Raw genomic sequence first — 115,473 nt, 5'->3', positions numbered from 1 at the left:
TCACTATGTCCGGTCTCCCCGGACCCTGCGTTCACTATGTCCGGTCTCCCCGGACCCTGCGTTCACTATGTCCGGTCTCCCCGGACCCTGCGTTCACTATGTCCGGTCTCCCCGGACCCTGCGTTCACTATGTCCGGTCTCCCCGGACCCTGCGTTCACTATGTCCGGTCTCCCCGGACCCTGCGTTCACTATGTCCGGTCTCCCCGGACCCTGCGTTCACTATGTCCGGTCTCCCCGGACCCTGCGTTCACTATGTCCGGTCTCCCCGGACCCTGCGTTCACTATGTCCGGTCTCCCCGGACCCTGCGTTCACTATGTCCGGTCTCCCCGGACCCTGCGTTCACTATGTCCGGTCTCCCCGGACCCTGCGTTCACTATGTCCGGTCTCCCCGGACCCTGCGTTCACTATGTCCGGTCTCCCCGGACCCTGCGTTCACTATGTCCGGTCTCCCCGGACCCTGCGTTCACTATGTCCGGTCTCCCCGGACCCTGCGTTCACTATGTCCGGTCTCCCCGGACCCTGCGTTCACTATGTCCGGTCTCCCCGGACCCTGCGTTCACCATGTCCGGTCTCCCCGGACCCTGCGTTCACCATGTCCGGTCTCCCCGGACCCTGCGTTCACCATGTCCGGTCTCCCCGGACCCTGCGTTCACCATGTCCGGTCTCCCCGGACCCTGCGTTCACCATGTCCGGTCTCCCCGGACCCTGCGTTCACCATGTCCGGTCTCCCCGGACCCTGCGTTCACCATGTCCGGTCTCCCCGGACCCTGCGTTCACCATGTCCGGTCTCCCCGGACCCTGCGTTCACCATGTCCGGTCTCCCCGGACCCTGCGTTCACCATGTCCGGTCTCCCCGGACCCTGCGTTCACCATGTCCGGTCTCCCCGGACCCTGCGTTCACCATGTCCGGTCTCCCCGGACCCTGCGTTCACCATGTCCGGTCTCCCCGGACCCTGCGTTCACCATGTCCGGTCTCCCCGGACCCTGCGTTCACCATGTCCGGTCTCCCCGGACCCTGCGTTCACCATGTCCGGTCTCCCCGGACCCTGCGTTCACCATGTCCGGTCTCCCCGGACCCTGCGTTCACCATGTCCGGTCTCCCCGGACCCTGCGTTCACCATGTCCGGTCTCCCCGGACCCTGCGTTCACCATGTCCGGTCTCCCCGGACCCTGCGTTCACCATGTCCGGTCTCCCCGGACCCTGCGTTCACCATGTCCGGTCTCCCCGGACCCTGCGTTCACCATGTCCGGTCTCCCCGGACCCTGCGTTCACCATGTCCGGTCTCCCCGGACCCTGCGTTCACCATGTCCGGTCTCCCCGGACCCTGCGTTCACCATGTCCGGTCTCCCCGGACCCTGCGTTCACCATGTCCGGTCTCCCCGGACCCTGCGTTCACCATGTCCGGTCTCCCCGGACCCTGCGTTCACCATGTCCGGTCTCCCCGGACCCTGCGTTCACCATGTCCGGTCTCCCCGGACCCTGCGTTCACCATGTCCGGTCTCCCCGGACCCTGCGTTCACCATGTCCGGTCTCCCCGGACCCTGCGTTCACCATGTCCGGTCTCCCCGGACCCTGCGTTCACCATGTCCGGTCTCCCACAGTACACAGAATGTGGAAATGCAATTATTTTAGTAAATATAAACTGCTAAATACCTTTTCTCATCAGCAGTTAGAGCAGTCTTGTGACTTCTATCAGTGTCCAGCAGAGCACTGGTTATAGCTTGTAGGAGGAGTTTTCAGTCTCCTGTAGGAGGATGCAGAACCGTTGACCTCTGTCTGGATAGTGCTGATTGCCCTGTGCTGATTGCCCTGTGCTGATTGCCCTGTGCTGATTGCCCTGTGCTGATAACATGCATTCTCCCAAAAAAAACGAAAAGCTCTAGCAATACACACCAAACTGAGCATGTGCAGCTTGCCCCAGAGCCTCTGTTCTATCAGGAGATATTTAGTAGACATTGGAAGAAGGGGATAATCAGAGAAGACAGGATCAAACATCCATTTTGCACAATGCAGAGGATTAACCCCTTAGGCTCCACAGTGAGTATAACAAGCATGCTTTACTGCATATACAGACTGATTGTACTGTTGGGGGTTTAGTGGCACTTTAACTGGAGACCTTATAAGTCTGTGTTGCATCTGAGTTGGGCCCCGTTTATACTTGCAGGCCATGGTCAGTAAGAAAAAGAAAAAAAAAAGTTGATCTGTTACCACCACCTAACCTAACATGGTAGCCAAAGGGGGTTGCACACATCATTACTTATTACTTGTAGCCAGGAATTCCTAGACTTTGCAATATTCTATATCTCCTTAATATATCTGTATCTCCATAGTAGGGTCGTGTTCCAAACAGTCACATAAAAAACATAACATAGTGCTGGGAAAATATTAAAAGTCCCTCATGTTTCAGTATATTCTTAGTAATGTCCCGATCAGTCATGTGAACAAAAGAACATAGCTTTCTTTTGTTCACATACCTGTGGTGCGGTGCCTGAGGCGTTGGCTGAATCTTTAAAGTGGTTGTAAACCTCAGACATGAAATACAGTGGATATAAAAAGTCTACACACCCCTGTTAAAATGTCAGGTTTCTGTGATGTAACAAAATGAGACAAAGATAAATAATTTCAGAACTTTTTCCACCTTTTATTGTGACCTATAAACTGTACAACTCAATTGAAAAACAAACTGAAATCTTTTAGGGGAGGAAGTAAACATAAAAAAATAAAATAATGTGGTTGCATAAGTGTGCACACCCTCTTATAACTGGGGATGTAGCCGCGTTCAGAATTAAGCAATCACCTCCAAAATCATGTTAAATAGGAGTCGGTACACACCCGCCATCATTTAAAGTGCCTCTGATTAACCCCAAATAAAGTTCAGCTGTTTTAGTAGGTATTTCCTGACATTTGCTTAGTCGCATCCTACAGCAAAAGCCATGGTCCACAGAGTGCTTCCGAAGCATCAGAGGGATGCTCATTGTTAAAAGGTATCAGTGAGGAGGAGGGTACAAAAGAATTTCCAAGGCATTAGATGTACCATGGAACACAGTGAAGACCGTCATCAAGTGGAGAAAATATGGCGCAACAATGACATCACCAAGAACCCTCAAATTGATGGAAAGACGAGAAGAAAACTGGTCTGGGAGGCTGCCAAGAGGCCTACAGCAACATTAAAGGAGCTGCAGGAATATCTGGCAAGTACTGGCTGTGTAGAACATGTGACAACAATCTCCCGTGTTCTTCATATGTCTGGTCTATGGGGTAGAGTGGCAAGATGGAAGCATTTTCTTAAGAAGAAAAACATCCAATTCCGGCTAAATTTTGCAAAAACTCATCTGAAGTCTCCTAAAAGCATGTGGGAAAATGTGTTATGGTCTGATGACACCAAGGCTGAACTTTGGCCATAATTGCAAAGATATGTTTGGCGCAAAAACAACACTGCACATCACCAAAAGAACACCATACCCACTGTGAAGCATGGTGGTGGCAGCATCATGCTTTGGGGCTGTTTTTCTTCAGCTGGAACTGAGGCCTTAGTCAAGGTAGAGGGAATTATGAACAGTTCCAAATACCAGTCAATATTGGCACAAACCCTGCAGGCTTCTGCTAGAAAGGCGAACATGAAGAGGAACTTCATCTTTCAGCATGACAACGACTCAAAGCATACATCCAAATCAACAAAGGAATGGCTTCACTAGAAGAAGATGAAAGTTTGGAATGGCCCAGCCAGAGCCGAGACCTGAATCTGATCGAAAATCTGTGGGGTGATCTGAAGAGGGCTGTGCACTGGAGATGCCCTCGCAATCTGACATATTTGGAGTGTTTTTGCAAGGAAGAGCGGGAAAATATTGCCAAGTCAAGATGTGCCATGCTGATAGACTCCTCCCCAAAAAGACTGAGCGCAGGAATCGCATCAAAAGGTGCTTCAACACAGTATTAGTGTAAGGGTGTGCACACTTATGCAACCATATTAATTTAGTTTTTTTTATTTTTACTTCCCTCTACCTAAAAGATTTCAGTTCATTGTTTATCTGAGTTGTACAGTTTATAGGTCACATTAAAGGTGTTAAAAGATCTGAAATGATTTATCTTTGTCTCATTTTTTTACATCACAGAAACCTGACATTTTAACAGGGTTGTGTAGACTTTTTATATCCACTGCATGAACAAAGCATATCCTTCCATAGTGTGCACTTGCCTCAATCCAGAGCACTAAGTGTCATTTCTGTCTGCTGCCTTGTTCACTTCTGAGGCGTTTTCCTGCCACCAAGAGATAAATAGTGACAGGGATGGACACAGTCTGTGATTGACAGCCTCAGCTGTACTCCTGAGTGGGGTGGGGGGGGGGGCTCCCTCCAGTCGGCTTTCAGAGCTCCTCTCGCTGGTGTAACTTCACCTCCCCGCTCCATGATTTTCAGAGATCCGGTGTAAATTCTGCACTTTGAATGGATGTAGAGAAAAGAGAGCTGCAGATAAACAGGTACACCTTATGTAGGAGGATATGTTTCATCTGTGTATCACCGGAGGCCAGTCACGTCACTGGATATATGTAAGAGTTTACAATCTCTTAAAATAAAAAAAAGGGGGGGGGCGGCAAAATTGATGTGTGGGGAAATGGAGCAATTTTGCACAGTTTTGCCAAATCATAACAAGCCATAATAAATTATCAGAACATAAAACTGTGCAGCCAAAAGGGCTAATGGCTGGTCCATGGACCTCCTTACAGATAAATCTGGCATAGTATGGGGGGGGGGGGCCCCAGAGCTGTTTGGATGACATGCAAGTGTATGGGTGCTATAATAAACAATTAGTGTTTCCTTTTCCCTAGAATATAACATTCGCCCAGAACATTTTATAGCTCTTTATTTGTAGGAAGTCTCCCCGGCATTCAGGAAGCGTTGCACAGCAGAGCTCATCACTGGTTATTATTTATGATTCAACGAGTTGGGAATCCTTGTCACAGATAATAAGACGGTATTTCTGGTTTTGTCTTGCAGATCTGTGTAGAAGGGAACATAGCAAGTGGAAAAACCAGCTGTCTCCAATACTTCTCGAACACCGCAAACCTCGAGGTATTTCTGCAACATAGGTGGCTTATCTCCTAATGCAGGCCATAGACGGGTCGAAAATCGGTCGATTTTTCGGCCGAAAAAAAATCGGCCGATTTTTGCACCGTTAGTGGGTTAATTGGTCGGCCGTTTTTTGGGGTTTTGGCACTTTTTTTTTTTTTTTTTATCGGTAAAGTTGGAAAAGAATCGGACGATTTTTGCACCGTTAGTGGGTTAATTGGTCGGACGTTTTTCTGGGTTTTGGCACATTTTTTTTTTTTTTTTATTGGTAAAGTTGGAAAAAAAATGGCTGATTTTCCCGGCAATGATGGACAAATCGGCCAATCGTTTTACCAATAAAAAAATCTGTGTGTGAGCCGTGACCTGCAAGAAAAAGAATTCCAGTCCGCTATTATATTTTATATGAAAAGTTGCAACAATGTATCTATATCTGAATAAAAACATCTGTATCCGAAATGGATACAATGTTGCAACCTCAATACTTTTTCATGTCAAATATAATAGCGGAGCTCTTTGCAAGGGACAGAAGTAATTAAATGCTGGCCATAGACGGGACGAAAATCCGTTGATTTTTTTTTTTTTTTTTTTCTTTTCTTTAACCATTGGTGGTAACGTCGGCCTTTTGAATGACCGATTTTTTTTTTCGTGTTTTTTTTGTTTAAAACCGGATGGTTTTTGACCCATCTATGGCCTGCATAAATTTAGTCCTATGAATACTTGGGGGGGGGGGGGGGGGGGGCAATATTTGTCCTTCAATATTTGTCCTTCAATATTAGTGATGCACCAAAATGATTTCTGGTACCGAAACCAAAAATTCAAAATGCACTTGGCCGAAAACCGAAATACACTTTTGATTACAAAAAAACAATCTATACCCCATTTTTTTTTTGTAGTACATGAAAGGGGATGTAACTGCGAGTAAATAGATACCCAGCATGTCACTGTTTAAAATTGCACACGCTCGTGGAATGGCGTGAAACTGCGGTACTTAAAAATCTCCATGGGCGATTCTTTAAAAATTTCTACAGGTTAGCAGTGTAAAGTTAGAGGAGGTCTAGTGCGAGAATTATTGTTCTTGCTCTGACGCTCGTGGCGATACCTCACGTGTGTGGTTTGAACACCATTTACATATGTGGGCATGGCCTACGTATGTGTTCACCACTACGTGCGAGGACGGGGGCATTTTAAACTTCCTTCTTTTTTTTTTTTTTTTTTTTTTTTTCACCCTTTTTGGGTAGAGTAAAGGAGGCTTATAACCCCTGTCAGTTTATATTTGTCCATCTGTGTCCCATTGGGGAGACTTGCCTTCGCTTCCTGTCCCATAGCCAAAACAGGAAGTGAGAGAAAATCCCTGCAAATTAAGGGAATTCCTTGGAGACCCCAGGTCACCAGAACGAATGTCCCCATTGGAAAGTTTCCCCTCTTTCTTTTCTGGGGACAGCCAAAAATTTGGAGTTTCATTTACTTTCACTTTTTAAATGATAATGGTAAACAGGACAACTAGAGAGGGTGAATCTCCTGAACGGGTGCGCAGACAGCGATAAAAACCTAATAGGTGTTCTAATACATGTCCACTGCGCCCAAATCTTAAAAAAAAAAAAAAAAAAAAAGGTTTTGATTTTAGTTATACTTTAAAGTCAGCAGAGTATTTTTTTTTTTTTTTTTCCATATGGACTCTATAGAGGGGAGAGCACAATTGTGTTTGAAGGAGCACAGAGATTGGAATATGAAGATGTGCATGTTTCCATAAGAACACAGATATAGGTTTGAGAAGAGGATGTCACAATATGAATTATGTTTCAAATATAACTGAGAGGACTTACAAACTTTAAATCGCGATTATATTTGTTGTATTTGCATTTATTTCATGTGTAATGTTCCTTGATTTTTGAGAAGCGCGCCATTATTTTATATTTTGGCATTGATATGGGTATGTGAAGATGTGAGTTGCTTCTCTGTTGAATTGTTTTGTATTGCTTTGTTTGGCTGCTCGCAAAATTTTTGGTTATTTGTTAGCAATTGAAGAATTGTTTACAAAAAAATTAACTCTGATATGCTTTTCTATCTATTTACTAATGCTAGCAGCGTAAGGATTATAAATATTTAGTGTTGAAGTAAAGTTCCACTTTTAACTATTTTTTTCATTTTTTTTAATTTTTTTTTTTTAAGGTGTTAACGGAGCCTGTAGCTAAATGGAGAAATGTCCATGGTCATAATCCCCTGGTAGGTAACATTTTAAAATATTACTTAACCATTTGACCTCCATGCCTTTTTCTGACACATTTGTTTACATGTAAAAATCAATATTTGTTTTAATACCCCCAAACGGGTTTTTTTTTTTTTTTAACGCAGAGGCCCTAGAGAATAAAATGGTGGGTTTGGCAATTTTTCTTATGTCGCACAGTATTTGCACAGCAGTTTTTCATGCGCAATGTTTTGGGGAAAAAAACTTTTTAATTTTAGTGCAAAAAAAAAAACACAATACATAACCCATTTTTTGTACAATTTTTTAAATACCATTTTTTTTTTTTTTTTTTTTTTTTTTTACTTTTTGTTTTAATTCCAGTTATTGCTGATACAAGGAATGTAAACATCCCTTGTGACAGCAATAGGCGCATGACAAATACTCTTTACTTAGGGATCCGGGGTCTCTAAGACCCTAAATCCCTTCAATTAAAAGCATTCCAAACAAACCAAAATCAGTGTTTTTAAATGCTGTAGATTTTTTTTTTTCTTAAAATGGCGCCCTTTAGTGCTGAGTAAACTGGAAGTGATGTCAGGTCCTTGCTTCTGGGTTACTGTAATGAGCTGATCAAAGTCGATTCTGGCTTTGTTTGGCTGTCCAGCCAGCTGGAGAACGTGCGATTTTGGTTGCTTGGGTCCTATGGTAGAACAGGAGAGCTTGAGAGAGCTTTGGGGGGGCGGTGACATCCCCTCCAGCTGCTTTTTTGAAAGCAATTGAACGGCTAGTTAGCCACTCCGATTGCTTTTACAAGGGAGCCGAACGCAGGCCTCCCCCTGGTATAACTGATTGAAGCCGACCGACTTGCGGGTGCATCGTTGGTTCACCAGTGGTTAAAGGTAAACTCTGCATTCTAAAAAAAAATTATATATATATATATATATATATATATATATATATATATATATATATATATATAATTTTTTTTTTTTTTTAGGTCCATATATATTTGGACATGAGCACAATTTTTTTTAGTTTTTTTTTTTTTTTTCTTTCAGGTATTTGCCAAAACATATTCAAGCTATAGTTATATAATGGATATGGGCTGAATTATTTGGGGGTATGTACATCCACATTGGAGGAAGGGTTAAGGAATTACAGCTCTTAAGAGTAGGCTGTTTTTTCTTTCACACTGAGACTTCAATCTCTGGGCAGGAAAGGAGTGCCTCAATCTCATAGCCAGTAAAACTGTATATCTGGACATGAACTGTACATGGACAGTGTACAGGTGGTGATGATAAAGACAGACCCTCCTAATTGGAGATCCTTCTCACTGTGAAGGCCACTTATAGACTGGGGCAGTGGCCATTTTTTTTACTACTAAGTGGATGGATCTCAAGATTTGTGCCAAAAAAAAGAAAAGTGCCCTAGCCCAAGCCCCGCTGGCTGCTGTGTGTCCTTGCTGCTATAGCCTCCTGGAATGGGTAACAAGGTAATTCCACTGCAGGGACAGGTCCAGGTCATTTGTGCCCAGGTGAGAATGGCGACGGGATAGGGCTGGGCAAATGGTAACATTTATTAAAAAAACAAAAAACAAAAAAAAGCTGAATTACATTGCAGAGTGGATAGGGAGTCCAGGGATCTTAGGTGGTTGTGGAGGGTGAAGGTCTGCTTTAAGTCCTCATGCACACTGTACATTTTTTACAGCGGCTGTTTTTGGCTTTTTTTTTTCTACAGCCAGTAAACCCCCCAGCATGTTATCCTATGTGTCCATACACACAGACTGTAATCAATGTTTTTTGACCAAAAAAAAATTTTTGTTAAAACAAAATGCGGCAAACCAACGCTAAACGATAATGCAAAAAGGCAAATCACCAGATCACAATGAGGCTCAGATAATTTAAGTGACACCTTGGAGAAGTTGAAGCTAAGTGGATCTGACTGCACACCTGACAAGCTAGATGGATGTTTGGATTGTCTGCTTCAGGCACTTGGTCAAAACAATTGGTGAGCCATTGTCCTTCAGAGATACCTTGGCTGAGTAGGGGAAATAGGAACCCCATAAGGAGATCCACTGAAGGAAGGAAGCTGCTGGCCTATATGAATTAAGGATCCAGGGTGATCCTGCAAGCCTGTTGGCCCCTAGGGGTCACTGGGAGGAGGTGAGGAGGCAATTTAGCCACCATTAGGAGAAGATTTTGGCACAATCACGAATTGGTCAATAACCACTACACATTGCATGATTATGTTTATCACCAGAAGGACATTGTTCTAATTGATTTTTGAAAGAGTGGACACTTTTTTGCACTATTTTGGCACTATAGCACTTTTATCCGTATAAAGGTTTTATTATAACCTGGTTATTATTTTATCCAGTAGGTGTGTGAGCACGATTATTTAATTTTTAGACACTTGGTTTATTTATTCAGAGTGTGAACACCTATGTTTAATATGGAACACAGTTATTTATTATAAGTTGACATTATTTATATATTTTTATTATTACTACAAGGTGTTTTTGATTGTATGAAATTTTTGATCATTTTTAGATTGTATTCTATGAATTGGTCACTTATTTATATCCTTTATTTATTTTGAGTGCTACACTATTTAGTTATGTAATTTACACAGCTAACGTTACAAGCATTATTAAAACGTCCCGTGTGCATGAGGAATAAATGGTCACACACAATTAGATTTTACTTTGAATCGATCTATTAAAAGAGCAAAATTGGCTAACTGCATAGTGTAAGGGTTTTCCTTATTGTATTTAAATTAAATTGAGTGTTGGGGGAGGTTCTTGCCCTACCTAGTAGTTGGTAAACCCTGAAGAGATTCTGTCGCCTTGCCTGTTCAGGGCCCGATAACAGCTTCTCTTGAAACTCATACTCTGATGTTTCTGCTGCCCCATTCAAGCCCGTGGACATACCTGGTACGTCTGGGTATGGTTAGCTTCTCCTCTTCCTCCTGCAATGCAATTCTCAGGTCTTCATGTCTGATCACTGATTGTAGAAGAGTTGTATTTATCTGGCCCAGATTATCTGTGTTAAATTATGTGTGAGCATGTTGTGTTGGCAGTTATAATAGATTTGTACTCCATATCTATTACAGGCCCTAATGTACCAGGACCCTTCAAGATGGGGACTTACATTGCAGACCTATGTGCAGCTCACTATGCTGGATGTCCACACAAGGCCAACAGTAAGTTCATTTTTTTTTTTCCCCCTGCTCAGCATATCTAAATGGCCACTCCACATAATCCTGATTTCCTTCTGGTCCATTAAGTGGCACAGGAAATCTTTAAACCTTTTGGGTTATACAAATGCCTACAGGAGGATTGGACACTAGCAAACAAACTGTAGGCCAGCCCAGGGTAACCCCTCCCCCTTTTGCTAGTGTCCTAGGAGGTTGAATGTTTGTTTTTTTTCCTTTTGCTTTAGTGTTAGTGGTTCTAAAGCACGGGTGTCAAACTGGTGGCCCTCCAGCTGTTCCCAAACTACAAGTCCCATCAAGAATTGCAAGATTGACAGTTACAAGCATGACTCGCAAAGGCATAATGGGACTTGTAGTTTTGCAACAGCTGGAGAGCAGCCAGTTTGACACCCCTGATCTAAAGGCTCAAGGTTTTTACCTTGATGCATTCTATGCATTAAAGGATAACTTCACCTTTTTTAAAAAAAAATAAAAAATAATAATAAATGCACATCTTTTTTGCAGGTAAAAATGCGCATTTATTATTTTTTTTCTCTTAAAAGCATTGTACCTACAATTGGCAGATTTGTCAGTGTATCTGTGTGCTTGTACCTTTTTTATATGAGTAAGCAGATACATACTGACAGGAAGAGACAATGAGCTGCCACAGCGCTCAACAGTGCTCAGGTAGTTCACTGATAACTACAATTCAACAGCTGCAAAGGCTGTTGGGACTTTGTTTTTCCATTCACAGAATTATGGGAATGAAGTGGGGCTGTGTGTTTTTTAATTTTTTTTTTTTTTGTAATAGAGACGGGGGGGGGGGGGGGGGAGATCCCCCGCTAGCTGTCACTAGATGTAGCCCCCACTTAAACTTAACTGAGCCCCATCCCGCAATGTGCATGAGAGCAGCAGCTCTCCAGGGGTCTCTCTTGCCTCATTGGCTCACAGACCAAAATGCCAGGGTAACACTCATAAGGGGAAGTACCAATACACCCTGGCCTCACTGAGACTTGTCAGCTAACGCTTTTCAAGGGACGAACCCTCTTCAACACTCGTCATTGCTCTGATAAGGAGGATTTGTCCCTGGAAACGCATTGGCTGGCAAGTGTTGGTGACTTCAGGGTTTGTTGGTACTTCCCCTTATGAGGGTTACGCTGCCAGTTGGGTCTGGTTCACATTGCCCATTAGCCTTGGGCTTTTGTGAGTATGCACTCATTTCTCTTTTTTTTTTTTTTTTTTTTTCTTTCTTTCTTTACTAAAGGTTTACCTGGTAATGCACTAGGTCCTTGTGCCGTTTTCATGTTTTTCTGTTAAGATTTCCCAGTCTGAAGAGGGCAGCATTAGCGCTTTGTACCATGATCTTCTATGAAGAGATCCTTTTGAATAATCAACACTACCACTTTGTTGATCCCTGCGAATCCTCTAGCTTTACAGTGCCATTTGTAGATTGGTGTCTGGACCGGCCCGAGTGGATGTGGTTAGACTCCTGCTGGATGCATTATGGGCTTTACCAGATTGCCATGATTTTATGTGTCCAGGCTATTTTACCATCCTGCTTCACAGTCCTTCTTTCTAGACAGCATGGTGCTGTCCAGGAGTACGGTTAGCCCCAGGAAGTGTATTCTTGATGACCTGGGCTCACAGGATGTAAGTTAGATGCCACACTGGACATCATTGAAATGAAGACTACAAATGCTGGATTGAAAGGCAGTGGCCCTGCTGGTGGCAACTCTGCTGAGGTAGTGAGTGTTGCAACCGGAGCTGCTTTTTTTTTTTTTTTTTTTTTTTTTTTTTTAATTTGCTGGTAAGTCAGCAGATTTCGACTTTAGGTCTACACCAGGGGTGGACTGACCATTTGGAAACTCAGGCACTGCCCAAAGGCCCAGGGTCAGTAGGGGGCCCCATGAGATGCCCCTGGTACCTTTTTTCATAGGCTTTTTTGAGTTTGGGCAAGGATACAGGGGCCCCATGATCCCCTATTGCCCGGGGGCCCCATGAGTTGTCAGTCCGCCCCTGTTTTACACTGAACAGATCTGTTTAGAATTTATCTCAGCTATGGGAAGTATCACTGATATCCATATAGAGGTATAATCCCTTGGCTGTAGGATCACTAGTGCCGCTTCTCATAATGGAGTAGATGTGATCCCAAAGGCGCTTATAGGCGCAAGCAGTGTGGAAGCCGTGGCAGTCATGTCTGTGTTGTCTCTTACAGGATGCTCCCGCTAAAATGATGGAGAGGTCCATTCACAGCGCAAAGTACATCTTTGTAGAAAACCTGTACAGAAGGTAGAGTATCTTCATTAAACCTTTTATCCTTTTACTTAACCCCTTAACGCTGACGTAACACAAATATGCGGCCTCACAGAACTGGGCTTTTTTCTGTGGGGCTGCATATTTGCGTACCTGTCTTTGTGCTGCACAAAGACTGCGGTGTCACTGAGAGCACCGGGTCCTGTTCTAACGATCGGGACCCGGGACTCCCGATTTCCGGGTCACATGATCGCTGTGATAACCTCTGATTGGCTATCACAGTGATCAGTCACTGTACAGCCTCGCCCCCTTGTTTTTTCTTTCTCTATGAATGGAGGAGAGAGATTACCATATTTTTCGCTCCATAAGACGCACCTGACCATAAGACGCACCTAGGTTTTAGAGGCCGAAAACAGGAAAAAAAAAATTCTGAACTAGTGGACTGCAGACACAGTACAGGAGATGACCAGAGACTGCGGACACAGTACAGGAGATGACCAGAGACTGCGGACATAGTACAGGAGATGACCGGAGACTGCGGACATAGTACAGAAGATGACCGGAGACTGCGGAGACAGTACAGGAGATGACCGGAGACTGCGGAGAGAGTGCAGGAGATGACCAGAGACTGCGGAGAGAGTGCAGGAGATGACCAGAGACTGCGGAGAGAGTGCAGGAGATGACCAGAGACTGCGGAGACAGTGCAGGAGATGACCAGAGACTGCGGAGACAGTGCAGGAGATGACCAGAGACTGCGGAGACAGTGCAGGAGATGACCAGAGACTGCGGAGACAGTGCAGGAGATGACCAGAGACTGCGGAGACAGTGCAGGAGATGACCAGAGACTGCGGAGACAGTGCAGGAGATGACCAGAGACTGCGGAGACAGTACAGGAGATGACCAGAGACTGCGGAGACAGTACAGGAGATGACCAGAGACTGCGGAGACAGTACAGGAGATGACCAGAGACTGCGGAGACAGTACAGGAGATGACCAGAGACTGCGGAGACAGTACAGGAGATGACCAGAGACTGCGGAGACAGTACAGGAGATGACTGCTGACCTTTGGGGAGGGGGGGGGGGAGCGGGTACCTTAATTTGACAGGTACCCACTCTTACTCCCGCGGAGTTGTTCTTTGATCTTACCTGTTCCTCTATCCAGCCGCGCGCTGTCTACCCGGCTTCTGTAGTGTGGGCGCTCGGGGGACAGCCGAATGCCCAGTGCGCATGAGCGAGAAGCACTTGCGCTTTGTGATTGGTCCGGCGGCTTCTGGGATCTGTCATGTGTCCCAGGTACCGCCTTACCATTCACAAAAAGCACCGCTTCTTGTGCATGCGCACTTGGGACCCGGCTGTCACACACACTACAGAAGCCGGGAAGACAGCGCGCTGCTGGATAGAGGAACAGGTAAGGTCCCACTGCAGAGCTGAGCGGCCGGCCCGGTATTCTGACATGGCGGCGGTGGAAATACCAGAACGGCCGCTCCATATTCGCTCCATAAGACGCACTGACATTTTCCCCCCTTTTTTGGGGGGAAAAAAGTGCGTCTTATTGAGCGAAAAATACGGTATATCTCTCTAACTCCTGGCATAGAGAGAGAAAATTTTTTGTAAAAAAAAAAGAAAAATAAAGAAAAAATACCTAGATCAAGGTTTGATCTAGTTCAGTGCGACGGTTAGCATTTGGGTCAAGGTCAGGATGTAACAAAAAAATTGGTGTTAGTGTCATTGTCAGTGTGTTTTTAGGTAAAAAAAAAAAAAAGACAAAAACAAAATGCACACTATTGTTTCTGGGCTGTACTACGGGTACAAACAACAAATAACATACATATAAGGTATCGCTGCGATTGTCAACAGCTGGAGAATTTTATTTTGGGTTGTTCTTTGGTGGTAGGTTATGGTAGTAACAAGAAACACACAGCTAAATAAATTATTATTTTGGGCCAGTTTTCCTTTGATAGAAAAAAACGCGGTATAATTCACCTGGATGTACAAAGTAGTTGTGATGATATGTACGGTTTTACTAACACATGTCAACGTTTCAAAATTGTGCTTAGGTATTTTGATTTTTTTTTTTTTTTTTTACCCTTAGGCATGAAGGGGTTAAAGTGTACCTGAACTATGAGCCTGGAGTCACACTTGTGTGGTGTGAATATTTTGTATGGCTCAAATCGTACCACATCCACACCAAAAAGGTGCAGGACCCTTTTTGTTTTGGTCCGCACTAGAATCCCATGTGATCCGATTCTGCACATTGCAGACTGATTTCGGGGTGTTAATTTAACATACACACATGCAGCGGTTCGCATGAATGGGGTGCTATTATGATGCGGTATGGAATTCGCACAGAAACTGCTGCAAATTCCGCACTGCATCAGTGTGAACCCAGGCTGAATGTCTTCTTCCTGTAGCAATATCACATCTACAAAGTAAAAGCAAAGGGTATAAAAGGATCCCAAATGTTCCTTTTTTTTCTCCTGAAATCCTTACAGGTTTCTCCCTGGCGAGAATAGGTATTTGGTCATGTGATATCGGGCCAAGTATAGTTGGTAACATAGTATAGGCGTAACAACAGATTGGCTGGCTGTGCTCTGGACCTCCCTTTTTCTGAAATCGCACAACCATATGTCTAGATTTGATCATCTGACCATTCATGGGAGGAAGAAGCAATTGGCCTCGAGTTCACACTAAAATGCGGCGCAGGAAACCTGTGATCCGTGCAGGTTTACTGCACTGCATTCACATTGCACTGCCCTTTGCAGTCTGCAGCGGGTGTCAATGTGATCTAACAACACCCCAAATGCACCGAATCGCATGGTACAAAACGAGTATCTGATCTGGTTGCAGTGCGTTCCCAAAATCTCGGATGCGGAGCGATTTGCGCACATTCAACATGAATGGGCTCAAATCAGACCGCACTTTTTTAAATGGTTGTAAAGGATCAAAGTTTTTTACATTCATGCATTATTTTTTATTTATTTCAGGTACTCCTATAGCGCTGTCAATTTACGCAGCACTTACATATACAGTTGCAAGAAAAAGTATGTGAACCCCTTGGGATTACGTGGAATTTTGCATGAATTGGGCATAAAATGTGCTCTGAACGTCATCTAAGTCACAACAATAGAAGAACACAGTCTGCTGAACATAATACTACACAAACATTAGATGTTGCCATGGTTTAATTGCACATAACATGTAAACATTCACAGTGCAGGGAGGAAAAAGTATGTGAACCCTTGGACTTAATAACTGGTTGACCCTCCTTTGGCAGCAATAACCTCAACCAAACGTTTCCTGTAGTTGCAGATCAGACCTGCACAACGATCTGGAGTAATTTTGGAACTCTCCTCTTCACAAAACTGTTTCAGTGTAGCAATATTCTTGGGATGTCTGGTGTGAATTGCTCTCTTAAGGTCATGCCACAGCATTTCAATCGGGTTGAGGTCAGGACTCTGACTGGGCCACTCCAGAAGGCGTATTCTGTGCTGTTGCAGCCATTGTTTTGTTGAATTACTTGTATGCTTTGGGTCATTGTCCTGTTGCATCACCCATCCTCTACGGAGCTTCAGTTGGCGGACAGATGGTCGTACGTTTTCCTGCAAAATGTCTTGATAAACTCTGGAATTCATTTTCCCATCAATGACAACAATCCGTCCAGGCCCTGAGGCAGCAAAGCAGCCCCAAACCATGATGCTCCCTCCGCCATGTTTTACAGTGGGGATGAGGTTTTGATGTTGGTGTGCTGCGCCTTTTTTTCTCCACACATAGTGTTGTGTGTTCTTCCCAAACAACTCAATCTTGGTTTCATCTGTCCACAGTATATTTTGCCAGTAGTGCTGTGGAACATCCAGGTGCTCTTTTGCAAACTTCAAACGTGCTGCAATATTCTTTTTGGACAGCAATGGCTTCCTCCGTGGTGTCCTCCCATGTACTCCATTCTTGTTTCATGTTTTCCTTATTGTAGATGTGTCAACAAAAATGTTAGCATGTGCCAGAGATTTCTGTAGGTCTTTAGCTGACACTCTGGGATTCTTCTTTACCTCATGCAGCATTCTGCGCTGTGCTCTTGCAGTCATTTTTACAGGACGACCACACCTAGGGAGAGTAGCAACAGTGCTAAACTTTCTCCATTTGTAGACAGTCTGTCTTACCGTGGACACATGAACATCAAGGCTTTTGAAGATACTTTTGTAACCCTTTCCAGCTTCATGCAAGTCAACAATTCTTGATCGTAGGTCTTCTGAGAGCTCTTTTCTGCGAAGCATGGTTCACATCAGACAGTGCTTCTTGAAACCAGTAAACCCAAAACAGGTGTGTGTTTTTTAAGGGCAGGACAGCTGTCAGCAACACATCCAATATCATCACACTGATTGGAGTCAAGGTTGGCTCACTCCTGGCTCCAATTAGCTCTGGGAGAAGTCATTAAGCTAAGGCCTCACATACTTTTTCCTCCCTGCACTGTGAATGTTTACATGTTATGTGCAATTAAACCATGGCAACATCTAATGTTTGTGTAGTATTATGTTCAGCAGACTGTGTTCTTCTATTGTTGTGACTTAGATGACGTTCAGAGCACATTTTGTGCCCAATTCATGCAAAATTCCACGTAATACCAAGGGGCTCACATACTTTTTCTTGCAACTGTGTGTGTGTGTGTGTATGTATGTATGTATATATATATATATATTCTACATTCACATCAGTCCATCAGTCCCTAACCCTCAAAGGGTGTACAATCTAAAGTCCCTAACGTACATTCATACATACATGCTAGGGCCAATTTAGACAAGAGCCAATTAACCTACCAGCATGTCTTTGGAGTGTGGGAGGAAACCCGCACAGGGAGAACATGCAAACTCCATGCAAGTAGTGCTGTGGTTGGGATTCAAACTAACAACCCTAGTGCTGCCAGGGGGAGGTGCTAACCATTTAACCACTGTGCTGCCCTATACATTCTAAGCATGAAGGTAAAAAAACCCTGTGTGCAGCAGCCCCCCTAATGCTTACCTAAGACCTATCTTGATCCAGCGATGTACATGAGAGCCTAGGCTGTCCTGGGGCTCCTCCTCCCCATTGGCTGAAACAGCATTGAGAGCCATTGGCTCTTCCTTGCAAGCTTTTTTTCTATTCTCAGACATCTTGTTCTAGGAAGGCTACATTCGTTCTCTACGCCCCACTTGTGTATGTGAATGTAGCCACCCTCTCCTGCTCACCCCTGTGGTGGACTACACGTCTATATCCACACACATTCAGCTCCATGGGAATTGTAATACACAGAGAGCTGATCGTATGGACAAAAATAATGCACCACTTACTGCTACACTAGTAGTGTTGAACCGTGTCATTAGAGGAAAGGTAGCCTGATAGGCTGAAAACAACGAGAGACTTTATAAACCAAAAGAGTAAAAAATGAGCCATGGTGTATATATTTACTTTGGAATAATTAATGTAAAAAATTGTTTAGTGTCACTTTAAAGCAATGCAGAGTAATGAAGTCACCAGCAGAGGGAGCTCTGTAGATATGAATGACATGGGCCTTTATTAGATAAGGTATTCTACTTAATCTAATTTTTCAGGTTCAAACTTTTTTTTTTTTTTAATTATTGAACATTTCCTGCCATTTTCAGAAATTAGACATTTTATACTTCCCCTTTTTATTATATGTCTATAATATTGTTTAATCCTGGATACAGGTTGCAGTACCATGCTGTGCAAACCACCTGTAAGTACTGGCGGCACTTACCCAGCCCAGATTGAAATTGAATACGCCTTCTACGCTCCTATAGACATAAAACACTTATTGAGAACATTTTAAGTGCAGCAGTCCTCATATAAGAGTCTACTTGGGGAAAAAAAGTGCAAAATCTTTGCTTCCTTTGTTTGGAGAACTGTGTGCGTTTAAGCCGATATAACATTTCTGATCATGTCAGTGGTTATAGCTGCCTATTGGCGGGATCACTATAAAGTGCTGTGAGAACACTCGACTGTTTCCACAGATTGCTCCCCACCAATAGAATTGCTGACGCATGTCACTTGCTGGTCCTGCGGGCCGGGGAGCGGCGCCGGGCTGGTCCTGCGGGCCGGGGAGCGGCGCCGGGCTGGTCCTGCGGGCCGGGGAGCGGCGCCGGGCTGGTCCTGCGGGCCGGGGAGCGGCGCCGGGCTGGTCCTGCGGGCCGGGGAGCGATCTTTGCAAACATTAGAGTATTCCTATTTCCTGCCAATTCCTATGATCTTGTTGCGCGTTTTGACCAGCATCGGAACCGCGTGTTCAACATCAACCTTTTGTAAATATTTTTAGGTGGTGGGAAGCAGACATTGATGGGAAACTGCTGCAAATGTGATAGAGAAAGCAAAGGGTAGAAATGATTACGCAAGATCTGCAGTATGTCCCTCACACATGAGCAATCCGCGGGTCATTTTTACAAATATAGTTTCTAAGACCTTAAATAATCACTTTAAAGCTGAATTCCAGGAATTCTGATCCTTTGTTGAAAAAAAAAAGAAAAAAAAAAGGCACCCTATGATTTTAAGTCCAGTGAGGTGCATGGCATCTCCTGGACTTATCTCTATTCCGTATATAGAACAGCTTTTCTAGAACTCCTGGAAGATGAGCATTGCTGTAGTTTTGGGATTCTTCTGATCTCAGCATCTTCAATAGAGGCGCTGCACCTGCTATACCAGGGGTAGGCAACCTGTGGCTCTCTAGCTGTTGTGGAACTACATTTCCCATGAGGCACTGCAAAGATTACAAAACTGACCGTTACAGCTATGACTTGCAGAGGCATGATGGAACTTGTAGTCCTGCGGCTCTCAGGTTGCCTACCCCTGTGGTATATCTACCCCTGATCTCCTTCTACCCAATCACAGAAGCCTTTGTATTTTGTGAAAGTGCTTACGTAATACAAAGGCTTGTGTAAACGGGCAACAGAGGGGAGGGGCGGACATAGCTGTTCTGTGTGCGCCTCCTGTGATCCCCGAGTGTCTCTCCTGCAGCGCAATAAACTTGTCAGATGTAAATTAATAGAGATAAGTCCAGGAGGTGCCATGCACATTGTTAGACTTAACTAATAGTGTGCTTTCATTTTTACAAAGTGTCTGAATTCCTGGAAATCAGCTTTATAGGATAAGTTCACCTTTCAACAAAAAATAATAAATGCACATTTATTTGCTAGTAAAAAAAAAAATCTGCATTTTTAATTTTTAATTTTTTTTTTAATTGTAGGAGCCTGTAAAGCATAGCATCACTGATGCCGTGCAGGTCTGCTGCAGACCTGTCAGTGTTTCTGCTTGCTTGTACCTCATACAAACAAGCCGATACTTACGGACAGGAAGAATCCATGAACTACTATGGAGCTCAACGGTGCTGGTAATTCATTGAGAACTACAAGCAGACAGCCACTAAGGCTATTGGGACTTGTAGTTTCTCATTCACAGAACACCGTGAATGAGTGACTTGGCTGGGTGGGTGGAGCCCCGCCTGGCCACAGGTTTTTAAAAAAGAAGATCCCCGCTAGCTGTCAAAATAAACAGAAGCAGGGATCAGTCATTTAAAGCGGAGTTCCACTCACATTGTCAAAAAATAAAAGTCAGCAGCTACAAAAAACAGCCACTCACCTGTCCCTCGGTCACATGGTGTGTCCCCGCAGCCCATTTCCCCAGCCGTCCTGTATTCCAGGAGGTCGGCATCTTCAGTGTGGGCACCCAGCTTCAAGGAAGTGTCGCCGCGGCCATTTTGTTGGTTGTTTACACATGGTTTTCAACCAAATGTTTGTTCAGCCAGTACAGAGCCATTGAGGGAACAATGCTGTGAGCTGAAAGTTCCTTTCTTTTAATGTAAGTCATGAATACATTTGTTTCTATGGTTTGATTTCTGCCTAACAGCCTTCTTCTCTTTATGAGGACTTTGGAGGAAGGAAGGAATGGAAAGATATGGATTCCATAAGATAGCCTATGCTTGAGAATAACTCCCAGAGGGTTTTCATGGAACATTTAGGATCATTTTCCTTCCAACTGGATTGAAGTGGAAAATTTGGGACCTTGGCATTGGACACATTTTGGATTTATTTGAATTTTGGGACATATTTGGGATTGAATTTGATTTGGTCACAATTTTTAATTTAATTGTATTAATTTTGATTGCATCAATTTATTTTTATTTGTGGAATTTTATTTTATTTTTTTGGGATTTATGTGGTTTATCACAAAAAGGATATGTTATATACCCAGCTGTGACTGTTTGAGGCTTCACAGCCGGGTAGCCACTGCGCTTGAGTAGTGCTGAGCTTCATGAATGGTCCTGTAGTCTTCTGGGACCTGTCGCATGTCCCAAAAGACTACAGGGAGGGAGGGAGGACACGTTCTGCTTCCAATTGCCTAGGCGATCGGACCGGAAGTGGGAGGGGGTACCTGTCAAATTCGGGTACCCGCCCCCCAAAGGTGCTAATCCTTAATGGGGAGCAGTCCTTAAAGTGGAACTTCCCCTTTTGGGTGGAGCTCCACTTTAATAACTACGCCCTGAATATGGATGTAATGTGTTGAGATGTGAACTTTATCTTTTTAGTCTACATGTATTCCAAAAGGCTTCTTTGCTCCTCTGCACAGGTCTTCTTGACCGTTCAGATCTGTGCACTGTAGAGGTGTGTTTTTTTGTTTTTGATTTGTTTTTTGGGGTTTTTTGTTTTTGTTTTTTACAGAGCCGACTGCCAGCCAGCAGTGTTGTAAATGAGGAATTTGTTTTGACCGTCTTTTCTCTTTAATTGGCGATAAAGGGTTACTTTCTTATTTCTTCCTTTCCAGTTATTAATAACAACTGTTTCGGTATGTGCGACGTAACCTTTAGATGGGAAATTCCGTCCGTCCTCATCATAGTTTCTGTAAACAGACTTCTGTCTCTGCTAGATAGGCCACCATCTGGCAGCACACAGGTTCCCGGGATCAGAGCCCCTATTAGCTCAAATTCATCATTTAATAATCTATTTTGGGTTGATTTTTGGCCAAAAAGTGATTAGTGGGCAGATTTTATGAGAAGAAATGCCCGGATAGGCTGTACACAGAATGAAAAGGGATCTGTGTGTTTCATTTTGTTTTTTGGAAAGTGCCATTTGGGGGGGGGGGAATCTGTATAAACAATTGCATGCATTTAGAGCCGGTTCAAAACGCAGTGCAGGAAAGGCGCAATCAGTGCGCATTTCCCACACTGTGTTCAAAGTGCACTGTGTGTGATCAGCTGAAGGTGTCAGTATATTCCTAAAGAGGAGTTTTCAGCTTCCAAAAATTAAAAGTCCAGCAGCTATAAATTCTGTAGCTGCTGACTTTTAATATTAAGGCACTTGCCTGTCCAGGGATCCAGCGGTGTCCTCACCCCGAGCTGATTCTTCAATTGGCTGTCCGGGTGCTGGTGCCGCCATTTTGATTAAGGGGACTCTGCATAGAAGTCTTGCAGCTTCACTGCCGGTTTTCCTACTGCGCATGCGCAAATCGTGCTGTGTTTTGTGAATCGGCTGCAATCCTTTGCGACCTGTGAGAGGAAGGAGGGGGACCGAACTGCTCCCACCCCCAAAAGGTGCCAAATGTGGTAGCGGAGGGGGGGTGGGGGAGGCAGATAAGCAGAGCTTCCACTTGTGGGTGGAACTCTGCTTTAACGACACCCAAATGCAGATCGCAAATGCAGTGCATTTGCTTGCACCAAATCGCATGGTACCATATGATCTGATGCGGTATGTTTTGTTTTTTTGTTTTTTTTTTTACTAATTTGTGTGCAATTTCAGCCCATTCAAATGAAACGGCTGAATATTCACAGCTCAGGAATCGCACACCGCATTCCTGCATAATTCGGGTGTGAATCAGCCCTTATAGGGACAGTAAAGTTCATATAAACATTGCTTACCCACTTCATGACTGCCCTATTGCAGAACTACTGCCACAGGGTGGCAGGGCTGCCCAAAATGAGATATATATATATATATATATATATATATATATATATATAACACGTGATTTTGTATTTCCGGGTATGGGACTCACACGCCACCCTACCCATTGTTATCTACAGCTGTAGATCACCGGGTCCCGGCCGGAGATTCCCTGCCAACACCCAGCAATCGCCGTGGAACACTGAAAGGGAAGAGGTCTGTATGGAAACAATACAGATCTCTCCCCTGTCAGCACCAGCACGCTGCTTTTTGTATTGCTCTGCTTGACAACCAATCAGCTTCTAGCTTCGGCTTGTTCAGTAGCACTGAATTAAAACTAGAAGCTGATTGGTTGCCATGCACAATTGCTCCAGATTCGGTCTGCTTCAGTCATAGTAAATTCTCTGCAGTGTAACTGAAAAGAGTGCAGAACAGGACGTTAAACTGTTACTAAACCCACAACAGTACAATCAGTCTGTATATGCAGTAAAGCATGCTTGTTATACTCACTGTGGCACCTAAGGGGTTAATCTTCACATTATGTAAAAAGGCTGTTTGACCCTGTCTTCTCTGAGCCTCCCCTTCTTCCACAGTCCTCAATCCGTCTGCTGATAGAACTGAACTCTAGGAGTCACTCTGTACATGCTCAGTTAAGTGCGTATGGCTAGAGTTTTTTTGTTTTGTTTCTTCTTTGGGAGGGTGCATGTGATCAGCATAGGGCCAATCAGCACTGTCCAGACAGAGGGTCAGGGGTCTAGGACAGTTAGAGCTGAATGAAAACTCCTTCAAGCTTTAACCAGTACTCAGCTGGACACTGATAGAAGCCACAAGACTGCTCTAACTGCTGATGAGACAAGGTATTTAGCATTTTTTATATTTACTAACATAATTGCATTTCCATGTAGTGTGTACTGTGGTAGACCGGATATAGTGATTGCAGGGTCCGGGGAGACCGGATATAGTGATTGCAGGGTCCGGGGAGACCGGATATAGTGATTGCAGGGTCCGGGGAGACCGGATATAGTGATTGCAGGGTCCGGGGAGACCGGATATAGTGATTGCAGGGTCCGGGGAGACCGGATATAGTGATTGCAGGGTCCGGGGAGACCGGATATAGTGATTGCAGGGTCCGGGGAGACCGGATATAGTGATTGCAGGGTCCGGGGAGACCGGATATAGTGATTGCAGGGTCCGGGGAGACCGGATATAGTGATTGCAGGGTCCGGGGAGACCGGATATAGTGATTGCAGGGTCCGGGGAGACCGGATATAGTGAATGCAGGGTCCAGGGGGAACAGCTGTAGTGAATGCAGGGTCCGGGGAGACTGGATATAGTGAATGCAGTGTCCGGGGGGACCGGATATAGTGAATGCAGGGTCCGGGGGGACCGGATACAGTGAATGCGGGATCCGGGGAGACCGGATACAGAGAATGCGGGGTCCGGGGAGACCGGATACAGAGAATGCGGGGTCCGGGGAGACCGGATACAGTGAATGCGGGGTCCGGGGAGACCGGCTACAGTGAATGCGGGGTCCGGGGAGACCGGATACAGTGAATGCGGGGTCCGGGGAGACCGGATACAGTGAATGCGGGGTCCGGGGAGACCGGATACAGTGAATGCGGGGTCCGGGGAGACCGGATACAGTGAATGCGGGGTCCTGGGTTTAGTAACACTTTATAGGGTTTCTGGCATGGTCAGGTATATTTTGCACTTGTTGAAAAGATATAACAAAACCTGCTCAGTTGTATATTTAACAGACAAAAGGGAACAAATAAGAGGAGTTCATTGTTCGGGTTTGCATAACACTAAAATACAATTGTAGAGTTGATTTGATGTAAATTGAGGATGACGAGCCACGTGAGAGTGAATGTAAAGTAGAAGTGGAATCTGACTGGGGCACTTTCCTATCAGTGTAATAGAAGTGTAATTTTTGGGACTTCCCTTTTTATGAAAAGTGATTGTTTACTGGTAAGCCACCTGCCTTGTTCTCTGCAGCAAAGAGGAACTAACTCCCATTACCACACCGTGTCTGGATTAATAGGCACTTGGTTGTTTTCTCTCTGCTTAAAGTGATTATTAGGCCCCTTTCAGATGGGGCGGACCTGTCAGGGGATCCCCCTGCTTAGCGGGGGATCTCTCAATTGATGGATGACAGGCGGTCTGTTTCCATCCAGCCGCCCCATAGAATTCGGATAGCAAAGTTATTGTTTGCAACAAGCAAGTTGTGTAATAAATAAATAAAATACTGATCACTTCCCCAAAGTAGTACAGTGTTACTATGGTAACATTATAATACTTTGGTCATAGTTAAAAAAAGAGAAAAATTTATAAAAAATTAAAAATAATAAAATTGAAGAAAAATATTTTTTTTTTTCGTACTGTCACCAGTCAGTGTCCCTGATCACCGCCACACCAGTTATATGCTGACGCTGTACTTCACTGGTGACAGTATGTAAAAAAAAAAAAGTGACTTTTCTTAATTTCTTCATTTTCCGAAAAATGACAAAACAAATTGCAACTTCAAAAAACTTGCCATGCCTCTTATGAAGTACGTCGGACTGTCTACTTTGCAAAAAAGGGTCATTTGGGGGATATCTGTACTGTTCTGACATTCTTGGACCTCAAGTAATTAGATTGGCTGTCAGTACTTCAGGATTGATCAATATTCAGATCTATACCATAGTTTGTGAACTCTATAACTTTCCTACAAACTAAATAATATATACTAATTTGGGTTATTTTCACCAAAGACATGTAGCAGAATACATCTCGGCCTAAATTTATGAAGAACAATTATTTATTTGCAAACTTTTATAGCAGAAACTAAGAAAAACGTGTTTTTTTTTTTTTTTTTTTCAAAATTTTCTGTCTTTTTTTGTTAATTTAGCAAGGAAAATAAACACCCAGTGGTGATTAAATACCACCAAAAGAAAGCTCTAGTTGTGTGAAGAAAATGATAAAATTTTAGTTTGGGTACAATGTTGTATGACCGCGCAATTGTCATTCAAAGTGTGAGAGCGCTGAAACCTGAAAAATGGCCTGGGCAGGAAGGGGGTAAAAGTGCCCGGTATGGAAGCGGTTAATGAATTTTAATACATAAAAACACAATATATATAAAAGATGATGTTACAGTTCTTAAAAAAACCTCTATAATCAACACTTTAAAATTTTTTACAGGTTACCTGGTTAGAGTTACAGAGGAGGTCCAGCGCTAGAATTATTGCTCTTGCTATAACAATCGTGGCTGGTTACATATGCGGCTTGGCTTACAAATGTGTTTGCTTCTGCATGCGAGTAAACAGGACAAGAATGCTTTAAAAATTTTTTTTTTTTTTCTTATTCATTTTTTTTTTTTTTCTTTCTAACACTTTTATTCCTATTAGAATGTGAACATCTCTTGTAATAGGAATAAGGCATGACAGGTCCTCTTTATCTCTCCTCTATGCCGGAAAGCCAACTCTATGGTAACCCGGCGCCATCGCCAGATTGGTTATCCAGCTCCCTGATCGCATGCGAGAGCACAGAGACGCAGAAGGGGGAGACTTCCCTACTGCTGCCTATAAAAGCAATCCAGCGGCTAATCAGCCACTTGGATGGCTTTTACGAAAGAGGGAATCGTCCGCTGAAAAAGGAAAAAAAAAAAAAGGTATATGAATGATGCCTGTAGCTGAGGAAGGATGGAAAGAAGTGAAATGGGGGAGGAAGAAAGGAGGAGGAGGAGGGGAGGGGAAGGAAGAAAAAGGAGGAGGGGAAGGAAGAAAAAGGAGGAGGGGAAGGAAGAAAAAGGAGGAGGGGAAGGAAGAAAAAGGAGGAGGGGAAGGAAGAAAAAGGAGGAGGGGAAGGAAGAAAAAGGAGGAGGGGGAGGGAGGAAGGAAAAGGAGGAGGGGGAGGGAGGAAGGAAAAGGAGGAGGGGGAGGGGGGAGGAAGGAAGGAAAAGGAGGAGGGGAAGGAAGGAGAGGGAGGGAGGAAGGAGAGGAAGGAAGGAAAAGGAGGAGGGAGGGGGGAGGAAGGAAGGAAAAGGAGGAGGGGAAGGAAGGAAAAGGAGGAGGGGAAGGAAGGAGAGGGAGGGAGGAAAAGGAGGAGGGGAAGGAAGGAGAGGGAGGGAGGAAAAGGAGGAGGGGAAGGAAGGAGAGAGAGGGAGGAAAAGGAGGAGGGGAAGGAAGGAGAGGGAGGGAGGAAAAGGAGGGGGGAGGAAGGAAGGAAAAGGAGGAGGGAGGGGGGAGGAAGGAAGGAAAAGGAGGGGGGAGGAAGGGAGGAGAGGGAGGGAGGAGGAGAGGGAGGGAGGAGGAGAGGGAGGGAGGGAGGAAAAGGAGGAGGAGAGGGAGGGAGGCAGGAAAAGGAGGCGGGGGGAGGAAGGAAGGAAAAGGAGGAGAAGGGATGGAGGAAAGGTAGTGGAGGGAGGGTGTGTATAATATATATATATATATATATATATATATATATATATATATATATATATATATATATATATATATATATATATATATATATATTACATACATACACGCTCTGTATCTCTATCTCAGACAGCAACAAAATAAACAGCAGATGTGACCTCTATGCTAGTAAAAATAAAAAGATAATATAATAAGGTTATAGAGTTAATTGTGTGTAATATAAAACTTTTTTTTTTTTTTTAATCTATAACCTCATATTATTTTTTTTATTTTTACTTGCATAGAGAAGGTTACATCTGCTGTTCATTTTGTTGCCGTCTGAAATATTTCCTGTCCCAGAGACGCAACAGGAAGTGAGTGATTCTCCCCACATTTTTAGCCTTGGGGACAGTGGTCAGCAGGATATATACTGGATATATTATGTACCGTATTTGCCGGCGTATAAGACGGCCCCCTACTTTTCCTGTTAAAATATAGGGTTTGAGCTATACTCGCCGTATAAGACTACCCCTCTTTTATCCCCACTGACACCAATGATGGGGCGCTATTTTTCCCACTGATACCAATGATGGGACACTATTCCTCCCACTGACACCAATGATGGTGCCCCATCATTAGTGTCAGTGTGTGAGGAATAGTGCCCCATCATTGGTGTCAGTGGGAGGAATAGTGCCCCATCATTAGTCAGTGGGAGGAATAGTGCCCCATCATTGGTGTCAGTGGGAAGAATCGTGCCCCATCATTGGTGTCAGTGGGAGGAATAGTGCCCCATCATTAGTGTCAGTGGGAGGAATAGTGCTCCATCATTCGTGTCAGTTGGAGGAATAGCGCCCCATCATTGGTATCAGTGGAAGGAATAGTGCCCCATCATTGGTATCAGTGGAAGGAATAGTGCCCCATGGTTGGTGTCAGTGGGGAGGAGGAATAGTGCCCCATGGTTGGTGTCAGTGGGGAGGAGGAATAGTGCCCCATGGTTGGTGTCAGTGGGGAGGAGGAATAGTGCCCCATCGTTGGTGTCAGTGGGGAAGAGGAATAGTGCCCCATGGTTGGTGTCAGTGGGGGAGGAATAGTGCCCCATGGTTGGTGTCAGTGGGGGAGGAATAGTGCCCCATCGTTGGTGTCAGTGGGGGAGGAATAGTGCCCCATGGTTGGTGTCAGTGGGGGAGGAATAGTGCCCCATCGTTGGTGTCAGTGGGGAGAAAAGTGCCCCATCGTTGGTGTCAGTGGGGGAGGAATAGTGCCTCATCGTTGGTGTCAGTGTGGAGGAGGAATAGTGCCCCATCGTTAGTGTCAGTGGGGGAGAGGAGCGGCTGCTCCTTCTTTCAGTTCGGCCGCTTGATTTTCGCGGGGCCGTTCGGCTCCGCCTCCTCGCCGGTGATTGGTCGCCTGTGTGCCTTTCCAGTGCTGGCGCCCAATCACCGGTGAGGAGGCGGAGCCGAGCGAGCGGCGGGACCATCGAGCGGCCGAACTGAAAGAAGAAGCAGCCGCGCTTCCTGGACCGGATCGTCGTGGGACCGGGACCGGAGCCAGGTAATGTACAGCAGCCCCCTGCCCTCCCCTGTACTTGGTGTCCGTTGGAGGAGGAGGGGGGGTGGCGCCGCCCCTCGAAAAAGTGCCGCCCTGACACCGGCTCGCCGTATACCGGCGTATAAGACGACCCCCGACTTTTAAAAGATTTTCACGGGTTGAAAAGTCGTCTTATACGCCGGCAAATACGGTAATTTCTGGATAGACCCAATCTGGTCCACAAACAAAAAAACAAAACAAAAACCACCCCAAATAAAAACTGCACAGGGGTTCTAACACTTTGCTACTCTTGAACGAAGTGCATGTATAGCCGGTGCTTTAAATATGGGCCAGCCAGCAGGCCATCTTGTATTTGTGTCTTTCTAAGCCTCCCCCCTCCTGTTCCAGCAATCACAAATCTCATTCCTCTGCTTTTCCGAGGACCCCAGAGAGTGTATTAGGCTGCCGCGGTGATACATTGGCTGTCAGTCTCCGGCGTTCTGATAACACGGCTTTTTTGGTTAAATGTAATCCGCGATCTGACTGAGGCTTCTCACACGGTGACATGTCCATTAACTTGTCTGCCCTGTGTGTATTCTGCAGTGGGAAGATGCCTGAAGTGGATTATGTGGTTTTAACGGAGTGGTTTAACTGGATCACAAAGAACATTGACCTCTCTGTAGACCTCATAGGTAAGCCCTGAAATTCTCCACTTTATATATTTGAGTGCAAATATGATCGGTATGTGCGGTTTTAATTGTGCCAAGCCCTTTAAGCAGGAACTTCCTTATAGAGTACTGGTGGTTAAGCAGGAACAGGCCTCAAAGCAGGACTAAATTGTATCGGAAACAACTGTTGAATTCGTTTTTAATATTCAACGCAAACTTCCCCATCCATCCATGTCTCCATGCTTTATTTTGCTGAGAAATCACTTTGAAAAACACCTCTCAACCATTTTTAGCTACCAAGGGCTTGGTGATTCATTTAGCATTTACTTCCTGGGATCCGTCTGCCCTTGGCTCAGGCATGCAGGCAGGAGGCTGTGCCTCCAAAGGTATACCAATCACTAAACCGCGCCAATTGATGCTTTTAAATATTTATATCCAATCAGCTGCCACTTTAAATACTATGGCAAAATAATAAAAAAAAATACCACCCCTATTATTGGTGATAATGTGTTTGCACATAGAGATCATTAGAAGGAATTAATGTGACGCTGCTAATTATCGCCAATAATAGGGGTGGTATTTTTTTTTAATTAGGAGGCTGTGCCTAGCTGACAAAGCCTCCCCTCCAGATGAAAGAGAAAAAAATGGAGACTCCTAGGATATATGACCTCATTTTGACTAGGACAGAAAACTGGAAGCAACTTGAGGAAGTGAAGGCAACTAAAGAGAGGGAAAAAAAAAACGTTTTTAAGGCTGGATTCACATATATGCAGTGCGGTATATCGCATGTGATGCGCACAGGAACCGCGCCGCATTCTTGTGCAAATCACATGTGATTTGTGTGCGGTGCGATCGGAGCCGTACATTTTGTATGGGTCAAATCGCACCCGCACCAAAAGGGTACAGGACCCTTTTTTGGGTCCGTACTAGAATTGGATCGCATGGGTGTTCACATCTATGCGATCCGATTCTGCGCATCGCACTGCATTTTGCGGACCGATTTTCAGGGTGTTGTTAACATACACACCCACAGTGGTTCGCGTGAACGGGGTGCGATTGCGGTGCGGAATTTGCACAGAAAACACTGAATTCCGCACCATATCAGTAGAAAAAGGATTAAAAATTGTTAAAGTTGATAGTTTAGTTCCGCTTTAACCACTTTCAGTCCGGGACAATTCTGGCATTCCTTTCCTACATATAAAATACATCATCTTTTGCAAGAAAACGACTTGGAACTCCTAAAAATTAATTTTTTTTTTTGCAGAGGCCCTAGAGAATAAAATGGTGGGCTTTGCATAAATTATCTCACACGATATTTGTGCAGTGGTTTTTCAAACGCAAATTAAAGAAAACAAAAAAAAAAAAAAAAAAACTTTAATGGATCTGAATGCACAAAAATAATACCCAATTATTTGGTAGAATATGATATTACGCTGAGTAAACATATATCAGACATGTCATGCCGCCCAGCCGTCAATCTACTATAGGCTGGGCGGGACACTCGCCGTTGTGACTGGGCGTCATATGACGTCCTGTCAAAAGGAGCCACTCACACGGCCGCGCAGCGGCACGATCTTTCAGTGGCTGTGTCCACGGGACACAGCCGATGACATACCACTACACCGGCCCGTTGCCAGTGTCATGTGACCAATCACAGCAGATCACATGTCAATTGTATACAATGGATGGCTTCCTGTCATGCCATCCATTGTATACAATTATGGTGTTAGCTGTGACTGGTCAAGGCAGTCACATGATACAGACAGGGCCAATCACAGCCCATCTGTATCATGTGATCAGCTTTGCCCAATCACAGCTAATCAGAATAAAAGACTGACTGAACCAGTTTCATTCAGTAACAAAGATTGCAAATATCAATGAAATACATTGGTATTAGCAATCATAATGTGTTAAAAAAAAAAAAAAAAATCCTGATCACTTGCCCAGAGTAGTTCAGTGCTACTATGGTAACGATGTATTGCTTTGGTCACAGTGTGCTGAAAATTAAAATAGTAATGTAATAAAAAAAAAATAAACATTTGCAAAAAAAATACAAAATGCCTCCAGAGTGGGGGAACTCTAATACAGGAGGTGTGTTTACTGGCTAGATCGCCAGGTGAAAAAAGAAAACTTCAGCCACCACATCTGATGATTGATGAGCTGCAATCTCCTATCCTTCTCTCTTTCTTTTTCTTTCTCTTTCTCTCTTTTTCCTTTTTTTTTTTTTTTTTTTAATAAAAAACAAAACAAAAATTTTTATATATATATATATATATATATATATATATATAAATATAAAAAATCTATCATACACACACTGTATGTTGAAATGTGATGTTATTGCAAAATATTTAAAAAAATTAATTTCAAATATATGTTAAAAAATTTTTTTTTTTGTATGTTAAAAAATCTGAAGCATCTATTTAAAAAAAGTATATTTTTTAAAATGTATATATTCTTCAGATTTTTTTTTTTTTGAAACATATAAAAAAAGTCATTTTAACAGATATTTTTACATATATTTGTAAATGCATTCCAAAAATATAGATTTGTATTTTTAAAGACATACAGTATATTTGAAATGTATATTTCAAATCTATTTTTCTTCCGTATGGGTAGATATGACTTCAGGTGCGATTTGCAAATCGTATGTCGCACTGGTGTGAACCAAGGCTGATACGGCTTTAGCAGACGTCTGTGTTAGAATGACATCCTACCAATTCTCTTCACTGCCCGCTCTTCTTAGGATATAAAAACATTACCTGTGATATATTCTGTCAGTATGGAGGCTTTAGAGGAATTGGAATGAGCATTTCACGGAGTGCGTTCCACGTTCATCCATCAGCTGAATGAGAGAGAAGATTGCAGTGGGCCCTGGAGGCACGGAGTCGCTTTGTAGCATTGGCAGATGTCACACCACCTGTCAATCTTGGCCGTGCATACATCACCAGAAGAACAATCGAGAGTGCGACAAAGAAAATAGCTAAAATAATCTGTGAGGCTCAATCTACAAAGCGAAGGATAAGAATCCTCGTGTGACAGTTATTTTCGGCTTCATCCAATTTGAGGTTTAGGGCTCATTCACACTTGTGCGCTATGGCAACGCGCACCAAAACATACGTGTTAACATGGCATACCACAATGCATAGCAATATACCGTATTTTTCGCTCCATAAGACGCACCTAGATTTTAGAGGAGGAAAACAAGGCAAAAAAAATTCTGAACCAATGGACTGCAGACATAGGACAGGAAATGACCAGAGACTGCAGACACGGTACGGGGGACGACCAGAGACCGCGGACACGGTACGGGGGACGACCAGAGACCGCGGACACGGTACGGGGGACGACCAGAGACCGCGGACACGGTACGGGGGACGACCAGAGACCGCGGACACGGTACGGGGGACGACCAGAGACCGCGGACACGGTACGGGGGACGACCAGAGACCGCGGACACGGTACGGGGGACGACCAGAGACCGCGGACACGGTACGGGGGACGACCAGAGACCGCGGACACGGTACGGGGGACGACCAGAGACCGCGGACACGGTACGGGGGACGACCAGAGACTGCAGAATTTGACAGGTATCCGTTCCCACTTTCCCGGAGTTATCCGCCCCCCCTGTAGTCTTGTGGGACACATGACAGGTCCCAGAAGACTACGGGGCCATTCACAAAGCGCAGAGATTCTCGCACATGTGCAGTGGACACCCGGCTGTGAAGCCGCAAGCTGTCACAGCCGGGTGTCCACGCTGAAGATGCCGGCGCCAAGGAGAGAAGACAGCTGGTGAAAGCAGGACACCACTGGACCGAGGAACAGGTAGGACGGAGAAGCGGGTTCTTCTGCACAGTAGAGCCGAGCGGCTGGCCCTCTATTCTAACACTGTGGTGGTGGGAATACCAGGCCTGCCGCTCCATATTCGCTCCATATGACGCACAGACATTTTCCCACATTTGTTGAGGGGGGGGGGGGGGGAAGTATGTCTTATGGAGCGAAAAATACGATGCCTTCTGTATGTAAAACAAAAACGCATGCGCATCCATCCATACCTTTGTTCAAGACTGGCCTCTCCTGTACATGGGCAACCTGGGTGCCGGCCATTGTAGTCCATCTATTGAAAATATGACGGAATGTCGGCCGCATTACACTTTGCTCCTCTTACAGTATTTTTTAACAATCAATGAATTGACCGCCTACAGCAACGTCTCCACCAAAGAACCAACCTTACTGACGCGTTTTACCACTTCTGATTTCCTCACATGGATAGGATTTCCCCTTTCCTGAGAGCCAGGAGTGGTAAAACGCGTCAGTAGGGTTGGATCTTGGGTGGAGACGTTGCTCTATTTCCGCCTGCTGTTTATAAACGGCAGGATGGTGGCACTCCAGGGGCGGGTTGCCGTTCATAAACGGCACCCGCCATTTCTAGCTGTGCGTGCTCCCTGGGAGCGCGTAGCACCACGATCCGGTGCCTGCTGTGTCCTCCAGACACAGTGAAACACCGATTGTCGGATGGGACCTCTGTACGAGGTCCCGATCATGTGATCGCTGATTGGCCAATCAGCGATCACATGCAAAGTAGTAAGCAAGATGTCACTTGTGACATCATTGCTTACTACGTGTGAAATCTGTGAATGATCACAGAGGTCACATGGTACAAGGCTATTCACAACAGCCTTGTACCATGTGACAAGCTGTGACCAATCACAGCTCACTCAGTTCTCAATGGCTGCAAGAATGCAGACAGAGAGAAAGAAATGATTGCTTTTACATCCTATATGGGTGTAAAAGCAATCACTGTTAAAAAAAGTAAAAAAAAATCTTCATCACCCCCCACAAGTAGTACAGTTGTTGCTAAGTTGCTAAGGTGACAGTATGTAAAAAAAAAAAAACCCATAAATAATAATATACAAAAATAAAATAAAAATGTAAAAAAAGTTTAAAAATTATAATTTTTGGTTAAACTAATTTGGCTTATTTTTTTTTTACTAAAAAGATAACGGAATACATTTCGGACAAGATTTATGATGAAAGATTATTTATTTGCAAAATTTTATAAGAAAAACACTTTTTTTTTTCAAAATTTGTGGACATTTTCATTTACATAGCAAAAAAAATAAATATCCCAGCGGTGAATAAATACCACCAAAATAAAGCTTTATCTGTCTCAAAAAAATGGTAAAAAATTAATATGGGTACAGTATTGTATGACCGCGCAATTGTCATTCAAAGTGTGATAGCACTGAAAGCTGAAAATTGCCCTGGACAGGAAGGGGGTAAACGTGTCCAGACTGGAAGTGGTTAAATAGAAAGAAAAAAAAATACCAGAGGTGCTAGTTGGAGTGCGGCTGACCATCATTCACACCGTCTCTATGTCCCAGTCTTTGTGAATGTCATCCCAACACATTGTACTGTAGTGCTTAGTGTACCACATTGTATATACCGTGCGTTGTGGTGCACTGCATTTTTAATAACTGGTCATATATATATTTTCTTTTATCCATTGTGGTGTTAGAAGCCCACTTGAGTGAAAGCTGTGCGCCATGACGTGTATTGGTGTTACTAAACCCACAACAGTAAAATCAGTCTGTATATGCAGTAAAGCATGCTTGTTATACTCACTTTGGAACCGAAGGATTTAATCCTCCGCAGTGTGTAGAAAGGATGTTTGATCCTGTCTTCTCTGATCCTCCCCATCCTCCAATGTCCCCAATCCATCTGCTGATAGAACAGAGACTTGGGGACAAGCTGCACATGCTCAGTTTTGTGTGTATTGCTAGAGTTTTGTTGTTTGATTTGTTTTTTGGGAGAGTGCATGTGATCAGCATAGGGCCAATCAGCCAGTCTAGATAGAGGGTCAGGGGTCATGCAGGCTCTTGGGACAATCAGTGGAGAATGAAAACTCCTATTAGACTTAACCAGTGATCGGCCGGAAACTGATAGAAGTCACAAGACTGTTTGATCCTGTCTTCTCTGCCCCTCCTCTTGTTGAAATGACCACCCGATACAGACGGAATCCGTAGTCACATGCACATGCTCAGTTTAGTATGTATTGCTAGAGAGGTTTTTTTTTTTTTTTTTTTTTCCCCTCTCGGGAGAGTGCATGTGATCAGCAGAGGGCCAATCAGCACTATCCAGACAGAGGTCAGGGGATTTGTATCCTCCTAGAGCAGAAAGAAAACTCCTCCTACAAGCTTTAACTAGTGCTCTGCTACAGTCACAAGACTGCTCTAACTGCTGATGAGAAAAGGTATTTAGCAATTTATATTTACTAAAACAATTGCATTTCTATGTTGTGTGTACTGTGGGAGACCGGATATAGTGAATGCGGGGTCTGGGGAGACCGGATATAGTGAATGCGGGGTCCGGGGAGACCGGATGTAGTGAATGCGGGGTCCGGGGAGACCGGATGTAGTGAATGCGGGGTCCGGGGAGACCAGATATAGTGAATGCGGGGTCCGGGGAGACCGGATATAGTGAATGCAGGGTCCGGGGAGACCGGATGTAGTGAATACGGTGTCCGGGGAGACCGGATGTAGTGAATGCGGGGTCCGGGGAGACCGGATGTAGTGAATGCGGTGTCCGGGGAGACCGGATGTAGTGAATGCGGTGTCCGGGGAGACCGGATGTAGTGAATGCGGTGTCCGGGGAGACCGGATGTAGTGAATGCGGTGTCCGGGGAGAGCGGATGTAGTGAATGCGGTGTCCGGGGAGAGCGGATGTAGTGAATGCGGTGTCCTGGGAGAGCGGATGTAGTGAATGCGGTGTCCTGGGAGAGCGGATATAGTGAATGCGGTGTCCTGGGAAACCGGATATAGTGAATGCGGTGTTTTGTTGTTTTTTTTTTTTTTTTTTTTACTGGGTATTTTTTCAAAAAAAATATATAAATTTTTTTAAAATTGCACATTTCATTTTCGGTTTTCAGCCAAGTGCATTTTGAATTTTCAGTTTCGACACCAGAATTTTAATTTTGGTGCACCACTAGTTTGCGTATACATCTGTTTTTACTTTTCTAATAGAGGGCTATCGCTGAGGTAATGCACACAGTTGGCGCGCCCATTTTTTTTTTTTTTCTACAAACACTCCTCATTGTGTAAACGCCTTCTAAAATATTTCTTTTAAGATACAATTGCGCTCACATAGATAAATACAATGCTCAATAAGAACAAATCACCGAGACTGGGTATTGCGTTCACTTCCAGTTTGTGATGCCTTCAGGAGGAGGCTCCGCCCGAGTTATTTCGTCATCAGATGTCTTCCGTCACCCTGGATGGTGTCTCGTGATGAAGAAACGTGTTGTGTTGGAGAACATCTTGATCACTGGCTGCAGGCACTGATCAGTGTATTTTGACAGCAGCGAGTCCCATGAATACATTGTCGCAGCAGGGGGGTTCTTCCATCTTTTTCGTTTGTGTGGATTGAAGTTTTTTTTTTTTTTATGGGGCTAGCTTTGGTGTCATGGATGAATGGATGGATTTTACACCCCAAGATGTTGATTCTGCATAGCAAAGTTGCTTTCAGATAGGTCACTTTTTTTCATTTAGTAAAACCCTTTTTTGTATATATTTTTTAAATTATGCACAAGGGACAGTATTTATTAATGCAAATGTCCCTTGTGCTGATGGTTACTGCTTTTAGTTGAAATCTGAAGTCCTCGGCTCCCCTTTTCCATGTTCACAACCGTAATCTTCCAGGTTCTGCGGGGGGGGGGGTTAATAGAGCCAAGGGACCTTTGATAGGCACGCATCCTGCCAACTATGACTGCCCTGTCCCCCCCCCCCCCCCCACCCTCCACCCTCCACCATTCATAGAATGTGTAGTAAAGCTTCCATGAATAGAAAATGATCTATGGGCGGATGAATGAAAGAAGACTTTGGATTTCAACTAAAGCAATGGCCATCAGCACAAGGGACACTTGGCATTGATAGTAAGTACTGTCCCTTGTGCTGATATTAAAAAAAAAAAAAAAATGTACATAGATTGCCAGCACTTTTAGATGGAGTGGAGGACAGGTTCTCTTTTAAGCAGTCACTGCTAGCTGTAGACCCGTCCTGCATTGGGCAGATTGCTGCTGCCAGTATAGAATATTGATTTTGTGTTTCCTGTGCAGCTGGGGTAGCAATCCACTGGGAGGATCTCTGGCAGTAAATACACACTCATTGTTCACTGCCGTGCAATGTGACAGCTCACAGCTATAAATAATTAATAAAGCACATGTGTTTTCCCCGAACAGTGTATCTGCGGACGTCCCCAGAAACCTGTTATCAAAGGTTAAAAATGAGGTGCAGAGAAGAGGAGCGCGTGATACCGCTGGTAAGGCCATATGATTGGATAATGGTTTCCATTACCGTGTCTTCCTTTAAACATCCGTCTAAGCTGACCTTTTACTCCATTCAGGTGAAGGAGCAGAAAGTCACAACCAATCATCAAAAATGGCAGTCTGCTCCGTACATAAAAAAAAAATAGTTCACGGCTCTAGCCTGCAATTTAATTAAATGGGGGGGGGCTAATTGTTTTGAATCACACTATAACTAGATTAATAGGTCAGCAGAAAGCAGGGCCTTATGTTACCCCCCCTCCCCCCCATATGTCTTACAAACTGAACTTAAAAGGGGTTTTGAAACCTTACAGGGGCATAAAACCCAAAAGCATTGTCAGTCTGGGGGTAGGGGAGTGTTAGAGATACTAGCAGATTTAAATACACTAACACATGGAAGCCAAACTCCAGCTAATGTTTTATAGGCAGTTGCAGCAACCGTTTTCCTTTGGAGATAAAGGTTTTGCATAAATACACCCCTGTCAGTGTTAAATGGTCAGCTTACCAATTCTTAAATGTGATGGCTGCATTAGTTTTTCTTTTGTAGGCTTGGCTTCTATATTCATATGGTGATCCAGCCAGTAAGTCTGTTTTTCAACATAACAAGCTCTCTTGCAGTTATAGGGATCGGCCACATCACCCTGAACGCGCCCGATCTCATCTGATCCCAGAGGCTAAACTGAGTCTGGCCTGGTTAGTACTTGGATGAGTTACAGGGATCAACCAGACCATCTAACACTGACAGGGGTGCTAAAAAATGATCAGATTTTATTTATGCAAACCCTTATGGAAGGAAAACTGTTGCTGTAACTGCTTATAAAACGTTAGCTGGAGTTTGGCTTCAGTTTGTTAGTGTATTTAAATCTGCTAGTTCCGCTAACACTCCCCTACTCCCAGAATGACAATGCTGCTGTCTACTGTGCTTCTTCATCCAGAGTGGGCACTCTAATACAGGAGAGGTTTGTTACTGGCAAGATCACCAGGTAAAAAACAGGAGAAAAAAAGAAAAAAAAAACAAATGCAGCCACCACATCTAATGGTTGGTAAGCTATAATATATTATATTTTTGGTTTTGGGTTTATTACCGCTTTAACACCCCTTGATAAAAGGTAAGCCAACTGTACATGGTTTTATGGCGTTGTCAAAAAATATTAAGGGCCCCTTTTACACTATAAGGTGCATTATTGCTTTTATGGTAACATTCTGTATTTCTGTGTTTGTAGGAAGACCCACCATTTTTAAAAACGTTATTTTTGAATGGATTAGATGGTTACTATAAATTCAGATGTATAACTAGGAGGGTGTAGCTGTGTCTGAAGACTGTGCATCACTGACAGCCATGTGTCTATACCAGGGGTCTCCAAACTTTCTAAACAAAGGACTGGACCGTGACCAGTAGGAGTAGAAAAGGTCCCGAAGTCGGTATGAAAAAATAATGACCCCTAGCGTTCAATATTGGGTTGGCCCATCCTTTGCATCTATAACCATTTTACCTCTTCTGGGAAGGTTGTCCACCAGGTTTAGGAGGATATCTATGGGAAGGTTTGACCATTCTTCCAGAAGCGCATTTGTGAGGTCAGGCACTGATGTCAGACGAGAAGGCCTGGCTCACAGTCTCCGCTCTAATCTATCCCAAAGGCGTTCTATCGGGTTGAGGTCAGGACTCTGTGCAGGCCAGTTAAGTTACTCCACCCCAAATTCAATAATCCATGTCTGGTTTACAGGCATGTTGGAACAGGAAGGGGCCATCCCTAAATTGTTCCCACAAAGTTGGGAGCATGAAATTGTCCAAAATGTCTTGGCATGCTGATGCCTTGAGAGTTCCCTTCACTGGAACTAGGGGGCCAAGCCCAACCCCTGAAAAACAGCCCTACAGCATAATCCCCCCCTCCACAATCTTTTACACTTGGCACAATGCAGTCAGGAAAGTACCGTTCTCCTGGCAACCACCAAACCCAGACACGTCCTTCGGATTTCCAGACAGAGAAGCGTGATTCGTCACACCTGAGAACACGTCTCCACTGCTCTAGAGTCCAGTGGCGGCGTGCTTTACCCCACGGCATCTGACACTTTGCATTGCACTTGGTGATGTAAGGCTTGGATGCAGCTGCTCAGCCATGGAAACCCATTCCATGAAGCTCTCTACGCACTGTTGTGCTAATCTAAAGGCCACACAAAGTTTGGAGGTCTTTAGCTATTAACTCTGAAGACAGTTGGCGACCTTTGCGCACTGTGCGCTTCAGCATGTGCCGACCCCACTGTCTTATTACGTGGCCTACCACTTGGTGGCTGAGTTGCTGCTGTTCTCAGTTGCTTCCACTTTGTTATAATACCACTAACAGTTGACCGTGAAAAATTTAGTAGCCAGGAAATGTCACAGATGGACTTATTGTACAGGTGACCACCTATCACGGGACCACGCTTGGAGTCACTGAGCTCCTGAGAGCGACCCATTCTTTCGCAAATGTTTGTAGAAGCAGTCTGCATGCCTAGGTGATGATTTTATACACCTGTGGCCATGGAGGGGATTGGAACACCTGAATCCAATGATTTGGAGGGCTGGCCCAATACTTTTGGCAATATAGTGTAGGTGCGATTTGTCACGTGGCACAACAACCCTTTTTCAGGTGTCCAACAATTTATGTAAGTGAATGTCCGATGTCCCAACAATTCTTCTTGTGTATACTTGTCAGATATTCAACAACTATATAGGTGTGGTTGTCGGGTGTCCAATTAATGTGGATATGATGGTCAGGTGTCCACAAACGTTTGGTCCAGGGGCGGACTGACAATTCATGGGGCCCCCGGGCAATAGGGGATCATGGGGCCCCTGTGTCCTTGCCCAAACTCAAAAAAGCTTATGAAAAAGGTACCAGGAGCATCTCATGGGGCCCCCTACTGACCCCGGGCAGTGCCCGAGTTTCCAAATGGTCAGTCCGCCCCTGGTCCTATCATAGTAGTAGGTTTCCTTGCATGATTCATTGTTACTGCTTTGGCTGCCATTATGCTTGTATATTTTTCTGTCTATAGCATTTCCAGTCCATCAATTTTAACCTTTTATAAAATACTTGATATTTAAGGCACAAAGAAAAGCCTTCTTTGTAAAGGTGTTGAATAAATACAGCTGTTATTCAAGGTTTTCGGAGAGTCATCACTTATTACCGCAGTGGTTAATGGTTCACTTCTCTCAAAGAGCACTGCCTTGAATGAATAGGGTCAGACACTCTAGAGAAGAGTAATAGAGCAGGTAGTTGTATAAGTGCAATTACAGCAACAGACTGACATTTGCTGTGCCAGTTTGTAAGGAAATGGCAAGCGAGGAGCTAATGAGGATCAGCAGAAAACTTGGCAAGAGGTCAGCACAGGCATTGTTTGGTCAGTGGGGTGAACAGTAGGACGTTGAGAGAAGAGCGGCCTTGTCATGACACTTGTTATTAAATTTAGATGTGAACAATGTAGATCCCGACTCTGTGCCCCAAGGACAAAACACCTCATTTTTTATTTTGCAGGAATATCTGTACGCCATTCACAGTCTTTATGAAGAGTGGCTCATTAAGCAGACCTCTTTTTCTGTGCCAGCTCAGGTCCTTGTAAGTATTGTAGATGTGTGCTTTATTGATCCAATTACTGCTTCATGAGATATCTCTCCATTTATTCAGCCTAACAGAAGACCAAGCTTGAAAGGGATTTTCTACCACAAGGTGCATACTGATATTAGAGCAGGGGCTCTTCATCTTTTTAAGATTACAGACTCCAGTGGATTGCCCTATATGTCCCCATACGCCCTTCATCAGACTGTCAAAATGATCCTCCTCACCAGTCCTATTAAGTATCAGTATGACTTCAAAAGATGTCAATGCCTTGGATCGACCTTACATATAGTTAGGAAAAGATCAGTTGAAATAAAGATTTTATATATTTTTTAGTGGAAAGTTGTAAAGGTAGAACCCCACCCCCCAAAAAAATACCTGAGACTGATTTCAATCCAGCAAGGTGCACGAGAGCCAAGGCTCTTCATTGGCTTGGATACAGCAGCGGGAGCCATTGGCTCCCACTGCTGTCAATAAGAGCCATTGACGAAGGAGCGAGGGGACACACAGAGCAGGGCTTGGCGAGCTTGCATGAGTACTGCTTGAGATATCACAGCATTGCTGAATATTGTATGTCAAATTTATCACCAGGCCTGAGATGGTGGTTGATTTGTATTATTGAGATATATAATCTCAATGTATCAAGGCCCAACTCTGGGCAAAAATTGTTTTCTCGTGCAGTTGGGCTGTCCCTGCACTGCATGGGTTAACTGCTTGTTTTTTTTTTTTGTATAGAGAAGTGGAGATATACTTACCTGATCCTCTCAGGACAAGACTGGTCTGGCACCCCCGTTACTCCAGCGGTCTTAAATAGTGGACTGTTCCTGTCATAATCACACCCAGAGCAGCCTCCGTAGACTAGGAACAGTCCACAACTGGACAGTGGGGGTGTGCCATTCTCTGAAGGATTGGGTGAGTATGAGCTTTCTGCTCACCCCTAGACAAAACAAGCAGTTGACCCATGCAGTGTGGGCACAGCCCCACTGCATGGGGTTTTTTTTTGCCCAGAGATAGGCTTTAACACTACTGACAAATGCAGATTACTTTTTTGTTCCGTTTTTGTTTCCAGGAAAGTCCCTTTTTTTTAAATTTTGTGATTTGGTTGTTAGCTTTGTATGTTTGGGATGCGGAAGGCCCCTAAAGGGCAAGATTTATTTGAAATCCATAATGTATTTATTTTTTTTTTTAGTTTGCCCAAAACAAAAAATAAAGTTTTTGGATGGAGAGGAAAGGTTAGAATCTGTTGGGTTTTTACTGTTATCTAGGGCTCAGTGAGAGAGTAATTCTTGTCTACTATATTCCAAGCTAAAAAGAAAAAAAAGTTTGGGCTATACATACCATTTAAATCTAAAAAAAAAAAAAGTTTTTCATTGTTTGTTCACCAGACAGGAAGTGACGGAAAATATCCAAAAACACAATTGTCAGCAGGACAGAATCTAAGAAGTAATCTCTCCAATAGAGTTGCAGATAGCAGTAAATATTGTACAGGGGATCTAACGCTTTAATAGGAAGTTCATTTTACCACCCCCCACCACCTCTTGTTGTTTTTTTTTTTTTTTTTTTTTTGAGTTAGCCACAAAAGCATACTCACATTCTCAGTGATCCAGCGTTCTGTTGGGATCCATCGCTGAGCTGCTTTACACCTCGTTCTGTATCACCATATTTTATTTAATGTAATTGGAAACCAGTAGTATCTTCCGGGTTCATGCAACTAGGCACCTCATGACATGCAGGCACCATGGCGCATCATTGGGGGTGGGGGGTGGCTGCAAGAATCAGCTGGCCCCTTGATGACATGACACATTATAGAAAAACAAAACAGAGGGCGCACCGGCCTTGTGCATTACCTTTTAAAAGTATGTTTATTAAATTTGAAAGAAGGTATTCTACTCACAAAAGTACATGACTATAAGCACATCTGAATGGTGAGGAGAATGATGGACATCCAATATGGCTGACACATTTCGAGGACTAGCCTCTTCCTCAGAGGCTCTGAAGAAGAGGCTAGTCCTCGAAACGCATCAGCCATTTTGGATGTCCATCATTCTCATCACCATTCAGATGTGCTTATATTCATGTACTTTTGTGAGTAGAATACCTTCTTTCAAATGTAATAAACATGCTTTTAAAGGTAATGCACAAGGCCGGTGCACCCTCTATTTTGTTTTTCTCTATTAGTACTTTTGGACTCCCCGGTTCTTCGAGGGCAGCAAGGTGTGGATATTCCAAGACATTCATTGTGTGATCCCTATGACATAGAGTCCATCCGAAAGCGCAGGAGTATTTGGTTTTCCACTTTCACATCACATGCACATTAGAGCGCTGAGACCTCCTGGGATGCCTGATGTGGGTATACAGGTAGGTTGCAGCCAACTGCCTAAATGAGAATATAGGAAGTGTGAAAAAAGGTAATGTGACAGAACGCCTGTTTTCCCGATTGGGTAACTCCGTCAGAGAACCACTTCCTCGCCACTGGGACATAGGACTAAGGTATTACAGCCGGGATTGCACCCAAGACTAGACTAGCTTAGATGCCAAAACTGGCACCCTTTATTGAACAGAAAACATGTTTTTACTCAATCCAGAAATAGGGGCAGTGCCCCCACATGAACAATAAAACAAATATTACACATTGAGATAAACATCCCACACCGATTAGGTAAGATTAGTAGCTTGATCACAACAGTACTGCCAACTACTAACTGTTATCTAATTAACTGTACGCTAATCAACAGCCAGGCATTCGATCAATACTTTGATAAATCAGGGAGCCCACCGCAGGCAGCCTGGCAACAAACCCACCCATGAATACACAAAGTCCATTACATATGCTGTCTTTCAGATTTGCTTTCACTTGTATAATCTGTCCATCACAAGACAACCCACACAACACTCCGAAAAGTGGAATCAGCCCATCCTCACAGCCTTCCCGAGGTAGACCATTGACAAACATCTCCATCCCAAATAGAGGAGCCTCTCCAACCCAGTCCACATAAGGGCCACCATATTTCCTATGACCAGTAACCCGTACAAGATTACTATTACATCTTTCCATCCACTCCAAAAGGGAAGATTTATTGTCTTTATGCAGAAAATTAATCCAAGCCTCGCTCTCAGCATTCTTCACGTTGTCCATCATTAGAGCATGATCTGCTCTCTCCATGGGCCATAATCAGTGGGTAGAAGGCTTTCCCCTAGTTCCTTCCAAAAGCCCCTGTCCTGGGGCTTTTGGGTCAAATAAAATTCTGAGAGGAGGGATGTAGGGGTGAGATGGCAGAGTACATGGGGAGGTGAAGATCTACTTTAAGCCTTTTGTAAGCCCCATGTCCATTTCTCTTTTCTCAGGTGATCGATGCAGACAAGAACCTGGAAGAGATGACTCAGCACTATGAAGAGAACCGCGGCAAAATTCTGTGTGCTTGACACGACGACGTTCTTTCCTATGACATTCCGAAGACTAATAGTGACATCCCATGAAGTACATTTGTGCTGCTCTTCGTGCAGGCAGCTATTTGGTGCACCAAACCAATGTTTCTGAGCATGCAGCCTGTGCGTTCCCGGGGCATTCATAGGCTGGACAGTTTCCATTTCACAAGGTGGCTGCCTACATGGCATACATGCAACTTTTCTGGAATTAAACAAGTTGGATTAGTATGTAGGGGCCAAATGTTTAGAGACAGACTTGCTTTCAGTGGACCAACGTGTATTTGGATTCGGTCACAAATGGTCACTGGTAATGCTCTACATCTCTATGATGATACCAGACAATCAGAAATCTGTCATATAACAAAGGCACTGACCGACATTAAACTAAGGGCCCATTCCCACTTCTCCAATGCAGTGTGTTGCAGTAATCTCATGCCGCAGGACTTGACAAATTTGCTTTGGCTCCTAACTTTTTTAGCTGGCTCCCAGATTCATTTTTTTTTTTTTTTTTTAGCGTAGCGTGGGTTGTCAGCACCCGGGGCATGGCGACTTCTGAGTGACAAGCTTTACACAATGATTTGGCGCATGACAATCGCAGCAAAACCGCACCACATTTTAGGCGCCATTGACAATAATGGCACCTGAACCTGCATTTTGTGATCACATCGATTCTGCCGCAGTCCCAAAACGCCCAGGTGTGAATGGAGCTGCCCTGGATCACACATATGCAATTCTGGATGTGTTTTCAAACTTACAGATTTGTATGACAGGCTAGATATCATGTGTTCGCGTTGAGTTTTGAGTGCCAGTATGAAATGGGTCTGGTGTGAGTTTGTAGCGGCATGCGGAGATAAGTGTTCACATAGGATTGCTATTGACAGGAGTTTTTGTATTAAAGTCAATGGGAGGCCATTTTGCTTTGAAGTCTATGGGAGGCAGTGTGTGAACCTAGGTGCCAGGATGCAAATTTTAGTCGTCAAGGTGGCTTGGGATTTGTTGAGCCCTGCCATGCCGTATCATTATTTTCAGTAGGACTCCAAACACAGTAATCCAGCAGAACCCTGATGCATTTCAGCGCATCACAATATCGCACTGCCATGTGTTGCATTGTGTTGGAAAAAACACTGGATGTCATTTTTTTTGTTTTTTAACCTGTCATAGTGCATTGGCGACACATTCATTTGAAGGGAATGCCTAAAACCAATGCGCATTAACGCAACGTACTAAAATGGCAAAGTGTGAATGGGCCCTAAAGACTCTGCTAATGGAAGTTTTTACTTTCCTTCTGAGCCCTTTCAACAACTTATCCTACTGGGGTTCCTTCTGTTGGCTTGAAAAGCTGCTAGCCATCAGCAAAACCACTTGGCTGATGAACTTGTGTCATTGCCATCAGTGAAACCACTTTTTCTGATGACCTTGTGTCATGAGACCAGACCCCAGGGGCTAGCTGCTTCTGTATGGCATGGTAAGGGAGACCTGTGCTCAATGATTTCCTAGTCTCCTGTCAGAAGTAGGACATCCGCTTTTATTTTAAAGAGTACCTGTACTCCATTATTACCTATTAACAGTCCTACCTAAGTGCAAACACCACAAGATTCACCTTTGTTTATAGGCCTTTTAGGCTCTATTCACATTAGCTCCTATCCAAATTCGCATTATTTCCAATGTGACTTTGATCCAACTTTATACTCCATGGACCTAAGTCACACCAAAGTAGTGCAGGCACCAACTTTAAAGTGCACTGATTTGAACGGGTGCCATTAACCTCTTCACACCGGCCGCACACAAATGTGCGGCCTCCCGGCGTCTGGGCCTACATGCTGAGCTGCCGCATATTTGCGTTAAATTAACGAAAAACATATGTGCTGAGAGCGCGCGGCCTGCGCGTTCCCAACCCACATGCCCGGTACTCATGGAAAGGTCCCGGTCTCCTCTTTTGATCAGGACCTTTCCCAATCGTGTGACCACCGTGACGACGCGTCACGGCGGTCACATGATCCCTAAACCCCGGCTTCTCAAACTCTTAAAGGACCGGGAGGCGCCAGCGTGAAAGGGTTAAAAAGAATGAGTTGTGACTTGTCATGCGACTTTGATGTCCATATGAAAGTCACATGGCAAATCGTATGCGTGTGAATGGAGCCTTGAAAAAGTCTTGTCTGTGCCTTTTTCTGATAGTGGCTCACTTTATTGAAGACTTGTTTCCCAAATTAAATGTCTTGGCATTACCAACTGCTATCCAGCCGTCTGAGAGTGTCCTAGTGTCAAAGGCATTGGATGGTGTTTGGTGAAGATTAGCCATGAAGTCAGGAAACCTCAAGCCCCATATCAAAGTGAGGCTAAATTAGAGGAGCGTAGAAGATGATTTTCTGGCCAAAAGGCATCTTAGGTTGGCCATACACTATACAATTTTCTGCCCAATTTCCTTTAGATTTACCCTCAACTATGTAGTGCAAGGATAGAGAATGGGAAGAGGTCTAGCGAGTGCACATGCAAGCAGCTAAAGTACTAGAAAAAGGAACCACAATATCTTTCAATAGCAAGCAAAAAGATAAAAAGATGTAGTGCAGCGCTAAAAAAGAAACATATATCAACACAAACTTTGATATGATTATGTAAATTGCGGAGCACAGTCCCAGGTAAACAGGCCCTTTGCTGGAAATGAGAAGTGCTGAGGTGACAATTCTATTCAAAAATCCAGTGAAGAAGTGGTAAGATTGCCTACTAACCAGAAGCGCAAATATTATGCGCATTTAAGAATCCGGGATCAGCTGGACATCAGATGAGGGGGCAGTCGGATCGGATGTTGATGTCCTCTGGGGGTCCCTCAGGCAGGATGCAGCCTAGGTCTATCGCTTCCTTCCTCTGGTCTCAATGGGACGTCTGGGGTTGTCCTGGGCCATGATGCTGCCACAAGTGATGGGTGTTCTCCAAGCTCAACACGTGCCCATGATGGTGGTTTCTCCCTGATGAAGCCTCTTGACTTGATGGCGTAATGAGTAGGGGAGGGGCTCTGACATCACAACGCTTAAAGGCAACACACAGCAAGTATACTGCAGTTTTCAAAAGCACACATTCCTCTTACTAAATACCTTGGACTGTCTGCGGCTGGTGTGAAGAGGTTAATGGCACCCGTTCAAATCAGTGCACCTTAAAGTTGGTGCCTGTACTACTTTGGTGTGACTTAGGTCCATGGAGTATAAAGTTGGATCAAAGTCACACTGGAAATAATGCGACTTTGGATAGGAGCTAATGTGAATAGAGCCGAAAAGGCCTATACAATTTTCTGCCCAATTTCCTTTAGATTTACCCTCAACTATCTAGTGCAAGGGCCAGCTTAATTGGATACCATTGAAAGTGTTTAGGTTTGACCTATTACATGGTTTTTGGTAAATCTAAACCAAAAATCTCAAGAAAATTGTATAATGTATGGCCAGAGTTGTTTAAAAAAAAAAAGAAAAAGCGGTCTCTTATCCAGCACAGCTCCTCTTCTGGGTTGAATCGAGAAGCTGGCTTCTTTCGGGAACTTACAGAAGAATGCTGTAGAGATCAGAGCCATTTGTAAAATACTTCAACTCTTTACAGTCATCAACTAAGCATATGAAGGCTTTCTTGGTTTCCAGTGCAAGTTGTCTCTTAAACAAAAGGTGCAAGTTGTCCAACAATTTGTTTCATGGAGTGGATATGCATTGAAAACCACATTCCAGGCAGCTGTGTGTGAGAAGTGAACTCATATACTCATAAACCATTTTCTGGGTGGTGAATTGTCTTGGCCTTTATGATCATAACCCAGAAATGATTCCTACTCAAGTGGCAGTTTTGGTTTACTGTTTTGCAAGTCTGTTGATCGTACTATAGAAGACAGGTCTACAGATTGGTGAAGAACCATTTATGGCAGATTCTAGAAATCTTACCTTTATTCCACATTGTTTTATATTTTTATGTTCTTTGCAAGGATAGTGCTTTTAATTTATTTTACTTAATGTTTACAAGTGAAATTATTTATATCTTTTGCTTGAGTGGTAAATACTTGATATAGATTGGTATTTAGCTATGGTTTATTCAAGCAGCTCAGATTCAACAATTATTTGTATGTTAAAGAGGATCTTCAGTCGAGAGAAGAAAAATAATAATAGGCAGCAGCTACAAATACTGTAGCTGCTGAACTTTTTAATAAAAGGCCGCTTACCTATCAAGGGATCCAGCGATGTCCTCACCCAGACCGGTTCTTCACCAGTCTTTGGGTCCCCAGCGCCAGCATGTTTAGTGTGGGAAGCCAGCTGTTACTCCTTGCGGCTTCACACTGCGCATGCGAAAGTTGCATCATGATGCTTGGTGAATGGTTCTGCAGCCTCTTACGACCTGTGACATTCCCAGATGGTTGTTGGTGGGGAGATGATGGGAGGTGGAACTGAAATTTCAGTGGAATTGCCTAGGCCAGGGTTGTTAAACTCTATTTCACTGCAGGCCGCATCAGCTTTATGGTTGCCCTCAAAGGGCCAGTTGTATCTGTAAAACTAGATGTCCTGAGAACCCCACCCCCCCTTTACATAAGATGTCAAGAGTCCCCCAACCCTCTCCTACATCACAGAGCACCCCTCTTACCTTGTGCTGCTGGAATGAATGGAAGAAACTTGGGGCGGAGGTGGGAAACAAAGTACAGGGTTTGGAGGAGGACCAGCGGAGGGCTGGAGTCAGCTGCTGGAATCTTATGAATGCTGAGAACAGGGAAGGCAGAGACGACATGGGCAGAGGCACAGGATCTGTATGAGGAGATCTGTCCTCTATGCTAATGACTGCTGAGACAAGGTGGGGGCAGAGATGAAGGGGGTGCTATTGCTGCAGGAGATGTGAGGGCCATATGAAATGGCCTGGCGGGCCAGATTCAGTCCACAGTCTTTGTGTTTGACACACGTGGCCTTGGCGATTCCAGTGTAAATGGGAGTGGGTACCTGCCAAAACTTAGGTACCCACTCACCTGAAAAAAACCCCAAAACCCTCCAATAATAGAGAAGGGGGGATTCTTAAAAGCGGAATGCCCCATTTAGGGTGAAGTTCCACTTTTTATTTATGGCACCCACATCCCAAGTAGCTGTGTACAAAATGGCAACTGAACAAGTGTTCTTGTGCACAACAGTCAGATTCTCTTTCAGTCTCCCAAAGCAGATTTAGAATGAAATAGCTTCTATTAAAGCCCAATTTCATCCAAAACATTTTTTCACTTTTTTTTTTTTTATAGGGTATGGAAGGATTAGAATCTTTTGGGTGTTTGTCCCTACTTGGGGAGATTTGTTCACTTCCTGTTGTGTTGACACTGTCACAGGGACCAAAGGTAATGGTAAATTTCTTCAGTGGGTGAAGACACAGTGGGGGACCCAGTTTGTGACCCAGCCCCCCCCCCATTACCCTCATTTTGTTGACCTGGTGTCAAAGAAATAAAGTGAGAGGAATGCTTCTTGGGAGGATCAGAGACCTTCAATAAAGGCTTGTTGGAAGTTCTAGCTCTTCTCCACTCTACCTAGAACTTAAAAAAAAAATTGGATAGATTGGGCTTTCATTTTAATAGTAATAATACTGAACAATCTTGGTGTTCAAATGGTGGGAAATGAGGACAGTAGCACTGATATTTAATGAAGTTGTGACTTTTTCTAAAGATTTTTCTCTGCCGAGGGACATGGGATTCTTTAACAACTGGATTATAATGCCACCTATAGAAGTGGACAAAAAAAAAAACCTGTAGGCCAGCTCAGGTTATATAACCTCTCCTGTGACCAGCATGCATTGGGTTTTGCTCATGTTAGATTGATGGATATCTTGTGTCTTTCACTCAAGACTCAACCTTAGCTGTGTTGCCCAACCCTCTGTTGGACAGTTTTTGGATGCCCCAGTCATTGGAGAATCTTGTGTCTTTCAACGGACAAGAGAAATTAGGAGCTTTGTACTTGCAGTATAATCCATTTCCCTTGAGTCCTTTGAGGGACATGAGTCCATTGAGGGACACAAGTCCCTACCCTTCTGTAATTATGGACTGCCGTTGGTCTTTGTATTGCTTTGCTGTAAAAAAAAAAAAAAAAACTGGTCATGTGAAGGGTTATCCTGGGCTTTTGTTTGCCATTGTCCAGTCATGATGTAGGCAGCACTATTACCCATTTGTTCAAGAATCCTTTGTCTTGCATTGGTCCTGTTTTTATATACTTTTTGGGCTTGGATACAATTTAACAGAAAACTGTATTAAACGGTGCATTTTTGGGTAAGATGCAATATATTACATTTTCGGTCTAGGATTTAGATATCCTTTTAGGATGCTCCCTAGTAATAGAGCTGATTTATTCTGTACAGTGTCTTCATACAGAGGTCTGTAATATGATGTACCTGTTTTAATTAAAGTATGTTTCCTTACGGAGTTCCAATGTGTGATTTATTCTTAATCTATAATGCATTTAATGACTTTTTTTTGCTATTGATTAGAACAAACTTTAAAGTGGAACTCCAGACAAAATCTTGTTTTGGATTGGTGTAGGAGACCTTAAAGTGGTTCTAAAGTCAGAAGGTATTGTTTTTTCATAACAAATATGTAATACTTAGTTGCTCGGTGTAGTGGTTTTGCCCAGAGTAGCCCCGATCCTCCTCTTCTCGGGTCCCCTGCTGGCGCTCCTGCCCCCTCCCTCTTGCCAAGTGCTTGCACAGTCCCAAGATGCTGCTCTGTGTGTCCATTCACAAACTGAGTGTGGTTTAGCCCTGCCCTCCCCTCTCCTATTGAATGATCAAAGAAGCCAGGAGGAGAACTGTCAGCTGAATGGTGACTGTATCCTGTCAAATGGAGCTACTGTTCCGGTAGACAGCCATGGGTTCGCCTTTCCTATTATTGCCATTTACACAGGTGTGATTTTTTTTTTTTTTTTTTTATAATTATTATTGGTTCTTTAATTAGAACAGTTGACATATCAAAACAGATATATTATTATTTGTAAAACCGAATACAAATTAGGAGAAGATTCTTTGTATCTACCACCTATTTATGAAAGACATACATGATACCTAAGCATTACTTTTTAACCATTTCATTTTCACTAATACTAATTAGTAATTATTAATATTAGTAATACTACTAATAATAATATTATAGTAATAGTATTACTAATACTTATTGGTAATAGAACAAGTGTTGGAACCAGCCTTCTAAAGTGGTTTTATATTCTTTTTAGAAATCACAAAGGTGTCTCTTCTTTCCCAGAATCTGCATGGCTCCTGCATGCTGGAGGGCAGGCAGTGCAAGTAGAACTACAACATTTCAAAGTGGTTAGACCTGTATTAAGTAGCAGAAACATCCTAATGATCCCCATGTGATCCCTCATACAGATAGAAATAAAATGTGCAAACTCCAACAGTAACCAGAAACCGGAGCTCAAATCTCTCTTGCTGCACTCAAAATGGAATAGTGCACTGGCTGAGGTGCTGCCCTTGGTAGATTGGGGAATCTTGATACTAGCAGAAAAAAAAAAAAACAGGGCGCACTCTCCTCGTACATTAACGCAAAAACCATACAATTATTAAAAAGATGCAAAAACATACAAGACAAAGGTCATAAAAACAGAGACAAGAAGTCAAAGGTGCCAATCATGGACAGCATGGGGTTTATTTACTAAAGCTGGAGAGTGCAAAATCAGACTCCCTTCTGCATAGAAACCAATCAGCTTCTAACCTCAGCTTGTTCAATGAAGCTTTGGCAATGAAACCTGGAAGCTGATTGGTTTCTATGCAGAAGGGAGTCTGATTTTGCACTCTCCAGCTTTAGTAAATAAACCCCTATGCGTCCTCTAGATTGTAAGCTCCTTGGAGCAGGGCCCTGGAACCCCTCGTGTATTGAATCGTATTGTTACTGTACTGTCTCGTGTATTGTCTCCCATTATAATGTAGAACGCTGAGCAAACTGTTGGCGCTATATAAATCCTGTATAATAATAAAGCGCTAACACGTTTCGGGAGTCGAACTCCCTTCCTCAGATTCCTCTATTGCTCTGAGGAAGGGAGTTCGACTCCTTTGTGGCTTGTGAGTATGTTGTTGCATCTTTTTAAATAAATTTATGGTTTTTGCGTTAATGCAGGAGGAGAGTGCACCCTGTTTTGGGTTTTTTTTCTGCTAGAAATAAAATGTATTTCTGGCTCATGTGTGATTTCAGAAGGAATAAAATAGAAACGTGCCCAAGCTTTAGATGACAAATAACAGGACTGCGTTGGGTATGTCATCTTATTATAGCTTCATTTGCTTACAAGAAGCTGTAGTGTTTTTTTTCTTGTTTTTTTTTTAGGCTATAATGGGACATGACCACTTCTAACGCACCTTAAATGCACTGTAAACCGCATAGGTATGTGTGGTACGTTTTTAAGTGAATGGAGGCAGTTGCGAAGCGTCAATGCCAGCCAAACTCTGCACACAGTGTTGTTTTTGCCTCGCTAACTCTGCAGTGTAAAAGCCACAATTTGCTCCCTATTTTAACAATTTGGAGTGACATTGATAGGCGTTTCGGTAAGCGTTAAGCCAAAATTTCAATGCCTGTATGAAAGAGCCCTAAGGCCCAACTACAGTGCAGCGCTAAACAGGAAGCAGAGCCTGCATATGTAACTAATAAAAATAATTTCCCTCCACATACATATACAGTCTGCAGTTAAAGCACATCTTGTTCGCTTCATTTCAAATCCATTGTGGTGGTGTATAGAGCCAAAAATGTTAGAATTGTGTCGATGTCCCAATATTTATGGACCTGACTGTATATTTACTGAACGCACAAGGTTTGTAACACTTTACCACTCCCTAGTCATTTCTAATATGAATAACCAAAAAAAAAAAACTATCTACTGCATGCTGATTTTGGCACATTTAAAAACTGCAAGTATGTAAACTGGAATTCACATTTAAATATCTTGTGGTATAAAGCTGCTTCCAGGCACTGGCAAGTAAAAGTCTTACTGCGTATATTTAAAAAAAATTATAGTACTTTAATCTGTGATGAATTTACAGTAATAAGTGCATAGGAAATAGTAACCCCAAGCAAAGTGCTAAATACAGAGTTGAAATAAAGACAGAGATCTGTTTTGTCTGCCAGAAACCAGAGAATTACATAGCCCTGCCAGAGAGCAGAGCCCGACTGATGACCTGACTTTTCTCTCCTGCAGTTCTGCAATGCAGATAGGTCACCTCCCCGCCCCCAGCCTTTGACTGGACAGTGGGGATGCACTGAAACCAGTTTTTTTTTTTTTTAGGGCTGAGTACCAATATTTTTGCTCAAATACTCACCAATACTAATTATCAATACCTATTTTTAGTGTCGTGACAGTTTTTTTAGGGCTCATTTGCACCATACATGCATGAAAACTGATGGGAAAACTGCACAGATTTCAATTGCAGAGACATCAGTTTCACACATTTTCATGTGCCTTTCATTGAGTTTTTAGGCTAGGTTCATATGAGCGGGTGGTGCCGCTGCAATTCTGCACAAAAATCCATGCAGCCACCCCACCCGCACAGAGGAATGCGGACCTGCGGGCAGGTGCCATTGTAATGGCACACCGCCTGCACTGGAAATCACAACCATACTGGAAACCGAGATTCCAATGCGGGCTGCGTTTTCATCAGAAGTGCAGGGGCACGGGAGTCCATTCAAATGCGCAAAACGCAGACTGCAGGACCGCTGCTATGTGAACCAGGGGTTACAGCCTGTTTACATATGTTCAGGATGGCCGCAGTGCAATTTGAAAGAGTCCTGTGTGATTTCAGACCGGTTCAGGTGCGTTTTCTAATCTCGTACATAATTTGCATTGGGATGGCACCTGCACTGCTGAACGAAATTGCACAGGACCGGGCTTTGAAATCGCACAAGCAGGCCAACACAAGGTATCTGTTTTAGTATCGGAGCATTTGCACGAGTACAAGTACTCGTGAAAATGCTTAGTACTGGTGCAACCCTACGGGACAGTGAAGAAGTAGAGGAACACTAATAATCATGTCCGCTTCTGTCAACATCTGTATGTACAGCATACCGGAAATGGCCTCTTTGCTGCCACTGATTGCTGCTGTACAGAGTATTGCAAGAGGCTGAAATCAAATCAAAATGTTGGTACATTACACTATGCATGTAAAAATAAATGTAATAATGAACATATGTGCGTTCATTGGTGTTTCTGTAATATCTGCCTGACGTTCAGCTTTAAGAATGCTGGTTTTTTGTGATCATCACAAAGTCCTCTTTTGTATCCTCAACTACTTGATATAAAGTCTCATTGACCTGAACCATGTCTCCAGGTAGAGAAGGGGCTTGGTAATGATTTTCTTCTGGTTGGAGGTCTGTGATTCTCAGGCACTGTCTCATTGTTCCTCCAGGTGGAATGTACATAGAGCTCGGAGGCTCTCTAAGTCGATGTAAGTTGTCAATGCCTACACATTCTGCCACTTTGCTGTTTGTGGCATTGAGCATGGAGAAGCCTGAAGGGAACGATGCCGACCTCGTGTTGTCTTCCATGGCTTCTTTGCTTTCTAGACATGTCCATTTTGGATCCCTATGGCAAAACTGGCTGCTGTAAGAAAAGTCTTTTGGATCTGGTGGTAATGTTTCCTCAACAGGGTAGGCCATCTCCTCATCAATTTTCCCCATCTTCAGTTTGATCACCAACCTCTCCGACTGAGTTTGTTTATTTGGCATATTCATTTCAATTGGAGACTTGTTGATGTCAAGAGGTTTCTTGGAATCCAATGTGTCGTGAGCAATTCCAGTTGCCCTTGCGTCAGCGTTCTCAGCTGGAACACTGTACTCTGTATCTCTGGCCTTATTCAAGTCTGGCTCAGGTTCATTACTGGAGGATTCTGGAATACAGGGTTTGGCAAACTTTGGTTTTTCAAAAACGTCATCAGATATCTCTTCTTTTAACCCTCGTGGATTTATATTGATTTTTCTGTTCTGCAAAGGCAGAAGAGGTTGTTGGGCCAAGTTTAGATCACTGTATTTATTCAGGAACTCATCGCTGTCCAAGTTCTTGCTATAAAAGTAGTTGGAATTCACAGTGGAATCATCCTGCATACAATGTTGAGCTGCAGGTAGGCCAAAACCGGCAGCAGAGTTTTTGGAGTCCTTTCTGTGGATGTTCTTAGATATTTTGGTCTGCATATTTATATTGTTTGTGTCATTGGTGTGCTCAGAGTTGGCAATCTGGCTGTTACGTTTGCTACATTGTTCGGAATTTTCTTTTTCATTCTTAATCTCTAAATTGAGTTCACTGAAAAGAAGATCTGTACAGTCGGACCTATTCTCCTTGATCAGACAAAGCAGTTTTTCACAGTGAAGTCTTGCAAGGTATAGTTCAAAGGCAGCGAGTTTAGCTTCCTCTATATTAATCGTCCCTCCAATAATATACTCAGTTTCTTTGACTATGGAGTATCCCACTTGCTGAAGGATCTGTCTTACGGTCTTCTCTGGAATGACGGGTTCAACAAAGTAGACAAAATTACCTGTAAATTTCTGCGCAAAGGGAAAAAAAATATATTCAGTTTAAGGCAGAACATATTTTATGTGCACCTGGAGAAAACATGAATTAATGTAAGAGAGATAGTAGGGAAGACATTGGAGCTACCTAACTTAAAGCGGAACTCCAGACAGATGCAAAAGATTATTGAATTATTACATCATTAAATGTATTTTATTTATTGAAAGACATAGCTCTGCTTTAGATCATCACCATTGGGTATAGCAGTGAGGCTCCGTCAAGGGGGGCGTGGCGCGGTGCCGCCGTCCCGTCCCCCCCCTCCCGACAGAAGGGACACTAAGTACAGGGGTGGGCAGAGGGCTGCAGTCTCTTACCTGGCTCCCACGACGATCCATCCAGGAAGCGCTGCTCCTTCCGTCACTCCGGCCACTCCCGCCGCTCGGCTCCGCCTCCTCACCGGTGATTGGCCGCCAGAACTGTAGCTCAGGAAAGGTACACAGGCGGCCAATCACGGGTGAGGAGACGGAGCCGAGCGGACCCGCAAAAATCGAGTGAGGGAAAAGCCGGTAAGTGTGCAGTGCAGAGGTGCTGCTGCAACCACATATGCTGGCTGCAGCAGCACCATACTGCAACGGGTCAGCAAGTGTCATTGGTGTCAGTGGGAGGAATAGTGCCGCATCATTGGTGTCACTGACACCAACGATGGGGCACTATTCCTCCCACTGACACCAACGATGGGGCACTATTCCTCCCACTGACCCCCAACGATGGGGCACTATTCCTCCCACTGACCCCCAACGATGGGGCACTATTCCTACTTATAACAATTTTGTAGACAAATGATACTATTTACAGTCGCGCGGGGGGGGGGGGGGGGCGCGCAAAATGTTTTCTTCTTCCTAGGGGGGGGGGGGGCGCATGACAGAAAATAATTGAGAAGCACTGGGGTATAGCAACGTCTGCATGAGTAGGATACTGGGTACAACTAAAAAAAAAAAAAAAAAGATAGCCAGGGGGCTCAGTTAGTAGCCTAGCATCCAGCAATCCAAGCTCCTTGGTTTTACATAACAATCTGCTGAGTGAAAGGCCTGCTGACCTTCCAGTCACCCTCCATTCCCCCCCGCCCCCCCCTTCTGTTTGGGGGTTTGGGTGGGTGGGAGGGTCTTACTGTGCTTTTTGAGGCATCTGGTTCTTTAAGAATGGAGCAAGGTATAACACTGACCCCAGAGTGGAGGGAGCTGTGGTGAACAGTTAAATGATGGGCAATCTGCCCAGTGCAGGGTGGTTGCGCCTAGATGACTACCCACATGCTGCGGCAGTGCAGGCAGCGAGTACTGTGATCTCTAGGAGGAGTCACTGCCACCTTCTCACATGAGGATCTACAAGTTAAGGATTCCTTCCTTCCTCTGCTTCTCCAATTCCAGCATTGTGTATAAAGGGTTTTGTGTCTTAGATGTAGGCGAGTAAGAAATCTGCTTTAAGAAAAAAAAAACCCGGGGTGGTGGGGGGGGGGGGGTCGTCTGAAATAGGGTTTTTTTTGGGGTGGGAGAGGTGCCCCGAAGGTGGTGAGGCCGGGGGAGTGATTTTTGAGGTTATATGAGATAATTTTTTTTCTAAATGGTGAAATAGATGAAGTGATTATGCTCTTGGTAGTTGGTTTAGAATTGGATTCAGGAACAGAATTATATAGAGTAAATGAGAGAAGAGAGAATGTGGAGAGTGGGAGGGTAGAGGAAGGAGGGGGGGATGGTAAGAAAGGAAGGTCATATATAGGAATAAATTAAATATGTTTTTTGATAAATATTTTAATAGAAATGTTGAAATGATCTCTATATGAAGTGAAAAATTAATAAATATTTATAAAAAAAAAAAAAGAAGATAGGCGGCGTACACCATAGACGGCGTACAGCATAGTATTAGTATGAGGGAAGTGGAAATAAATTATAAATGTTTGAATAGATGGCACATCACCCCCTACCTGGAGCACAAGATGAATAGAGAAATTTCACAGATGTGTTGGAGAGGCTGTGGAGAGGTGGGCACGTGGTATCATATTTGGTGGGAGTGTTCAGAAATACAGGTGTTCTGGCGAAGGATAGTTCACTTGATAAGGAAGATTACTAAAATTATTATAGGATTGGATCCAGAATTCTGCCTCCTCCATATCTCAGAACTCCCAGTGAAAGCTTATAAGAGTTCAGGGATATGGTACTACTATGGTTAACCGCAGCAAAAAGCCTAATACCCAGGTACTGGAAGAAAAGAGAAGTGCCAACTGAGGAAGATTGGAAGGGTAGAGGAAATCAGATATCCGGGACAGAAAGATTGTATTATACGCATGAGGACAAGCTGGAGATCTATAAAAAAAAAATGGAAAGGATGGGGAAAATATAAAGAAATGGTGAAATAGATGAAGTGATTATGCTCCTGGTAGTTGGTTTAGAATTGGATTCAGGAACAGAATTATATAGAGTAAATGAGAGAATGTGGAGAGTGGGAGGGTAGGGGAAGGAGGGGAGAGGGAGGAGCATGGGAGGGGGGGATGGTAAGAAAAGGTCATATATAGGAATAAATTAAATGTTTTTGATAAATATTTTAATAGAAATGTTGAAATGACCTGTATATGAAGTGAAAAATTAATAAATATTTATAAAAAAAAAAAGAAAGGATAGACGGTGTACAGCATAGAACAGCTTCTATGCTGTACATCTTCTATGCTACTTCTATACTGATGTCAATAGATGCTGAGAAGGCATTTGACAGAGTGAGCTGGGGTTTTATGATGGACACTTTGGAAACATTAGGAATGGGAGATAGAATGAGAGGCTGGATTGGAGAGTTATACAGAGGGCCTACCGCTACCATAATGGTAAATGGAGGAAGATCAGAGTATTTTAAGATGTCAAACGGTACAAGACAGGGATGTACATTGTCTCCATTGCTATATGTGCTATCACTGGAGCCCTTACTGTCTAGGATTAGGAAGAACATAGACATAAAATAAAATAAAGATAGGTGGTGTACACCATAGGTGGTGATCACCATAGGTGGTGTACACCATAGAAGAAACCCTAGAACATCACTACCAAATTTAATGAAAGCCCTGAGGGAGTACGGAGACCTGTCGAACCTGAAAATTAACCCAACAAAGACCGAAATCTTAAACATAAATCTCAAAAATAGCAAAAAAGAAAATCTACAAGAGGAATTCCCTTTCCTTTGGAGAGACAAGGAATTAAAATATCTAGGAATAAAAGCCTCAATCAGCCTCAAATAAGAACCTCAACAAAGCTAATTATATCACGTTATTAAATGAAATGGAGGAGTTAAGAAGAGTGGGAAATGGAAACCCATCGTGGATAGGTCGTATAAACTTGATAAAGATGGTAATTGTCCCCAAAGTATTATATAAATTTCAAATGATCCCAATCAAACTCCCAGAGGCATATTTTAAAGAACTGAGGAAAATGATAATAAAATGTATATGGAGGAATAAAAAGCCTAGAATAGGTTATGAAACGTTGACTAGAAGTAAAGAAAGAGGAGGATTGGGGGTACCAGATTTTAGGAGATATTACAAAGCGGGGATTATCGCAAGAATCTTCGACTGGATTCATAATCCGGAGAAAAGTTAAGTTAAAATTGAGAAAGCACTGAGTGGAATACGTTTGAGTAATAGTATATGGGTACCTGCACAATACAGAGAATTAGAGGAGAGCACAAGTATGTACACTTTAAATGTCTTAAAAGAATGGGATTTATTACACAGACAAAAGGGGTGGGTTTTTAATTCACAATTAATACCACTTAGGAACACAAAATATTTTATCCCGGGTAAAGATAGTATAGCAGGGAAATGGATTATAAAACAGGAGGCGCAATTGAGAGATAATGGTAGGAGAGGAAAATGGGTCATATAAGAATATGGAGGAAAGAAAGGGTGAAGTCTTTAATAAGATGGATAGATTAAGATATTACCAACTGAAGAATTTTTTTGATAGCCTTCCACAACCTATAAGAACTAGAAAAAACTGGAATCCATTTGAGAGAATTTTGGAGTCACGGGGAAACGGTAGACACGGAATGGCAAAAATACACAAGATATTAATGGAACTTGACACAGACACAAAATTAATGCACATAGAGAAATGGGAAAGAGATTTGGGAAGAAAAATAGAGGAGGAGGAGAAGAAGATGTTCACATTAATTCACAAAAATATTAGTGTCACGGAGCTGGTCCTTCCTTCCCCATCCTCCAGGTTTGCCGGCTGCCACCCTTCTGTCCCATCCATGCTGGGACTTCTAGTCCTCTTTGTCCCTGACACAGGCAGACCTCAGCAGCCCCTCACCCCCCTGGCTTGCAGCCTGGCTTCCTGCTGAAGGAATCCACAAACAGGCCATATCCTCCCTTCCCCCTCATGCACAAATTCCTGGACAGGTCTGGAGACCTGAGAGACAGGGCCCGTTGCCATGGTAACCCGACAGGAAGTATCCGGTTACCAGCTCTATTCTTAAGGGTGAGCAGGAAAACCCCCATTGTGTTCTGGCTGCCTGTGTGAGGGAAGGCTGAGCTGAGGGCCAGCTTCTCTCATCCGAAAATCCCCCGTCCTCCTCCTCATCTCCTGGACTGTCTCTGCTGCCTGGAATCCCTGCACTGTGGAGGGATCTTCTGCTGTCCTCGTGAACCTGCCTGGATCTATCCCCTGCCTAGACTGAACCCCTTGTTCTCCGTGAGCCTGCCTGGACTTAACCCATCCCTGTCTGGAGCCTCCTGTGTGGACTAACCCTGTGGATTACAATACCCCTGTTGTTCCATATTGCCTTCCAGAGAACTGTACTGTGTTGCTCTGTCTGGTGTGGACTAAAGGAACTGTTGTTTGTGCCCCAAAAACCTCCCCAATAAAAGCACGTTGGGTTCCGTGCAATCTGTCTCTGTGTGCTCTCTGGTTCTCTTGACAACTGGTTGGCAGCGGTGGGATGAGAGCACTCTAGATGGCAGATGAGAGTCTGCATACAATTGAAGCGGTGGCCCCGGAATATCAACACTGAACGGTAACCAGCTTACAAGAAAAAGCCAGAAGTTTGGGCCTCAACTACAAGGGACTTACCAAAGATCAGCTGGTCCGGATGCTGGAGGAAACCATCCAACAGCAACGGGAAGATGCGGGCACAGACAGGAGCCAAGCGGTCCTGAGAGGAGATGGACCAGAGCTTCAAAGCACAAGCGGCAAGAGCCCTTGGGTCATCTGGTACGAGGAAGAGATGGCCATTCTGGGGGGGATGCCACCCTAGATAGAAAGCTGGCGGCCATGGAAAAGGCTCAAAAGAGACAAACAGAGTGGGAAGCTGCAAAGTACCAAGCAGCTGCTCCTGTGGCTGTCCCTGTGGCACGGGAGGCCCAGAGAATATCCAGGAAGGACTTTAAGCCCTACCAAGAGCACATCGGAGATGTGGATGGGTTCTTCCAGGACTTTGAATACCAGTGCGAACTACTGGAGGTCCCACCCACAGACTGGACTCGACATAGGGTAGGGCTGCTTGACGAAGGGGCTGCTGAAGCTTACCGAATGATGGACCCCCTCAAGAGACGGAACTATGAGGAGATGAAAAGGGCCGTACTGGACTACTACGCGGTCTCATCGGAGTCATATCGGGCCCAGTTCCGGACTACCCCCCGCCTCCCAGAGGCCTCCTTGAAAATGTTTGCACACAAGTTGTCGGTAGCCTGCCGCCGGTGGCTGGAAGGGGAGAAGGCAACCTCCCCTGAGCAGATCATCCAGGCCATCCTGAAGGAACAATTCCTTTTCAAGTGCCCCCCCGAGCTCCGACAGTGGGTGCGTGAGCGGAAGCCTGCCACCCTGGAAGAAGCTGCAGCCTTAGCGGATGAGGCTCTCCTCATTAACCCGCAATGGAAGAAGCCTGCGGCCGAGGCACCCTAAGCGGCAAGGATGCCCCATCCTACACCGGTGCCCTACACGCCTCCCCATCGCCGGATGGCCCCACAAATAGTGCCAGCGCTACGGCCCTTACTACCACCTCATTCAGCCACCTCACAACAGGGCCCCAGACCGGCCTTAGATAGGCGGTGCTTTGGCTGTGGACAGATTGGTCACTACCAGGCCAGCTGCCCCGCCAAAAAACAGACTCTCGGGCCTAGCTAGCCCCGGCCAGTGAATTCTGTGGATCTGTACCAAGCTCCCGAGGACTTGCCACCACCCCCTTCAGACTGGGATCTTGCTCCTGCAGACAAGGACACCCCCCCAGGAGTCTTTGGCCTACAGCCGGTGGGGGCCCCTACCCAGAGCCTCCAAGGAAAGCACTTGCAAGAGGTCACTGTGGATGGACAAAAGGCGGTGGGCTTCCGAGACTCAGGGGCCTTCCTCACCATTGTGGACCCCCGAGTGGTGCACCCGAACGCTGTACAGCCTGGCCCTGGGATAGTGATTCGACTAGCAGGGGGCACCAAAAGCTTCATCCCTCTTGCTACCGTCAATCTGGACTATGGCTTGGGGCCCAAACGCTGCAACGTGGGGGTCATGGGAGGACTGCCTGCAGATGTGCTTCTTGGGAATGATGTGGGCGATCTTCAATGCCACTTTGTGGGAGCCGTCACACGAAGTCAGGCCTGCCGGGAAACCACTGAGAGGAAGGAGTCACCCCATCATGTGGACGGACCTCCGCTGCCCGTGGTGAGTGACTCAACTCTGACTGCTGACAATGCTGGGGTGACATGGGACCGGGACAAGTTTCAAGGGGACTTAGCCACCGACCCTACTCTGACAAGTTTCTGGGCCTGAGCAGGGCTGACTGGTCCGGGGACCGGCGAAAGGATAGTGCAGGAAAATGGGTTGCTGTACAGAGTGGTGGAGACCGATGCCGAAGGAGGGCCCCAGACCATGGCTAAACAGCTGATAGTTCCTCAACAATTCCGGACCCAACTGCTACACCTTGCTCATGATATTCCCATGGCTGGGCATCAGGGAAAGCTACGGACCGAAAGGAGGTTGGCCCAGGCCTTCTATTGGCCTGGGATGTCCCAATCGGTAGCTCGCTACTGCCGTACCTGCGATACCTGTCAGCGACATGGAAGAACAGGTGGCCTACGGGCCCCCCTACAGCCCCTACCCATTATTGAGGAGCCATTCCAACGAGTAGCTATTGACATTCTGGGCCCCTTAGCTCGCCCCAGCAAATCTGGAAAGCGGTACATCCTGACCATTGTGGACTATGCTACTCGTTATCCCGAAGCAGTCGCCCTGTCCAGCATCACAGCTCCCAAAGTTGCAGAAGCCATGGTTACCGTTTTCACCCGAGTGGGCTTCCCTGCTGAAATCCTGTCAGATCAGGGGACTCAGTTCATGTCAGGCCTTGTTCAGTCCCTCTGGCAGACCTGTGGAGTGCGGGCCATCCGGACAAGCCCTTATCACCCCCAGACCAATGGACTTTGTGAACGCTTCAACGGGACCCTGAAGGCCATGCTACGGGCCTTTGTAGACCTAGAGCCAGACTGGGAAAGATACCTGCCCTACCTCCTCTTTGCCTACCAGGAGATGCCGCAGGAATCTACCGGATTTTCCCCCTTTGAACTGCTGTATGGGCGGAAAATCCACGGCCCCCTGACCCTACTGAAGGAATACTGGGAGGGTCAACTACCAGATACCGGGGTCCCTGTGGTGCCTTATGTCTTGGAACTGCGTGAAAAGATGGGACAACTAGCCGGCCTAGCAGCTGACCATCTCCCAGCAGCCCAGGTCCGGCAAAAGACATGGTATGACCGCAAGGCACGCACCCGGGAGTTTACTGAAAGCCAACAGGTCCTCATGATTGTCCCAAATCCCCAGAACAAATTGCAAACCACATGGGAGGGACCTTTCCGTGTCATTAGGAAGGTGAATGACACAAACTATATTCTTGGACTAGATGATCGGGGGAGACGGCAGAAAATGGTACATGTCAATATGATCAAGGAGTACCATGACCGAAACCCCCTTGTTATGGCCGTCTGTCCAATACCCTCTGAGGAGGAGGAGGAGGCCGTATCAGACCTCCTGGAAGCAGCACACCATCCAACTGATGTGCACCAGGTGCCCCTGAGTCTGCAGCTGAACCCGGGGCAACAGAGGGCCATGAATGCTGTCCTGGGCCAGCGCAGTTCTGCTTTTTCGGCCCGGCCTGGAAAACCTACTATCACCATTCACCATGTGGAGACCCTGGAAACCCGGCCCATCCAACAAGCCCCATATCATGTGCCCGAAGCCGTTAAGAACACTATGAGACAGGAACTGAACGAAATGCTGGATCTGGGAATTATACAGCCCTCCCAGAGCCCCTGGGCCTCTCCTGTTGTTCTTGTCCCCAAGAAAGATGGTAGCATCCGCTTTTGTGTTGACTACCGACGCCTCAATGACCACACGGTTAGTGACGCCTACCCAATGCCCCTTATCGATGACCTACTGGACCGGCTGGCTGGAGCCCGCTATGTCACTACTCTGGACTTGAGCAAGGGCTACTGGCAAATCCCGTTATCTTCAGAGGGTCGGGAGCGCTCTGCCTTCATCACCCCCTTCGGCCTATTTGAGTTTCTCAACATGCCTTTTGGCATGAAGAATGCTCCTGCCACCTTCCAGCGCACGGTGGACCAGCTGCTGCGGGGCTGTCATGACTTTGCCTGCGCCTACCTGGATGACATCGCCATCTTTAGTGAAACATGGGAAGACCACCTCCAGCATGTGGGCTTTGTCCTGGACCGAATTGCAGGGGCCAACCTCACGATTTGACCAGACAAGTGCCAGATGGGGATGGCGGAGGTGCAATATTTAGGACACCGGGTGGGAGGGGGTAAACTGCGCCCAGAACCGGCTAAAATAGAAGTCATTAAGGAATGGCCCACCCCCCAGACCAAGAAACAGGTTATGGCGTTCCTAGGCACTGCTAACTATTACCGCAAATTTGTTCCTCATTTCAGCACGATTGCGAAGCCCCTCACAGATCTCACCAAGAAGACCATGCCCCGGATGGTAACCTGGACCCTGGCCTACCAGACCGCATTTGATCGGCTGAAGGAGGCCCTTTCCCATGAGCCCGTCCTAGCAGCGCCCAACTACCAGCGAAGGTTCATCGTACAGACAGACGCCTCCACTTATGAGCTGGGGGCCGTCCTCAGCCAGGTAAATGAGGAGGGGGAGGAGCACCCTGTGGCCTTCCTTAGCAGGAAACTATTAGACCGGGAGGTGGCCTATGCCACCATAGAGAAGGAGTGCCTGGCCATAGTGTGGGCGTTGAAGAAACTTCAACCCTATTTGTATGGCCGGGAGTTCACCATCCTCACGGACCATAACCCCCTCACCTGGCTGAATCGGGTCTCCGGGGATAATGGCCGCCTCTTACGATGGAGCCTGGCCTTACAACCTTACAATTTCACCATCCAATACCGACGGGGAAGCCAGCACCACAATGCAGATGGGCTGTCCCGTCAGCAAGACCCCCAGTAAATGCAGTCCACAAGTGCCTCTACGGCAGCGGTTCTCAACCTGGGGGTTGCGACCCCTTTGGGGGTCGAACGACCATTTCCCAGGGGTCGCCTAAGACCATCGGAAAACATATTTCCGATGGTCTTAGGAACCGAGACACCTCTGCTCTGTCTCGCGATCTGTGGGCGGGATGATATGCTGCCCCTGTAAACTGGCCACACCTCCGGGATCACTCAACAGCTCCGCCTCCTCGCCGCTGATTGGCCACCGGAACTGTAGCTCAGGAGAGGCACACAGGCGGCCAATCACCGGCGAGGAGGTGGAGCTTGGAGAGGAGGAGCCGAGCGGCAGAGCGCGCAGATCGAAGAAGATCGAGGGAGCTGCAGGACCGAGTGAAGAGGAGAGAGGCCAGAGAAGGAAGACAGCTGACAGGTAAGTGCAAATTTTGCTTCTGCAGGCTGTAGATGGGAGAGGGAGAGAGCGAGCCCAGGCGGGAGCAGGGGTCAGCAAGGTAAGTATCATTGGTGTCAGTGGGAGGAATAGTGCCCCATCATTTGTGTCACTAATACCAACGATGGGGCACTATTCCTCCCCCCACTGACGCCAACGATGGGGCACTATTCCTCCCCCCACTGACACCAACGATGGGGCACTATTCCTCCCCCCACTGACACCAACGATGGGGCACTATTCCTCCCCCCACTGACACCAACGATGGGGCACTATTCCTCCCCCCACTGACACCAACGATGGGGCACTATTCCTCCCCCCACTGACACCAACGATGGGGCACTATTCCTCCTCCCACTGACACCAACGATGGGGCACTATTCCTCCCACTGACACCAACGATGGGGCACTATTCCTCCCACTGACACCAACGATGGGGCACTATTCCTCCCACTGACACCAACGATGGGGCACTATTCCTCCCACTGACACCAACGATGGGGCACTATTCCTCCCACTGACACCAACGATGGGGCACTATTCCTCCCACTGACACCAACGATGGGGCACTATTCCCCCCACTGACACCAACGATGGGACACTATTCCTCCCACTGACACCAACGATGGGGCACTATTCCTCCCACTGACACCAACGATGGAGCACTATTCCCCCCACTGACACCAACGATGGGACACTATTCCTCCCACTGACACCAATGACGGGACACTATTCCTCCCACTGACACCAATGACGGGGCACTATTCCTCCCACTGACACCAATGACAGGGCACTATTCCTCCCACTGACACCAATGACGGAGCACTATTCCCCCCACTGACACCAATGATGGGGCGATATTCCCCCCACTGACACCAACGATGGGGCACTATTCCTCCCACTGATACCAATGATGGGACACTATTCCTCCCACTGACATCAGTGATAGGGCGCTAGTCCTCCCACTGATACCAATGATGGGGCGCTAGTCCTCCCACTGATACCAATGATGGGGCGCTAGTCCTCCCACTGATACCAATGATGGGGCGCTAGTCCTCCCACTGATACCAATGATGGGGCGCTATTCCTCCCACTGACATCAGTGATGGGGCACTATTCCTCCCACTGCAAAATTACAGTTCTGAAGTAGCAACGAAAATAATTTTATGGTTGGGGGTCACCACAACATGAGGAACTGTATAAAGGGGTCGCGGCGTTAGAAAGGTTGAGAACCACTGCTCTACGGGAACCTGTTGAGGTTCCCCTGGCGGCACTTGTAGAATGGAGGGGGGAGGGGTGTCACGGAGCTGGTCCTTCCTTCCCCATCCTCCAGGTTTGCAGGCTGCCACCCTTCTGTCCCATCCATGCTGGGACTTCTAGTCCTCTTTGTCCCTGACACAGGCAGACCTCAGCAGCCCCTCACCCCCCTGGCTTGCAGCCTGGCCTCCTGCTGAAGGAATCCACAAACAGGCCATCTCCTCCCTTCCCCATCATGCACAAATTCCTGGACAGGTCTGGAGACCTGAAAGACAGGGCCCGTTGCCATGGTAACCCGACAGGAAGTATCCGGTTACCAGCTCTATTCTTAAGGGTGAGCAGGAAAACCCCCCATTGTGTTCTTCTGGCTGCATGTGTGAGGGAAGGCTGAGCTGAGGGCCAGCTTCTCTCATCCGAAAATCCCCCGTCCTCCTCCTCATCTCCCGGACTGTCTGTGCTGCCTGGAATCCCTGCACTGTGGAGGGATCTTCTGCTGTCCTCGTGAACCTACCTGGATCTATCCCCTGCCTGGACTGAACCCCTTGTTCTCCGTGAGCCTGCCTGGACTTAACCCATCCCTGTCTGGAGCCTCCTGTGTGGACTAACCCTGTGGATTACAATACCCCTGTTGTTCCATATTGCCTTCCAGAGAACTGTACTGTGTTGCTGTGTCTGTTGTTTGTGCCCCAAAAACCTCCCCAATAAAAGCACGTTGGGTTCCGTGCAATCTGTCTCTGTGTGCTCTCTGGTTCTCTTGACAATTAGTATGAGGGAAGTGGAAATAAATTATAAATGTTTGAATAGATGGCACATCACCCCCTACCTGGAGCACAAGATGAATAGAGAAATTTCACAGATGTGTTGGAGAGGCTGTGGAGACGTGGGCACGTGGTATCATATTTGGTGGGAGTGTTCAGAAATACAGGTGTTCTGGCGAAGGATAGTTCACTTGATAAGGAAGATTACTAAAATTATTATAGGATTGGATCCAGAATTCTGCCTCCTCCATATCTCAGAACTCCCAGTGAAAGCTTATAAGAGTTCAGGGATATGGTACTACTATGGTTAACCGCAGCAAAAAGCCTAATACCCAGGTACTGGAAGAAAAGAGAAGTGCCAACTGAGGAAGATTGGAAGGGTAGAGGAAATCAGATATCCGGGACAGAAAGATTGTATTATACGCATGAGGACAAGCTGGAGATCTATAAAAAAAAATGGAAAGGATGGGGAAAATATAAAGAAATGGTGAAATAGATGAAGTGATTATGCTCCTGGTAGTTGGTTTAGAATTGGATTCAGGAACAGAATTATATAGAGTAAATGAGAGAAGAGAGTATGTGGAGAGTGGGAGGGTAGGGGAAGGAGGGGAGAGGGAGGAGCATGGGAGGGGGGGATGGTAAGAAAAGGTCATATATAGGAATAAATTAAATGTTTTTGATAAATATTTTAATAGAAATGTTGAAATGACCTGTATATGAAGTGAAAAATTAAAAAATATTTATAAAAAAAAAAAGAAAGGATAGACGGTGTACAGCATAGAACAGCTTCTATGCTGTACATCTTCTATGCTACTTCTATACTGATGTCAATAGATGCTGAAAAGGCATTTGACAGAGTGAGCTGGGGTTTTATGATGGACACTTTGGAAACATTAGGAATGGGAGATAGAATGAGAGGCTGGATTGGAGGGATATACAGAGGGCCTACCGCTACCATAATGGTAAATGGAGGAAGATCAGAATATTTTAAGATGTCAAACGGTACAAGACAGGGATGTACATTGTCTCCATTGCTATATGTGCTATCACTGGAGCCCTTACTGTCTAGGATTAGGAAGAACAAAGACATAAAATAAAGATAGGTGGTGTACACCATAGGTGGTGATCACCATAGGTGGTGATCACCATAGCTGGTGTACACCATAGGTGGTGTACACCATAGGTGGTGATCACCATAGGTGGTGTACACCATAGGTGGTGATCACCATAGGTGGTGATCACCATAGGTGGTGATCACCATAGGTGGTGATCACCATAGGTGGTGATCACCATAGGTGGTGAACACCATAGGTGGTGATCACCATAGGTGGTGATCACCATAGGTGGTGTACACCATAGGTGGTGATCACCATAGGTGGTGAACACCATAGGTGGTGATCACCATAGGTGGTGATCACCATAGGTGGTGAACACCATAGGTGGTGATCACCATAGGTGGTGTACACCATAGGTGGTGTACACCATAGGTGGTGATCACCATAGGTGGTGATCACCATAGGTGGTGTACACCATAGGTGGTGATCACCATAGGTGGTGTACACCATAGGTGGTGATCACCATAGGTGGTGATCACCATAGGTGGTGTACACCATAGGTGGAGTACACCATAGGTGGTGATCACCATAGGTGGTGTACACCATAGGTGGTGATCACCATAGGTGGTGTACACCATAGGTGGTCACCACCTATGGTGTACACCACCTATGGTGTACACCACCTATGGTGATCACCACCTATGGTGATCACCACCTATGGTGTACACCACCTATGGTGATCACCACCTATGGTGTACACCACCTATGGTGATCACCACCTATGGTGATCACCACCTATGGTGTACACCACCTATGGTGATCACCACCTATGGTGATCACCACCTATGGTGATCACCACCTATGGTGTACACCACCTATGGTGATCACCACCTATGGTGATCACCACCTATGGTGTACACCACCTATGGTGATCACCACCTATGGTGATCACCACCTATGGTGATCACCACCTATGGTGTACACCACCTATGGTGATCACCACCTATGGTGATCACCACCTATGGTGTACACCACCTATGGTGTACACCACCTATGGTGATCACCACCTATGGTGTACACCACCTATGGTGATCACCACCTATGGTGATCACCACCTATGGTGATCACCACCTATGGTGTACACCACCTATGGTGATCACCACCTATGGTGATCACCACCTATGGTGATCACCACCTATGGTGTACACCACCTATGGTGTACACCACCTATCGTGATCACCACCTATGGTGATCACCACCTATGGTGATCACCACCTATGGTGTACACCACCTATGGTGTACACCACCTATGGTGATCACCACCTATGGTGTACACCACCTATGGTGTACACCACCTATGGTGATCACCACCTATGGTGTACACCACCTATGGTGTACACCACCTATGGTGTACACCACCTATGGTGTACACCACCTATGGTGATCACCACCTATGGTGTACACCACCTATGGTGTACACCACCTATGGTGATCACCACCTATGGTGTACACCACCTATGGTGTACACCACCTATGGTGTACACCACCTATGGTGATCACCACCTATGGTGTACACCACCTATGGTGATCACCACCTATGGTGTACACCACCTATGGTGATCACCACCTATGGTGTACACCACCTATGGTGATCACCACCTATGGTGTACACCACCTATGGTGATCACCACCTATGGTGTACACCACCTATGGTGTACACCACCTATGGTGTACACCACCTATGGTGTACACCACCTATGGTGATCACCACCTATGGTGATCACCACCTATGGTGTACACCACCTATGGTGATCACCACCACCATAGGCGGCGATCACCATAGGCGGCGATTACCATAGGCGGCGTACACCATAGGTGGTGAACACCATAGGCGGCGTACACCATAGGTGGTGATCACCATAGGCGGCGTACACCACAGGCGGCGTACACCATAGGCGGCGATCACCACAGGCGGCGTACACCACAGGCGGTGTACACCACAGGCGGCGTACACCACAGGCGGCGTACACCACAGGCGGCGTACACCACAGGCGGCGTACACCACAGGCGGCGTACACCACAGGCGGCGTACACCATAGTATTAGTATGAGGGAAGTGGAAATAAATTATAAATGTTTGAATAGATGGCACATCACCCCCTACCTGGAGCACAAGATGAATAGAGAAATTTCACAGATGTGTTGGAGAGGCTGTGGAGACGTGGGCACGTGGTATCATATTTGGTGGGAGTGTTCAGAAATACAGGTGTTCTGGCGAAGGATAGTTCACTTGATAAGGAAGATTACTAAAATTATTATAGGATTGGATCCAGAATTCTGCCTCCTCCATATCTCAGAACTCCCAGTGAAAGCTTATAAGAGTTCAGGGATATGGTACTACTATGGTTAACCGCAGCAAAAAGCCTAATACCCAGGTACTGGAAGAAAAGAGAAGTGCCAACTGAGGAAGATTGGAAGGGTAGAGGAAATCAGATATCCGAAACAGAAAGATTGTATTATACGCATGAGGACAAGCTGGAGATCTATAAAAAAAAATGGAAAGGATGGGGAAAATATAAAGAAATGGTGAAGTAGATGAAGTGATTATGCTCCTGGTAGTTGGTTTAGAATTGGATTCAGGAACAGAATTATATAGAGTAAATGAGAGAAGAGAGAATGTGGAGAGTGGGAGGGTAGGGGAAGGAGGGGAGAGGGAGGAGCATGGGAGGGGGGGATGGTAAGAAAAGGTCATATATAGGAATAAATTAAATGTTTTTGATAAATATTTTAATAGAAATGTTGAAATGACCTGTATATGAAGTGAAAAATTAATAAATATTTATAAAAAAAAAAAGAAAGGATAGACGGTGTACAGCGTAGAACAGCTTCTATGCTGTACATCTTCTATGCTACTTCTATACTGATGTCAATAGATGCTGAAAAGGCATTTGACAGAGTGAGCTGGGGTTTTATGATGGACACTTTGGAAACATTAGGAATGGGAGATAGAATGAGAGGCTGGATTGGAGGGATATACAGAGGGCCTACCGCTACCATAATGGTAAATGGAGGAAGATCAGAGTATTTTAAGATGTCAAACGGTACAAGACAGGGATGTACATTGTCTCCATTGCTATATGTGCTATCACTGGAGCCCTTACTGTCTAGGATTAGGAAGAACATAGACATAAAATAAAGATAGGTGGTGTACACCATAGGTGGTGTACACCAGAGGTGGTGTACACCAGAGGTGGTGATCACCAGAGGTGGTGATCACCAGAGGTGGTGTACACCATAGGTGGTGTACACCATAGGTGGTGTACACCATAGGTGGTGATCACCAGAGGTGGTGATCACCATAGGTGGTGATCACCATAGGTGGTGTACACCATAGGTGGTGTACACCATAGGTGGTGATCACAATAGGTGGTGATCACCATAGGTGGTGATCACCATAGGTGGTGTACACCATAGGTGGTGATCACCATAGGTGGTGTACACCATAGGTGGTGTACACCAGAGGTGGTGTACACCATAGGTGGTGTACACCAGAGGTGGTGTACACCAGAGGTGGTGTACACCAGAGGTGGTGTACACCATAGGTGGTGTACACCATAGGTGGTGATCACCATAGGTGGTGTACATCATAGGTGGTGATCACCATAGGTGGTGATCACCATAGGTGGTGTACACCATAGGTGGTGTACACCATAGGTGGTGTACACCATAGGTGGTGATCACCATAGGTGGTGTACACCATAGGTGGTGATCACCATAGGTGGTTTACACCATAGGTGGTGATCACCATAGGTGGTGATCACCATAGGTGGTGTACACCATAGGTGGTGATCACCATAGGTGGTGTACACCATAGGTGGTGATCACCAGAGGTGGTGATCACCATAGGTGGTGTACACCATAGGTGGTGTACACCATAGGTGGTGATCACCATAGGTGGTGATCACCATAGGTGGTGATCACCATAGGTGGTGTACACCATAGGTGGTGTACACCATAGGTGGTGATCACCATAGGTGGTGAACACCATAGGTGGTGATCACCATAGGAGGTGTACACCATAGGTGGTGATCACCATAGGTGGTGTACACCATAGGTGGTGTACACCATAGGCGGTGTACACCATAGGCGGTGAACACCATAGGCGGTGTACACCATAGGCGGTGAACACCATAGGCGGTGAACACCATAGGCGGTGAACACCATAGGCGGTGAACACCATAGGCGGTGAACACCATAGGCGGTGATCACCATAGGCGGTGATCACCATAGGCGGCGATCACCATAGGCGGCGATCACCATAGGCGGCGATCACCATAGGCGGCGTACACCACTGGCGGCGTACACCATAGGCGGCGTACAGCATAGTATTAGTATGAGGGAAGTGGAAATAAATTATAAATGTTTGAATAGATGGCACATCACCCCCCTACCTGGAGCACAAGATGAATAGAGAAATTTCACAGATGTGTTGGAGAGGCTGTGGAGACGTAGGTGGTGATCACCATAGGTGGTGTACACCATAGGTGGTGATCACCATAGGTGGTGTACACCATAGGTGGTGTACACCAGAGGTGGTGTACACCATACGTGGTGATCACCATAGGTGGTGATCACCATAGGTGGTGATCACCATAGGTGGTGATCACCATAGGTGGTGATCACCATAGGTGGTGATCACCATAGGTGGTGTACACCATAGGTGGTGATCACCATAGGTGGTGATCACCATAGGTGGTGATCACCATAGGTGGTGTACACCATAGGTGGTGATCACCATAGGTGGTGTACACCATAGGTGGTGATCACCATAGGTGGTGATCACCATAGGTGGTGTACACCATAGGTGGTGTACACCATAGGTGGTGAACACCATAGGCGGTGATCACCATAGGCGGCGATCACCATAGGCGGCGATCACCATAGGCGGCGATCACCATAGGCGGCGATCACCATAGGCGGCGATCACCATAGGCGGCGATCACCATAGGCGGCGTACACCATAGGCGGCGTACACCATAGGCGGCGTACACCATAGGCGGCGTACACCATAGGCGGCGTACACCATAGGCGGCGTACACCATAGTATTAGTATGAGGGAAGTGGAAATAAATTATAAATGTTTGAATAGATGGCACATCACCCCCTACCTGGAGCACAAGATGAATAGAGAAATTTCACAGATGTGTTGGAGAGGCTGTGGAGACGTGGGCACGTGGTATCATATTTGGTGGGAGTGTTCAGAAATACAGGTGTTCTGGCGAAGGATAGTTCACTTGATAAGGAAGATTACTAAAATTATTATAGGATTGGATCCAGAATTCTGCCTCCTCCATATCTCAGAACTCCCAGTGAAAGCTTATAAGAGTTCAGGGATATGGTACTACTATGGTTAACCGCAGCAAAAAGCCTAATACCCAGGTACTGGAAGAAAAGAGAAGTGCCAACTGAGGAAGATTGGAAGGGTAGAGGAAATCAGATATCCGGGACAGAAAGATTGTATTATACGCATGAGGACAAGCTGGAGATCTATAAAAAAAAATGGAAAGGATGGGGAAAATATAAAGAAATGGTGAAGTAGATGAAGTGATTATGCTCCTGGTAGTTGGTTTAGAATTGGATTCAGGAACAGAATTATATAGAGTAAATGAGAGAAGAGAGAATGTGGAGAGTGGGAGGGTAGGGGAAGGAGGGGAGAGGGAGGAGCATGGGAGGGGGGGGATGGTAAGAAAAGGTCATATATAGGAATAAATTAAATGTTTTTGATAAATATTTTAATAGAAATGTTGAAATGACTTGTATATGAAGTGAAAAATTAATAAATATTTATAAAAAAAAAAAGAAAGGATAGACGGTGTACAGCGTAGAACAGCTTCTATGCTGTACATCTTCTATGCTACTTCTATACTGATGTCAATAGATGCTGAGAAGGCATTTGACAGAGTGAGCTGGGGTTTTATGATGGACACTTTGGAAACATTAGGAATGGGAGATAGAATGAGAGGCTGGATTGGAGGGATATACAGAGGGCCTACCGCTACCATAATGGTAAATGGAGGAAGATCAGAGTATTTTAAGATGTCAAACGGTACAAGACAGGGATGTACATTGTCTCCATTGCTATATGTGCTATCACTGGAGCCCTTACTGTCTAGGATTAGGAAGAACATAGACATAAAATAAAGATAGGTGGTGTACACCAGAGGTGGTGATCACCAGAGGTGGTGATCACCAGAGGTGGTGTACACCAGAGGTGGTGATCACCATAGGTGGTGATCACCAGAGGTGGTGATCACCAGAGGTGGTGATCACCAGAGGTGGTGATCACCAGAGGTGGTGATCACCAGAGGTGGTGATCACCATAGGTGGTGTACACCATAGGTGGTGATCACCATAGGTGGTGATCACCATAGGTGGTGATCACCATAGGTGGTGATCACCATAGGTGGTGTACACCATAGGTGGTGTACACCATAGGTGGTGATCACCATAGGTGGTGTACACCATAGGTGGTGATCACCATAGGTGGTGTACACCATAGGTGGTGTACACCATAGGTGGTGATCACCATAGGTGGTGTACACCATAGGTGGTGTACACCATAGGTGGTGTACACCAGAGGTGGTGTACACCATAGGTGGTGTACACCATAGGTGGTGATCACCAGAGGTGGTGTACATCATAGGTGGTGATCACCATAGGTGGTGTACACCATAGGTGGTGTACACCATAGGTGGTGTACACCATAGGTGGTGATCACCATAGGTGGTGATCACCATAGGTGGTGATCACCATAGGTGGTGTACACCATAGGTGGTGATCACCATAGGTGGTGTACACCATAGGTGGTGATCACCAGAGGTGGTGATCACCATAGGTGGTGTACACCATAGGTGGTGTACACCATAGGTGGTGATCACCATAGGAGGTGATCACCATAGGTGGTGATCACCATAGGTGGTGATCACCATAGGTGGTGATCACCATAGGTGGTGATCACCATAGGTGGTGAACACCATAGGTGGTGATCACCATAGGTGGTGATCACCATAGGAGGTGTACACCATAGGTGGTGATCACCATAGGTGGTGTACACCATAGGTGGTGTACACCATAGGCGGTGAACACCATAGGCGGTGAACACCATAGGCGGTGAACACCATAGGCGGTGATCACCATAGGCGGCGATCACCATAGGCGGCGATCACCATAGGCGGCGATCACCATAGGCGGCGATCACCATAGGCGGCGTACACCACTGGCGGCGTACACCATAGGCGGCGTACAGCATAGTATTAGTATGAGGGAAGTGGAAATAAATTATAAATGTTTGAATAGATGGCACATCACCCCCCTACCTGGAGCACAAGATGAATAGAGAAATTTCACAGATGTGTTGGAGAGGCTGTGGAGACGTAGGTGGTGTACACCATAGGTGGTGATCACCATAGGTGGTGTACACCATAGGTGGTGTACACCAGAGGTGGTGTACACCAGAGGTGGTGTACACCATAGGTGGTGTACACCAGAGGTGGTGTACACCATAGGTGGTGTACACCATAGGTGGTGATCACCATAGGTGGTGATCACCATAGGTGGTGATCACCATAGGTGGTGATCACCATAGGTGGTGATCACCATAGGTGGTGATCACCATAGGTGGTGATCACCATAGGCGGTGTACACCATAGGCGGTGTACACCATAGGCGGTGTACACCATAGGCGGTGAACACCATAGGCGGTGATCACCATAGGCGGTGAACACCATAGGCGGTGATCACCATAGGCGGCGATCACCATAGGCGGCGATCACCATAGGCGGCGATCACCATAGGCGGCGATCACCATAGGCGGCGTACACCACTGGCGGCGTACACCATAGGCGGCGTACAGCATAGTATTAGTATGAGGGAAGTGGAAATAAATTATAAATGTTTGAATAGATGGCACATCACCCCCCTACCTGGAGCACAAGATGAATAGAGAAATTTCACAGATGTGTTGGAGAGGCTGTGGAGACGTGGGCACGTGGTATCATATTTGGTGGGAGTGTTCAGAAATACAGGTGTTCTGGCGAAGGATAGTTCACTTGATAAGGAAGATTACTAAAATTATTATAGGATTGGATCCAGAATTCTGCCTCCTCCATATCTCAGAACTCCCAGTGAAAGCTTATAAGAGTTCAGGGATATGGTACTACTATGGTTAACCGCAGCAAAAAGCCTAATACCCAGGTACTGGAAGAAAAGAGAAGTGCCAACTGAGGAAGATTGGAAGGGTAGAGGAAATCAGATATCCGGGACAGAAAGATTGTATTATACGCATGAGGACAAGCTGGAGATCTATAAAAAAAAATGGAAAGGATGGGGAAAATATAAAGAAATGGTGAAATAGATGAAGTGATTATGCTCCTGGTAGTTGGTTTAGAATTGGATTCAGGAACAGAATTATATAGAGTAAATGAGAGAAGAGAGAATGTGGAGAGTGGGAGGGTAGGGGAAGGAGGGGAGAGGGAGGAGCATGGGAGGGGGGGATGGTAAGAAAAGATCATATATAGGAATAAATTAAATGTTTTTGATAAATATTTTAATAGAAATGTTGAAATGACCTGTATATGAAGTGAAAAATTAATAAATATTTATAAAAAAAAAAAGAAAGGATAGACGGTGTACAGCGTAGAACAGCTTCTATGCTGTACATCTTCTATGCTACTTCTATACTGATGTCAATAGATGCTGAGAAGGCATTTGACAGAGTGAGCTGGGGTTTAATGATGGACACTTTGGAAACATTAGGAATGGGAGATAGAATGAGAGGCTGGATTGGAGGGATATACAGAGGGCCTACCGCTACCATAATGGTAAATGGAGGAAGATCAGAGTATTTTAAGATGTCAAACGGTACAAGACAGGGATGTACATTGTCTCCATTGCTATATGTGCTATCACTGGAGCCCTTACTGTCTAGGATTAGGAAGAACATAGACATAAAATAAAGATAGGTGGTGTACACCATAGGTGGTGTACACCATAGGTGGTGATCACCATAGGTGGTGTACACCATAGGTGGTGATCACCATAGGTGGTGTACACCATAGGTGGTGATCACCATAGGTGGTGTACACCATAGGTGGTGATCACCATAGGTGGTGTACACCATAGGTGGTGTACACCATAGGTAGTGATCACCATAGGTGGTGTACACCATAGGTGGTGATCACCATAGGTGGTGTACACCATAGGTGGTGTACACCATAGGTGGTGTACACCATAGGTGGTGATCACCATAGGTGGTGTACACCATAGGTGGTGATCACCATAGGTGGTGTACACCATAGGTGGTGATCACCATAGGTGGTGTACACCATAGGTGGTGATCACCATAGGTGGTGTACACCATAGGTGGTGATCACCATAGGTGGTGTACACCATAGGTGGTGTACACCATAGGTGGTGATCACCATAGGTGGTGATCACCATAGGTGGTGATCACCATAGGTGGTGTACACCATAGGTGGTGTACACCATAGGTGGTGATCACCATAGGTGGTGATCACCATAGGTGGTGTACACCATAGGTGGTGATCACCATAGGTGGTGTACACCATAGGCGGTGATCACCATAGGCGGTGATCACCATAGGCGGTGAACACCATAGGCGGCGATCACCATAGGCGGCGATCACCATAGGCGGCGATCACCATAGGCGGCGATCACCATAGGCGGCGATCACCATAGGCGGCGATCACCATAGGCGGCGATCACCATAGGCGGCGTACACCATAGGCGGCGTACACCATAGGCGGCGTTCACCATAGGCGGCGTACACCATAGGCGGCGTACACCATAGGCGGCGTACACCATAGGCGGCGTACACCATAGGCGGCGTACACCATAGGCGGCGTACACCATAGGCGGCGTACACCATAGGCGGCGTACACCATAGGCGGCGTACACCATAGGCGGCGTACACCATAGGCGGCGATCACCATAGGTGGCGTACACCATAGGTGGCGTACACCATAGGTGGCGATCACCATAGGTGGTGTACACCATAGGTGGTGATCACCATAGGTGGTGATCACCAATGGTGGTGTACACCATAGGCGGTGAACACCATAGGCGGTGATCACCATAGGCGGTGATCACCATAGGCGGTGTACACCATAGGCGGTGATCACCATAGGCGGCGATCACCATAGGCGGCGATCACCATAGGCGGCGTACACCATAGGCGGCGTACACCATAGGCGGCGTACACCATAGGCGGCGTACACCATAGGCGGCGTACACCATAGTATTAGTATGAGGGAAGTGGAAATAAATTATAAATGTTTGAATAGATGGCACATCACCCCCTACCTGGAGCACAAGATGAATAGAGAAATTTCACAGATGTGTTGGAGAGGCTGTGGAGACGTGGGCACGTGGTATCATATTTGGTGGGAGTGTTCAGAAATACAGGTGTTCTGGCGAAGGATAGTTCACTTGATAAGGAAGATTACTAAAATTATTATAGGATTGGATCCAGAATTCTGCCTCCTCCATATCTCAGAACTCCCAGTGAAAGCTTATAAGAGTTCAGGGATATGGTACTACTATGGTTAACCGCAGCAAAAAGCCTAATACCCAGGTACTGGAAGAAAAGAGAAGTGCCAACTGAGGAAGATTGGAAGGGTAGAGGAAATCAGATATCCGGGACAGAAAGATTGTATTATACGCATGAGGACAAGCTGGAGATCTATAAAAAAAAATGGAAAGGATGGGGAAAATATAAAGAAATGGTGAAATAGATGAAGTGATTATGCTCCTGGTAGTTGGTTTAGAATTGGATTCAGGAACAGAATTATATAGAGTAAATGAGAGAAGAGAGAATGTGGAGAGTGGGAGGGTAGGGGAAGGAGGGGAGAGGGAGGAGCATGGGAGGGGGGGATGGTAAGAAAAGGTCATATATAGGAATAAATTAAATGTTTTTGATAAATATTTTAATAGAAATGTTGAAATGACCTGTATATGAAGTGAAAAATTAATAAATATTTATAAAAAAAAAAAGAAAGGATAGACGGTGTACAGCGTAGAACAGCTTCTATGCTGTACATCTTCTATGCTACTTCTATACTGATGTCAATAGATGCTGAGAAGGCATTTGACAGAGTGAGTTGGGGTTTTATGATGGACACTTTGGAAACATTAGGAATGGGAGATAGAATGAGAGGCTGGATTGGAGGGATATACAGAGGGCCTACCGCTACCATAATGGTAAATGGAGGAAGATCAGAGTATTTTAAGATGTCAAACGGTACAAGACAGGGATGTACATTGTCTCCATTGCTATATGTGCTATCACTGGAGCCCTTACTGTCTAGGATTAGGAAGAACATAGACATAAAATAAAGATAGGTGGTGATCACCAGAGGTGGTGATCACCAGAGGTGGTGATCACCAGAGGTGGTGATCACCAGAGGTGGTGATCACCAGAGGTGGTGATCACCATAGGTGGTGATCACCATAGGTGGTGATCACCATAGGTGGTGATCACCATAGGTGGTGTACACCATAGGTGGTGTACACCATAGGTGGTGATCACCATAGGTGGTGTACACCATAGGTGGTGTACACCATAGGTGGTGTACACCATAGGTGGTGTACACCATAGGTGGTGTACACCATAGGTGGTGTACACCATAGGTGGTGATCACCATAGGTGGTGTACATCATAGGTGGTGATCACCATAGGTGGTGTACACCATAGGTGGTGATCACCATAGGTGGTGATCACCATAGGTGGTGATCACCATAGGTGGTGATCACCATAGGTGGTGATCACCATAGGTGGTGATCACCATAGGTGGTGTACACCATAGGTGGTGATCACCATAGGTGGTGTACACCATAGGTGGTGATCACCAGAGGTGGTGATCACCATAGGTGGTGTACACCATAGGTGGTGTACACCATAGGTGGTGATCACCATAGGAGGTGATCACCATAGGTGGTGATCACCATAGGTGGTGATCACCATAGGTGGTGAACACCATAGGTGGTGATCACCATAGGTGGTGATCACCATAGGAGGTGTACACCATAGGTGGTGATCACCATAGGTGGTGTACACCATAGGTGGTGTACACCATAGGTAGTGATCACCATAGGTGGTGTACACCATAGGTGGTGATCACCATAGGTGGTGATCACCATAGGTGGTGTACACCATAGGTGGTGTACACCATAGGTGGTGATCACCATAGGTGGTGTACACCACAGGTGGTGATCACCATAGGTGGTGTACACCATAGGTGGTGATCACCATAGGTGGTGATCAACATAGGTGGTGATCACCATAGGTGGTGATCACCATAGGTGGTGTACACCATAGGTGGTGATCACCATAGGTGGTGTACACCATAGGTGGTGATCACCATAGGTGGTGTACACCATAGGTGGTGATCACCATAGGTGGTGTACACCATAGGTGGTGATCACCATAGGTGGTGATCACCATAGGTGGTGTACACCATAGGTGGTGATCACCATAGGCGGCGATCACCATAGGCGGCGATCACCATAGGCGGCGATCACCATAGGCGGCGATCACCATAGGCGGCGATCACCATAGGCGGCGATCACCATAGGCGGCGTACACCATAGGCGGCGTACACCATAGGCGGCGTACACCATAGGCGGCGTACACCATAGGCGGCGTACACCATAGGCGGCGTACACCATAGGCGGCGTACACCATAGGCGGCGTACACCATAGGTGGCGATCACCATAGGTGGCGTACACCATAGGTGGCGATCACCATAGGTGGTGTACACCATAGGTGGTGATCACCATAGGTGGTGATCACCAATGGTGGTGTACACCATAGGCGGTGAACACCATAGGCGGTGATCACCATAGGCGGTGATCACCATAGGCGGTGTACACCATAGGCGGCGATCACCATAGGCGGCGATCACCATAGGCGGCGATCACCATAGGCGGCGTACACCATAGGCGGCGTACACCATAGGCGGCGTACACCATAGGCGGCGTACACCATAGGCGGCGTACACCATAGGCGGCGTACACCATAGTATTAGTATGAGGGAAGTGGAAATAAATTATAAATGTTTGAATAGATGGCACATCACCCCCTACCTGGAGCACAAGATGAATAGAGAAATTTCACAGATGTGTTGGAGAGGCTGTGGAGAGGTGGGCACGTGGTATCATATTTGGTGGGAGTGTTCAGAAATACAGGTGTTCTGGCGAAGGATAGTTCACTTGATAAGGAAGATTACTAAAATTATTATAGGATTGGATCCAGAATTCTGCCTCCTCCATATCTCAGAACTCCCAGTGAAAGCTTATAAGAGTTCAGGGATATGGTACTACTATGGTTAACCGCAGCAAAAAGCCTAATACCCAGGTACTGGAAGAAAAGAGAAGTGCCAACTGAGGAAGATTGGAAGGGTAGAGGAAATCAGATATCCGGGACAGAAAGATTGTATTATACGCATGAGGACAAGCTGGAGATCTATAAAAAAAATGGAAAGGATGGGGAAAATATAAAGAAATGGTGAAATAGGTGAAGTGATTATGCTCCTGGTAGTTGGTTTAGAATTGGATTCAGGAACAGAATTATATAGAGTAAATGAGAGAAGAGAGTATGTGGAGAGTGGGAGGGTAGGGGAAGGAGGGGAGAGGGAGGAGCATGGGAGGGGGGGATGGTAAGAAAAGGTCATATATAGGAATAAATTAAATGTTTTTGATAAATATTTTAATAGAAATGTTGAAATGACCTGTATATGAAGTGAAAAATTAATAAATATTTATAAAAAAAAAAAGAAAGGATAGACGGTGTACAGCGTAGAACAGCTTCTATGCTGTACATCTTCTATGCTACTTCTATACTGATGTCAATAGATGCTGAGAAGGCATTTGACAGAGTGAGCTGGGGTTTTATGATGTACACTTTGGAAACATTAGGAATGGGAGATAGAATGAGAGGCTGGATTGGAGAGTTATACAGAGGGCCTACCGCTACCATAATGGTAAATGGAGGAAGATCAGAGTATTTTAAGATGTCAAACGGTACAAGACAGGGATGTACATTGTCTCCATTGCTATATGTGCTATCACTGGAGCCCTTACTGTCTAGGATTAGGAAGAACATAGACATAAAATAAAGATAGGTGGTGTACACCATAGGTGGTGATCCCATAGGTGGCGATCACCATAGGTGGTGTACACCATAGGTGGTGATCACCATAGGTGGTGTACACCATAGGTGGTGATCACCATAGGTGGTGTACACCATAGGTGGTGTACACCATAGGTGGTGATCACCATAGGTGGTGTACACCATAGGTGGTGATCACCATAGGTGGTGATCACCATAGGTGGTGATCACCATAGGTGGTGATCACCATAGGTGGTGTACACCATAGGTGGTGATCACCATAGGTGGTGATCACCATAGGTGGTGTACACCATAGGTGGTGTACACCATAGGTGGTGATCCCATAGGTGGTGATCACCATAGGTGGTGTACACCATAGGTGGTGATCCCATAGGTGGTGATCCCATAGGTGGTGATCACCATAGGTGGTGTTCACCATAGGTGGTGTACACCATAGGTGGTGATCACCATAGGTGGTGTACACCATAGGTGGCGATCACCATAGGCGGTGTACACCATAGGCGGCGATCACCATAGGCGGCGATCACCATAGGCGGCGATCACCATAGGCGGCGATCACCATAGGCGGCGTACACCATAGTATTAGTATGAGGGAAGTGGAAATAAATTATAAATGTTTGAATAGATGGCACATCACCCCCTACCTGGAGCACAAGATGAATAGAGAAATTTCACAGATGTGTTGGAGAGGCTGTGGAGACGTGGGCACGTGGTATCATATTTGGTGGGAGTGTTCAGAAATACAGGTGTTCTGGCGAAGGATAGTTCACTTGATAAGGAAGATTACTAAAATTATTATAGGATTGGATCCAGAATTCTGCCTCCTCCATATCTCAGAACTCCCAGTGAAAGCTTATAAGAGTTCAGGGATATGGTACTACTATGGTTAACCGCAGCAAAAAGCCTAATACCCAGGTACTGGAAGAAAAGAGAAGTGCCAACTGAGGAAGATTGGAAGGGTAGAGGAAATCAGATATCCGGGACAGAAAGATTGTATTATACGCATGAGGACAAGCTGGAGATCTATAATAAAAAATGGAAAGGATGGGGAAAATATAAAGAAATGGTGAAATAGATGAAGTGATTATGCTCCTGGTAGTTGGTTTAGAATTGGATTCAGGAACAGAATTATATAGAGTAAATGAGAGAAGAGAGAATGTGGAGAGTGGGAGGGTAGGGGAAGGAGGGGAGAGGGAGGAGCATGGGAGGGGGGGATGGTAAGAAAAGGTCATATATAGGAATAAATTAAATGTTTTTGATAAATATTTTAATAGAAATGTTGAAATGACCTGTATATGAAGTGAAAAATTAATAAATATATATAAAAAAAAAAAGAAAGGATAGACGGTGTACAGCGTAGAACAGCTTCTATGCTGTACATCTTCTATGCTACTTCTATACTGATGTCAATAGATGCTGAGAAGGCATTTGACAGAGTGAGCTGGGGTTTTATGATGGACACTTTGGAAACATTAGGAATGGGAGATAGAATGAGAGGCTGGATTGGAGGGATATACAGAGGGCCTACCGCTACCATAATGGTAAATGGAGGAAGATCAGAGTATTTTAAGATGTCAAACGGTACAAGACAGGGATGTACATTGTCTCCATTGCTATATGTGCTATCACTGGAGCCCTTACTGTCTAGGATTAGGAAGAACATAGACATAAAATAAAGAAAGGTGGTGTACACCATAGGTGGTGATCACCATAGGTGGTGATCACCATAGGTGGTGTACACCATAGGTGGTGATCACCATAGGTGGTGTACACCATAGGTGGTGATCACCATAGGTGGTGATCCCATAGGTGGTGATCACCATAGGTGGTGTACACCATAGGTGGTGTACACCATAGGTGGTGTACACCATAGGTGGTGATCACCATAGGTGGTGTACACCATAGGTGGTGATCACCATAGGTGGTGTACACCATAGGTGGTGATCACCATAGGTGGTGTACACCATAGGTGGTGATCACCATAGGTGGTGTACACCATAGGTGGTGATCACCATAGGTGGTGATCACCATAGGTGGTGATCACCATAGGTGGTGTACACCATAGGTGGTGATCACCATAGGTGGTGTACACCATAGGTGGTGATCACCATAGGTGGTGTACACCATAGGTGGTGATCACCATAGGTGGTGATCACCATAGGTGGTGATCACCATAGGTGGTGTACACCATAGGTGGTGATCACCATAGGTGGTGATCACCATAGGTGGTGTACACCATAGGTGGTGATCACCATAGGTGGTGTACACCATAGGTGGTGATCACCATAGGTGGTGATCACCATAGGTGGTGTACACCATAGGTGGTGATCACCATAGGTGGTGTACACCATAGGTGGTGATCACCATAGGTGGTGATCACCATAGGTGGTGTACACCATAGGTGGTGTACACCATAGGTGGTGATCACCATAGGTGGTGTACACCATAGGTGGTGTACACCATAGGTGGTGTACACCATAGGTGGTGATCACCATAGGTGGTGATCACCATAGGTGGTGATCACCATAGGTGGTGTACACCATAGGTGGTGTACACCATAGGTGGTGTACACCATAGGTGGTGAACACCATAGGTGGCGATCACCATAGGCGGTGTACACCATAGGCGGCGATCACCATAGGCGGCGATCACCATAGGCGGCGATCACCATAGGCGGCGATCACCATAGGCGGCGATCACCATAGGCGGCGTACACCATAGGCGGCGATCACCATAGGCGGCGTACACCATAGGCGGCGTACACCATAGTATTAGTATGAGGGAAGTGGAAATAAATTATAAATGTTTGAATAGATGGCACATCACCCCCTACCTGGAGCACAAGATGAATAGAGAAATTTCACAGATGTGTTGGAGAGGCTGTGGAGACGTGGGCACGTGGTATCATATTTGGTGGGAGTGTTCAGAAATACAGGTGTTCTGGCGAAGGATAGTTCACTTGATAAGGAAGATTACTAAAATTATTATAGGATTGGATCCAGAATTCTGCCTCCTCCATATCTCAGAACTCCCAGTGAAAGCTTATAAGAGTTCAGGGATATGGTACTACTATGGTTAACCGCAGCAAAAAGCCTAATACCCAGGTACTGGAAGAAAAGAGAAGTGCCAACTGAGGAAGATTGGAAGGGTAGAGGAAATCAGATATCCGGGACAGAAAGATTGTATTATACGCATGAGGACAAGCTGGAGATCTATAAAAAAAAATGGAAAGGATGGGGAAAATATAAAGAAATGGTGAAATAGATGAAGTGATTATGCTCCTGGTAGTTGGTTTAGAATTGGATTCAGGAACAGAATTATATAGAGTAAATGAGAGAAGAGAGAATGTGGAGAGTGGGAGGGTAGGGGAAGGAGGGGAGAGGGAGGAGCATGGGAGGGGGGGATGGTAAGAAAAGGTCATATATAGGAATAAATTAAATGTTTTTGATAAATATTTTAATAGAAATGTTGAAATGACCTGTATATGAAGTGAAAAATTAATAAATATTTATAAAAAAAAAAAAAAGAAGATAGAAGGTGTACACCATAGGCGGTGATCACCATAGGCGGCGTACACCATAGGCGGCGTACACCATAGTATTAGTATGAGGGAAGTGGAAATAAATTATAAATGTTTGAATAGATGGCACATCACCCCCTACCTGGAGCACAAGATGAATAGAGAAATTTCACAGATGTGTTGGAGAGGCTGTGGAGAGGTGGGCACGTGGTATCATAGATCATAGATATCATAGATAGAAGGTGTACACCATAGAAGTTTCCGGCGTATAAGACGACTGGGCGTATGTATATATATATATGTATGTTATGTATATATATATGTATATATATGTATATATATGTGTGTATATATGTGTATATACAGTCAGGTCCATAAATATTGGGACATCGACACAATTCTAACATTTTTGGCTCTATACACCACCACAATGGATTTGAAATGAAACGAACAAGATGTGCTTTAACTGCAGACTGTCGGCTTTAATTTGAGGGTATTTACATCCAAATCAGGTGAACGGTGTAGGAATTACAACAGTTTGCATATGTGCCTTCCACTTGTTAGGGGGCCAAAAGTAATGGGACAATTGGTTTCTCAGCTGTTCCATGGCCAGGTGTGTGTTATTCCCTCATTATCCCAATTACAATGAGCAGATAAAAGGTCCAGAGTTCATTTCAAGTGTGCTATTTGCATTTGGAATCTGTTGCTGTCAACTCTCAAGATGAGATCCAAAGAGCTGTCACTATCAGTGAAGCAAGCCATCATTAGGCTGAAAAAACAAAACAAACCCATCAGAGAGATAGCAAAAACATTAGGCGTGGCCAAAACAACTGTTTGGAACATTCTTAAAAAGAAGGAACGCACCGGTGAGCTCAGCAACACCAAAAGAATCGGAGACCACGGAAAACAACTGTGGTGGATGACTGAAGAATTCTTTCCCTGGTGAAGAAAACACCCTTCACAACAGTTGGCCAGATCAAGAACACTCTCCAGGAGGTAGGTGTATGTATGTCAAAGTCACCAATCAAGAGAAGACTTCACCAGAGTGAATACAGAGGGTTCCCCACAAGATGTAAACCATTGGTGAGCCTCAAAAACAGGAAGGCCAGATTAGAGTTTGCCAAACGATATCTAAAAAAGCCTTCACAGTTCTGGAACAACATCCTATGGACAGATGAGACCGAGATCAACTTGTACCAGAGTGATGGGAAGAGAAGAGGATGGAGAAGGAAAGGAACTGCTCATGATCCTAAGCATACCACCTCATCAGTGAAGCATGGTGGTGGTAGTGTCATAGCGTGGGCATGTATGGCTGCCAATGGAACTGGTGCTCTTGTATTTATAGATGATGTGACTGCTGACAAAAGCAGCAGGATGAATTCTGAAGTGTTTCGGGCAATATTATCTGCTCATATTCAGCCAAATGCTTCACAACTCATTGGACGCTTTACAGTGCAGATGGACAATGACCCAAAGCATACTGCAAAAGCAACCAAAGAGTATTTTAAGGGAAAGAAGTGGAATGTTATGCAATGGCCAAGTCAATCACCTGACCTGAATCCGATTGAGCATGCATTTCACTTGCTGTAGACAAAACTGAAGGGAAAATGCCCCAAGAACAAGCAGGAACTGAAGACAGTTGCAGTAGAGGCCTGGCAGAGCATCACCAGGGATGAAACCCAGGGTCTGGTGATGTCTATGCGTTCCAGACTTCAGGCTGTAATTGACTGCAAAGGATTTGCAACCAAGTATTAAAAAGTGAAAGTTTGATTTATGATTATTATTCTGTCCCATTACTTTTGGTCCCTTAACAGATGGGAGGCACATATGCAAACTGTTGTAATTCCTACACTGTTCACCTGATTTGGAGGTAAATACCCTGAAATTAAAGCTGACAGTCTGCAGTTAAAGCACATCTTGTTCTTTTCATTTCAAATCCATTGTGGTGGAGTATAGAGCCAAAAATGTTAGAATTATGTCGATGTCCCAATATTTATGGACCTGACTGTATATATATATATATGTATATGTGTATGTGTGTATATATATATATATATATATATATATATATATATATATATATATATGTATGTATATATATCATATTTTCCGGCGTATAAGACGACCCCCTACTTTTCCTGTTAAAATATAGGGTTTGAGCTATACTCGCCGTATAAGACCACCCCTCTTCCAACACACACCAAATAAAAATGAAAAAACATCAGATTTGATTTCAATATGGTATGCTATTTCAGTATGGTATTCCAATGATGGGGTGGTATTCCTCCCACTGATACCAATGATGGGGCGCTATTCCTCCCACTGACACCAATGATGGGGCGCTATTCCTCCCACTGACACCAATGATGGGGCATTATTCCTCCCACTGACACCAATGATGGGGCACTATTCCTCCCACTGACACCAATGATGGGGCATTATTCCTCCCACTGACACCAATGATGGGGCACTATTTCATCCACTGACACCAATGATGGGGCACTATTTCATCCACTGACACCAATGATGGGGCACTATTTCATCCACTGACACCAATGATGGGGCACTATTCCTCCCACTGACACCAATGATGGGGCACTATTCCTCCCACTGACACCAATGATGGGGCACTATTCCTCCCACTGACACCAATGATGGGGCACCATTTCATCCACTGACACCAATGATGGGACACTATTCCTCCCACTGATACCAATGATGGGACACTATTCCTCCCATTCCTTAGTCACAGCCGGCTGCACTTTGTGAATGGGCCCACAATCTTCTGGGGCCTCTGAGGTGTTCCAGAAAGAAAGCTGTGGAGGCAAGAGGGAGGCCGAACTTCCAGCTCAGATCACCGCGGCACATCTGACCAGAAGTGGGAGCGTGTACCTATCAAAACCAGGTACATACTCGCCCCCCCCCCAAAAGTGCCACATTAGGGGGTGGGTTGGAGGATGTAAACAAGTGGACCTCCCCCTATCGGATGAAGTTCTGCTTCAACGACGCTTACCTCACAGTGTGCAGGGTTTTGGTAATCAGCCCCTGTGCCACCCCTCATCTGTCTTTTTAGACGTACCTAACATCCTACAGGTGGCACTCTACCCAATGGTAATGATCTAAAAGCACATCTGTGTCCTCCAAAAAGATTTTACTGTGAGTATGAAAAATGTCTTTTTTTTTTCTTAAGACAGTGTGTGTAACTGAATTTGACCTGGTATCAAGCCTCTTGTAATCCACTGTACAACAGAGCTCAGACTGCGGGAATGAGAAGCCAAACAAATAAGCAAATCAACTGCACTGTAGTACAAGGAGGATGCTGATGGGAAAAGAGAGCAGCGTGACACAGACAACCTCATCAGTCTCCTGCTTCTCCTTTGACGGTCCATAAACAGCTGGAGGAAGGGACAAGACCTGTAAGTGTCACTGAACTGCAGCAGAGTAAAATCAGGTATCCTTGGCTGTCTGGTGTGGCAGAGCTGTGAAAATCACAGAACTGGATGGACAGAAATACAATTTGGCAGGTTAAACAGCTCCTATACATTAAATGTACTTCATCTGTCTGTTTAGCCATTTGACAGGAGTTCAGCTTTAAGGATGATCATAAACTATATTCTTCTTTTTAATGATCTAAAAACAATTTGGTTAGCTTAGTAAATAAAAATGGATTTACAAAAAAAAACAAAACAATAATTCAGGTTCTTTGAATATCCAGTGATTAGGTATTCAGTGTGAGCACAACTTCACCGTTTACATTTATTTAACAAAGTGAACATTCAAGGGGATTCTAAAAGCAGGTTTTTCTTTTACCTTAATGCATTAATGTAAAAAACCTCCTGCATGCAGCTAGTTCCCCACTAAACGTACCTGAGCCTGATCTCAATCCAGCGATGTGCACGAGAGCAGAGGATCTCACTGCTATCTCTCCTTATTGGCTCAAAGACAGCATTTGCAACCATTGGCTCCCGCTGTTGTCAATCACAGCCAGTGAGGGGGGCGGGGCCGAACTGCAGTTTGTATCTCAAAGGACACACGGAGCCGGCTTGGGAGCAAGAACGCATGAGTGCCCCCCATAGCAAGCGCCTTGCTAGGTGGTCAGTTGTTGGAAGGGGGAGCACTAGCGGGGGGGGGGGACCCCAGAAGAGTAGGATTGCTGCTCTGTGCAAAACTACTGCCCAGACCAGGTAATTATCTTTATTAACCTCCCTGGCGGTATTCCCGAGTGTAGCTCGGGGTAAAATGTCAGTGCCAAAAGCGGTAACCCAGAGCTACACTCGGTCTTACCATGCGGCGCTTACCTTGTCCTTCGCTCCCGCGATGTGTCCCCTGCAGCGTCCCCGGCCATCTCCTCCGGCTGATGCCAGCATCCGGCTTCTGTGTTCCGGTCCCTGTGACGTCGGGACGTACGGGCGCCACTGGCGGCGGGAAATTTTAAAAATTTTAAAAAATGTCATTTTTTTCCAAACAAATTTTACATAGCAAAACATTGCTGTTTCAACCCATTTCACGTACATTTTGTCCCTAGTGCATTGTCCTGTGCCCTGCCTGCATTTTGTCTGTTCTTTCTGCCTGGAAACTGAGAAACGTCCATGACGTCCAAAAAACATCCCTTTAGGTCAAAAGCGGCTTTAGACCAGCTAGAGAACAGCGATAGTAAATCAGAACCACTTGCAGAATTGAGTGATAATGATTCGTGGGGAAATTCGTCATCAGACACTGAAAACGATTTTGCGACTTTGCTCAGCGATGTGCGAACTTGGCGCTATATTTCAAATTTCAGTGTTTTTGGTTTGATTATATTATTGAATTAAAGGTATTATTATTATATTATTTTTTATGATTATTTATTAAATTATAATTTATGATTTCGTGTTTCACGTTTTATCATATCCGGAATGTTTAATAGACTCTTGTTCGGACAGATTTCAGTGAGTTATTCCTAAAAATTACAGCCTACAATAAAAAAACTACATATTTCCATGCAAAAAAATGGTACCGCTTTCAGCACTAAAAATCTGAAATAATCATACCGCCAGGGAGGTTAAACAAAAAAAATAAAAATCAATCCTTTACAATTAAGAGTATAAGTCCCACCAATAAACCTTTCCTAATTGGTCCCTTTTGATCTAATAAATATACAAATTAAAGCATTTTGTTATACCTTTTAATTAATGCATAAAAAAAAAAAAACCTGTTGATCTCGACAGCAATCCCGTGAGCTGATGAGCATGTAGGATATTTACATTCTTCTCAGCTATCAGTGTGGACTACAAAACACCTTTCTCCATGTCATGGGGAAGAACTCAGTAGTCCTGAACAGAGTGACATTGCACCTTCTCCAGAGATACAGTTAGATGAGTGAGCATAGTCTTCCTATAACCTGATGTGTGTAACTGGCAGGATCACCGGGAGGAAATATGGAGTGGTTGAAAACTCTGCCAGGTTAATTTCAACAACAATCATCCCACGAGCCTCCCTAGTGTAGACATCCAAAAGCTTGGAGACTTCTGCTGGGTGCCGTCATCTTGGAAGTGATGTCAGCTGCCCCAGAGGTGTCCTCAAGTAACACACTATAGTATTTCCTCTCATCCTGGTAGCTACATAAAAGTTTATGTAGGAAGTAGAGGAGCTGGGCCAGCATAGACATTATTTGACATTTCAAGGGAAGAGGAGGATGTGCAACAGACTTGACTGTAGCGGTCAATCCCCTAGCAAGTCCTAGGGCACATTGCAAGTGAATAAAAAACCTTTATGGAAAGGAAGAACACTGCAAATAAGCATTTCAAATACCTTTTATTTATTTTTTTTGTGTTTTCAAACTTGTTTTGTTTTTTTTTAAAGTTGGTGACGGTCCTTTTAAGACAAGGTTTGACAAATTTACTTTTGAATCTAGGATCCAGGTTTGTTTTTTTGTAAAGTTATAGTGTGTGTGTGAGTGTGTGTGTGTGAGTGTGTGTGTGAGTGTATGTGTGTGAGTGTGTGTGAGTGTGTGTGTGTGAGTGTGTGTGAGTGTGTGTGAGTGTGTGTGTGTGAGTGTGTGAGTGTGTGTGTGAGTGTGTGAGTGTGAGTGTGTGTGTGTGTGAGTGTGTGTGAGTGTGTGTGTGTGAGTGTGAGTGTGTGTGAGTGTGAGTGAGTGTGAGTGTGTGTGAGTGTGAGTGTGTGTGAGTGTGTGAGTGTGAGTGTGTGTGTGAGTGTGAGTGTGTGTGAGTGTGAGTGTGAGTGTGTGAGTGTGTGAGTGTGGGTGTGTGTGTGAGTGTGTGAGTGTGTGAGTGTGTGAGTGTGTGTGTGTGAGTGTGTGTGTGTGTTCAGCACCCAGGACTTCACGCAACGTGATTTTACACGCGACAATCGTGGCAAAACCGCACCCTGTTTCAGGCGCCATTCAAAATAATGGCATCTGAGCATGCATTTTATAATCACAGCGATTTTGCTGCGGTCCTAAAACGTTTACACGAACACACGCATTGTGTTCCGAGTGCTATTATGAAAAGGGTCCCGTGAGAATTGGTAGCTGTGCGTTCCAGACTCACAAGTGATCGAGTAGAGTGGCATGTGACGATAAGTGTTCACATAGGAATGCTATTGACAGGTGGTTTCCCCACTGAAGTCTACGGGAGGCGGCTTCCCCACTAAAGTCCATGGGAGGCGGTTTCCTTACTAAAGTCTATGGGAGGTGGTGTGTGAACCCAGGCACCAGGGTGCAATGTCTAGTCGCTACGGCAACCTGGCACCTGGGATTTGTCGAGCCCTGTTTTAAGAAATTCTACAATGAGCCAGTTTATCCATTAAATATTCTTAAAGCATAACTCCAGTCATGGATAAAGTAAGGAAGTGGTAAAATCACAGATGTTTAGTGCTATGTCCCCACTAAGGCGATTTCTCACTTCCTGCTATGTCACAAAGACAGAAAATGAAAAGAAATTCCTCCCACAGCAAAAAAAAAAAAACACCATAATTAGTAGAGTGAAGACAGGCCGAAGCCTCTGGCAGGTTTTTTTTTTTGCCCTTAAAGTATAACTAAACCCACAGCAGTAAAATCAGTCTGTATATGTAGTAAAGCATGTTTGTTATACTCATTGTGGAACCTAAGGGGTTAATCCTCTGCGTTGTTTAAAAAAGCTGTTTTGATCCTGTCTTCTCTGCCCCTCCTTTTGTTAAAATGACCACCAGATACAGATGGAATCCGTAGTCACATGCTCAGTTTAGTGTGTATTGCTAGAGAGGTTTTTTTTTTTCCCTCTCAGGAGAGTGCATGTGATCAGCACAGGGCCAATCAGCACTGTCTAGACAGAGGTCAGGGGATTTGTATCCTCCTACAGCAGAAAGAAAACTCCTCCTCCTACAAGCTTTAACTAGTGCTCCGCTGAAGTCACAAGACGGCTCTAACTGCTGATGAGAAAATGTGTTTAGCAGTTTATATTTACTAAAATAATTGCATTTCCAAGTTCTGTGCACTGTGGGAGACCGGATATAGTGAATGCAGGGTCCAGGGAGAGCGGATATAGTGAATGCAGGGTCCAGGGAGAGCGGATATAGTGAATGCAGGGTCCAGGGAGAGCGGATATAGTGAATGCAGGGTCCAGGGAGAGCGGATATAGTGAATGCAGGGTCCAGGGAGAGCGGATATAGAGAATGAAGGGTCCAGGGAGACCAGATATAGAGAATGAAGGGTCCAGGGAGACCAGATATAGAGAATGAAGGGTCCAGGGAGACCAGATATAGAGAATGAAGGGTCCAGGGAGACCAGATATAGAGAATGAAGGGTCCAGGGAGACCAGATATAGAGAATGAAGGGTCCGGGGAGACCAGATATAGAGAATGCAGGGTCCGGGGAAACCAGATATAGAGAATGAAGGGTCCAGGGAGAACAGATATAGAGAATGAAGGGTCCGGGGAGACCAGATATAGAGAATGAAGGGTCCGGGGAGACCAGACATAGTGAATGCAGGGTCCTGGGAGACCAGATATAGTGGATGCAGGGTCCTGGGAGACCGGATATAGTGAATGCAGGGTCTGTAGAGACCGGATACAGTGAATGCAGGGTCCAGGGAGAACGGATACAGTGAATGTGGGGTCCGGGGAGACCGAATATAGTGAATGCAGGGTCCAGGGAGAACGGATACAGTGAATGTGGGGTCCGGGGAGACCGGATATAGTGAATGCAGGGTCCAGGGAGAACGGATACAGTGAATGTGGGGTCCGGGGAGACCGGATATAGCGAATGCAGGGTCCAGGGAAACCGGATACAGTGAATGCGGGGTCCAAGGAGAGCAGATATAGAGAATGCAGGGTCTGTAGAGACCGGATACAGTGAATGCAGGGTCCAGGGAAACCGGATACAGTGAATGCGGGGTCCAAGGAGAGCAGATATAGTGAATGCAGGGTTTGGGGAGACCGAATATAGTGAATGCAGGGTCCAGGGTTTAGCATCACTCAGATCCTCCTAACCTGATTATTCTACCATGACAGCAAGTGAGGGTATATGGGCCCACGCCTTACCAGAATTCCCCATTAAACGGGATGCGTTCCTTGTATCAGCTGATCCATTATATCCACATCTGTTTTACTTTCACTGACTAATGAATTCCAGCGAGTCAGACGGCACTGCTGCTTATCTCGGGTCAGTGATGACATCACAATTGTATTTTAAGACCACCGCACAACTTCTTTACAGATAAAACATTGGGATATCACACCAATAAAGGGCATGGAGATTGGACATCACATGACATAAATAACATTATTAATTATGAGATGAATCTATTATAGGTGTGATGTTACTACACGCTACCAATCACATTTTATATGTCAAACTTTTTTTTTTTTTATCATTCAGCCAGAGTACATTTAAGGGTTCTTCTGGTAAGGTGTCCTAGGAAAAAACACTTCTCATTGGTCAGTGTAGTCACATAGTCTCACTGCCCAATGAGTGTTTGTCACTGGGAACATTAAGATAGACACTCACCCAGGGGCTGTGTACTGCCCTCTACAGTCGCGACATCACAGGACATCTCGGTGAAGGTGCAGCAAGGTCCAGAGGGGGAGCCAGGATATCTGAAGTCAGTTCACCGTCTTATTTTTTTATTGAAAAGTGAACTTGCCCTTTAAATGCACATCTACTGTTATAGGAAGATTGTTGTTGAAATTAAATGTCTGGTAAAAGGGTCTCTAACTTCTTTTTGACAACTGTATGAACAAATGCTGCCTGAGGCCTCATTATCGCGTTCCTGTTATGCGATTTTGACGCTATTCTGCGCGTCGCATATGGCCAGCCCATTTACTTATGCATGCGTGTCTCCTGAAAAAAAGCTCCTCCTCCTTTTTGGGCAACAAGCTTAATGCACTCTTTAAAGGCACAGTTTGCAGCGTGACAATATTGCATCACGTTTGGGGCGCCATAGAAGGATAATGGCACTCAAATGCTCGCTGTGCATTGTGCTGTGACTGCCATGAGATTTTGAATATTGGTGGTTCTGCCCGAGATTCCAACTCCCAAAGTGTGAATGAAGCCTCACAGACGAGGGTCTTCTTCCCTGGGGCTGCATAGGTGAGTACCTATATTCGTGATGTGAGTGCAGTGCACAGCGTGCTCCCAGCACTGAGACTGAGCTGTCACTGACAGCTTCACATCTTGTACTAATGATTGGGAGCCTGGAATACCAGCTCTCAATCACAGGATTGCAATGACAGCCTGTGATTGGCTCTCACAATGATCAGTAACTATACTCTCTCCTACTGAATACAATTTATTTTATGCTTTTCTCTCTGCTGGAGAAGATGAATAATAAAATGGTGACGTCTGGGTCAAGTTGAACTGAAAAACAAAATGCATGGCATTGTTTCTAGGCCCTACTACAGGAACAAATGACAAATGATATACATGTAGAAGTGCTGTGATAGCCAGAAGTAGGAGAATGTTGTTTTGAGTTTGCTTTTTGCAGTTTACAACTCTCTGTGCTGCAAGATCCTGTTTTCTCAGTGCTGCTTCCCTGAACTACCAGCCTTGACAGGAAAGAGTTAACAGTGTACAATGCAGGCTAGAGTCCCTCTGTTAGCATGGAAAAGGAAGGGAGGAGGAGTGGAGGGCCTCGCCATTCTAGGACTGTGTTTCTATTGATGCACATTGTGTAAAGAGACACAGCTGTAGTCCCTGCATGGACCACTCCACTCACTGTACTGAATATCTGAGGCAATGCTGTCACCCTAGGAAAGAAAGTGTGTTAGACACATCAGGTCTCCTCTCCTCTCAAGTGGTTGTAAAGGTTTTTGCCTTCATGCATCAAGGTAGAAAAACGTCCAGTATGCAGCTCCCCAAATACTTCCCTGAGCCTGATCGTGATCCAACAATATGCACTAGAGTGGCTACTCTCCTGGATCTCTGCCTCCTCATTGGCTGAGAGGCAGCAGTGGAAGCCACTGGCTCATGCTGCTGTCAATCACAGCTAATGAGGAGGCTGGGCTGAGCCCTGTTCTGTGTGTCTTATGGACACAGATTGAGGCATAGGACCAAGCACGCACCAGTGCCACTTGCGGGGGGGTGGGGGGGGGTGTCACTTGGAGAAGAGGAGGAGCCAGGAGTGCCAGCGGAGGACCAGAGAAGAAGAGGACCCGGGACAGCTCTGTGCACAGAACTAGTAAGTATAACATGTTATTTATAAAAAAAACAACCTTGTAGCCAGAGTTCATACCGCTGTGACATGCGATTTACAAATCGCACCTGAAGTCGCATCTAATGTATTTCTATGGTACCGTCCTAATTGCGATTTCAAGTAGTGTGATTTGAAAAATAGTTTCTGCATTACTTTTTCACCACTTCAGTGCGATGTAACTCTCAACCTACACTGCTCAAAAAAATTCAAAGGAACACTTTTTAATCAGAGTATAGCATCAAGTCAATGAAACTCCCGGATATTGATCTGGTCAGTTAAATAGCAGAGGGGGTTGTTCATCAGTTTCAGCTGCTTTGGTGTTCATGAAATTAACAGGTGCACTAGATGGGCAACAATGAGACGACCCCAAAAACAGGATCGTTTTACAGGTGGAGGCCACTGACATTTTTTTCCCTACTCATCTTTTCTGACTGTTTTTCACTAGTTTTGCATTTGGCTAGGGTCAGTGTCACTACTGGTAGCATGAGGGGATACCTGGACCCTACAGAGGTTGCACAGGCAGTCCAACTCCTGCAGGATGGCACATCAATACGTGCCATTGCCAGAAGGTTTGCTGCGTCTCCCAGCACAGTCTCAAGAGCATGGAGGAGATTCCAGGAGACAGGCAGTTACTTTAGGAGAGCTGGACAGGGCTGTAGAAGGTCCTTAACCCATCAGCAGGACAGGTATCTGCTCCTTTGTGTAAGGAGGAACAGGATGAGCACTGCTAGAGCTTTACAAGATAACGGCCAGCAGGCTACTGGTGTGAATGTCTCTGACCAAACAATCAGAAACAGACTTCATGAAGGTGGCCTGAGGGCCCGACGTACTCTAGTGGGCCCTATGCTCACTGCCCGGCACCATAGAGCTCAATTGGCAGGTCCACCACTGGCACCCTGAGCTTTTCACAGATGAGAGCAGGTTCACCCTGAGCACATGTGACAGACGTGAAAAAGTCTGGAGAAGCCATGGAGAACGTTCTGCTGCCTGTAACATCGTTCAGCATGACTGTTTTGGTGGTGGGTCAGTGATGATCTGGGGAGGCATATCCATGGAGGGACGCACAGACCTCTACAGGCTAGACAATGGCACCCTGACTACCATTAGGAATGGGGATGAAATCCTTGGACCCATTGTCAGACCCTACACTGGTGCAGGGGGTCCTAGGTTCCTCCTGGTGCAGGGGGTCCTAGGTTCCTCCTGGTGCACAACAATGCCCGGCCTCATGTGATGAGAGTATGCAGGAAGTTCCTGGAGGATGAAGGAATTGATACCATTGAATGGCCCCCACACTTGTCTGACCTAAATCCAATAGAACACCTCTGGGATATCATGTTTCGGTCCATCCAACACCGCCAGGTTGCACCTCAGACTGTCCAGGAGCTCAGTGATGCCCTGGTCCAGATCTGGGAGGAAATCCCCCAGGACACCATCCGTCGTCTCATTAGGAGCATGCCCTGACGTTGTCAGGCATCCATACAAACACGTGGGGGCCATACAAACTACTGAGGACCATTCTGAGTTGCTGCAATGAAATTTCAGTAAAGTGGACAAGCCTGACGCATCATTTTTTAATTTTGATTTTCAGGGTGTCTTTGATGGAAATGATCAACCTACAGAGGACTGAATTCAAACGATGGGGCATCCTTACATTCCTAACACCTTACAGTCCATATCAGTATAGATTTCCAGCAGGAGATTTTCTTCCCCATTGAGATCTGATGTGCTTTCAAAGTGTTCCGTTCATTTTTTTTTTTTTTTTGAGCAGTGTATAAAGTAAATGGCACTGAAATCGCACCTGTGTCCATATCAGCGCTACTTTGAAATTGCATTAGGTGTGAACCAGGCCAAAAATTTGCTTTAAGATGTCAGTTTAGCATTGATATCTCGCTACAAGAAGTTCAGAGGGTTGAAATCACTGGATTTCTGGTAGGATCAGCTGGTAACAATTTTTGCACTTACAGAACAGATATAACAAAACACTTTCTCTGGTTTAACACACTAAAAAGGAGAAGTTCATAGTGAAGTTCCTCTTCAATGTATGTAACAACCCCCCCAGTTTAAATTTGTTTTCTAGTCTCTTGTTAAACTGACCATACGTCATTATAGTTTTATGTTCAGCCTGTGGACAGATTCCTCCACCCACCCTATACAACACAGATGGATGCATCTCCTTCTAAAGCTATTGTATTCTGACAGCTGTCAAAATACGTGAACAGCAGTTGCATCTGATTGGATTGCAGGTGCTATCTCGTTGACACCTGACTCCTTTCAATTTTTGAATCAAGAGGTACTGGGCTGGAGGCAGGTGACAGGACCTACCACAAAGCAAATCTGGTCTGACTCAATCAATGTTTGGCCAGCTTTCCCTTTTATCCTGAATTCGTATATTCACCTGCCCAGCGCGTCCATCATTGCCCTGCTGTGACCTGCCGCCACATTGGGTCCTTCACCGCCATCTTCCTCTCTGACGTCATCAGGAGCTGGCTGTCTCTTTCAGGTTCAGGTAGCCGACCCCCTAATGACACACCACCAGATTTGCCCCCCTCCATTCGCAGGGTGTGGAGGATGAAGACTCTCTGGATCTGTGAACTGTATATTAAAGGAAGGCTCCAGAAGCCAGTGGATGTCAGAACTGAGCGGGGGCTCCCATCCTCCCCCCACAGTCTGATTGTATAATCCCCTTTACCCTAGGTTCACCTCTCTGCGGCTGTGCGGGCCGTGGTTTGCACGGGCACGAGAGCCCAATCATTTGAATGGACTCCCGTGCCCATGACGCGCAGGGAAAGAAGTCCTTGCGCTTCTTTGGAAAACGCAGCCCACACAGGAACCTTTGTTCCCAGTACGGTTGCGTTTTCCAGTGCGGGCGGCGTGCCATTAGAACTAATGAAACCCACCCGCAGGTCCACATTTCTCTGTGCGGGTGGTGTGGCTGCACGGATTTTCGCAGCGGGACCACCCGCACATATGTGAACCTAGGGTAAGATCTACCACCAACTATGTAGTGCCTGTCTGATTGGATAAAACTGAACAGAATGTTTAAATAGGTAAATCTTAATGGGTCCAAGCCATATACAATCTGATTGCCCAACATCTGTAAAATCTTCTCTAGATTTACCGGAACAAAACAATATGAGCAAATAGATGGACTGAAAAGCTGGCCATAGACCTCATTTACCATCCTTCTATGACTCTCCTGCTCGAGTGTAGTCAGTCTAAAGCAAGCCATAGAAAAGTCAACATCTGAACGTTCTGTACAGTGAAAAACGAAAATAGCTCGAATGATTGTACCATCAATTGTTTCATTTTTCCAATAAAAATCCATCGTATTAGATCAGGCACTTTAGACAGCGGCACAAAAATCACATGGCACACTAATGATGTGAAAAACAAATGATTCAAGATTTTGTTTTATTTTTCACAGTGTCTCTGGCCTGCTTAAAGCGGAGTTCCACCTAAAAATAAATAAATAAAAGTCAGCAGCTACAAAAACTGTAGCTGCTGACTTTTAAAATACAGCCACTTACCGTATTTGCCGGCGTATAAGACGACTTTTTACCCCTTGAAAATCTTCTCAAAAGTCGGGGGTCGTCTTATACGCCGGTATACGGCATACTGACACTTTTTAGGGGGGCGGCGCGTTGCCGCCGCCGCCCCCCCCCCCTTCCCCCAATGGAAGGGACACTAAGTACAGGGGTGGGCAGTAACCCACAGCTGTTTCTTACCTGGTTCCGGTCCCACGACGATCCGGTCCAGGAAGCGCGGCTGCGCCTTCAGTTCGGCCACTGGATGTTCGTGCGGCTGCTCGGCTCCGCCTCCTCACCAGTGATTGGCCGCCAGAACTGTAGCTCAGGAAAGGCACACAGGCGGCCAATCACCGGCGAGGGGGTGGAGCCGAGCGGCCCCGCGAAAATCGAGTGCAGGACCAGCAGGTAAGTGGTCAGTGTAGAGGTGCTGCTGCAACCACATATGCTGGCTGCAGCAGCACCATACGAGAACAGGGTCAGCAAGTGTCAGTGGGAGGAATAGTGCCCCATCATTGGTGTCACTGATACCAATGATGGAGCACTATTCCTCCCACTGATACCAATGATGGGGCACTATTCCTCCCACTGACACCAACGATGGGGCACTATTCCTCCCACTGACACCAACGATGGGGCACTATTCCTCCCCCCCACTGACACCAACGATGGGGCACTATTCCTCCCCCCCACTGACACCAACGATGGGGCACTATTCCTCCCCCCCACTGACACCAACGATGGGGCACTATTCCTCCCCCCCCACTGACATCAACGATGGGGCACTATTTCCCCCCCCCCCACTGACACCAACGATGGGGCACTATTCCACCCCCCACTGACACCAATGATGGGACACCATTCCTCCCACTGACACCAATGTTGGGACACCATTCCTCCCACTGACACCAATGATGGGGCACTATTCCCCCCACTGATACTAATGATGGGGCGCTATTCCTCCCACTGATACCAATGATGGGGCACTATTCCTCCCACTGATACCAATGATGGGGCACTATTCCTCCCACTGATACCAATGATGGGGCACTATTCCTCCCACTGACACCAATGATGGGGCACTATTCCTCCCACTGATACTAATGATGGGGCACTATTCCTCCCACTGATACCAATGATAGGGCACTATTCCTGCCACTGATGCCAATGATGGGGCACTATTCCTGCCACTGATACCAATGATGGGGCACTATTCCTGCCACTGATGCCAATGATGGGGCACTATTCCTGCCACTGATACCAATGATGGGGCACTATTCCTGCCACTGATACCAATGATGGGGCATTATTCCTGCCACTGGTGTGCATTGGAAGAGGGGTAGTCTTATACGGCGAGTATAGCTCAAACACTAAATTTTAGCAGGAAAAGTAGGGGGGTCGTCTTATACGCCCAGTCGTCTTATACGCCGGCACATACGGTACCTGTCCCTCGGTCCAGAGGTGTCCTCACCACGGCTGGTTTCACTGGCCGTCTTCTCTCCCTGGCATCTTTAGTGTGGGCACCCGGCTGTGACAGCTTGCGGCTTCACAGCCGGGTGCCCACTGTGCATGTGTGAGAAGCGCTGCGCTTTGTGAATGGTCCTGTAGTCCTCTGGGACCTGTCACGTGTCCCAGAAGACTTTGGGGAGGGAAGACAACTTCTGCTTCTGATCGCCTAGGCGATTGCAGCGGAAGTGGGAGCGGGTACCTGTCAAATTCGGGTACCCACTCCCCAAAAGTGGCAATCCTTAATGGGGAGCGGGGGACAAAGGCTTAAAGCGGAACTTCCCCTTTTGGGTGGAGCTCCTCTTTAAGGATGGACTGCTCTTGATCAAGCTTGTTTGAAAATGTTGCTTCAATCAGCCCTGCAGCCAATTGACTATTTATTTCAGGTACTTATATAGCGCCGTCAATTTACACAGCGCTTTACATATATATTGTACATTCACATCAGTCCCTAACCCTCAAGGGGTGTACAATCTAAGGTCCCTAACTCACATTCATACACATACTAGGGACAATTTAGACAGGAACTAATTCACCTACCAGCATGTCTTTGGAGTATGGAAGGAAACCGGAGTACCCGGAGGAAACCCACGCATGCACAGGGAGAACATGCAAACTCCAGGCAGGAGGTGCCGTGGTTGGGATTCGAACCAACGACTCTAGTGCTGCCAGGCGGAAGTGCTAACCATTTAGCCACTGTGCGACTGATAGGTGTGTTGTGATGGTGGAGGAATCCCCGCTGTCAAAATACAATGACACAGCGAGGAGGATTCCCCTATACACCTGAAATGTGTGGATGTGGGAATCCGTTCAGTTCTTTTTGATCAGCCTGTAGGCTAATAAAAAAAAAATATGTGCACGGCCGGATGAAACAATCCATACAGTTTGTATCGAATCAGGAAGGCCCCACACTACATACTTGTCAGCAGATCAAAAAGGGATTGTATTGTGTATGGTCAGCTTCCAGCATCCTTAACCACTTGGTGACTGCCCTATAGCAGATTTACTACTACAGGGTGTGCAGAATCACACATATGATTTGTCACAGCAGAAGCTGATCAGCATGGCAGGCCAATGGATGAAGGCCGGCACCCGCTGATCAGTGATGAGACACAGAACACAGCTCTATGTAAACAAGGCAGAGCTGTGTCCTGTCAGCGACGGTGTGCTGGGTTTCGTTTCCTTGTAATGGAAATAAAAATCCAGCACATTAATAGAAGCACCTCATAGTACACACATCAAGCACTGTTAGGCACACATTTAACCCTTTGATCACCCTAGATGTTCGCCCCTTCCCAGCCAGTGTCATTAGTACACTGACAGTGTATATTTTTAGCACTGTATTACTGTCACTGGTTCCCACAAAGTTTCAGTTAGTGTCAGATTGTCCGCCGCAATATCGCAGTCCTGCTATAAGTAGCTAATCATTACTAGTATAAAAATAAATAACCAGTATATATACCATAGTTTGTAGACACTATAACTTTTGTGCAAACCAATCACTGTACGCTTACTGGGATTTTTGTTTACCAAAAATATGTAGCAGAATACACATTGGCCTAAATTTATTTAAAAATTTTTTTTTTTTTTACATTTCTTTTCATTGGATATGTTTTATAGCAGAAAGTAAAAGACATGTTTTTTTGTTTTTTTTCCAAAATTGTCCCAATTTTTTTTTTGTTTATAGCGCAAAAAAAAAAAAAAAAAAAAACCTAGTGCTGATCAAATACCACCAAAAGAAAGCTCTGTGTGGGGAAAAAAAATACATACATTTTCATTTGTGTACAGCGTTGCACGACTGCACAATTTTCAGTTAAAGTAGAGCAGTGCCGTATAGCAAAAAAATGACCTGGTCAGGAAGGGGGAGTAAATCTTCCTGGGGTCAAGTGGATAAAGTGCCCCTTTTTTGTTACCCATAGCAACCAGCATCCTTGTTGCACTCTAGAAGCTGATTGGTTGTTCGGGGCAACAAGAAACATTCCACTCAACACTCCGCACCTGTCTGCCATGCATGTAAAGTATGCTGGTGAGCCACTCTCTTGTTGCCCTTAGCAACCAACCAGCATTGTTTTCATCTCTGGAAGCGGATTGGTTTCATCAGACAAGCTGAAATGCACTGCACCTTCCACAATGCATGAAAAGTGTGCCAATAAGACCCTTTTCTTTTTGTTCCATTCTAAAAGCCGATTGGTTGCAATGAGCAACAAGAAATGTTCCAGGCAGCACACTGCACCCATCAGCCAATCATGAATAGCAAGCTGCTTTCTTGTTGCCGGTAGCAATCAGCATTCTTGCTGTCCAAAGCCACCAGCATCCTTGTTCCACTCTGGAAGCTGATCGGTTGCCACGGGCAACAAGAAATGTTCCACGCAGCACACTGCACCCATCAGCCAATCATGAATAGCAAGCTGCTTTCTTGTTGCCGGTAGCAATCAGCATTTTTGTTGTCCAAAGCCACCAGCATCCCACGTTCCACGCTGGAAGCTGATTGGTTGCCACGGGCAACAAGAAATGTTCCACGCAGCACACCGCACCCATCAGCCAATCATGAATACCAAGCTCCTTTCTTGTTGCCAGTAGCAATCGGCATTCTTGTCCCGAGCAGCCAATCAGCTTCCAGAGTGCAACAAGAATGCTGATCGCTACGGCCAACAAGAGAATAGCTTGCTTTTCATGATTGGCTGATGGGTGCAGCATACTGCGTGGAACATTTCTTGTTGCCCATGGCAACCAATCAGCTTCCAGCGTGGAACAAGGATGCTGGTGGTTATGGACAACAAGAAAAGGGTCTTGTTGGCACACTTTTCATGCATGGTGATAGGTGCAGTACAGTTGCCTGAGGCAACCAATCAGCATCCAGAGATGAAAATAATGCTGGCTGGTTGCTAAGGGCAACAAGAGAATGACCCACTGACATACTTTACATGCATGGCTGACGGGTGCGTTGTGCTGGGTGGAACATTTCTTGTTGCCGGTGGCAACCAATCAGCTGCCAGAGTGCAACAAACATAACTGACACTCATCAGCCAATCACGAAAAGCACACTTCCTTCCTGTTTCCCCTAGCAACCAGCTTTCTTGCTCCCCTCTGGAAGCTGATTGGTTGCAGCAAGAAATGTCCCTCCCCCCTGCTGCCTACCTTCAGGGTCCGGATCTCCTTCCTCCAGGGGTACAGGAACAGGTTGACACAGATGAGCTCCAGGACGGCGAATCCCTTCATCATGTGTGCGATGATGTCAGCCCCCTCCTGCCGCTTCCTCCTCACAAAGTTGTCTCTGATGAGCTGAGTGTAGAGGAGCCCCGGAGCCGGCCCGTCCGCCCCTCTCCAGTACAGCACAGCGCTGCCCTCCCGGCTCCCGGCCTCATAGTGGAGGATGAAGTCCTGGAAGTGGCTCCCCTTCATGTCCGCCCTGCCCGGCTCCCCTCTGCCCGACTTCGGCATCAGGAAGTTCCAGGACAGCCTCTCCCGCCGTCCGATTGGCCGGCCCTGCACACACCGGGGTCTCCTATTGGTCGGAGCACACACACCGAGGTCTCCTATTGGTCAGAGCGTGTGTCAGTCAAACAAAGGCTCGGCCCTGAGCTCAGGAAGTCAGGGAGACAAAGTGAAAGTGATGTGAGGCAGTCATTGTGTCTAATGATCTGTACAGGAAGAGAGCAGGGCGTCCCCCACAGGAAGATCACTGCTTTACATCATAACCACTTCACACCAGGCCTTCTCTCACACCTTTTGTTAAAATCAGGTTTTTTCAATTTTTTTTATATTATTATTTTGTATTTTTTTTTTTTTTTACATACTGTCACCCTAGCAGTACTGTGTCACCATGGTGACATTGTACTACTTGTGGGGGGTGATGAAGATTTTTTTTTTTTTTTACACTGATTGCTTTTACACCCATATAGGATGTAAAAGCAATCATTTCTCTTTCTCTCTGTCTGCATTCTTGCAGTCATTGAGAAGTACTGAGTGAGCTGTGATTGGTCACAGCTTGTCACATGGTACAAGGCTGTTGTGAATAGCCTTGTACCATGTGACCTCTGTGATCACTCACAGATTTCACACGTAGTAAGCAATGATGTCACAGGTGACATCTTGCTTACTACTTTGCATGTGATCACTGATTCGCCAATCAGTGATCACATGATCGGGACCTCGTACAGAGGTCCCGTCCGATGATCGGTGTTTCACTGTGTCCGGAGGACACAGCGGGCACCGGAGCACCCAGGGAGCGCGCACAGCTAGAAAAGACGGGTGCCATTTATGAACGGCAACCCACCCCTGGACTGCCACCGCCCTGCCGTTTATCAACAGCAGGCGGACGGCAAGTGGTTAAAGCAGAGGCCCTAGAGAATAAATTGTTGGGTGTTGCAACTGTTTATATCACACGGTATTCGTACAGCCGTTTTTAAATGCAATTTTTTGGGAAAAAAATACATTTTAAAATTTTTATGCACAAAAACACAATATAATACGGTACATCGCTGGTCGCCAAGCGGTAAATGCGCTCACACCTATCCATTCCTCCTCAGTTGTCCAATAAAATCAATGGAAGTGTGTTAACGCGTGATGGCGATGTGCATTTCACTGTGAATTTTCAAAGTGTGTCACAATCCACAATATATCGCTTGTCCACACGCTGCATTGTGTCTTTGCATATTTGAACAAAAATGAGCTGCATGGTCGAGTTGCCAGAAAGAAGTCTTTATTGCGCCAATGCCACAAAAAAACACAAGGAAGCGTGTCAAGGTGTTGTTGGCCATATCGTAACCCGGCTTTTTTGTGGCATTGGCGCAGTAAAGGCTTCTTTCTGGCAATGGGCACACAATTCTTTGCCCTATTTAGGGGTCAACTTGACTGCTTCTATTAAGACTCTATATCAAGCTACCCCCCCCCCCCCTCTTTTTAAATAGCTTACAGATGATCTTCGCCGGTTGGGCTGATTACTCTATATCCTGGTTTGGCAGGATCAGCTCGATTAAAATGACGTTTTTGCCTCGATTGCTATATTATTTTAGGACCTTACCGATACCAATTCCGAGATGAGAGTTGCAACATCTACAAGCTGAGGTTCTTTGTTTTGTTTGGAACAATAGAAGACCTTTGATGAACCAGAAGACGCTACACGCCTAAAAACCGCGAGGTGGGATTGGCCTTCCTAATCTTCAAGCATATTTCCAAGCTGCTTATATTGCTTAACTGGCCTATACCACCGCTAAAGCTTCTACTCCCCTCTGGGTTTCTATTGAGGCTCTCTCTTGCCATCCTTTAGCAGTCGGTTCTTTACTTTGGCTTCCCAATTGATCTCGTCCTCCCATACTATGTCCAACTCTGTTTTATTCTTTGACAGTCTGGGACAGAGTGCGCCATCTCAAATCAGTAGCTTCCCCACACATGCCCTTGATGCCTGTTTTTTGTAATCCTGAATTTGTAGCTGGTTTAGTTCCGGGCCCATTCCAATGGTGGATCAATAAGGGGTTACTGCGGATAGGAGAATACCTCCAGGGTGATCGAACTCACTCTTTTCAACTTTTTAACCATTTGCCACCCGCCCTATGGCTGAATGGCGGCCAGCAAATGTCATCAGCGTTCCAGGTGGACGCCATATGGCATCCTCCCGCACATGAGCAGATTGCGCTCCTGCAGCGGCGCAATCTGTCACCGGCCGTGTACCTCGGACACGGACGATGACAGATCTGAGTATCGGCCCCCGTTGCCGGTACCATGTGACCTGCTGTGACCAATCACATCAGGTCACATGACAGTTGTATACAATGGATGGCTTCATTCATGCCATCCATTGTATACTAGTGTCTAGCTGTGAATGGTCACAGCTAATCACATGCACATGTCATGTGATTAGCTGTGGCCAAATCACAGCTAAGCACAAAAAAAAAAAAAAAAAACCTGAATGAATCGATGTCATTCAGGTAAATGCTTGCTTATAGCAAAGTAATTTTTTGCTATAAGCAAATTGTGTAAAAAAAAAAAAAAAATACTGATCACTTCCCCAAAGTAGTACAATGTTACTATGGTAACATTGTACTACTTTGGTCATAGTGAAATATGATAAAAAAAATCTTAAAATAAAAAAATTTTTTTTATACAAAATAATAAAAAAATATATAAATATTTGTTTTTTTCATACTGTCACCAGTCAGTGTCCCTGATCACCGCCATGCCAGTTATATGATGACGCTGTACTGCACTGGTGACAGTATGTAAAAAAAAAATAGTGAAACTAATTTTTTTAATTTTTTAATTTTCCGAAAAATTATGACAAAAAAAACACAACTTCAAAAAACTCGCCATGCCTCTTATGAAGTATGTCGGACTGTCTACTTTGCAAAAAAGGGGTCATTTGGAGGATATCTGTACTGTTCTGACATTCTTGGACCTCAAGAAATTAGATTGGCTGTCAGTACTTCAGGATTGATCAATATTCAGATCTATCCCATAGTTTGTGAACTCTATAACTTTCCTACAAACTAAAAAATACATCCTAATTTGGGTTATTTTCACCAAAGACATGTAGCAGAATACATCTCGGCCTAAATTTATGAAGAACAATTATTTGTTTGCAAACTTTTATAACAGAAACAAAGAAAAACGTGTTTTTTTTTTTCAATTTTTTGACTTTTTTTGTTAATTTAGCAAAAAATAAAAACCCCAGCGGTGATTAAATTCCACCAAAAGAAAGCTCTAGTTGTGTGAAGAAAATTATAAAATTTTAGTTTGGGTACAGTGTTGTATGACCGCGCAGTTGTCATTCAAAGTGTGAGAGTGCTGAAACCTGAAAACTGGCCGGGGCAGGAAGGGGTAAAATTGCCCGATATTGAATTGGTTAAAGATAAATTGCAAATGCCTCCTACCGAAATCTTTAGATATAATCAAGTCGTCTCTTTTATCCACTTGCAAATCGCTTTATTAGACGGATAACCCATTCTTACCAATTTTGAACTTTCCTGCCAGAATAAAGATCTCTCTAGAGGCCATATTTCTACGGCGTATTACCTCCTTACTGATCTGACTTAAGCTTCCCTGTATGGATCAATGGGAACAAGACCTGAATGTTACTTACAACCTATCTGATTGGCAAGATATTGCCCTGGCATTATCTAAAGTTTCCATCAATACCACCCTAATTGAAGCAAATTATAAAACACTATTACGATGGTACTTGGTACCAACTCGGACTGCCAGGATGCATCCATCTGCCTCATCGATGTACTTTCGGCATTGCGGCCAGATAGGCTCTATCACTTCTGGTGGAAATATCCGATGGCAACCAGATTTTGGATCCGCATGTTTAATTTCATCTATGACGGGGGTGAATATTTGCAGATCCCTGGAGATGGCCCTCTTTCATAAATTTCCAAACACCGTTCCAAAGAAATCCCTTAAATTGCTCACTGATATGCTGTTGGCAGCAAGAATTTCTATTGCTAGACATTGGAAGAAATCCATTATCCCGCTTGAATATGTTAAGAATAAATTGAATTGGATTATGATTAATGACTCACTTGTATTCTACACAACAATACTAAAAAATTTGATAAAACGTGTAATCTGTGGATTCGATACATTTCCGTTCCTTGATGTCTCCCGACTTGACCCTCTCCTTTTCCTTTTCTACTTCTTTTTCTTTACTTTTTACTATCCCTTTTTTTTCTGTTCTCCGGGGTTAGTTGAGACTAGTCCCTATTTGTTCTAAAACATTTATCATGCTTCATTCTGAGTGTACTCTTAGGTTTATGAACAGTGGTTCTCTCCCTTCCCCTTCTATTACGTCTCCTGACTCCCCCTTTTCCTGTCCCTTTCCAGTCTTCCTCTCTCCTCCTTTACCCCACCACTACCTTCGTCACCTATATATGGTTGGATAAATGATGGAGACTCTCTATTTGAATTATTTAATTGCTTTTATACAAATTCTCTGGTGTCCTAATGTATGTCTTATGCTAGATAAATCAGGTTTTTTGTGTTGATTGAAACCTACTTATTATGACATGACATCTGTCTATTTGCACTATTTGTTATTTGAAAATTGTTTAATAAAAATGATTGGAAAATAAAATAAAAAGCCACAGCTGTGGAAAATGAACCTTTAATTGTAATTGTAACTTGTGTGTGTGTTATCATGTGTGTCTGTACCAAGGCCAAACATCCCAGGGTATGGAAACTGATGATCAGGACCATTTGGGTTACATAGTTATGCAGGCCATAGATGGGGAGAAAACCGGCCGATTTTCTTTAAAAAAATATGAAAAATCGGTCGTTCAAGCGGCCGACGTTACCAGGAACGGTAAAAAAAATTGGCTGATTTTCATCCCGTCTACAGCCGGCAAAAAGTGTCCCTGCAGAGAGGTCCGCTATTTCTTTGACAGTTCTTTGACATTTAGTAGCGGTTGCAACATTGTATCTATTTGTATCCATTTAGGATACAGATGTTTTTATTCAGAAACAAATAGATACATTGTTGCAACCGCTATAAATGTCAAGGAACTGTCAAAGAAATAGCGGAGCTCTCTGCAGGGACACTTTTTGCCGGACTGGAATTCCTCTTCTTCTTCATCCTCTTCTTCTTCTTCCTCTTCTTCCTCTTCTTCTTCTTCCTCTTCTTCTTCTTCATCCTCTTCTTCATCCTCTTCTTCTTCCTCTTCTTCATCCTCTTCTTCTTCATCCTCTTCTTCTTCATCCTCTTCTTCTTCTTCTTCTTCCTCTTCTTCCTCTTCTTCTTCTTCATCCTCTTCTTCTACTTCTTCTTCTTCCTCTCTTCTTCTTTCTCTTCTTCTTCTTCCTCTTTTTCATCCTCTTCTTCCTTTTCTTCTTCATCCTCTTCCTCCTCTCCTTTTTCTTCTTTTTGTCTTCCTCTTGCAGGTCACTGCTCATGTGCAGATTTTTTTATCGGTAAAAAGATCGGCCAATTTGCCCATAATTGTCACAAAAATCGGCCGATCGGCAAAATCGGCCGATTTTTTTCCAACTTTACCAATTAAAAAATCTGCCAAAATACTGAAAAACGGCCAAACAATTAGCCCACTAACGATCGAAAAATCGGCTGATTTTCAACCCATCTATGGCCTGCATTAGTCTGGCTAAAAAACAGACAAAAGTCCATTCAGTTCAACCATTAAAAAAAAAAAGTTATAATACGATCAGGAAGGAATTTTTTTCCCTGCAGGAGCAAATTGGATCATGCTTTGCTGGTTTTTTTTTTGCCTTCCTCTGGATCAACTGTGGGTATAGGATTATAACTTTTTTTTTTTCCTAAGGTTGAACTGGATGGGCTTTTGTCTTTTTTCAGCCAGACTAACTATGTAACCCACAGTTGATCCAGAGGAAGGCAAAAAAAAAAAAGCAAAGAATGATCCAATTTGCTCCTGCAAGGGAAACATTTCCTTCCTAATCCCCCGAGAGGCAATTGGATATTCTCTGGATCAACTTTACCTATAAATCTTAGTATCCAATTATATTCTGTGTATCTAAGAAAGAATCCAGGACTTTTTTAAAGCCATCCACTGAACTGGCCAGAACCAACTCTTGAGGGAGTCTATTCCACGTTTTCACAGCTCTCACTGTGAAGAAACCTTTCCATGTTTGGAGATTACATTTATTTTCCTCCAGATATAAAGAGTGCCCCCTTGTCCTCTGTGATGACCAGGGGCGGACTGACCATTGGGGAACTAGACACTGCCCGAGGGCCCAGGGTCTGTAGGGGGCCCCATGAGATGTCCCTGGTACCTTTCATAGGCTTTTTTGGGTGTGGTTTAAATGTGGGCGAGGACACAGGGGCCCCATGATCCTCTATTGCCCGGGGGCCCCATGAGTTGTCAGTCCACCCCTGGTGATGACCAAGTGCAAATTGGTGATTTCTGTTGTTATAATTTCAAAAGGAGCCAAACAACAATGTGATAGTAAATCACTTTGTATGCTCACTATCCTTTTTTTGGTGTGATCAGTCATATTTTAAATATCAATGCCAACTTTTCAACATTTCTGCCAGGGGATGCAAACTTAAGCACAAATATATAAGCATCAAGTGCTTTTCTGCCAATACACTGCTGTCAAGAGGAAAGGTATTTAGGAGAGCTGGATAAATTCCCTGTGTGAATAAGGTCTTGGGTCCCATGCATGAGAGGCCATACAACGTAAAATTTGGGCATTATTTTCCCGTGAGGAGCCACAGAAGCTGTGTCCAGCTGCCGATAGAAATCAGGCTCCATTCACAAAATGGAGGAATGCATGCACAAAAACACACATCCTTTTCCACATGCGCCCATTCATTGTTAATGACTCCCCAATGAGAAATCACACACCAAAATGCATGGTAACAAAGCAATGTCAGCTTTGGTGCGGCAATATTTAAAAAAAACATATGTTTTGACTAATTTCTGTGCAATTTCCGTGCATAGGGAAGCCTATTGAAATAATTGGGCTGCAAAGTGCTGCACCCACCATACTAGTCCCAGGTTCTCAGGTGGGACAGCATACCTGGGAATCATAAGGGGGGGTTGCTCCAGGGAGCTTGTTAACCTTTACACACTGCTACAATAACCTGGAATGTGTGAAACCCCCCCCCCACACACACACATACACTGCTACCAACATATGTCAGTGACCGTGAAGGGGTCCGGCTGCATTTGCATGGGTGGGGCAAATTACATCCCGATTCCTTAGGCTGGGATTGGCAGCTGTGCCCACAGCTATTGGTGTCTGTTTGCAAAGCCAGCGATCATCTACAATAAATTCGGTTGGATGCACACAAAGTACAGATGTACCTCGGTTTACGAATTGAATGTGTTCTCTGGGACATTTTGTATTGCGAAAAATTCATAAACACGGTTTCCCATAGGAATACATTCAAAACCATTTAATCCGTTCCAAAGTTCAGAAAAAAAAAGTCGCTGTCACTATACGTTAGTGCCAGTTTTTAAATGTAATTACAGGCTTTTTTTTTTTCTTCACAGCTCAGAAAATCAGCTGTCACTTTCCCCCAGCTACTGTAAAAGAAAGAAAGTTTCATTTTAGTTTATTTCCCTGAGATAAAAGAAACAATGTTTCCTTTTAGTTTGTTCCCCGAGATAAAAGAAACAAAGTATCCTTTAGCTCCAGGGAAAGTGACAGCTAATTCTGTGAGCTATAGTGAAGGAAAAAAAAGACAGAAATTGCATTTAAAAATCAGCACCGACATACACTTCGTATTGCGAAAAAAATTTGTAAACCGAAGGTATTATTTTCAATGGATTTTCGTTCATAAACTGAAAATGATGTTAACCGAGTTGTTTGTAAACTGCGGTACCTCTCTACGTCTGGCTGAATTCATCTCAGGTAATCACTGGCTTTGTAGATTCTTGCCACTGGGATTCTCACTCATGCAAATGTAGCTTTAAAATGATTGTAACCCTCAGACCTCAAATAAGAACAAAGCATATCCCTCTATAATGTGTACTTGTCTCAATCATTGTCATCAAGTGTAATTTTTCGCTGCTGCTTTGTTTCTCTATTATCGGGATTAATCACTTATGACAAGTTTTCCTGACACCAAGAGGAAAAAAAGGTGACGGGAAGGAAGCTTCAGCACACAGCCTGTGTTTGACAGCCTCATCTTTGTTGATGTGTGGAGGGGGTTGGGGTGTCCCTTCCCTCCAATAAGCTCTCAGAGCTCTCCACACTCAGATCTGCAGAGTATAACTTCAACTCCCTTCCCCCTGCTTTCTGAAATTCCAGACAAGCTGTATAAGTTCTGTACTTTGAAGGGCTGCAGCGAGAGGAAGGCTACAGATAAACAGGTACAACTTATGTAGAAGGGTTTGTTTCAGCTCTGTGTATAACCTGAGGCAAGTTACTTCACTGGGCATATGTAAGGGTTTATAACCACTTTAAAGCTAAGCTGTGCCATTTCTGACCTGCTTCTGAAAACACTAGTTGCCTGGCTGTCTCTGCCTTTAGGAAATTCTGCAGAGGCCCGATCAGCATAATAGTTCCATGTCTATGATTAAGACAGTATTGAAGCCAGTGAATCACATGTGACAGCCAGGCAACTCGAATTTTCAGTCTAAGAGCTTCTGCAACGGCAGCCCACTTTCTATACTCACAAGGCAGCACAGTGGCTAAATGGTTAGCACTTCCGCCTGGCAATACTAGGGTCGTTGGTTCAAATCCCAGCCACGGCACCTCCTGCCTGGAGTTTGCATGTTCTCCCTGTGCCTGCATGGGTTTCCTCCAGGTACTCCAGTTTCCTCCCACACTCCAAAGACATGCTGGTAGGTTAACTGGCTCCTGTCTAAATTGGCCCTTGTATATGAATGTCAGTTAGGGACCTTAGATTGTACACCCCTTGAGGGTCAGGGACTGATGTGAATGTACAATATATATGTAAAGCGCTGTGTAAATTGAACTGAAATAAATAATAAGTTCACTTCAATGCGTATGTCAGACAAAATAAAACATTTGTAATACATGCACATATTCCTATGTGTTTTTGTTCCTTACCCCTATGCGCCCCAGGAACACATATGTGTGGTGGCATAAGGGTGGGCTTTAACGCTCACATGCCACACATATGTGTCCCTGGGGGTCCAATGTTTATGTGCTGGGAGTTCGCTTACTGCATGCTCACAGTACAAAGACCGGGCTGCTGAAGACAGCTCTCAGTCCCGACTAAAGATTGGTAGCCAGTGGGATTGGCTTCCGATCATGTGACCACTGAGACAGCCAATCACAGTGTTCACATAATCGCCAATCCTTCCAGCCCCCTTAACTTTTAAAAGGGAAGCCAGGGCAGGAAAGGGTTAAAGACCCTTCAAGTACAGAGCAATACTTGCAATGTTCCACTCCGCTCCTAATTTCCTATTGTGGTCTGACAACGCACATCAAACAAAAATCTTCCCCAAAAAATATCACCTTTTTTAGCACAACCCCCCCCCCCAAATCCCCCCTCCTAGCACAAATCCTCTTCCCCCGTCTCCCCTTTCCAACACAAATCCCCACTTCTAGCATCCTCCCCTACCCAAATTTCTCCTCCTAAAACAATTCTTATCTCCTGCTGCCGCAAAAATACGGTACCCTCAACACAAACCCCCTCCTCCCCATC

At 45.2% G+C, this 115,473-nt stretch overlaps 2 protein-coding genes across 3 annotated transcripts; one reads left to right on the top strand and one right to left on the bottom strand.

Moving 5' to 3' along the window:
- The first annotated feature begins 5,002 nt into the window (after window positions 1-5,002).
- Window positions 5,003-50,913, top strand: TK2 (thymidine kinase 2). Of its 2 annotated transcripts, XM_089689833.1 has the most exons (8): window positions 5,003-5,072; window positions 7,239-7,292; window positions 10,363-10,452; window positions 12,659-12,732; window positions 29,117-29,205; window positions 37,418-37,497; window positions 41,011-41,091; window positions 44,437-50,913. In XM_089689833.1, exons 3-8 carry the CDS (start codon window positions 10,369-10,371, stop codon window positions 44,512-44,514), a joined length of 486 nt encoding a protein of 161 aa, XP_089545959.1. In that variant the 5' UTR covers window positions 5,003-5,072; window positions 7,239-7,292; window positions 10,363-10,368; the 3' UTR covers window positions 44,515-50,913. The 2 variants fall into 2 exon arrangements, with proteins under 2 accessions (XP_089545959.1, XP_089545960.1); XM_089689834.1 differs by lacking the exon at window positions 41,011-41,091.
- Window positions 50,914-53,489: 2,576 nt separating this feature from the next.
- Window positions 53,490-105,844, bottom strand: LOC149452105 (uncharacterized). Its single transcript, XM_089689828.1, has 2 exons — window positions 105,522-105,844; window positions 53,490-56,023 (listed from the first exon to the last, which is right to left on the bottom strand). Exons 1-2 carry the CDS (start codon window positions 105,822-105,824, stop codon window positions 54,719-54,721), a joined length of 1,608 nt encoding a protein of 535 aa, XP_089545954.1. The 5' UTR covers window positions 105,825-105,844; the 3' UTR covers window positions 53,490-54,718.
- Between the last annotated feature and the right edge of the window lie 9,629 nt (window positions 105,845-115,473).

This window comes from Staurois parvus, unplaced genomic scaffold (genome assembly GCF_062004578.1).
Source record: "Staurois parvus isolate SC_StPar_1 unplaced genomic scaffold, SC_StPar_1.0 ptg000498l, whole genome shotgun sequence".
Lineage (NCBI taxonomy): Eukaryota > Metazoa > Chordata > Amphibia > Anura > Ranidae > Staurois > Staurois parvus.
Note: the sequence above shows the minus strand (reverse complement) of the source record. Positions and strands in the feature narration are given on the sequence as shown.

What these genes read in the sequence shown, in the direction of transcription:
- TK2 (XM_089689833.1), top strand. Translation starts at nt 10,369, where the DNA reads ATGTACCAGGACCCTTCAAGATGGGGACTTACATTGCAGACCTATGTG. An exon ending in ATGTCCACACAAGGCCAACA is followed by an intron (nt 10,453 to 12,658) that starts GTAAGTTCATTT and finishes TGTCTCTTACAG; the next exon opens with GATGCTCCCGCTAAAATGAT. An exon ending in CCTCTCTGTAGACCTCATAG is followed by an intron (nt 29,206 to 37,417) that starts GTAAGCCCTGAA and finishes TTCCCCGAACAG; the next exon opens with TGTATCTGCGGACGTCCCCA.
- LOC149452105 (XM_089689828.1), bottom strand. Translation starts at nt 105,824, where the DNA reads ATGCCGAAGTCGGGCAGAGGGGAGCCGGGCAGGGCGGACATGAAGGGG. An exon ending in AGGAGATCCGGACCCTGAAG is followed by an intron (nt 56,024 to 105,521) that starts GTAGGCAGCAGG and finishes CCCTTTGCGCAG; the next exon opens with AAATTTACAGGTAATTTTGT.